The sequence below is a fragment of the Coffea arabica genome, chromosome 3e, assembly GCF_036785885.1.
Source record: "Coffea arabica cultivar ET-39 chromosome 3e, Coffea Arabica ET-39 HiFi, whole genome shotgun sequence".
Classification (NCBI taxonomy): Eukaryota; Viridiplantae; Streptophyta; class Magnoliopsida; order Gentianales; family Rubiaceae; genus Coffea; species Coffea arabica.
The window spans coordinates 19,357,926-19,502,104 of NC_092315.1; the positions used below are offsets into that span (position 1 = coordinate 19,357,926).

Genomic DNA, 144,179 nt, shown 5'->3' on the forward strand with positions numbered 1-144,179 from the left:
TGCATTGTCTGCTTCTCAATGTTAGCTCGCACTTTCTCATGAAATTGTCAGACACACTCTGCCTTTTTCTTATCATCTAAGTTAACTTGTTCATAAACTGGTAAAGGCACAATCTAAAGGCATAAGTGGGTTAAAACTATAAATAACCTCAAAATGGCAAATATTGGATAGCAAAATGCATGGTACGGTTATATGCAAATTCGAAATAAGGTAAACATTCCTTCCATGCCCTAAGAATTTTACACAATATTGCACACAACAAGATAGAAAGAGTTCCATTAGCTACTTCTATTGGGCAATCAGTTTGTGGGTGACTAGCTATAAAAAATAATAACTTAGTTTCTAACTAAGACCGTAAGGTTTTTTGGAATTAGCTAAGGAACTTAACATTTCTATCAGATACTATGGACCTAGGAACACCATGCAATCTCACTATTTTCCTAAAGAACTAATTAGCGATATGAGATGCATTATTAGTTTTATGATAAGCAATGAAATGAGTCATTTTTTAAAATCTATCTACGACTACATAAATGAAATCACTGTCTCTCCTAGACTTAGGTAACCTAAGTATAAAGTCCATCGATAGATTTACTTATTTTCCTTAGGTATAGGCAATGAAGTGTATAAACCATACAGACGTACCTTAGACTTGACTTGTCGGCATGTGATACACTTGCCAACAAATCGCTCCACATTTTGCTTTATGCGCGGCCAGTGGAAGTGTTCCTGCAAAACATCATATGTCCTAGATATCCCGAAATGTCCCATTAATCCTCTACCATATGATTCCCTCAACAATACTCATGAATTGAGCACATGGGAATACATAGCTTGTTGACATAGTAAAGGTATCCATCAGCAATGAAAAACTTACCCTTATGAGGTGCTTTACATGACTCATAAATCACTCCAAAATCAGAATAATTTTGATACAAGTTTTTAATGAACTAAAACCCTAGAATTTTAGCATCTAAAGTAGTGATTAGGATGTACCTGCGTGATAGTGCATTGGCAACAACATTTGTCTTAGCAGACTTGTACTTGATGACGTATGGAAATGACTCAATGAAGGTGATCCACCTAGCATGCTTCTTGCTCAACTTGTGCTACACCTTCAAATATTTAAGGGACTCGTAATCCATATGAATCACGAATTCCTTAGATCTCAAATAATGCTGCCATGTCTCTAACGCTCGAACTAGTGCATATAGCTCTTTATCCTACGTTAAGTAGTTTAATGCCGTCCCACCGAGTTGCTCGCTAAAATAAGTGATTGGCTTCCCAACTTGCATTAACACGGCACCTACTTTAATACATGAGGCATCACATTCAATTTCAAATGTTTTATTAAAATCAGGTAAAGATAAAACATGTACATGTGTGAGTTTGTGTTTACGAATTTGGAAAGTCTGTTCTTCAGCTTCTCCGCAGACAAATTTCTCATTCTTCTTGACAACTGCGGTTAAAGGGGCGTAGAGACATACTTGAGCTTAGTTGAACTCGAGTACTGCTATACTCGAGTTTGACTAGGACTATAATATTACTATACTCAACTCGAGCTTGAGCTCCATTGAGTTGGAGAATCTAGACTCGAGCTTGACTTGAGGAAATGCTTAAAAAGCTCGAGGCTCGACTCAATAAGGCTCGAGTCGAAATCGAGCCTTTGATTTGAGTAATCTAACCAATCGACCTTCATGGCTTAGCAAATTGGAAGAAAATAGAAAGATAACAACCTATTCACACATCCCCGTTAATAGTCATTCAAACTGTAAATGAAAGGAAAAAGCTCGAAAATATAAACATACTCCACAATACATAATAAGTTACATGTCTCATAAATTCACAAGCTCCAAATTATGAGCTAATCTAAGTAGAAGAAATGAACAGTAGCATAAATCTTCAAAGCTTGGGCAAGTCGAATTCTTTGATTGTCTTGGCTTCCTACAAAAAGGAAAGAGGACAAAACACAAAAAAGTTACATAACTTCCCAAAAGAATAAAGAAACTTATAGTCAATAACTCAAATATAGAAGTTTGGTAGTAAAACAATAAAGCTAACCTTCGTCTTCTTTTTCACCCCGTGAAGATTCCTACACCAATCTCCTACACACATCAATACTTGAACTGTATCTAAGTGAAGTGCTGCTCGATAGGTGTCAATTACTCAAGTCACGGCACTAAATGTGGCCTCCGATGCAGCTGTACTTATTAGAATGGCCAAGACATCCTAGGCCATTCGAGAAAGTACTGAGTATGAGATTCGATTTATTTTCCACCACTCCAAACAATCAAATTCATTGAGGTCTTCTCTTATCTTTTGCCGACACTTGTCTAAATAATCAACCAATTCTGACTTATTGGATTCACTAGTCTCAACTTCATCACAATATTGATCAAAGTCACCCTATATAGTCTTCTTGGTCACATTTGTTCCTTGCCTTTGTGAAGAGCTAGAAGCCATTGGCCCTCTAGTTGGATTTTCCATTAAAGCAACATACTCGTCATATAACTCGAATATCACTTGACAAATGGTGGAAATGTTATGAGAAGCCTCTGAAGGTGGATACAATTGAGGGTAGGTGAAGTCTACAACCCTCATTTCTGTCTTGGATCTAATATAGTAGCCACAGCCAATATAAAATTACATTCACCCCAATACTTGTCACACTTAGCTTTCATCCCTCGAACCATGGCCTGAATGAAGGGGTCTTCATCATTGACTTGAGCATCCATCACTTTCTTTATCTTCACCAACTCTTGAAGGAAAAGATTGCTGGTAGGATAATTTGAGCCAGAAATTATATGTGTGCACTCCTAAAATTTTTCCAAGATCAAACAAACCTTTTCTGCCTTTTTCTAATCCTCATCAGATGGGCAAAAATTGTAACTTTGCTCTCATCTTGGAAATAGGGAAAAACATTCTTAAATTTGATGGCACAATTCAGCATCTCGAAAGTGGCATTCTATCTTGTCTTGCAACCATAAAGCAACATTTTTCCTGGTATCTGCCGTTGTTCGACAATCTTAGCAAACATCAACACTCGACCCTCTGATTGATTCATAAATTTCACGGAGTCCCTAATGGCTTTGGTGATGTCCACAATCTCAGAAATGCCATCTTGAATCACAAGGTTCAAGATATGTGCACAACATCGAACATAGAACAATTTTCCATCATAGGGAAACTTTTTAGGCCTAGAGATGTCATCACATAATATTCTAATAGCAACATCATTGTTCGAGGCATTTTCAACTAATATGGAGTAAATTTTGTACTCAATGCCCCACTCTTTTGCACTTTTGAAAATTGAAGATGCTAACTCAACTCCTCGGTGAGATGGTGGTATGTACACAAAACTTAGGACTCACTTTTGTAGTTTCCAATCTGAGTCAACCCAATACCCGGTTATGACCATGTACTCGATCTTTTGGTTTTTTGACTTATAAAGATTAGTTATGATGCTCACTTTTTCCATATTTTTCAACTTGTTCCTCAGCTTATTTTTTCAACCTCATATACTTGTATACAATATTTTTTGCTGTTGCTCGAGAGATTCTTTTCGACTCTGGCACTGCTCGTTTCATCATAAGATTGAAGCCCTCTTATTCTAATATGGTGAACCGATGCTAGTGCATTAGCACCCAATGTGCAGCAGCCTCTCCAACTTTCTTCATGTCAAACTTTCTGTTCAGGGGTGGCAAAGTTGGAAAAGATTCATCAGCTGTCAGAATTCCGACTGTATTTGAGCAAGCAAGTGTAGAATCTTGTAGAAGCAACCTTTGCGAGTTTCAAGAGTAAAAAATGCCAACTAGAAACAACTGTTCTTGATCTTGAATCTTTCTATAAATAACAGCCTTAGAGGATATTTTTACAAATTTGGAAGGCTAGAGAAACTCCACAAAAAATGTAGTTTTCACTAGTTTTTCTTAGTTCATTAGTTAGGATAGATTAGTATAGTTAGTATAGTTTATCCTTCTTGTACTTGTAACTAAACTTGGATGAAGATTAAGGAGCAAGATGGAGAGTTTGATCTCATGTGACAAGGGTGATATCTTTTCTACTATTTTCTCTCTTGTATTTGATTTCATGTTTAGTTATTATATAATTTTGGATTTGTGTTTAAATATGTGTTTCTAAAATTTATACCTTGGATTTTGGTTGAACTTTCTATGATTGTTTGGTGTTAACCTTTTGGCTATTTGATATTATTATCTTGATTGAGTTATTTAGCACTTTTGCTCTTATAATCATGATTAACTGGCCATTGATTATGATCATCTAAAGGTGTTAGATTTGTAATAAAAATTAGAATTTAACACTAGTTCAAGGAAGTGATAAATCTAGGAAGTACACTCATGATAGTAGAGGTACACCTTTGTGGCTTTAGTGATTCATTTCATGTAATTTCATAGAGGAAATGAACTTGTAGTTAATTTCATAACCACGAGAGTAGGTATGGTTTAACTGCAAGTATAGTTGATTCACTACGAGAGTAGGTTTCACATAGATGAGAAAATTACGCCATAACTTGTCAAGATAGTAGTGTTTAATGATCCAAAAGTTACACTTGCATGAGTCATAAGGGATACCACGACCTAAGGAGCTTTCATTTGTTATTTTCTTGCATATTTTAGCTTAGTTTTATTTCCTTCAATTTGTTAATCGTCTAAATAATAAAGAAGTTTGCAAACCACCAGTAATTGACAATCTTTCCTGTGGGATCGACACCTAATACCCCTATGCTCAATAAACGACTCGTATACTTGCAAAAATTATGTGTGAGGTATTTAGGATTTTATAAACGTAAAACTTGACTGTGTATGAGCTAATTGTTATATGTATACCCCACACTTGTCAAGTTTTTGGCGCCGTTGTCAGGGAAGATTTTGCTCAATATCGGTGCTAAAAACAACTTTATTAATTAAGACATTTTTTCTTACTTTTCTTGTTTTTGTTGTGTTTAGTGTCCTTTTGTTATATTTAGTGTCTTAATGTGTTTCTTATTTTGTGTTTAGTGCCTTGTTTTGTATGTGTCGAGTCACTTGTTCTTCTTGACTAAAGTTGTTTTTGAGCAATTTTGAAAAGCATGTTTAGGAACTCAAGGAGAATAGGAAGCATGGAGGAACAATGCATGAGAAGTGAAAGATCAGCAATGAATTGTTACCATGTGCAGAGCTCTATGAATAGAGGTAACCAAGATGTGCCTAAAAGTATGTCATTTGAAAATAGCTTAAAGAGCTTAAAGGCTAAATTTGATTTTATAACGTCAAAAGTTCAATTGGACACCATTATGCATGAGATTGAGGAAAGCAAGAACATTAATGCTTTTAATTCTAATCATATGATTTGTAACTTGAGTGGAGGTTATCATACTACTCATACATGTCGACAAGCACAAAATGTAAATTATTTTGATGAATTTGGACATTGCAATCCTTATTTTGATTAAAATGGTCCTAATTGGGACAATTCTTATGCTTGTAATTGGGATAATCAATGTGTATATAATGCTTCTCCTTGTTTATATAATTACCAACTCGAATTTGTTACAATTTAAATCTAAGTCATCTTGAAAATTAGTTATAGAAAAAGCTAGCAAATGCAACCCCCAACCATTTTGATAGGGTTAAGGAAAGATTAGATAAATTAGCTTCTCACTTTGGTAGAATACAATGTCATTTACATGTTTTGTGTGAAGTTATTTCTTTTAATGATACGAAAAATGGCCCTAGCATGAATGGTGGGAATGTTGTACGCGAAAATGGATTGCACTTTGATGAAAACAGTGTATTTAATATGTGTTTGAATGAGAAAAGTACATTTCACAGGATAATATTTTTGAAACTAACTTTGAACCTCAATAGATTGGCATCAATGTTTCATATTTAATCCCTCTTGAGAAGTACTTTGAAGGCGTAGGTTCTAAAGATATTATCTTCCAAGAAGGTCATGCCGACATTTCTTTGGTGAGCTCTCAAATGACACATATTCAAAGTAACATCTATGAATCACTTGAAATAGGTAAATCACTTTCACCTCTCATATCATTTGAACATGTGACTTTTGCTATTAAGCCACCATTCATTGATCTACCATAACCTAAAATGGTGGATTATTCATTGACAAAACCTCTTTGAAAAATAAAATTACATAGTCGAGCCAACGACTATAAACAAAAGAGCTAATTGGGAGGCAACCCAATGTTTTGGTAATTTAAGTTACTTTGGTGTGATTTTATGTTTAAATTATGTGTTTAAATTATTTTGTTATTTTTCTTTTTTAGGTATGAGAAATGGAAGCAAGGGTGACTAAATGAGGTGAAAAAAATGAAATTTGATTAAAGAACTCTACTCCTCGATTTGAGTATTTAATGTTTTTGATTCGTTAAAGAGAGGTAAAATGCATATTTTGATCATTTTACATATGCGTGCATTAATTATTTTAGTAAAAGAATGATCTAGTGTGCATTTTGAGCAATTGGGGTACCGTGCGTAATTTTAGAAAGTTGAATCTCTTGCAGAAAAATTGCAGAAGAAAACGCAGCCTCATGGGAAACGCGACCTTAGGTCACGTTTTCCTAAGGCCGTGTATTTTATTTTGCAACTTTTCAATAAAATATGTGAGTACAGAAAATGCGACCTAAGGTCACGTTTTCAAATCTTGTGTACCATTTCTACAAAATTAAGGCAGAAAACGCAAGTCTAAAAATGCAGGCCTACTCGCATTTTTTAAGCTCTTTTAAGAAGCAAAAACGTAGGCTGCCTTATTCTTCTATTTTCCTCTCCAAACTCACGTGTTCTCACATTTACACACACTTCAGCAGTCTCCTCTTTTACTGCATATCCTTACAAGAAATCATCCACCAAACATTATTTGACCATCATAGAGTCTTTTTAACTGATTAAAATTCAACAAAAAAACAACTCAAAAATCGATTGAAGATTAGGGTTCATAGTTTCTAATTCAAGTAATAGGGGGTCAATTTAATGGTGTTTCATATGAGTTTTTGTATCTTTTGCATCGCCAAATATCACTCTACGAATTTGAGATAAATTTCTTGAATTTAATTTGGTATTTTAATATTCACCATTTGCATATCTTTTGAGTTTAATGACATGCTTTGAATAGTGAATTTGTGATGTTATTTGTTGATATTTATAAGTTCCATTATGCTAATTTAATATTTTTAAACATGTTTAGATGATCAAACATGGGAATATGATGATCTATGCAATGTTTCAATTTATGTATATTCCTATTATATGATCAATGTAATAATTGGTTTTGGAATGTTGTTAAATATAATTGAATGGTTCAAATTGTCAAAATGTGACTTGTTCATGATACTTACATGTATACATTATATGGTGACATTTTAGCAAATTTGAATTTGTAAGTTTTAAAGTATGGCTAGTTTATCTAGTTTAATAAAATGATGCATTTAAATGAAAGTTTATTGCTTAATCTTCATATAGAGTATGATTGGATGATGAATTTTGAATATATGAAGAATTTAGCAATTTGTGTGGAATTTTGGGAGTGAAAAATATGTGAAGTGAAGTGTTTCACTATACCTTGAGGAGTTTCTTGTCAATTTTATACAAGCACATCTCCAAGACAAAGGTGTAGAGTTACGGATCGCCAATTATGTTTATTAATTTCTTTGTTCTTGCCTTTGCTTCTCTTGAACCATAGTAGTTTATTTCTCATTTTCACTTCTTAAGTTTTTATTACTAATGTTACAAATGGAACTCATGAAGTTTTCTTTTTGTAGAATTACGACAAAAGGATCATAAATTTTATAATGGATTCTGAAACTTCATATTTGCGCACTTCAATCGTAATAATAGGGGAGTATAAAACTTCATATTTTATAATGGATTCTTTATCTCGGTTTCCTTTTTTACACATTGAGGACAATGTGTATTTTAAGTGTGGGAGAGAGAATTGACATTATATGTATTGGTTGTGATTGACTTGTGATGGAAATGATTTGGACTTGCCTTAGAAATATTTCTGGTGCATTAATTTGTTGAAAATTGGGTTTGTTGGCAAGGAGTTTTGTCCATTTATAAAGGAAACTCTATCAAAATTTTTTCAAAATCTTATCCAAAATTATAAATTTGCCCTGAAAGGTTCCAAATTTTTCACTTTTATCCAAGGGCAACAAGTTCCATACCATTAGTAACTCAAATTCCTTTTACTTTTGAGATAAATATATGTGGTTTGAAACCTTCATTCTTCATTTGACTTGGAAATAATTATTATGTGATTATAATTTGTGCATTTGTAGGAAAATATATCTTGAAAAGTGAAGAAAATTATGCCTAAATTTTACATATTTGATGAAATTTTTTTTTTACTTGATTTTATAAGTTAAGTAAAAAATATGGTCAATAATGGCAATACTCTTCTCATGATTATTCTTTTGAGGGAATGTTATTATTTTTGCTTTTAAAGAAAAGAAGAAGAAAAAAATAAAAAATAAAATAAAATAAAAGAGAATAAGATTTGTTCTACTCCAATGGTTTTTGTACTTAGTAATCAGGAGTCTTCATCTATAAATGTCGACTTTCGCATAAAAATGTATTAGAATTAAGAGTATGCAAAGCAACTTGAGGATGTGAAGTATTCAATAAACGGTGATTTTCACCTAAAAATGTCAATTTTCAGGTCAAAAGGCACTTTCACAACTTGAGTATATAGTTAGTTATGTTATATGAATAATTCCCTCTTTAAATTTGAATAAGAAGATGATCAAGGATTTAGGAAGCATTTTATTGAACATATGAGTTATTTGTTTGTAAAATTGGGTAAGGATGAAAAATGGAATAGAACTAGTTAAAATTATGGTGTAATTGATTTTCCTTTACTTGATATTATGAGTACTTGAGCTTAATTGAATGATTGCATAATAGTTCTTTACGTTGTTTTGAGGAAATGAAGTTGAATTTTGCACATATGTTTAATTTCAAAATGTTGGATTATAATTCTTAATTGCTTGAGAACAAGCAATGATTCAAGTGTGGGGGAGTTTGATAAGTGCATATTTTGAGTGTTTTAAGTGTGTTTTATTACTTAGTTTTGGTGTGTTTTTATTTATTTTCAATAGATAATGATTTAAGTTTCTAGTAAAAATATACATTTTGTAGTTTAAGTGGTAAAAATTGTATTTCTATGGATTTTAATGGCAAAAACTTCATGTTTTATAGGTTTAATGATTCACTCATCAAATGGAGTTAATTGAGAAGATAATTAGATGATTATTGATGATTTGAAATGATTTAAAGAAGACATAAAGTGCAAAATGTTCAAAAGAAAAAAATGCAAGTTAGATAGTTTTGACACCTTGTGGTGCAAGTTATTTCAAAATCCATCATCGAGAAAATATCAGTTGAAATTGGACAAAAAATAGAGCAAAGAGAAGACTTAACCAAAATTGAGCAAACCTGCAAAAAGGCAAAACTTGGGGTACAATACGCGACTTCAGGTCACATTTTCGAGGTTGCGTTTTCTTCAATTTTGGCTGCAACTTGTTCTGTAATTTGTGCTCTGTTCACACAAACTTTTTGACCCATTTTTCTGAAAGAATTCCTGCCGTATCTGAGCAAGCAAGTATAGAATCTTGTAGAAGCAACCTTTGAAAGTTTCAAGAGTAAAAAATACCAAATAGAAACAACTCTTCTTGATCTTGAATCTCTCTATAAATAGCAGCCTTGGAGGACATTTTCACAACATTGGAAGACTAGAGAAACTCCACAAAAATGTAGTCTTCACTAGTTTTTCTTTATTCATTAGTTAGGCTAGATTAGTATAGTTAGTATAGTTTATCCTTCTTGTACTTGTAGCTAAACTTGAATGAAGATTAAGGAGCAAGATGGAGAGTTTGATTTCATGTGACATGGGTGATATCTCTTCTACTACTTTCTCTCTTGTATTTGATTTCATGTTTAGTTATTATACAAGTTTGGATTTGTGTTTAAATATGTGTTTCTAAAGTTTATACCTTGGATTTTGGTTGAACTTTCTATGATTGTTTGGTGTTAACTTCTTGGCTATTTGATACTATTATTTTGACTAAGTTATTTAGCACTTTTGCTCTTATAATCATGATTAACTGGCCATTGATTATGATCATCTAAAGGTGCTAGATTTGTAACGAAAATTGGGATTTGGGATTTAACACTAGTTCAAGGAAGTGATAAACCTAGGGAGTACACTCACGAGAGTAGAGGTGCACCTTTGTGGCTTTAGTGATTCATTTCATGTAATTTCATAAAAGAAATGAACTTGTAGTTAATTTCATAACCATGAGAGTAGGTATGGTTTAGCTGCAAGTATAGTTGATTCACTACGAGAGTAGGTTTCACATATATGAGGAAATTACGCCATAATGAGATAGTAATGTTTAATGATCCAAAAGTTATACTTGCATGAGTAGTGAAGGATACCATGACCTAAGGAGTTTTCATTTGTTATTTTTTTGCACATTTTAACTTAGTTTTATTTCCTTCAATTTGTCAATCGTCTAAATAATAAAGGAGTTTGAGAACCACCAGTAATTAACAATCTTTCTTTGGGATCGACACCTAACATCCCTATACTCAATAAACGATTCGTATACTTGCGAAAATCGCGTGTGGGATATATATGATTTTATAAATATAAAAATTGATTGTAGATGAGCTAATTATTATATGTATACCCTGCGCTCGTCATGCATAAAGGTACTAGATGCGTTAGTCAATCCAAAAGGCATAATTAACCACTCGTACAACCCATACATAATCTTAAAAGCTGTTTTCCACCCGTTACCTTTCTTTATCCTAATGTGATGCTACCCACTTTTAAAATCGATTTTAGTGAGCACAATTGCATCATAAAGCTCATCTAATATATCATCTAAGCTAGGGATAAGGTGACGATACTTTATCGTGATTGCGTTTACAGCTCGACAGCTGATGCACATGCTCTACAATCTGTCTTTCCTTGGCACTAGTATGACCAGCACTGCATATGGACTCAAACTCTCCCTTGTCCAACCTTTGCTCAACAACTCATTGACTTGACGTTGAAACTCCTTGATTTATTCAGGGTTGCTCTAGTAGGCTGGTCGATTAGGGATAGATGCTCCAGGGATGAAATCAATCTAATGTTTGATCCCTCTAACAAGTGGTAATCCATTTGGTATCTCTTCTGGGAAGATATCAATGAACTCCTACAAAAGAGACACAACCTCTCCTGACAATATTGGGTCTAACTCATTAATAGATGTCAAAACCTCTTTACTATAAAATACGAGTAAAGACTACTTCGCATTAAGAGCTTGCCTTACTATTTTAGCTTTCACAAGAAAATTCTGTTTCTTCCCCAATTTTCCTAACTTGGCCGAATTTACTTTTTAACTTTTAGGGTCATTAATTTTGGCCTTAGCTAATGATTTCTTTCTCTCACTTTCCTTTTCAAAATCCCTTTGCAAGCTAAGTTGGTTTTCATGTACTTGTTTGGGTGTAAGAGGTACTAATATGATTTTCCTAAGTCTATGCATAAACATGTACTTATTAGTAACCCCATCAAAAGTGATTTTTTTATCAAACTGCCAGGACCTACCAAGTATCACATGACTCGCATGCATAGGATCAACATCACATAGAATTTCATCCTCACATCTACCAATTTCAAATGAAACAATACATGTTTGGATACATGAACTTCACTGCTATTGTTGAGCCATTGAAGCTTGTAAGGTCATGAGTGATCCATGGTTGCTAACTCCAACTTCTTGACTATCAGTGCGCTCGTCACGTTGGTACAACTTACTTCTTCCTCCATCAATTATCAAGTTACACACTTTGTCCTTGATTAGACATCATGTGTAGAAGATATTCTCACACCGCGCATCATCCTTTCTAAGTTGGGTGGTTAAAGCTCTTCGTGCAACAAGTCTGAGCCCAATTTGTTCATCGATAGCGCATTCTTCTCCTGCTGCATCTTCCTCATCCATGAGAGGTGGCAGCCCCTCATACTCGACCTCATCATTAGACACAATCTCACCATTGGGGAGCATAATCATTGCTGATTGATTGGGGCATTGATTAGCTATGTGTCCCCTTCCTTGACACTTAAGCCATCGAGTATCTCGACTACTTCCTTTTTGTTGTTTCGAAGACACTTTAGGAGTTGTCTTTGAGTCTCCCTTAGACGATTCACCCTTCAGCCTTGGAGCAGTTGAACTGACCGATTGCTTATATTCACTCATTGGCTGGTTCAACCTTGTTGTTGGGGTAGAGAAATTGTAGCTCGATCATGGCTGACCCCTCCTCTTGAGCCTCTACTCAATCTTCATGGCCTTGTCAACCATCTTGCCAATCTCTGCGTACGGTTGTAGCTCAAGTCTCTTAGCTATGTCTGATCACAAATCATTGAGAAATCTTGCCATGGTGGCCTCATAGTTCTCTTGGACATCTGTTCTCAGCATTGTGACCCGTATTTCCATATAGTAGTCCTCTACGCTACGACTCTCTTGTGATAGTGTTTGCAATTTCTGGTATAGGTTGCGGTAGTAGTAGCTCGGGACGAACCTCTTCCTCATGATCCCTTGACGCTGGGTCCAAGTGGTGATAGTGGGTTCTTTATTTCATCTTCTACTTGTGCACAACTGGTCCCACCAAATAATCACGTACTCAGTGAATTCGATTACCGCGAGTTTGGCCTTTTGCTCCTTGGTGTAGGTGTGATACTCAAAGATCATTTCCATCTTTCGCCCCTACTTAAGGCATGCCTCGGGATCCGATCTCCCTTGAAATGTTAGAATTTTCATTTTGATCCCTTTGATAGGATCGCTCCCTTGATTTGAATCACGGCGTCTGGGTCTTAGCCTCCGTTAAAGGTTAACTTTGTCTCGACGCCTCTTGAATGGTGTTTGAGACAATTCTAGCTTGTCCATCCTTTCATGTAAGGCCTCTATATTGTTAGTGATTTGTCTTGTGAAATCACCAAAAAAAGTTTCAAGTTTGAGTGTGAAGTCCGCTCTAGGTTCATATTTCTCCATCGCTTAGGTACCCTGCAAGAAAATGCTAGTATAAAAAGAAATTTGTCCCTTCTCTCTCCCTCATGTGTATCCGCTCACGGTCATGTTTACACTCAAATATTCACTCTATTGATCTCACCAAAAGCTCCCAAATAGCCTCAGTTCCTTCCTTGAATAGGCTAGAGTTCCCTTCAAGTGTTCAATCAAGCTTTACACTTAAGCCCCTTGAGTGTAGCCTACTAATGAGTAGATGTAATGAAACAAAAAATAAGACACGATTCTAGAATTTTTTTGAAAGAAAACTCGACTTTTGGAACAAGAATAAAGTTGAAAATTCATTGGAAATCTACTTAAAAAAGCAACTCAACAGCTACTAAAACACAACACAATAGCTAATATGGGTGCGACTCAAACACTAGTAAGAACGACAACAAAAAGCTGGAATTTAGAACTTGAGGATTCTGAACTTTAAGAGGGAGATTAGGGCTGGAAACTATAGCTAGAAACTAGTGGAATTAAGCTAAAAATAATGACACAAAGCTGCTATGGAACCGACACTAGGACACTAGGAATGGATTGACTCAATACTAGTATGTAGTGTAGCAATTAGGAGACTGACTTTTTGGTTGTAATTGTTGGAATAATTCTGGAAATAAACCTCTTTTCCCAATGAGATAAGGATCACAAGGCTATATTCAGTGAATTTTCCCAAAAGGAATTGGACAAGTAGCCGTTGGTGGAAACAAACTACGAACCTAAATGGAATTTGGATAACCTTTTCTTTCTGTTCAGCTGACTTGGGAACTATCAAAAACACAAATAAGGTGTGATTTTGGCCACTTAAATGGATCAAATTCATGGCTACAAGAAAGTTTTTTCTTTTTTATCATCAGCCAAGAACTTCATGAAACTAGGGTTTCGGGCTAGCAGAATTTTGCAGCTTTGATTGATCAAGATTCGGTCCCCAAAAGCCCTAACAAGCTTTGACGTGCACGGGGTATACATATATCAATTTAACTCATCCACAATCAAGTTTTACATTTATAAATCCTAAATACCCCATACACGATTTTTCGCAAGTATACGAATCGTTTATTGAGCATAGAGGTATTAGGTGTCGATCCCACAGGGAAGATTTTTAATTATCGGTGATTTTTGAATTCCTTTATTATCTAGACTGCCATAAACATAAAAGTAATGAAAATAATACTAGAAAACTCCCAAAGATATGTAATTTCTTACTACTCTTGCAAATGAGATTACTGGTTAAGTGAATGCTATTATCTTGGTTAGTTATGGCGTAATTTCCTAATGTATATGAAACCTATTCTTATAGTGAATCAACTATACTTGTAGCTAAACCATACCTATTCTCGTAGTTATGAATTAACTACAAGCTCATTTCTTTTAAGAAATTACATGAAAACAAGTCACTAAAACCACATAGGTGCACCTCTACTCTCGTGAGTGTACTTCCTAGGTTTATCACTTCCTTGAACTAGTGTTTAATTACAATTCTCATTGCAAACTTAACACCTTAGGATAATCACAATTAATGGCCGGTTAATCATGATTAGGAAAATAAAAGTGATAAATAATTTGTTCAAAATAATATCATCAAATAACCAAGTAAACATTACTAACAAGTTATAGAAAGTTCATCCACAACTCTAGGCATAAACTTTAACTAAACATAAAGAACAAACACCAAACTTGTATTAAAACTAAACATGAAATCAAATACAAAAGAGAAAGTGATAGGAGAGATGTCACCCTTGTCACATAAGTTTCAAACTCTCCATCTTTGCTCTTCAATTTTCATCCAAATATAACTACAAATACAAGAAGGAAAAACTATACTAACTACTCTATACTACCCTAAATAATGAACTAAGAAAATTTTAGTGAAAACTACATTTTTGGTGAGTTTCTCTAACCTTCCAAAGTTGTGAAAATGGTCTCCAAAAGCTGCTATTTATAGAGGATCCAAGAGCCAAATGAGTTGTTTCTAGGTGTCATTTTTTATTCTTGAAACTCTCATGAGTTGTCTTTCCAACATTCCAACATTTTCTTAATTAGATACAGCCAGAATGGATAGCTAGAATTGAGCTAGAAAAATTGTATGAAAGTAAGGCAAGTTAAAGAGCAAGTTGCAGAAAACAGAAGAAAATACGCGACCTCAGGAATACGCGACTTCATCTCGCGTATTGGATAGTCGCATTTTCACTTTAGCACCACTTCAACTGATATTTTCTCAATGATGGAGGGCGAAATAGATCTTGTGCAAACATAAAAGTTGTAGTCCTTTGAGTTAGATTTCCAATGCCTCAAGAATCATCTCATTTGGAGCTCTGTGGACCAAGATATGACCAAACTACCCTCAACTAGTCAAAGCTCTATTTTAGCATTCGACAGCAGAGTTGCACTTCTGTATTTCGATTTTTTGACAATGGAAACAATTGAACTGGACTTCGATATCTTCATACCAAATGTAGATATATCTCTTAGCTTCAAAATGGTTCAAGAATCACCTTAATCCAATGCTTGTACCTCAAGATATTGTCAAAATACCACAAGGTATCACAGTTGAAAACTTTCTTCTTTTGTTCTTGATTGTATTTCCTCTCTTGCACTTCATATTCTCTTTTTATCACTTTAAACCATCATCAATCATCCAATTATCTTCTCAACTCACTCCATTTGATGATTGAATCATTAAACCTACAAAAACATGAATTTTTTACCATTAAAATCCATAAACCTACAATTTTTACCCTTAAAACTTGACGGGCGTAGGGTATACATATAACATTAAACTCATCCTAATCAAGTTTTACATATATAAACTCCTAAATACCCCACACGCGATTTATCGTAAGTATGCGAATCGTGAGCGAGTATAGGGTATTAAGGGTCGATCCCACAAGGAAGATTGCAATTACCGGTACTACTAAAGCTTCTCTATTATTTAGACTATCAATGAATTATAACAAGTAAAACCTACTGAACTTATGCAAGAAAATAACAAATGAAAGCTCCTTAGGTTGTGGTATCCCTAACTACTCATGCAAGTACTATATTTGGATCATTGAATACTACTATCTAGGGTAGTTATGGTGTAATTTCCTCATGCATATGAAACCTACTTTCATAGTGAATCAATTATACTCATAACTAATCCATACCTATTCTCATGGTTATAAAATTAGCTACAAGTTCATTTATTCAGTGAAATTACATAAAATGAATCACTTAAAACCACATAGGTGCACCTCTACTTTCGTGAGTGTACTCCCTATGTTTAGCACTTCTTGAACCAGTGTTAAATTTCAATTTTCATTGCAGAAATAACACCTTAGATAATCACAATTAATGGTAGCAGATTAATCATGATTTAAAGAGCCAAAGTGCTAAATAACTTACTCAAATCATAGCAATCAAATAACCAAATAATAAACACTGACAATCATAGAAAATTCAACCAAACCCAAGGCATAAACTTTAAAGATACATATTAAACACAAAATCCAGAACTTGTATATTAACTAAACTTGGAATCAAATACAAAAGATAAAGAGTTTGGAAGGAATGTAACTCTTGTCACATGAGTTCATCTCCTTGCCTTCTTCATCCTCCATCTTCATCTTTGCCTAACTAATAAACAAGACTGGATGAACTGTCTAAACTACTATCCTACACTAAGAAAAATGGAAAATCTATATTTTTGCAATCCAAGTTCTCTCCCGTGTGTCTCTCCTTTTTCCTTCAATCTTGCAAGTTTTGGCTATATAAAGATGAAAGAAGTCAAGAAAATGATGCCTACACCACCCTTTTACAGCTGCAAAGTAGTTCTCACATGTCTGGCATTGCATATGATTTGTTGGAGATGAAAATAAGTTTTTCGCGTAAAGAGCAGCCTTCTCTGACCAAAATCCGGCCAGAAATCTGGCCAAGTTCCGGGTGGATTGCTACAGTGACATTTTGGTGCACTTTTGTTCAATTTCCAGCTTTTCTCCGATTTTGCGTCAAATTCAACTGCAATTTTCTTGATGATAAAAGCTGATTTAACTCTTGATCAAAACATAAAACTTGTAACCCTTTGAGTTAGCTTTCCAATGCATCAAGAATCACCTCATTTGGATCTGTGTAGGCTGAGAAATGATCGAAATACCCTTGACTGCTCACTGCCCTGTTTCAGTTTCGACCAATAGAAATTAGCTACTGTAATTCGGTTTTTTGACCTGGAAAACCTTCAAACTAGATTCAGATGTCTTCATCAAAGTTGTAGATCTATCTCTTATTTTTAAATTTGTTTAAAAATCATCTCAATCCAATCATTGGAACTCAAGTTATAGCCAAAATACGAAAATATGTCAAAACTATCAAAATGCACAAAATCCAAGGAAAAAGTGATAAAAACCTCATTTAATTATTTAAAAGCATTTTTCACCAATTATAGCCAAAATAATTCATTTTCTCCCAATAATATATCCAAAGTGACTAAAAATAATATAAAATGACATACAATTATTACGTAAATTAGTCACTTATCAAACTCCTCCACACTTAAATCATTGCTCGTCTTCAAACAATCCACACATAATCAACTACAATGATTCAAGAGGTGAAACAATATATGCACTTTGTCAAATTTAATTCCTCAAGACTTGGACAATAATCATTATACAATTGTTCAAATTATACTAAATACTTATAATATCAAGTAAAGGAAAGATAATTATGCCCTAAATTCAACAAGTTAAACTTAATCTCTTACCCCAACCTAATTTCATAAATAAATAAATCACATAATCAATTTATAGCATTCCTCCTCCTATAATCATCCTTTTTATATATATATTTTACAACTAAGAGGGATTTATTCACACTAATTTTACTTAAATAGTGAAAATGCCTTTTACGCGAAAATAGACACTTTTAGGCGAAGATCCCCGGTTACTCAACATTTCACTTATTTAAATTGTTATGCATACTCTTAATTCAAATACCTTTTTACGCAAAAATTGACATTTGTAGATGCCAACCCCCAGTTACTCGGTACGAGAATCATTGGAGTAGAACAATTTTTATTTACTTTCTTTTCTCTTTTTTTTCTTTCTTTTCTTTCTTTTTTTTTCTTTTTTTTCTTTTTCAAAAATAAAGGACAATAAATAGATATTCCCTCTTAGAAAATATATAAGAATAATCAAAGGAGGAGTATAACCTTTATTGACTATATCAATCACTTACTTGCAAAATTAAGTAAAGAGGAGAAATCTCATTAAACATGTAAAATTATAAGCATAATTTTCTTCACTTTACCAAATATACTTTCTAAAATGCAAAAAATTTTAATTGCATAATAATCATTTCCAAGTTAAATGAGAACTAAACCTTCCAAAATACACATAAAGTTTCAACAATTGGAAGAATTTAAACATTTAAAGTTGGAACAAATTAGCCCTTTTTGAATGAAAATGTAAAAATTTGAAGAACTTTTGGGCCATAGTGAAATATTGGAAAAGATTTTAGAAAATTTTTTACAGAGTTTCTCCTTATAAATGGATGAAAACTCCCTGTCAACAAACCCAATTTTAGGCAAATTATCCACATGACAAATAATTCAAATACAATTCCAACATTTCTAAGCATTTAAGTCCACAAAATATCATCACATAGCATTAAAATGCAAGTTCAAATATTTCCTCCCCACATTTAAACTTCAAATTGTCCTCAATGTGAGAAAAGGAAAATAAATAAAGAGTAAAAGAAAATACTCCCTTTATGACTTGCGCGATCCAAATCCATGGCAATGTGATGAATTTCCAACCGCATTTGAGAAAGAATGGAGAGTTCACTTATTGCACCATGAAAAAGACAAAATCAAAACAAATAAATTTCTTAAAAATAAAAGGTTGCAATCAACAAGAAGAAAACATGCAAGTCAAGGAAAAAGGAAAAATGATCAAGCATGTGGAACCATACAATGTTCATGGGATAAAAACATGAAATGAGCTAATCTTTACTAATCAAATATATGCAGTAGTATCCAAAGCAAAGGGAAGGTAATTTCACACAATAAATCCACAATCATGAACAAAATAAGTTTCATTTATATATTTTGTCATCAATGATCAAGTCCCCTCAAGTACAAAAGTAATCTCAAAATGGAGGCAAACACACCAAACCAAAATATAAATGACCTTCATAATAATTCATGAAATACTAAAAATCATTGAACCACAGAGATTATAAGTGCATTTATGAATTTCATAAATTAAGGCCGTCTTCAATTCACCTCTTCTTTTAGAATTACCTAAGAATTCAAGAAATCATTCAATCAAGTACCTTTTCATTCATTAGGTAATCTAAATCACTCACATGAATATCAGAAACTCCCACTAAGCTAATTAAAATGCTATATTTGGCTACTTAATATGTAACTTTGTTACCAAGCCAAATTAAGCATACAACTCGCAATAATTCACCAAATAAATACAATAAATGCAAATTACAAAATTTATTTATCATTAACAATCACCAATGGCATCAATAAGTTTAAATAAATACACCTAACTTCACATATAAAAATTGCCTAAATATAGAAAATATTCAATCATGGCAAAAATTCAAATAACAAAGTTAGGTGAAGATTTGTTACCTCAAGGTGGTTTGGTGATGTTTAGAGATGAATATGATGTGAAAACCCCCAAGAAACTTACTCCAATTTGACCTTAATTTAGTGATTTTAAGAAGATAGAACCCTAACTAATGGTAAGCTTAAAACCACTTTAGATTTGTTTTTGCAAGAATATGAACTATGAAATTCACTCTAGAGGATGGGAGAAAGTGATTTGGTGAAGGTTATTTGAAAATTAAATGGTGAAAAGTGATGTTTTAGTGAGTGGTGTGTGTTTGAGGTGTTGGTGTGTGTTTGAGTTGAAGAAGAAGGGAGAAAAATTGTGAGGAATTCGTGAAACGGATTCATCTTACGCTAGTTACTGTTTATAATCCCGCCAGAAATTGGAGGGATTCGTGGAGGGATTCTGGCCAGTAGCTAGAAAAAATTTTTCGTCCTCCCTTGTTAATCCGGCTGTGAATCCGGCCAAAATTTGGCCGGATTTCTGGCCGGATTGTGCTGCAAAAAAAATTCTGATTACAGAAGTGGATCCAAGGCCTCGGATCCATTGAATCTGCACTTATTGCACAAGTTTCTGCAATTTTCAGTTTGACCCCAATTTGAAACACATTCTCCAATTCATGCTCTACATTGAAATTTTCAACAATTCAACACTTCATGCACATGGAAAGTGATTTAAACATGAATCTCAACATCTCAAAACAAATCAAAAACTTGTAGAATGCAAATTGAGGGTTGAGGTTCTTGGATCAAATAGTTCCCTGGACACTTCCAATGCACATGGTAGTGCTCAAATTGTCAAAAGAGTGCATATAGGTCATGAACACATTTAAACACTTGAATTCACTTCAACTTCATGCAAATGACTAACTTAACCTCATAACATGAAATTAAGCATTGTAAACTCAAAAATGATGGTTAAGCTTTCCTTTTTCACATCGGTCTCCACTTTTTATAAGCTCTTTTGCACTTGAAATAATTAGCATGACTTCTTGGCATTGCTACCTACAACACATTCAAAAATACTAATCAAACAACTAAAACCTACTAAAAACAAGAAATCATTGGGTTGCCTCCCAACTAGCGCTTCTTTATAGTCATTAACTTGACTATTCACCTCATTTTTTAAAGGAGGTTTAGTTAACGAATAATCCACCATTTTAGGCCGTGGTGGATCATTAAAAGGTGATTTTATAGCAAAAGCCACATGTTCTAATGATAAGAGAGATGGAAGTGGCTTACCTATCACAAGTGATTCATAGAAATTATCTTGAATGTGTATCACTTGAGAACTTACCAAAGGAACGTCCATGAGAGTATATTGGGCAGCAATACCCTTAGAACCTATACCTTCAATGCACTCCTCAAGAGGGGTGAAAAATGAGTTATTAAAACTCACCTCTTGAAATTCAAAATTAGTTCTAAAGATATTATCATGTAAAATGGATATTTGCTCATTGAAACACAATTGAGATTCATCATTTTCATCAAAATGCAATCCAATTTTACTTGCAACATACTCACCATTCATGCTAGGGTCAACTTGCATATCATTAGAGGAAATAACTTCACACAATGCATATAATTGGTCTTGTATTTTACCAAAGTGAGAAGCCAATTCATCCAACATTTTCTCGATCCTAGCAAAACGATCTGAGGTCGCATTAGCTAGCTTTTCTATGGCCAAATCAAATTGATTAGAACATTTTTCTATGACTAGCTCCTAAGATGCATTAGAATCATTAGTTAATGGTTCACTCTCTAGTTCCAAAGGTAAAGATGCATTAGCTAACCTTTCTATTGCCAACTCCCAAGATGGTTTTGTTTCATATAGGACACATTTGAATGGATAATCACAAAAATATAGAGAATCACTATAAGTACATTGATTATCCCAATTATATGCATAAGAATTGCCCCAATAAGGACCATATTGATCAAAACAAGGATTGCAATGCCCCAATTCATCATAATAATCCATATTTTATACTTGCATACATGTATGAGTAGCATGATAACTTTCACACAAGTCACAAATCACATGATAAGAATTAAAAGCATTGACATTCCTTCCTTACTCAATTTCATGCATAATTGTGTCCATTTGAACTTGTAACATCATAACATCAAATTTAGTTTTTAAACACCTTAAACCATTTTCAAAAGACATACATTCAATAAATTCTTGGTTACCTCTGTTGAAGGAGTTTTGCACTTGGTAACCATCAATTACCAAACTTTCATTTCTCAAGCATTGTCCTCCAAATTGACCTACCCTCATCATTACCTAAAATTATTTTTAAACAATTTAAGAGCAAAATTAGTAAGAAAAATAGGTTATAAAACACATACACACAATAAACACTAAAATAACAGAAAATAAAATTCACACTATAACTAATGAAATGTTTAAACTAATAAAGTTACTTTTCATACCGATATTACCAAATCTTCCTCGGCAACAGTGCCAAAAACTTGATGGGCGTAGGGTATACATATAACATTAATCTCATCCTAATCAAGTTTTATATTTATAAACTCCTAAATACCCCACACGCGATTTATCGCAGTATACGAATCGTGAGCGAGTATAGGGTATTAAGGGTCGATCTCACAAGGAAGATTGCAATTACCGGCACTACTAAAACTTTTCTATTATTTAGACTATCAATGAATTATAACAAGTAAAACCTCCTGAACTTATATAAGAAAATAACAAATGAAAACTCCTTAAGTTGTGGTATCCCTAATTACTCATGCAAGCGCTATATTTGGATCATCGAATACTACTATTTAGGCTAGTTATGGAGTAATTTTCTCATGCATATGAAACCTACTTTTGTAGTGAATCAATTTGTAAGGATCGAAAACAACCTAAGAGGGGGATGAATTAAGTAGATTAAAAAATGACTAAGTTATAAGTCACTTTTTGAGTACTTGCCCTATTTTTCTAAAAAACCATACAATGGAGAAATGAATCAGAAAGCACAAGTGCTTATGAGTAGAAGAGATGAGCAATTTATATATCAAAGTAGAAAGTAAAAGAGATAGAGTATCAAACCAAATATCAAACTCCTCTTGAGTTTGAATGTCACTTTATAGTGCAAGTTTCTTCAAGTTGATCAACTTACAACCAATCTCTTGTGGACAAGGGAAGGATCACTTCCTCCTTACCCCAAGTCACACTTGGTCAAGTAAGAAAGTTTTACTATCATTCAAATAACTTTCGCAAAACTACACTATTGAAGTAATTGAAACACACTTGAAGAACTAAACGAAAATTACACAACTAAGAGTACAAATATTCTTTTAAGAGTATTCTTGCCCTTGAATCACTCTAGATCTGATGTAGTCTCAATGTGCAAAGTACTCTTGAAGTGGTTGACTGTGTTCTATTTATATGGAACCAAAAAAATTCGTCAATTAATGCTTCCAACGGATAGAAGGCAGTTGAAGAGTTAACTAACCATTGGTAGTGTCGGACGTCCGGTAGATCAACTTCTTGCGTCCGAACGTAGGCAGTGAGTTCAAGAAATTCTCTTGAATTATATTGGACGTCCGGTACCTTCAATGTATGCGTCCGAAGATAGAAGGTGAAACTGGGAGTTCTTCTTCAATTCTTTTCGGACGTCCGGTCCCTCTAGACCTTTGCATCTGAAGTGTCGCAACTCTTGTCGGACGTTTGGTGCTTTGAGATGTGCGTCCGATCAAGGTCAGTAAGTTTAGAAGGAATGACTCAATATCTTCGGACATCCGAGGGTGAAGTTCTTCATTCGTTCGAAATTGTGCAAAGGTTGTCGGATGTCCGATCCAGTCTTCTTGCGCGTCCGACAGCAACTTCACCATCCTTTGTGCTTTAATCTTTGAACCTATTTTGCTTCATTTCTGAAAGAGTCTCTATGAGAGAACATTAGTAATCATCCATTTGTTTTGTAATCATCAAAAGTTATGGACTGAGATAAACAATCTCTCCCTTTTTGATGATGACAAAACAATGGATCGAGAAAAATAATCGGGACACAACTTCCCCTTACTTGATGCAGTCCTCTTCCATATAGATTAATGGGCACAAATCCTTTTAGAATAATTTGGGCACACACTCCCTCTTAGAATGACTCCATACAAACTCCCCTTTAGAATGACTCCCCCTTACTTATACATCCATTTCTCCCCCTTTTTATCATCATTAAATAAACCAGAATCTGATCATCAATATTAGAGGCTAGTATTCAATATTAGCATTCAAGACTACCAAGCCAAAAATACAGCATCAGCAATTTTTTTGCAATTGTTAACAACAGAAATTAGTAATCACTCATCCAGTCAATACTATCAGCAACGCTATCAATAGCAGTAATATTGGCAACAGTCAGCAATTATCAACAGCAGTCATTATCAGAATTTTAAGGTTAAACAGAATTAAGCAACATTCATCCAAAACAGAGAGATAATCCATAAGGACAACATTAATTCAAAACACAAATGATGCCAAAATAGAATCCTTAGTACAGAACACAGACTGTTTATAATGTAAAAGATGCCAAAAGCTTAGAAGTGCCTATATGAAGTGCATTTGTCTAAAGGTGCCTAAAAGGTGATCTTGGAGGATCCAGACCTTCTCCTTGCTAAGCGAAACTGAGCAGGATTTTCTTCCTCTTCAGTGTCGTCGTCATCATCATCATCATCATCATCATTCTCTTCAGTCTCTTCTTCAGTTGCTGGAGCCTTTCCTTTAATCTGTGGCTGAGAACTGGAGGCACAGTACTCTGGGGACGTCTTAGTAGTTGGCTCGGTTCTGGGTTCCTTTTGGTGTGCATTTTTATTTTCTTGAGAAATTGGAGACACAAGCAGATTTCTTTTAGCAATAAAGGTGGCTTATTGTTCGGATGTTATGGTCATCATCAAACTATCTTCAAGGAGTAGGACGTGTTGTTTGAGATCCTCAAGCAGAGAGATGACTTCAAGGTTGGATGAAAAAGACTTGGTGGCTGACTTTCTAGAATGGATAGTGAAAGGTGACACATATATGGACTGATCACGAAAGGTCCTAGGGGTAACAGGAGTTTCATGAAGATTCTTTCTCCTAGACTCTGAAACAGTTTCCTTGTAATACCAATGCCCCTAAAAAAATTTTAGATTTTTCCTTTCAAAATAAGTTTTGGAGAAAACAGTTGATGCACACTGTTTTGGAGATTTTTCAGTAAAGTGGATTTGAAAGTGAGCAAAGATAGGAGTTAGAAATTTTTCATAGAAAAGTTTCCTACGACTATCAGTGCTAATTTTGAGCAGGAATTTACACATAACAAAGCCGAAATCAATTCAAATTTTTTTTTAAAAAAAAGTAGAACAGGTAAAGTTCCATTTATTGGCATCGGTCCTATGACCATCTGTGGGGACCAAAAGATTGGAAAATATGAAAAAGATGATCAAATTTTTAGAACTGAAATCTTCTAATCTTGCTTCAGTAGGAGTATTAAAATGGGTTTGAAAATAAGTCATCAACTTGGCAACATAAAAATGATGATATGCAGAAGGAAATTCTTCTTATGAAAAGAAGTTTGCAATTTTTCATTTAAAACCATTATCAATTTTGGTTTCCAAAATAGTGTTGACAATGTCAGGATTCAATTTTATTTTAACAGAATTGACATGTGATATAAGATCAGTATGTGATCTGCCGTTCCTAAGGTTGCAAAGAATTGATAAAGCATGTCAGAATAGTATGTGTTTGGAATAGTCAGAAGATGGGTCCATTTTTTAAATTCAAAAGGTTGAGAACAGATTCAAGGTCAAACTTACGGAATTCGTAAGGGATGATGGTCCTCTGAGTGATGAAACCTTTCTGCGAGATCCATTCGAACCTATCCCTGGCATCATCATCAATGAACTTGGGCAAGGGAGTGGGTTCCTCTGCAGTTTGAGTCTCAGGTTGCTCATTTGCAGGATACATTCTCTTTCCAGTACGATGAGTAGTTGGCACAGTACTCTGGACACCAGACCTCGTCCTTGGTGACTTCCTGGTAGATGGTTCAGTAGTTTACTATTCCTCAGTAATTTTTTCTGTATCCTTCTGTTCCCCTGAAGGATCAGCAGTTTCCTTTTCCTTGGGTTGAGTAATGCTCTTCCTTTTAGTGGTCTTTTTTCCCTTCCTGGGTGATTTCGTGATGGTTACATCTTCATTGGTGGGCTGCTCCAGTTCCTCTTCATTGCCACTGGCTGGATGCTCTTCAGATTGTTGCTCCTCCATCTGTTCATCAGTTGGTTCAACAGATGGTTCTCTGGTTTGAACAGTCTGTTTTTTCTTTGCAGACTGCTTCGTTTTTCCACCACGATTTTCAGTTTTCTTTTTGGGTGATTTGATGGAAGGTTCGACAATTTGAACATCTTCATCCTCTTCATCTCTGAGCCTAAAGGTGTGTCCGGCACTTACAGACCCTCCTCTAATCCTCACCATGATTGCAATGCAGTGTGTTTTTGATGTGATGTGTAATGCAAATAAGTGTCAAAGAATTTGAAAGTGTAGTATGAACTACAATGGATGTTAGAATTCGTCCACAGAGAGTAAATTTGGGTGATTAGGTTTTAGGGTTAGAATTGGGATTTATAGTGTAGTTGGAAGTTAGGAGAACTTATGATGAGCAATAAGTTCGGAATAGGAATGTAATGGTGATGGTCAGAGTGATTACTTGGAACTTGTTCCGAAGAGAGATGAATTTGAATTTTGAAATTGAGAGACTATGAAGGGTTGCGTTCGAGACGAGGGGTGAGAATGAACTGAATGACGCAGAGGACTTCCTTATAAGACGCAATTTTTGAGTGTCGGATGGCTGAAAGAAGTAAAGCGTACGACACGACCGTCCGAACCAGAACTTTTTGGAAAAATGATCAAAAACACTGTCGGACATCCGTTCTAACACATTTGACGTCCGATAAAAAGTGATCAGAGAATTTTTTAGAGTATTTTTTCTGAAACGCACAATTTTGTTCTCAAAGACACAAATTGATCCAGTGGTAAGGCTTTTGTGAGAATATCAGCAATTTAATCTTTTGAACAGATATATTGAACACAAATTTCACCCTTATGAACAAGATCGCGAATGAAATGATGCTTTATGTCTATGTGCTTTGTCCTAGAATGTTGGATGGGATTTTTTGTCAAATTTATTGCACTAGTGTTATCACAATACATAGGCACACAATCATACATCAATCCAAAATCATTCAATGTGTTTTTCATCCACAATAATTGAGCACAACAAGCACTGGCAGCAACATATTCCGCTTCGGTTGTAGACAGGAAAATGGCATTAAAATCTATCCCATGGTTCACCAACCTTTTCGATCAAATCCATGTTTGCTCGAGTTACAAGGTTAGCTTATGAGTTTGGACGTCCCCCACTATTATAAGTATAAGTCGATGAGATTCACTCCAATCGACATCGATTCAACACAAATATAATTTTTATTTCACACAATTCAATTATAAATTCACTTAAAAGAGAACGAGTGCGATAAAGTACACGCTCGTCTCGATAATTTTAAAATACTCAATTAATAAGGAACAATTCAGTATATAGCAACAATTCATGCATTTGACACTCACCAATTCAAAAATGAGTGAGCAAATAAAGTCTTTAGTGGTTTGCTCCGAGATTTCCTTCAATATTCTCTTGAGCGCCGGAAGAAATAGTGACCAACCATCACTCACATATACTCACAACCACTTATCATTCGAGGAAGAAAGTGCATTTGTTTAGACATAGGATAATGTCTTAAAAAGAGAACTTTAGTCTCTCAAAAATCGAGATTCAAAAATGAGAATTTAAAATCTCAAGTGAAACTTGAATCATCCATGAAATCAAGTTTAAAATGGTCTATTAATATCAAAAGGAAATGAAAAGTTCTTAAAAACTCATTTCCTATGAAATCGAAAATTTTCCGCTTTACGCGACAAAACTTGAAAAATTAGATCTTGTGTTTGGTATGTCAAAAAATGGGAAACTTTACACTGTTTGAAATTAGATTAAAATTACTAAAAGCTCTCAAAAAACACTTTTCCAAGATTCCAACTCGAAAGTATTCAAATTTCAACTCAAAGTTGCAGATTCAAGAAGATAAGACAGAACCAGTCTTGGTTTTCAGCGATGTTTGGAAATTCGGCAAAATTCACAGAAAGTGAATCAGCCTCTGAAATTTATTAAACAATAAGAGTTCCAAATAAAGTTTCAAACACAATAAGAGCAACTAAATTCGGAGTTTTGAGCAACAAGATATAACAGTTTGAAATCGGTGGATTTTTACAACCTGACTAGAGGATTTCCAGATTTGAGGAGCAATGTTTGGGGCATTATTTGGGCCTCGAAATGGTATTGCAATTACACCAAATTTGGTGCACTTAAACTTCCATATATGGGCTACCTCTCTATCAAAATTTAGATAAAAACTCGCACGGGAAGGCAGCTAACAAAACGATCAAAATTTGTGAAATCTTTCAAAGCAAATTTGCCATCCTATTTCTCTTTCTTTTTTCAAAAATTTTGTCCAACGAAATCAGCCCCAATTCGCTCCATTTTTGAAACCACGATTTTAGAAACATTTAATTAGAAATTGATGGTTAAATGACACTAAAAGTTTCAAAATATAACATCCCAAAACAAACTTGGCCATTCGGTCAACAGGGAAGAGAAAATTTTTCAGTTTCCAGCTTTGTCGCAGTTTCGAAATCAAACTATATCTAACTCTATACAAGTCCAAATTGAGAATAGTTTATGGCGTTGGAAATTAGGTTCAAAATGCTACAATTTATCAGAAGACATTGTTTTGAAAATCTTTTCACAAGTGGGACAAAATTGAGCCACAAGGTGCAGCTTCCCAGTTTCATTCGAATAGACAGTCAAAACAGAACAGCCGATTCGCTACGGATCACTCAAAATGAAATATTAGGAGATTTTTATACCGTTGGAAAATCTGAATGTCTAGTTTTGAATGCCCATGACGGCACTCAATTTTGAATTTTGCACAAAAAGTTATGTTCAAGCAAAGGGCCACTGCCCAGTTACCCTGCTAGCAATTTCCAGATTTGAAACTTTTCCCAAAACTCAAGTTTTGTGCAACCATTCGACACGATATTCGAAAGGCACTTTCTATACACATAATACAACATATATCCATCAATTTAACAATCAACCAAGCATCAAAATTTCAAAACTAAAGCAGAACAACATGACCAGAATTTCAGCCAGCTTCCTTTTGCAACTTTCCTTCGATTTCTCTCCACTTTCTAACCATAATCATCTCATTCATCACATAAACAACCATAACCAAACAATCAAACCTCAAGTCAGCTGCCTAGAGGTCTTATCAAGACAGCTAGCCTATGATTTAAAGCGAGATAAATGGTTCCTCAAGTCCGCTAGCATATAAACGCGATTAGGGTTTCAAACCCATGAAGATTAACCGTTAAACTTTGGATAATTGGAAAGATTAAAGAGATGAAGTGATTACCCTTTAAACCCTAGATGAAGACCAGATTTTTTCATCAAAGTTTCTCCAAGAAAATCCACAAGATTGCTCATTTCTCCTAGATGGAATGAAAACCCAAGAATCTATGCAGTTGGATGAAGATTTGCAAGTGAAATTGAAGTTAGGAGATGAAGTTTCTTTCTTCCCTTTTCTTTTCTTCTTGGTAGGCTGAAACAATGAGCTTGGAAGGGAAGAATGAAAAAGGTAGCCATAAAGAGTGCACCAAAGTCAACTCTCAATAGTATCGCGCTAGTGTTTCGTACCACCACTTTCTCTCGGCTTTGATACACTCATGCACTAATCCTCTAATGTAATTTCTTTAATACTGTAATTACTCATTTTTACGAGTCTAAAACAAATTTCTCAATTCACCAATAAATCGGACCGGCACGACTCACGAGAAACTTTTGATTCGAACGCTATAAAAGTTTAATTTTAATTCACTCACATCTAATCCCTCAATTAACCTTTCTTAGTATACTATTAATCATTCTTAATTCTCCAAGATTATTACAGTCTCGAATCGAATATTGCCTCGAAAAATGTGTATTCGCTATTCCTTACCAAACGAGTCGCAGAAAATTAATTTTACTAACGGAACGTTTTAAAAATATAAGTGAGACATTGTTCCATGCAAACGGATTCAAAATGGTTGAAATAAATTATTCAGAGAAAATGGGTGAATAAATAATTAAATAAACCAGTAAAATAGAATTAAAAGTAAGAAAAATTCGGGTCCTCACATTTTCTTGTGTTTCATGGTCTCATTTATTTCTTTGGATTTATCAAATAGCAATCCCTGTGATTTATTGAAAGTATCTGGATACCAAATGGCATACTTGATTAACATTGGAAGTTAAGAAAATTTGATGCAGTTCGCAAAGCAAAGTTGAGTTTTTGCTACAGCGGAGAAGAACGTTCAAATACTCATGTTTACACATTTCTCGAAAGTGAGGTTAATCAGATGGTAGTGGCATTATTTTGTCATTATCATTATTCCTCTTTTGCAGGTCCAAAGGTCCAATAGTATCACATTGGGACAAATCTTTATAGAAGAAGTCATCTGTCTCCATCAAAATTTTCAAAGTTCTACAAAAGGGATTCTATAACAATTTTATGACAGGTTTAGATTTTTTCTCACTAACCAATTTTTCGGCAGGCTCGGGTTTTATCCTACTAATCAATTTTATGGCAAGTTCGGATTTTATCCCATTGACCAATTTCTACAACAGGTTCAGGTTTTATCCCACTGATCAATTTTATGGCAGGTTTGGGTTTTATCCCACTGACCAATTATTACGACAGGTTTGAGATTTATCCCACTGATCTTTACATGTTTGCTTGTTTCAGTTCACGGCAAAATAACTACAGATAAATATTTGATGTCTACATCTTTGTCTCGAGTTTCTTCGAAATTCAGACAAAGAGGGGCAAGCTGTAGACATCAAAATTTCAATTTTATTTAATTCAATTTTATCTTTATTTTTTTATTATTTATTCTTGTTTTTATTTTATTTTATTTTAGTTGACTAAGTTTGCAAAATGATAGTTAGTGTTTATTTTTATTTATTTTAGTAAATTAGGTTCATCATTTTTCTTTTTTAAAAATTATTTTTGCATTAAATTTCTGAAAAAGAAAATTCTCAACAAAAAATTTATTTTTAATCTTTTCAAACTCAATTTCTTCTAAATAAAATGAAATTTTTGTAAGGCAATCTCAATTAGGAATTAACACTTTATTTACCCTAAATTTGTTTTGAAAAACAAAAAATAAAAAGGAAAAACAAGATAGGTGGAAGGCATGTATAGTAACTAAGTGGGATAGGTGAGCATTAGCCGTGTGGTTTTGGCATTTTGCACAACACATGCAAGAGGCTACGTGACAAGACAGGTGTAGGAAGATGAGGAAAAATCTAGAACAAGCAAGGAAAAAGGGAGAGTTGCAGGCAAGAAACAAAAGCAAGAAAGAAAGGAAGGAAAAAGAGACTTCGGGCAAGAGGAGGATCTAGGGGAGAAGAGGAAGAGAGGGAGAGGAAGAGAGAGACTGTGGAGAGCAAAAAACCAGAATGAGAGAGAAACTAGAAAAAGGAAAACCCATAAAAAGAGAGGAAGAGGGTTTTGGGAAAAGAGAGAAAAAAAGAAGAGAAAAGAAAAAGAGGAAAAGAAGAGAGGAAAGAAGAATCTGGGGGAGAACAGAGGGCTTCGGACAAGAAAAAGAAAGGAAAAGGAGAGGGGAGATCGAGTGAGAAGAAAAGAAAAAGTTGCAGCAGAAGTTTTTGTCACCAGGCTGACGAACTAGCCTGTTTTGGAGCCAAATTTCTTCTTCGATTGTAGATTTTTGATAGATCTTTTGGCTTATACGCTTTCTTGGGAGACAACAGAAGAAGCTTCATTCACAAATATCTGGGGACAAACCGCTATAAGTTGGTCAGATCGAGGCTCAAAGTAGCGACTTCATCAGCACTGAAACCTTCTGCAACATAAGTTCTTGGGTTTCGTTTTCCATAACAGCTCGGTTTCTTGAAGCATCTCAAGTTCGTTTAGCGGTTCTAGTGCTCTCAGGTAATCATGGATTATTCTCAATGTGGATTTAAGACAAATTTAATAGAGATTTGAGCCCCTTGTGCATGATTTTTTTTTCTTTTCTAAGTTTTGTCGTTGCCAATGGTTGATGACTGTGGTTAGACTTGGTGCCGTTGTTGTGCTGTTGATGAGCTTGATGCTGGTCCCTTTGTTCATTTAACGTGTATCTAAAACTATGAATGCAATTTAGAAGCCATGAACACCTCTTGTGTTTAGTAATCCGTATACGTAATCATCTCACCTCTTGTGTATATGTAATCTGTATAGTTAATGAACTAAAGGTTGTACTTTTGGTCCATGTTTATGTGTGTAATCTGCGTCTGAGAACTCTTAGGAATGTAAAGTATAGGATTCGAGTTTGTGCAATGTGTTGTCTTGGCTTGAAAGTTTGATGCTTGCTTGGATGTTGGTTTCCTCTGTTTGACATGAAACCAGAAACTGGTGGAAAGTTTTTTGAATAAACCTGGAATTTGCAAGCTTTTCCTCATTCTAGATTTTCCTTTCTCTTGTATGCATAACATGGTATCTTGATGATGAGCTTATGGAACTTAATGAGAACTTGAGGGTTGGATCCTTGTTGTTGTTAAAATTTTTTTGCCGCTTAAGGTTGCTGAAGTTCCAAAGCATCAGGAGTTGCAGCAACTCTTCTTCGATACTTGCATGGGAAAATCATAAAATATTGTGTTTTGACCCCCGGATTGTTGCTTAATTCTACTATAGCCCAAAAATATGGAAAATTAATCAATTTTACCTTTTTTGAAATTCAATCATCTTCTCATGATTTAACCATGTTTTAAGTAAGTTTATTTTCTGGTTTTAGGAGATAATTAGTAGAACTCCATTAATTTTTAAAGCTTTATTTTTGACTTCTAATCTTAGCAATAATAATAATTTGATGCTTAAAACTTTTATAATTATTTCAATTAGGTCCTTGCTTGTTTTAATTTCTTAAATATAGGTTGTTTACTTTCATTTAAATGCTTTAATTGTTCAATTTCATGATCATTTCCACTTCTTTACATATTATTGCTCTTATTTGTTAATTAAAATGGTACATTGACTACTTTGTTGATTTTTGGAGTTTTAAATAGGATAAATCCAAACCCAATTAGCTACTACTTCAAGAGAAGGTATTTTCTTTTATTGTTTAAAAATCCTATGTGCTCCTATGTGATTTTATGTGTGTAATTGCATGTTTTTTTAATTTTATTTCATTTATTTATTTATTCACTTTATTTGTTTTAATTTTGTATATTTATTTTAATTTAATTTTTTATTATTTGAGAGGCAATTAAATGCTAAATTGTAATAGTTAGATTATTATTTTATTTCATTTCATTCTTTACCCCTTTAGATTGTAGTTAGGATCCCCAAATGTAATAGTTAAGTCTCTATTCGCTTTTATTTTGTGTGCTTGCATGCTTGTGTGTTTACATGTTTACTCGTTTTCTTAGGGTCTTTGCATCTAGATACCATGCTTATGTGCTATGTGCTCTATGTGATTTATGTGTTTACTTGCTTTTATTATGTTTTATATGATTTATTTGATTATAATGAATGCATGATGTCACCACACTAGTCCAACGCTAGTTGTGGTCTATTTTCTCGATTTCTCGCTAGTCCAATGCTAGTGAGAATTGATAGACATGGGTTAGTCCAATACTAGACCCTTAGGAACCGCCCACGCACTAAATCATGCTTGTGTGACAAATCACTACATTTTTTCTACTTTTTAGGATCCTTATCATTTTTGCGTGATATTTTCTCTATATGTATATCCCCTATCCCTATGTGCGAAATATGACATTTTAAACTTTCATTCCATTTAAGGAAATTAAGAGTAGATTAGTGCATTTGCTTGATTAAATTAGGAAAATACCCGTCGAATATGGAATATGGACGAGCATGACTTTCTAGCCTTAGCACGCTCGTATTCCCTCTATAAAAGGAAAAATTGAGTTACAAATCTTAGTCCCCATACCCATTATATTACATCCCTCTCTTTTAGCTCACATATATTTGTATATTATAATTTTTCTATTTTTTTAAATCTCATTGTTGCATATTCGTGACCTCTTCAAAGAATCACTTTTGAGCATCGCAATTAATGCGATTTGCACCAATTAAAATTTGAAAAGACATATTGACCATTTCGATAGCCATTAGATCTAGGTTTGCATTCATATAGTAACATCCAAATGTGATAAGTTTTATAGGCTAAACTTAGAAAATTTTCCGACTAAATCACACAACTAACTCTGGTTAAGTTGAAAGGATGTTTTGGATTTTATCCTTACCTTCCCTTTCTTCAAACGTGACTCCCGAACACTTTTCTCTCATTTTCGAAGACTTGGAGTTGTTTAAAAAGGGTTTTCTCTACTTTTTATTTAAAATTCAATTTAGGTGACTTAGTATACCTTAACTCGATACTAAGTGGCGACTCCTATTTTTTTTTAAAAACCCTTTTTAAACTATTATTTTGGGCCAAAATTGTCGCACTTTTTGAGTCCCATTTTAGGCCCTTATTCTCTAACAAATCAAAAGCTCATTTTTCAATCAAAATTAATCAAATTCATTTTATAAACCCATAATTTTATTTTCAAAAAAATGGGACGCGACAAACACTACAGTCTGTTATGATTAGACTGGAAAGGACGACAAAATTGGTCCACGAAATGCCTTATCTAGTTATCTTTTTTTTTTTTGGGTCCAAATTAACGTAAGAAATGTCGCACATTGTTTGGCTTGCTTAAGTATGAGATGCGACAATATCAAATAGATTTATATTGTTCATGTTAATATAGCTGCCCATTATCATAAAGTTTTGAAAGAAATTCACACCCAGACTTTAGTTGCAGAAAAGAAACCTGGTGTATGAACTGAAAGTCAATTTTTCTGAATTCTGTACAATTGCCGTGGCCCAGATCTCACATGATTTCAAGTTGCAAATCTTAAAAACAGGCTGTCTTCTACACTAGTAGCAGATAACAAAACAGTGCTGCGAAATTGATAATTCACAATAGTAGTGGTAGCAGTACTGCCTAAATGATTGGACTGCGGAGGGTTATATACCTTGTTCCATGTAAATAGAGTGCCCAACTAAACTATTTTGATGCCATGGCTATGGACACATATACAGCACTTCATCTTCGTTCACCTTACTGATGATTGATGATGAAGACAACACTTTTTTTTTAAGCATTAAAATGTAAGTGATTGTTCGAACCATTGTACGTGCTGCCATTTTAGCAGTATCTCAATATCTTTTTGTTGTTAAGTCTTGGGATGCTTAGCGTAACTGTTCTCATAGATCCGGTAGCATTACTATTGAGCTGTTTGCATGTTGCGTGTTGCGTGGTGCCCAACGCTTAGTGTATAACTTAAAATTTTTGATAAATTTTTTGAGATTATTATAGTTAAAATTGTTAAAAAAAAATTTATAGCAGACTAACTTGATCAAAAACTTATTTGTCAAACAGGACCAATAGACAAGGGAAGTGGAGCCTCAGCTGAATTTCACATGCTCACACCCCAACTTCACCGAGAAATCAAAATGCTCGAAGATTAATCTACTTCTGGAGAAGGCTTCTCTGGGTGGGGACCACGGGTCATTTGGCTGCCATATATATATAATTATAATTTTATAATTTTATAATTTAAGAAAATGTTTAAATTTAAAAGATAAAATAAATTTGAGCGCATGAATTCCCATATTACATGTAGCTGTTCCTAATTAGAATGCCCTCACTCACTTCTCAGAGAATTGTTAAAGAATTTGCAAAGTAAAGCTTCCATTTCGAGGGCAATTCCTTAGAATATAGCCATTTATTAAAAAAAAAATCCGTCAAGCATTGATGGTTGGAGTGATTTGCTTAATTTATGTCCGTCCTGCCACGACGGGTCAATGGAATTTTTTTTTAAAAGCCCAAGGCGACGCCGTGCAGCCTCAGAGAGACGGCCCAATTTTAAAAGCCCAAAGTACACCTGGCCATCGGGAAGTCAAAATATTTGTATGACCTAGTGTCTAACATTAATTGATGGTAGCACAGACGTCCAAAATGCTACTACAATGTGGGCTGGGAATAGTGGTTTTTGCTGGTTTCGTTGTAATTTGAGTGTTGATTTTGTCCTCATTTGTCTTTTTAGGTGTGATGGAACTCATTGTGGGGTCATCTCTATTTCATGTTTGTCGACCACAAGTTCTGAATTTTGGTGGCCTTATTCCAATTTTACCCTTTTACGGGGGTTTCGCTATTGTTGCTCTACAGATTTTGGCCTTTTTGGTCTTTTTTTTGCGAATAGTAGTTTTAGTGGTTGGCCCGCTGCCTGCTTCATATGTCTGCCCAGATTTCTTTAGGCCTCTCACGTTTTTCGCGAAATCCTTTTGGGTCTGCCACCTTATGTTGGTCCACTATGTTTGGGTTTCAGACGAAAGAAAAATACCACTATATATATCCATGTATAGCAAAAAAATATGATATGCAAACAAATCAGCAACTTTAGCTGCCAAATTATTCTTATAAGTTAAATAGTACCAACAACAAACAATTAAAAAATTTATACAATTTACACATTACTAGTCAATACTATATATTACAAAAATCAACACAGCCTAGAATAATACACCTCAAATTATACCATCATACACACTAAGAAATTCTTCAATTTATCCACTCTCACAACTTTCACTAGCATAAAATTAATTAGAACCAATAATCAAATCACAATTACACAAATCATATTTCACTAGCATAAACTTAATTAGAACCAATAATCAAATCATAATTAGACAAATCATAAATATACTGTAAATAATAAAAGTACCAAAAAAATAAAAAATGCAAAACAATTAACCACTCTACCGATAGAAAAACATACCAAAATCATAATCATTCAAAATAATACAAAATATGGTAAATTCATACTACATGATAACTATTATATTACAAATCTTTACACATATTCCAATACAAAATACACGTACATATAATTAATAAACAAACGGAGGAGGGTTGGCTTGGATGATCAAATAAAAGGAATGGTAAGTAGGAGATTTTGAATCTAAAACCTCCCACTTATAAAATAATAATAATAATAATAATAATAATAATAAAGAAAACTATCATACCCTAAAAATACACACAAAAAACATACAATATGGGCACTCCGCGATGCCGTAAGGACCAATGCCTAGTATTAAGTATAATGTTCCAATATTTTTAAACCCAGACCGAAGAATGAGCCGAAAAACCTTTCAGTTTACGGTTTGATCGTTCAATCGGTTCGATTCAGGTTCAAAGGTTTAATAATTTTTTATTCATTTTAGTATTAAGAATTTTGAATAAAACTAAAATATTTATTTTTAAAAAAAATACTTAATAAAAATCGGTTGAACCTCCTGATTTTTATCGATTCAACCGATTTTGACCGGTTCAATTAATTCTTTGGTTTTTAATTGAATTGGGATTGGAGGCATAGCCGATTCGCTGTTCAACCGATCAAACCGATCGGTGCAGTTCGATTTTCAAAACATTGCAATGTACAGAGTTGGCATTCAGCGGCCACCACCTAGGCATATACCATCCTAATGGAGTTGAAGTAAATTGTTTAATAAAAGCAATTAAGATGCTTAAAAAGAATAAAACCAATTAAGAAACAAGAATATTGGGTCTGACAGATATTTAGTGTGACGGCCCCACCTCCCCCTAGGGCGTACCCCAGGGTTAAGCGGACCGCCTACCCAACTCTCGCCAGGACTCACACACTCATAACTCAAGAAAAATAACGTACGTCCATAGAAAAATGCATAACACATCCTCTTCAACTTCATATATACATTGTTGTTCAAATCCAGATACAAAGCTTCTACACACCAAAACACTTCAAAGTGTTTACAATTCGAGTACAATCAACCCTAGTCGAGTGCTAGCGCGAGTACCATCTCAAAATTCAAAATAATTAGACTACGCTAGCCTGTACACGTCTCATGCCTCGCTCGTACCCCCTGTAAGGAAAATAAATGGCGTGGAATGAGCTAAAAATCCAGTGAGGTTCCAAATAACAAATTGACCATTTTTTTAAAAGTACGAATATCAACGTAGCAAATTAATGAGCATCAAAAGTTCAGAAAAGTGAACAATAATACTTCAGGTAGCAAATCTCAAAGTGAGCGAGTACAAAAATATTCAGAAGAAACAATAATCCAATAAACAATAATCATTCCAAAGTATAAGGATACGGATGGCTCTCAGGAGCCAAATTCCCATTGCATCACCAGAGCTTGATCAAGGAATAGTTGACACTCCGTCAACCTTTCTGTAAGAAACCAATCTAGTAGAGTACCACTTACACTACTCTCCGCCCACCATTCACACCCCCTACTGGGCCCAAAATCCTCAATAAACATGGGTGGTAATACTCGAGTATACCGATTAGTCGAGAAAATATCACTCCACTCGACAAAACAAAAGACCTAGGGTTCGTTACCCAATCGACCAAACCCTTGCCGGTTCGACTCGAGTAACTCGCCACAGGGTTTCTGGAATTCCAGGAAGTGCGCACCATACACACAAATATATCAGATCCATTGCAACAATAAACAATTATATCTCATATTAGGGCAAGTGCGATAAAGTACACTCTTGCCTGACCAAACAAATGATATATCATTAAATCACATTGGTCAAGTATTGAAAACAAGTGTCCAGTTCAATCAGGTATTTAGAAGCACTCACCAAAAGATGCGGTGCCTTTACGAGTTACGTTCGAGTATTACTCCGTGTGTGAAGTCCAAATCTGCGATAAAACATTGTTTAAGAGCTTTTGAAAGTAATTAAGGTTCGAAACTTAAACGTTTCGTTTAAGGAGAATCACATAATTGAAACTTATTTGTAGAATATTTGTAAACTCATGCTAACTTTTCAAACGTGGAAAATTGGAAGCAAGTATACTTTGAAATACCATTTGAATCGAAGAAATGGAGAAAACGTATTTCGAGTAGTCGTTACTTTCATGTTTTCCAAGGGTACAAGTTCGGCCAAGTTCTAACTTATATACCTCGATAAAAGAAGACGCGAATATCCTAGATGGTTCAAGTGGTATTCGCTCTCAAGCCTAACTCAAGTCGCAAGTGTTTCTACCTAGTTCTCGAGCGTAAATTTGGGCAGCACGCCCTTTGTATTTATCTATTTTCTAGCCATTCATGGCTTTATTCTTTTCCTCAATCAGTCCCAAAGTCACACACAAAATCATCTCATTTTCATAACCGTTCAATAGGCTCAAAGTCATACAAGTACCAAACCAAGTTAGGAACATGTGCGGAAATGAAGTTTAAGTGATAAATCAAAAGACAGATTTGACGTCGCTTAGCGGAACAGACACAACCAGAGATACACTTATCAGATTGGGGTTTAAGTTATACCGTTTCGAAGCTAAGATAAAGGCCTACAACTTTGATGAAAACCACTCAGTCCAGTTCATAGTGTATCTAGGTCAAAATTTCAAATTACAGAACCAGAATCTCACATTCGGGCTAGTTAACCGTACTATACGTAAATGACAATAACTCAGGCTACCGAAGTCTGATTAAGGCGTTCTAAGGGGTGTTGGAAAGCTAAGATATAGTACTAAAACTTTCATGTTTTGAGTAAAAGCTAATTCAGTACGTATCAAGGTGAACAAATGCAACCAACTTAGTATACTGTCAAAACTGTCCACTGACTTTACTCCTATGGCAGTCAGGGTATTTTCATCTTTTCACAGGCTACGTTGCTTTGATTGAGCTGAAATTTTGTAAGAAATCATAAAATATCATTCTATACAACTTTTATGTTTTGTACTAAGTCTAATTTGGCCTCTAACATAATGAACTGGAACCAGGCAGAACTGAAGCTACAATTCCCAGAAATCTGGAATTTTGTTATATTCAAGCTATAATTCACATTTTTACCTTAAAACTACCACTACTTTCTCTTTTACAAGATTATATACCATATATATACACCATATAACACCTAACCAACAAGAATTATAAGTAAATCAATCAAAACCCTAACTTAAAATTCATCACTCCAATCATCAAAACCACTTGAAATAGGAATCACAAGCACAATTCTAAACTTAATACCCAACTTAATCATGAGTAATGGAGAAAGAAAGGGTGATCAGCCATTATACCTTAAAACAAGAGCTTGCAAGAGTGATCCTCCACTTTTCCTTGAAATTTTTGGTTCCTTAGACTTCCCAAACTTCCAAACTAGTGATTAATCGGTTTAGTTTTTCTTGTTTGCACTCAATCAAGCAAAACCCAAGATGGATTAAAGCTCTCTTTCTCTTGTTTTTTCCCTCCAAAGCCACGACCAAGACCAGCAAGAAATGAAGAAAAAATCATCTAAAAAGAAAGATAAGAAGGTATGAATTAAGTTGGTCAAACAACCATGGAATGGTTGCCACTTGTCGCGATTAGATTAGCTTTTAAAATTTTCTTTTCTCTCTCTTATTTTGGTCCACAATTTCGGTTGGCTTAAGGAGATATTTAGGTATGATTTTGTTCAATTAATAACAAGGAGATTAAGGTAATAAAGTAGTGGTCAAGTGGTACACTCAATCGGTAACGAACGGTACACTTCGGTTCAACCCGATTTTCCTTATTTCGCACTTACTAGGGTTTTTACTTATAATTCACTATCTTATGGTTATTACTTCTAATCAAACACTTAATATCATCTAAAACTCACTCTAAATCACCAAATTTAGTACACACATCCCACCGAGTGAGCACATGGTCAAAATACGCAAAAAACCCTAATTTATCCGAACGAAGAACCTAAAGGGAAAACCCTTGATTCTATGGTGGATTATAATTACTGAGGGTGTGAATGAGTAGTAAAGCTATTAGAAAGGAATAAATGCTAAATAAAAGGAATTTTAAGAAAAATATGAGAAATTTTACAATTCCATTGGTTACAATTATGGTTTCGATTAAAATATAAGGGATTTAGGAAAACCAGGTAGTCACAAGTAAACTAGGGTTTTTTTCCCTTTTGATTAGAATTTAGGGTTTCTAATTTTTAAAACAAAACAATATCTTAAAACAAAAAATAAAATATAGAAACCGTAATATCCTAAAAGTCGGGGTATCATAATCTCCCCTCCTTAAAAGAATTTCGTCCTCGAAATTCATTCATTTATTCATAAATAAGTATAAGCAAAATAAAATAGCTATAAGGGTCAATAAAAGCATTTTCAAAACACATTCAAAATAACATACTTTCTTTATATACATATCATAGCAATTCACACATCCTACGGGACATACTTTAGGTATTGTTCAGGCACTACACTTAATCAAAACTAGAAAAAATACAATCAAGTACGTACACTTGCATGCTAAGAGTTCCAATTCTCACTAATATCTTCAATATATCCCAGGTCCAGATTATTTGCATTCCCCGTGCCTTGGTTTTCGCCATCCAACCTTATCCTAATAGTACTCGAGATATCAATTTATCATAAACGTATCACTCTTTGGTACTTAGGTACAGGAATCCAAAAATATGATCATTCCCCACCCGAGTTAGCTACGCTCAAGAGAAAATCAACCACTTTTGAGATTTCTACCCAACACACATATCTAAGATCCCCAACAATAGACATTTGTTTCACACTTAACAAGCCAATCCCCACAGTCTGAGAACCTTCTCCCGGCACGAGCTGATAGGAGCTCTTATACCATCTGTGACGGCTCCACCTCTCCCTAGGGCGTACCCCAGGGTTTAGCGGACAACCTGCCCAACTCTCGCCAGGACTCACTCACTCATAGCTCAAGAAAAATAACGTACGTCCATAGAAAAATGCATAACACATCCACCTCAACTTCATATATACATTGTTGCTCAAATCTAGATACAAAACTTCTACACACCAAAACACTTCAAAGTGTTTACAATTCGAATACAATCAACCCTAGTCGAGTGCTAGCGCGAGTACCATTTCAAAATTCAAAATAACTAGACTACGCTAGCCCGTACACGTCTCATGCCTCGGCCGTACCCCCTGTAAGGAAAACAAATGGCGTGGAATGAGCTAAAAATCCAGTGAGATTCCAAATAACAAATTGACCATTTTTTTAAAAGTACGAATATCAACGTAGCAAATTAATGAGCATTAAAAGTTCAAAAAAGTGAACAATAATACTTCAGATAGCAAATCTCAAAGTGAGCGAGTACAAAAATATTCAGAAGAAACAATAATCCAATAAACAATAATCATTCCAAAGTATAAGAATACGGATGGTGTAAGGATCGAAAACAACCAAGAGACAAACAATGCAAATATCATAAACGTAACAATAAGTAAATAAAAGGAAAGAATTGCAAACCAATTAACTACCCAACTCCTCTTGAGTTTGTAGGTTAATTCAAACAAGCTACTTCAAGTTGATGAATTACAATCACTCTTGTGTACAAAGGAAGGTTCACCTCCTCCTTGCCCCGAACTCCACTCGGTCAAGCCAGGACGTTTTACTATTCCTCATAACAACCCTCACAGAGCTACACTCATGAAGTATTCACTCACAAATGAAAAGCTTACAATGAACGTCACACCACTAAGATTACAAATCTTCTTTGAAGAGTATTTTCTCACTAAAATCACTCTAGATCTTTTGTATCTTCAGTGTGTCAAAATTATTTGAAATATCTGACCAACCACTATTTATATAGGACCAAGAAAGTACCTCATTAATGCATCCAACGGATAGAAAGTAGCTGAACAGTCAACTAGCCGTTGGTAATGTCGGACGTCCTGTACTCCTGTTTTTTACGTCCGATAGCAGGCAGAGAGTTAGAGAAATTTTCTTCAATTCTATCGGACGTCCGATAGGCTGGTTTTCTGCGTCCGAAGGTATGATGTAAAACTGAGAATTTTTCTTCAATTTCTTAGGACGTCCGGTAGGCTGGTTTTCTACGTCCGAAGATACTCAATGGTTGTTGGACGTTCGATGCAGTCTTTTTGAGCATCCGACAGCTTTCAGCAACCTTTGTCTTCTTTAAATAGCACTTGTTCATGGAATCAAATAATTTCATAACTGAAAGTATATCTTGAAGAAATATTAGTATCATCCATTTATTTTATAAACATCAAAAGATAGGGATCAAGATCAACATTCTCCCCCTTTTTGATGATGACAAAACAATAGATGAAAAAATGAAAAAGATTGAGCATATGAGCATAAACTCCCCCTCACTCAATGCATCCAAACTTAAAAATTTAGAATAACTCCCCCTTACACATAGCATCCATTTCTCTCTCTTTTTGTCATCATAAGATTAGAGTAAAAATCAGCTACCAAAAACCAGCAACAATAACAGAGAATCCAATAATCCAAATAAAAACAGAGAAATGACAGCAATCATAGCAAATCATCATGAGATCAGCATTATTCTTTTTTCTCTCTTTTTGACATCATACAAATTCAGTAAAAAATCAATAAGAACTCAGTTCAAAATATTAGAAACATCAAAAGAGAATTACAAAAAAAAAATATTATGAACAAGAATCTCATCAAACTTATCAATATCTCCTACTTGTTAGCATCATGTCTAACTATTTACATGCATTTCATGCCTCTTCTCAAATTCTTTCTCACATAACAATCACTTTTCATGTGACCTTTTTGACAACAAAAATTACACATAATCAAAGAGTTATTTACATGAACAGGTTTAATAAATCTTACTTGTCTTCTCCTATAAATAGCAAATTCATTTGTAGCAAAATTTATCTTAAAATGAGGTTTTGATTTATTACTTTGAAAACAGTCTTGTTTTTTATGTTGGAGCAACTCATTTAAATTATCCATTCTTCTTTTCAAATCATCTTGTTCCTTTTTGAACATTTCACAAAAACTTGTTTTTATATCAAGGTCAAATTGTAAAACAGTCTCACTCTTTTTTAAGAGATCACTTTCAGTTTTCAACTTTTTATTTTCTTGAAAAAGACGTGCATTGTCCTGAAAAAGAAAGTTAATTTTATATTTTAATTCCTTGTTTCTAGCATAAGATTCTTTCAAACAATTATGCAATTTTATAATGAAAGATTCAAGATCATCATCAGTTTCATCATCACTTTCAATTTGAGAGATAAAAGATGTTACCTCATCATCTCCAATGACCATGAAAGTCAATTGAGCAGATTCTTCATCCTCTTCAATTTCACCATCGGAGTTGCACTCATTCCATGTGAACTGGAAATTGTTGATTCTTGGTTTTCTTTCACCTTTTCTCTTCTTCATTGGACACTCACTTGCGTAGTGTCCAGGTTGGCCGCATTCAAAGCACTTATCAGTTTGCTTTTTGTAGAACTCTAGCTTCCCTTTGTTTCTCGAGTTGTTGAACTGATTTGGGAATGAATTGCTAGATCCATCTTTTCTGAATTTTCTCTTGTTGAGTATTCGTTTGAAATTTCTTGTGATGAGTGCAATATCACTGTCATCACCTTCTATATCATCTCCATCTAAGGAGGTTGTATCATCTTCATCTTGTGAGGTTTTTAGAGCAATATTCTTTCTTACATTTGTATCTTCTTCCTCCTGCACCTTGAACTTTAGTTTCAACTCATAAGAGATTAAAGAATTAATAAGAGATTCAATAGGCATAGTATTCAAATCTTTAGCCTCCTCAATAGCAGTCACTTTATTTTCCCAATCATTGGACAAGGCATTCAGGATTTTTCTATTTTTCTCACCTAAAGAATATTCTTTTTCCAGCACCTCTAAATCTTTAATAAGATCATTGAATTTACAGTACATCTCATCAATGTTTTCATGAGATTCCATCTTGAACGATTCATATTTGGTAACTAGAATGGATTTCTTTTGCTCTCTCACATTCTCGCTTCCTTCATGGATTTCTCTCAATTTATCCCAAATTTTCTTGGCTGACTTGCAGCCTTTGACTCTAATAGATTCATTTGAGTCTAAAGTACAATATAATACATTCATGACTTTTGCATTTAATGTGAGATGACCTCTATCCGCAGCAGTCAATTCACTTCTTATTTTTGGTCTAGATCTTTGAGTATTTTCACTAATAATAAACCACAATTCAATATCAATAGATTGTAAAAAGATAATCATTCTCTCTTCCCAACTCAAATAATTTGACCCATTAAACATAGGTGGTCTAATGATAGAATGTCCTTCAAAAAATATAGCATAATTGGTTGTCATTTTTACTCCCAAACCGATTGAGGTTAATCTCTAGGAGACCAATCTCTGATACCAATTGTAAGGATCGAAAACAACCAAGAGACAAACAATGCAAAGATTATAAACGTAACAATAAGTAAATAAAAAGGAAAGAATTGCAAACCAATTAACTACCCAACTCCTCTTGAGCTTGTAGGTTAATTCAAACAAGCTACTTCAAGTTGATGAATTACAATCACTCTTGTGTACAAAGGAAGGTTCACCTCCTCCTTGTCCCGAACTCCACTCGGTCAAGTCAGGACATTTTACTATCCCTCAGGACAACCATCACAGAGCTACACTCATGAAGTATTCACTCACAAATGAAAAGCTTACAATGAACCTCACACCACTAAGACTACAAATCTTCTTTGAAGAGTATTTTCTCACTAAACTCACTCTAGATCTTTTGTATCTTCAGTGTGTCAAAATTGTTTGAAATATCTGACCAACCACTATTTATATAGGACCAAGAAAGTGCCTCATTAATACTTCCAACGGATAGAAAGTAGCTGAACAGTCAACTAGCCGTTGGTAGTGTCGGACGTCCGGTACTCCTGTTTTTGGCATCCGACAGCAGGCAGAGAGTTAGAGAAATTTTCTTCAATTCTATCGGACGTCCGGTAGGCTGGTTTTCTGCTTCCGAAGGTATGATGTAAAATTGAGAATTTTTCTTCAATTCCTTGGGACGTCCGGTAGGCTGGTTTTCTGCGTCCGATGCAGGAAGATACTCAATGGTTGTCGAACGTCCGATACAGTCTTTTTGAGCGTCCGACAGCTTTCAGCAACCTTTGTCTTCTTTCAATAGCACTTGTTCATGGAATCAAATAACTTCATAACTGAAAGTATATCTTGAAGAAATATTAGTATCATCCATTTATTTTGGAAACATCAAAAGATAGGGATCAAGATCAACAGATGGCTCTCAGGAGCCAAATTCCCATTGCATCACCAGAGCTTGATCAAGGAATAGATGACACTCCGTCAACTTTCAAGTAAGTAACCAATCCAGTAGAGCACCACTTACACAACTCTCCGCCCACCATTCACACCCCCTACTGGGCCCAAAATCCTCAATAAATATGGGTGGTAATACTCGAGTATACCGATTAGTCAAGAAGATATCACTCCACTCGACAAAACAAAAGACCCAGGGTTCGTTACCCAATCTACCAAACCCTTGCCGGTTCGACTCGAGTAACTCGCTATAGGGTTTCTGGAATTTCAGGAAGTGCGCACAATATACACAAATATATCAGATCCATTGCAATAATAAATAATTATATCTCATATTAGGGCAAGTGCGATAAAGTACACTCTTATCCGACCAAACAAATGATATATCATTAAATCACATTGGTCAAGTATTGAAAATAAGTGTCCAGTTCAATCAGATATTTAGAAGCACTCACCAAAAGATGCGGTGCCTTTACGAGTTATGTTCGGGTATTACTCCGTGTGTGAAGTCCAAATCTGTGATAAAACATTGTTTAAGAGCTTTTAAAAGTAACTAAGGTTCGAAACTTAAACGTTTCGTTTAACGAGAATCACATAATTGAAATTTATTTGTAGAATATTTGTAAACTCATGCACGCTCTTAAAACGTGAAAAATTGGAAGCAAGTATACTTTGAAATACCATTTGAGTCGAAGAAATGGAGAAAACGTATTTCGAGTAGTCGTTACTTTCATATTTTCCAAGGGTATAAGTTCGGTCAAGTTCTAACTTATATACCTCGATAAAAGAAGACGCGAATATCCTAGATGGTTCAAGTGGTATTTGCTCTCAAGCCTTACTCAAGTCGCAAGTATTTCTACCTAGTTCTCGAGCGTAAATTTGGGCAGCACGCCCTTTGTATTTATCTATTTTCCAGCCATTCATGGCTTTATTCTTTTCCTCAATCAGTCCCAAAGTCACACACAAAATCATCTCATTTTCATAACCGTTCAATAGGCTCAAAGTCATACAAGTACCAAATCAAGCTAGGAACATGTGCGGAAATGAAGTTTAAGTGATAAATCAAAAGACAGATTTGATGTCGTTTAGCAGAACAGACACAACCGGATATACACTTATCAGATTGGGGTGTAAGTTATACTGTTTCGAAGCTAAGATAAAGGCTTACAACTTTGATGAAGACCACTCAGTCCAGTTCGTAGTGTATCTAGGTCAAAATTTCAAATTACAGAACCAGAATCTCACATTCGGGCTAGTTAACCGCACTATCCGTAAACGACAATAACTCAGGCTACCGAAGTCTGATTAAGGCGTTCTTAGGGGCGTTGGAAAGCTAAGACATAGTACTAAAACTTTAATGTTTTGACTAAAATCTAGTTCAGTACGTATCAAGGTGAACAAATGCAACCAACTTAGTGTACTGTCAAAACTGTCCACTGACTTTACTCCTATGGCAGTCAGGGTATTTTCATCTTTTCACAAGCTACGTTACTCCGATTGAGCTAAAACTTTTTAGGCAATCATAGAATATCATTCTCTACAACTTTCATGTTTTGTGATAAGCCTAATTCGGCCTCTAACATAATGAATTGGAACCGGGCAGAACTAAAGCTACAATTCCCAGAAATCTGGAATTTTGTTATATTCAAGCTATAATTCACATTTTTACCTTAAAACTACCACTACTTTCTCCTTTACAAGATTATATACCATATATATACACCATATAACACCTAACCAACAAGAATTATAAGTAAATCAATCGAAACCCTAACTTAAAATTCATCACTCCAATCATCAAAACCACTTGAAATAGGAATCACAAGCACAATTCTAAACTTAATACCCAACTTAATCATGAGTAATGGAGAAAGAAAGGGTGATCAGCCGTTATACCTCAAGACAAGAGCTTGCAAGAGTGATCCTCCACTTTTCCTTGAAATTTTTGGTTCCTTAGGCTTCCCAAACTTCCAAACTAGTGATTAATCGGTTTAGTTTTTCTTGTTTGCACTCAATCAAGCAAAACCCAAGATGGATTGAAGCTCTCTTTCTCTTGTTTTTTCCCTCCAAAGCCACGACCAAGACCAGCAAGAAATGAAGAAAAAATCATCTAAAAAGAAAGATAAGAAGGTAGGAATTAAGTTGGTCAAACAACCATGGAATGGTTGCCACTTGTCGCGATGAGATTAGCTTTTAAAATTTTCTTTTCTCTCTCTTATTTTGGTCCACAATTTCGGTTGGCTTAAGGAGATATTTAGGTATGATTTTGTTCAATTAATAACAAGAAGATTAAGGTAATAAAGTAGTGGTCAAGTGTTTCACTCAATTGGTAACGAACGGTACACTTCGGTTCAACCCGATTTTCCTTATTTCGCACGTACTAGGGTTTTCACTTATAATTCACTATCTTATGGTTATTACTTCTAATCAAACACTTAATATCATCTAAAACTCACTCTAAATCACCAAATTTAGTGCACACATCTCACCGAGTGAGCACACGGTCAAAATACACAAAAATCCCTAATTTACCCTATCGAAGAACCTAAAGGGAAAATCCTTGATTCTATGGTGGATTGTAATTATTGAGGGTGTGAATGAGTAGTAAAGCTATTAGAAAAGAATAAATGCTAAATAAAAGAAATTTTAAGAAAAATATGAGGGATTTTACAATTCTATTGATTACAATTATGGTTTCGATTAAAATATAAGGGATTTAGGAAAATCGAGTAGTCATAAGTAAACTAGGGTTTTTTTTTTCCTTTTGATTAGAATTTAGGGTTTCTAATCTTTAAAACAAAACAATGTCTTAAAACAAATAATAAAATATAAAAATCGTAATATCCTAAAAGTCGGGGTATCACATTTAGGCCCCAAAAATGTACAAGCTATTTGATGAAATCCTACAATTGGGTAGAATGGTCAATTAATTTAATGAAAAGAGATATAAATAAATCTATGACTGCTTTAATTGGTTTAAACACCAATGCAAATGCTAATGGCCCAAATGAATAATGGAGAGCTCATATCTTTCTTCTGTTCTTCACTAAGATAATTGGGCTAGGTGTTTGGCCAATCAAAATGACAAGCGCAAAGATGTTAGTCCGTTCAATATACGTATATATTTAAACCAAAAAAAATGAAAAATGAAAAAGAAGAAGAAGAAGAAAAAGAAGAAGGAGGAGGAGGCAATCGGGCATTTGCGGGGAAGGAAAAAATTAGAGAAAGATGGAAGCAGGTAAAGCAGTTGGTACCGATTCCGAGGAAGAGAGCAGGATGATCAAAGTTAACGTGAAATTCCGTATGAGACCTCAAGTCCATCCTTCAACCCCTCACTAATATCCTCCCTCGTGGCCAAAAGTTCATCTTCAAAGGCCCCTCACATCGTAAATTTGTTGTTGGACATTTTAAACAAGTAATCCGATGTCTTTAATTCTTGAAGAAGTGTAATCGAGTCAATTCTTGAACCTTTTTTTTGGCCATGTATTATGATTTGCAAGGAAAGTTTTGGTGGATGACATGACAATAAGGTCAGTGGAAATTATCAATGGCTCTAAAATCATGCTCATGGCTACTCAGGGTCTACACCAAGGGGTATCTGTTGTTGATCACTATGCTTTATTATTCCATTTTAGCTATGTTTTGTCTATTGTCTCTGCTAATTTTGAAAGAGCTGATTATAATGATTATGATGTAAATGTATAGGATGGCCCCCATTAAGCAGGAAGCTCTGGCTATAGAGAAGAATTTGAGGAGGAGGACAGCTGAACTGTTGAAGGCAAACAAAGAAGTTTCTGTTCCAAAAAGCCAGTTCGAAAGGTGGAAAGCTGCTGGGGTTATTGCATTGCCTTAGTGCAATCTGAAGGTGTTGAGGAACAGGTTTTCTTGTTGTTGAATTAAGCTAGCACTACTGCTACTGCTACTCTTGCTTTTCTTGATGATTGTGTACTTAAAATGATTCATGTTCCTTGATGTTTGTGACCTATTTTCAAGAACAGTAAGTAATTAGTGGTCCTTCCAAATCTTTTGGGAATTATGTCGGTTCTGTCCGATTTTCTACTTGATTGTATTCAGTAAGAGTGCACAAGTTTGTTGTTTTTTCCTCTATAAGTACCGAGCTAAATCAGTAGACCTTGTCCTAAAAGTGAAGAGGAAAAACACGATAAGTGTTGAGTAAATTAAATCGTACCCTCTTCACTGTTTGCTTAGTTTTCAGAGATATCTAATGTAGCTATTCCAGCATGCTGCTTATTATGGTGGATGCATAGTGATATGTTCCGAGTTAGCATTCTCACACTTATAGTTCATGGATTATCTTATGGTTTTTTTTAATAATCTGCTATATAGTTCTGTGAGCTCCGCGTCTCTGAATCTTTAGTTTGTTTGGTTGAGATCATGCTTAATATATTTTTGGTGTCTGAAAGGCCATACCTGAGGAAGTCTGGATGTGTGGACCTTCCGCTAGACTCCTTGATCTCAGCCACAACTCGCTACTACAACTTTCAGATAAAATTGCCTGTTTGAGCTCCATGCAAGTTAGACAAAACTCTTTCAGTGGTTGTTTTTTACAAGCTATATGAGGAACTTCTCCTCAATATGGTTCTGATTTTGCTTTTATCTTCATCTAATTCTATAGAAACTGCTCCTTAATGCCAATGATTTATCAGATAAATTGATTAGTTGGGAAGGGTTAACCTCACTGAAGTCTCTTACCATTTTGTCGTTGAATCAAAACAGGCACTGCAACTGACTTTTGTTGCGAGAAATCGGGTGGATTTTATTCACATTATATGCTGGTTTACGTATACTCTAATAGTATGTGACAAGTAACTTGCATTAGTGGTGAACATTCTTTGGATCTTCTAGTGCACTGTCACACTATCTACTTGTAAAATTTGACTGCTGCAAGGCTTTTAAGCTGGTAGTGTCAGATCTCAGAGTGCTTGCTTCTCCTGAAGCCTGACCAAATGCACTCCCCCTTCTCCAAAAAAAGGGGGGGAAGGCAAAGGGACAATGCTTTCCCCGGTTTCTATTTTGGTCTTTGCAATCTGTTGTTTACATGCTAGCTAGTACTGATTTAGTATCCAGTAAATGCTATATAAGACAAATTTACTACTGTGTTGGAAGCTGTCCCTCATGCACTGGTGATATCTTTTATGATGATAATTTCACTAGCCATACAGAAATTGACTTGTAGTGCAGAGTGTTTGTTTTCTATAAAATCCAATATGAAAGAAATCTATTTTTGGTCTATTAATGTCCTCCAAGTATTGCGTAAGTTTCATTTATCATTGCTAGAGTACTTACGTATGTCATTGCAGTTGTGCTTGTGTTACTTTTTTCTTTTTCTTTCCATTCTGTTTTCCTCTTGGTTAGACATGCATGTGTGCTCTAGTTGGGCATTGATAGTATTATGTGATATTGAGTGCAGCATTATAACACTACAGGCTTTGGTTTATTTTCGATATGAGCCTCGATTATGTAGTTTCATCAATCCAGCTCATTAGATTCACTTATTTTCTTTTGTTTTCGATGTAATATGATCAGTTTAGTAGTGCTGCCTTCTGCCATTTCGACTTTGACGTCTTTGAGGCAACTTCTTGTTGAAAATAGCAAGTTGACGGAAAATGTTGTAGTAACTATCGTTATAGTAACTAAACAGTTTTTACCTGATATAACAGGTTATTATACTTTTAGCGACCATTTGATTACTTGTTGGACCTATCCACCTAAATAAGATAATGCCTAAAAATAAGGAAGTAAGTTTCTCAGCTAAAATTGTAAGTTATAAATTAGTAACTTTTGTATCTCAAAAGGTAAATTAGAATAAATATGAAACTTACTTTTTAAAGAGATAAATTACTATTTTATAACCCAAACATACTTTTGAGATAGTAAATTTAGTTCAAGTAATAGTAAGTTTTTATACATAAATAGTAATTCTTACTTATAACATAGTAAATTTGATTAATGACCAAAACTTACTAATTTATGGCACAAATGTACTATTTTGCTTAAAAAACTTATACCAAACCAATACTAGGAAGTTTATTTGAAATAACAATAAAATATTTTATTAATGATTAAAACTTAATACCTTAGTTAGTAAGTACTCGTAATATACTTGTATAATACATGATTATATGTATAATTTAAAAATTTTTTGTATTTATATATTTTAAAATATTATGAAAAATATTTTGACCTATTACATAACCTTATAAAATAATAAAATTTTGTCGTATTATAATTTTGAATAATTTTTGAAAAGTTTAAAAGTTTGGATAATAATAACAACATATCTTCCTAGTTATATATGGAATATCACTTATCTATATAATTTCTATAATTTAAAACCTATTAATATAATAAGATGATAAAGTTTTAATATATTTATTTTTTGGGACACAAGAAATAATAAGAATTAAACTAGTATTAATATAGACCTAACAAAATGAGAGAAATAGTGTAACAATTAATACAACAATAAAAATAACAGATTTAGTATAATTTGGAATTTTTTTCTCTGGAGATTGTTCACGAATATAAGATCCAACCACTAAACAAAAATCACATGCATATATAATCTATTGTATAATCTAAATTAAATTTAGTTCACGTACAAAATGATCCTAAAATAATTAGCACACTACAATACCATATTATCTTAACAACAAAAAAATTTTGGGTTAAAAACAAAAAAGCCCCCTGTGCTAAACCTAATATACAAATAAGTCCCCTATGATTTCAAAATATACAACGCGACACCTCGTGCTTTGAACTAAGTTGTAACCGTGACGAAAATCGGTAAAATTAACGGGACTGATGTACTGGAAGCTAAAAACAAATTCTTTATACTTAATTTTTAGCAAATATTCCTATTGTACCCCTTAGCCCCCAATAAAACTCCCTCCCAGCGATGCTTGTGTACATAATCGATTTCTACTTGATTGAGAGAAATTGAACTAGCCTTTGGGAGAAATCAAATTACCACGCAGGAGGTTTGAAAGGTAAAGCCATTCTCCAGATACGAAGTCAACCTGCGAGGAACTACTACACAATCTTGGCTAAGGTAAAAGGATTTGATTTTGGGTTTTGGCTAACAGATCCTACTCAACACCCCTAATCAGCAAAAATTTCCCATCACAAATGGAAATTTCAGAAATTATTTGCGTCACCTAGTCAACACCTAAATATCAACAAAAATTTCGGCTTTAAATCCAAACTTGCAGTCCCAAATCGGCAAAAATCTCCCATTAGAAATGGACATTTCAGAAATTATTTGCATGACTCCTAGTTCCAACACCCAAAATTTAACCAAGTATCGATTTTGTACACAAGCATCGATTCTGTACTAGCTAGAGGTGAATCCGTAAGCCAGGTATCTAACCAAAAGTGAATGGATTTCCCATTACCCACTCTCCAACAAACTCCCTCATCCAAAATAGCAGCCGTGCTCCATATACCTCTCCACAGATGGGAAGCATTTGATTTACACGAGAAAGCGTTGCTACCATATTTACTGTAAAGGATTTGCTGCCAAAGACCATCCTCATGTTTCAACAAATTCCACCCAAGTTTGTTGAGGGCTGCTTCATTGAGAAGTGAAAGATTTCTAATATCCAGGCCACCACACTCTTTCGCAAGCAAACCTGATCCCAAGCTACATAATGAACTTTCCTTTCGCCATCTTTTTTCCCCCACAGAAAGTGTCTATTGCAGCAAAGAAGATGAGACCGTTTGGTTGGGCTTTACTTCCTCTCTCTCGCTCTCGCTTTCCCTCTCTCTCTCTCTCTCTCTCTCTTCGTAGGGTTTGAAGGGAAGAAATGAGTCCGTTCAATTGCCTTTTGGGTATTATACAAGGACATTTTGGTCCTTTCATCAGTTCCCGTTAATTTTACCAATTTCCGTCAGTGTTACAATTTAGTTCAAAACACGAGGTGTCGCGTTGTATATTTTGAAACCATAGGGGGCTTATTTGTATATTAGGTTTAGCACAGGGGGCTTTTTTGTTTTTAACCCAAAAATTTTTGCCAAAAGTCTCCATTATCCATGATATATGTATGAGAGATATTTTACCATATTTTTATCCCTTTTTTTCCCATATTTGTATCTCATGTCTAATCATTGATGTTAATTTGAGGAAGAATATTTTTTATAATAAAATCATTTTGAATTTAATTAACAAGTTGAGATTTTTTTAAAAAAAAATAAAAGTGAAATATTTTGGAATCTTATTTTTTATTTTCCCAAAATTAAAAGATTGTTTTTTTTTTTACCATTTGTTGCCATTAACATTTCATTTTCTAGACTAATTTTTATTAATGTAAAATTAGTTTAGTTAACAATAATTGAAGTTCTGTTGATCCGAGGATTGGCATGCTATTATTGTTATTTTACATGTAAATATACAACTTAAGTAATAAAATAAATAATAGCTACTTAAAAAAGGGAAATAGGTGCTCAATTGATTGCATTCAAACTATGAATTCTGTTAGTGCATAATTGCTAAACTTCGATAAACATTCATTGTTCTCCATCCTTTCTCCAGTAGGGAAGCCGTTGTTCTTGGATGCGACAACGGCGGCAGGCACACGCCCTAGTGTTGCCAGGGTTTGTATGGAAGTAGAATTGGTGAAACCAATCTGTTCTAGAGTGTGGGTGGCAGTGGAGGGTGAATCAGGTTTTCGGCAACATATTGTTATAGAGGAATTGCCTTTGTATTATTCTAAGTGCTGGAGGTTGAGCCACTCAGTTGGCGACTGTAAGAGGAATGTTGAGGACTTTGCAGCTCAGTGGAAAACAAATCACCATATTGGGGAGATACATGCTGCCCAGGCTGTTGCAGAAGAGAACACGCAGCTGGATGTCCTTGCTAAGGGAACCCATGCAGCTACAACTTCACAGGAAGGGAGTCGGGTGCCTGGGACGGGGAATGCAGGGTCAGGTCAAGGAGCTGTGCTCGAGGGGGAGTGCTTCAAGGGGAACTTGCAGCGGACTGGAGTGGCTGATGGTGCGGGTCAAACAACTGGTGCGAGACAGGGTGCTGAACGGTTGGTTGATGTGGGTAGCGCTGCAATTGCAGGTGCCGAGCAAGAGGAACAGGTGTGCGGGGATTGGGTGGAACGTGTTGCGACGGGGAGTCCGAAGCTTGTGCATGAAAAGGAGCCAGGGCTGGAACACTAACAGCTGCTCTCGCAGCCTGATTAGTGAGAGGTTGGTGAGGGGTAGCTTGCTCAAATACCGAACACTACATTGGCCTTGGTTAGCGCTCATGGCCCATTACTTGATGGGGAAGACGGTGGTGAGGAGGGGGAGATTGCGGAGGGTGCTGTTGAGTTACCTATCATGGTGGGCAATTTGTCTCCGAGGATGTTGGTGCGCCATGAAAGAATAGTAGAATCTTCGGTCCAGGCGTTAAGCATCGTCCACGCCAATAATGACATGCAAAATATCCAGCAAGTAAGAGGGAAAGGTGTCCGTGCGCATTTCCCTTCAGATAGGCAATTGCGATCGGCAACATCAACCTATAACTCCTTCCAGGTTTTGCCTTATGATTAATGCAATTTTTTGGAATATTAGAGGGGTTTCTAAACCCCCGAATGTTAGAAGATTGGTAAAGTTAATTCGAATGCATGGTGTTAAGTTTGCTGTCATTTGTGAGCCCAAAACTGATGCCTCTAAAACTGAATCCATTCGCATGCGTCTGGCGTTTGATTCGGTCATTACAAACTTGTCGGACGATCTCTGGGTTTTTTCTTGCAATCCTTTCAGTTGTTCAGTTGTCGGGAACTCAACCCAGCATATATCCTTATCTATTCAACATCCATTGCTACCTGGCCCCATTATTTTTTCATTTGTGCATGCAAAATGTTCTGTAGAGGAGAGTAGGGAACTATGGCAGAATCTTCTAGCTAACAGGCCTAAGCTCTCTTCCATGGTGTAATGGGGGGGGGGATTTCAATGTCATTCTAGCTCCTCATGACAAGCATGGGGGTCGGCCGTTTGGTGTTCATGAGGGGATAGAACTTATGTCTTTCATGGAGGCAGCTGGCATTTTTGAGGTGGGCTTTTCGGGAGCTAATTTTACATGGTGCAACAATAGGAGGGGCAAAGCTAAAATTTGGAAGCGTTTGGATAGACTTCCAATTAATGGGGAATATGCGGAGGTCTCTCCCATCATTTCTGTTAAGCATTTAGCAAGACATCCGTCAGACCATGCACCTCTACGGATCTCTTTTTCTACTCGCTTAGACAACAAGCCGAGGCCGTTTCGATTCTTGAATGTCTGGACGTCGAATGTAGCTTTTTTAGAGGTAGTTAGAGGTGCTTGGGATAGACCAATGAATGGAGCTCCATTGTGCGTCATATGTTTAAAATTAATGGCAACCCGATGGGCTATCCAGGTTTGGAACAAGCAAGCCTTTGGAAATGTCTTTGATGCGATTAGGGAGGCAGAGGCCGCGGTTCAACGGGCTGAAATGGAGTGGGAGACCAATGACTCTAAGGAGTTGCAGGAAGGCCTTCATAAGGCCCATGCGGACCTCAATCAGGCGCTATTACTTAAGGAACACTTTTGGAGGCAGAAGGCCCGAGTGAGCTGGCTTCACAATGGCGATCGGAATTCAAAGTTTTTCCATACAGTGGTGAAGCAGAGAAGGGTTCAGAGCGCCATTCATAGGATTAAAAATTCGCAAGGCTCTTGGGTGGAGAAGGATGAGGACATAGCAAGTGAGGCGATTCAGTTTTTCTCGGACCTGTTCTCTGAACATTCTGCCTCTGCACTAGATATGCTTCATTTAATTTCCCCTTTGATCACGGAGGAGGACAATGCGACCTTAGAGGCTATCCTATCCATGGAGGAGGTTCGACGGATGGTGTTTGCAATGGATGGGGAGAGTGTTACTGGATCGGATGGATTCACGGGTAAGTTTTTTACTTTTTCTTGGGATATCATTGCTCGAGATATCTATAATGCGGTGTTGAGTTTTTTCTGTGGGGCCGAGTTGCCTAAGTTTGTCACCTCTACCTCCATTGTGCTTATCCCTAAAGTATCAAATCCCCAGGATTTCTCGTTGTTTCAGCCGATTAGTCTCTGCAATTTTTTTAATAAACTGCTATCTAGAATCTTAGCCGATCGGCTCTTCACCATTTTGCCAAAAATTATCTTCTCCCAACAATTAGGTTTTGTTAAGGGGCGGAATATAACCAAAAGTTATTTGCTCGCCCAAGAAGTGATGTCCGGTATTGGTAAGCCCTCTAGAGGGGGCAATGTCGCGTTAAAGTTGGATATGTCTAAGACATATGATGGGGTGTCCTGGTTTCATATTGTGAGTGTGTTGCAGAGGTTTGGATTTGGAGAGCAGTTCATAGATAGGGTCTGGCGCTTGCTTTCTAATGTGTGGTTCTCAGTCATTATCAATGGTGCCTCGCATGGTTTCTTTAAGTCGGTCAGGGGGCTCTGTCAGGGAGACCCGTTGTCACCAGCACTATTTGTCATTGGAGCTGAGGTGCTGTCGCGAGGTCTAAACAACCTTGCGATACAACCTGGATTCGTTGGGTTTAGGGTTCCATATGGGTGCCTTTCTATCACCCACTTAGCTTTTACTGATGATGTGCTTATTTTTGCAAATGGCTCATCCAGTTCCCTGCAGCACGTCATGTGGATGTTGGAGTTGTATCAGCTGTCGTCGGGTCAATTAGTTAACGCTCAAAAAAGCGGTTACCTGGTACATTCGTTCATGCCTCCATCTCAACGAAGGGTGATTGAGCGGATCACGAAGTTTACCAGGCGATTCTTTCCAACTTGATAATTGGGATTCCCCTTGTACTTAGGCAGGTGTAGGTCATCATTTTTCGGGGAAGTCAGTCAAGCTGTGTTGGGACGGGTACTGTCGTGGAAATCAAGGCTTCTCTCCCTAGGCGGGAAATTAATCCTTATCAAACATGTCCTAGCTTCTATTCCCATACATTTGCTGTCGGCTGCAGTGTTGCCGAATTCGATTTTCACATTGATAGAAAAGGTTTGTGCAGACTTCTTGTGGGGATCAATTGCTGAGAGATCAAAGTTCCATTGGATACGTTGGAAGAAGGGGAAGCAGGATTCCGGAGACTTGGGGATGTTTACAGAGCCTTCTCGTGTAAGTTATGGAGAAGGTTGCGGACCGGGTCTTCGCTTTGGGCAATCTATCTGAATGCCAAATATTGTAGGGAAACACATCTGTGTCAAGTGCCACTGAATTTTTATGCTATGGCTATTTGGAGATGACTGTGGAATGTTAGTCGGCAAGTGGAGTTGTCAATGCTATGGTAGGTTAATAAGGGATCTTGTCACTTTTGGTATGACAATTGGCTAGGTAGCAGTGCTTTATTTCTCAGAGCAACTATTATCCCAGAGCTCACCTTTAGGGACTTTATTACAAATGGGGATTAGGATGTCCAGCTGTTATCTCGAGCCTTACCCCAAGGGATTATCCCCTCAATCTTACAACACTCGCTACCTGAAGTTGGTCGCACAGATGAGGTTATCTGGACGCCGGCGACATCTGGGAAATTTACTTTAGCTACGGCTTTCGGTGAGGTTCGTCAAGCCCGCAATTCTTCTGCTGTTCTATCACACGTCTGGCATCCTCAAATTCTATTAAAGATGTCTTTTTTCATGCTACGATTATTGATGGGACAGCTGCCGTTGGCGGATATGCTAGGTCGGCTTGGGTTCCAAAAGCCTTCGAAGTGTCCTTGTTGTTAGAATCCATCCTGTGAATCTATTGAACATGTGTTTTCTATGGGGCAAGTGGCCATGGAGGTTTGGGGTTATTTCGGGAGTGTGTGTGGAGTAACCTGTGCAGGGTCCTTACTGCGAGCTCGAATGGGTGCGTGGTGGTTCTTTTAGCAGAAATCGAAGAGGAAGTATTTCATGTTTGCAATTCTCCCTAGTCTCATTTGCTGGCATATTTGGAAGGCTCGAAATAAAGCCGTTTTTGAAGGTAAACCTATGCACTCAGCAGCCATCTCTCAAGCCATATTCAGGGAGGTGAAAATGATGGTGGAGATTCATTTTAAGGGCACAGTCGGGGTACATTCGTTTCAGCAACTGTATGATTGGTCCTCTCGACCAGCGCGCGCTTTTGGTTTTAAACTGGTACGCTGGTCAGTGCCGGAGGTTGAGGTGCTGATGCTAAATACGAATGGGTGCTCTAAGGGCAACCCAGGACTGGGCAGTGGTGGTAGTGTCCTACGCGATTCATCAGGGAGCCCTCTATTTGCATTTTCAGCTTTCCTTGGGGAAACCTCCAGTTTACGTGTGGAGACTCTAGCCCTTTTGATTGGGTTTCGCGAGTGTGCTCAGAGAGGTTTTGGCAATGTGTGGGTCCAGTTAGATTCCTTGGTCCTGGTGGGGATTCTTCAAAAGCAGTCTCAGTGTCCTTGGCACATCCGAAGGGAGGTGTGGCAGATTTGGCAGTTGCTAGGCGATTCTTCTCTGCTAACTCATTGCTACAGGGAGGCGAACACAGTTGCTGATATTTTATCTAATGTGGGGGTTTCCTACCCTGAGCAGCAGGTTAGAGTCTATGACCACGCACGCTTGTTGCCACAGTTGGCTCGTGGTGCAATTCGGCTAGATCGGTTAGGGATGCCTTTAGTTAGGAAGCTAAGGATTGGTTAGACTTTGGGGTAAAGATTTGTTCGATTTTTGTAATTTCAGGTCTAGTTAATAAAATGCGGGGTGGCGCCCGTCCCCGTGTACGAGGTTAGTCAAAAAAAATTATAAGAAATCAATATGCATCATATATTGGCCAAGACTAAATTACTGATTACTTAACAAATCATATCTAAACACGTGATGTGATATATATTGCATTTGGTCACCTTTATACTCATACCATTTTCCTTTCTTTCTATTTATATTTTAAAGGTGCAAAATTCTATTGTTTATATTAGTGAAAATGCATAAAATCTTTTACAAAATTATTTCAATTTATTTACAAAATATTAATACTTTTAGGAGAAGCAATGCATTGTAGGAATGGTTTACTAATTTTTTAGTAGACATAACTACTACATTAAAAATGTTTTAAAAAAACTTGATTTGTTATACTTTAATTAGGAGTGCTTTTGAAGAGAAGTATTAGGGGATTATATTCTTTAATTCAAGAATTTTTAGAGATTGTAATTATCAAAAGAAAAAAGAATTTTTAGAGATTGTAACTCTCTTATTATTTGATTTAATAAATTTGATATTTTTGCAAGTTTTCATGTCTTTTATTTTCAGTAACAAAATTTGTGCTTATAGTTAGATACAAATATGGTAAAATATCCCTCATATGTATGTCATGGATATTTGAGACTTTCAGTAAAAAAATTTTTGTTGTTCAAATAACTTTGTATCATAGTGCGCTAATTATTTTTGGACCGTTTTATACGTTAACTGAATTTAATTTAAATTATACAATAGATTATATGTGCAAGTGATTTTCATTTAATTGTTGGATCTTATTTTTATGAACAATCTCCCAAGGAAAAAAGTCCGAATCATACTAATTTTTTTATATTAACTGTTATACTAATTTTGTCATTTTTATTGTTATACTATTTCTCATTTTGTTTGGGCTTTAACTCTTATTAATTCTTGTGTTCCAGATGTAAATTTATATATTCATAGGTGTTAAATTATAAAAATTGTGATATATAAACAAGTGATATCATATATATATATATAATAAAGTCGTATCTTCATTCTTATCGCTTCGTGTTTTCACTTTCCTACGTGGCTTAACGAGACAGCAAGTAGTTTCCTACGTGGCTTGCTCCTTTTTTGTTTGGATTTATATCAATTCTTATTTCCTATATTATATGATTGGTCTGATAAGATATATCAATTCTTAGTCCGATAAAAATTGTTAGTCCGATAAGATATATCAATCATACTAAGATATCATACTAAGATATATCAATTCTTAGTCCGATAAGAATTGTTATCACTACAAGAAGTAGAAAAGTAACTAATTTCAATTAATAAATCATCTTTTCTTCAAAAAAAATAGTTATTTGGACGATTGTGGTTTTATTTCCTATAATAATTCTTAATATTATAGGATTCTTATTTTCTACCCAATGTTATGTACTTTAAGCAACTTAAATCAAGATAAACTTACTTTTAATGTTTTTATCAATATTTCTTTATATCCTTATCAATTCTTATTTCTTATGCCTACACTACATATAACCTCTAATATATTGATTTCAAGCATCAAATTCATGGTTAGGTATTTTCAATGCAAGCGGTTGGCACATTAAAACATCGATTTTGAGTTTTCACTCCTCTTGATTATCAGGTATATTTTCTTTCAATACATTTTTTTTAAAAGGCATGTTGATCTTCAATAATAAAATACAGGGATATGTTAAAAGTCTTAGCAAAGTGATGCAACCAGTAGTGCTTGGTTTGTTATATTTGATCAAGAGGCTGAAAGAATAATAGATACAAACTTCCTTTTGTTCTTGAAGAATTTAACAAGATAAACTTATATCTAATTTTTTAAAATATTTTTAATAATAGTAGACAATCCGACACTTAATTATCTCAGCCATTGAATATTCTAACAAAAAAAAATCTATTATGCATTTCATTTTCAGGAAGGATTTAACAATTAAATCTTGTCATCAATTATAAATAAGATCACGTGGAAACCTTTTGTGTTCCAAATCAAGTTGAACAATTACAATCTGGAACAAAGTAGTAATAGATTTACAGTGACTAGATGGTTCCACTGTGATTTTAAGAGGGAAATGCATTTCATGCTTTCACAGGTAATGTGCAATAAATTTCTCTTATATTTCACATATTATATCTCACATAATATTTTTGCCTTTAATTTTGATAAATCATTATCAGATTGGTGGAACCGACAACCAATACCAACCTGAAGTATCTTCTTCCCAGATCCCAATTAGTATAACAGATGATTCTAATCAACAACATTTCAATGCACTTCATATGAATTATTTATCAGAGGGTTCAACAAAAGTCACAGAGGAAGGGAATCCTCATAAAAAGATTTGCATGAGAAGGTAGATTTAATATACTATCAAACTTTCAAACTTTTCAAAAATTCAAAATGATTAAAAACTTATAATATGACAAAATTTTATTACATATTTTACAAGGTTATCTGAAAAGTGAAACTACTTTTCATAGTATTTTAAAATATATAAATACAAAAAAATTTAAATTATACCTATAATCATTTATTATATAGGTATATTACGAGTACTTACTAAATAAGGTATTAAGTTTTAATCATTAATAAAACATCTTATCATTATTTCAAATAAACTTTCTAATACTAGATTGAGATAATTTTTTTTATGTAAAATTGTACATGTATTTCAAAAATCAGTAAGTTTTGATCATTAATCAAATTTACCATGTTATTAGTAAGAATTACTATTTATGTATAAAAACTTACCATTACTTGAACTAAACTTATTCTCTAAAAAGTAAGTTTGGGATATAAAGCAGTAATTTATTTATATAAAAAGTAAGTTTAATCTTTATTCCAATTTACCTTTTGAGGTATAAAAATTACTAATCTATTAAGGTTAACTTACTATTTTAGATGGGAAACTTACTTTCATAGTTTTAGGTGTTATCCTATTTTGATGAATAGGTCTAACAAATAATCAAATGACCGCTAAAAGTGCAACAACCTATTATATTAGGTAAAAACGGTTTCGTTACCATAACTATCGTTACTAAAGCATTGTGTCAAATAGGCCTTCTAACAAATCTTCAAATCTTGAAAGCAGCGAACAATAGGTAATGTGTGAAATATCTGAATTTTATTCTTTTACTCAAGCAATATAACTCGTAAAGAAGTTTATGGAGATAATTGTTTTTTCTTTCCTTCCGTAGTTTTTGGTTATGTTGTCTCATGTTTTCTTTAGATGATTATGAACTTCATGTCCTGAGCTTAGATGGTTGACTCTGACACTCCATTTGCTTTTTTTCCATATCGAAAGAAAGTAGACAGGATTAGTTCCAAAAGAAAGCGTAAATATATCACTCAGTACCATGAATTCTAAAGAACATATTTAATGCTAAATGCAGGATAAACGATATTCCTGCAAGCATAGGGGAATGCATTTCTCTTGTTGAGGTAAAAGTCTCCTTCGTCTCTACCAGTTTTTCTCTCATTTTTCCTCTTTTTATTTTTTATTTTCTATATACATTCTGTAAAGCCATTTGCCAAACGGCCCAAACCCGAATAACAAAGAAGTAAGCTTTTCATGTTTCCTATGTTTGCTGTTCACAGTTCCCTATCTCAGAATCTCGTCATTTGTTGTTCTGCAGGTTGATCGCTCATCAAATCTCCTGGTAGAATTACCAGAGACATTTGGGAATTTAAAAGATTTGAAGGTCTATCTACTATCCTTTGTTATCTTGGAATTTCTTTATTCTCGTATCCCTCTTTATTTCAAATTGGAAGTAAAAGTAAGATACGGAATACTAACATCAAGCCTTGCTACACCAAAAAGAGGGCAAGTAATGCAATTTATCTTTTTCAAGTATATGAATTTGGGATTTGCCCTTGCTCAGTGAAGCTTGTAGGTGCTTTTAGAACTTCCAGATGTATCAGTAGATTGCCTTACTAATAAAAGCTGTGCAATGTTTCTTAAATTGCCGCGATAGTGACACTCTATATTTGCTCCCATCTTTTTCTGTATTGCTGGCTTTGTATGCAAGTAATAATGGACTGAGATCCCTCCCCAGTATCCTATTTAAAATGTGTAGCCAACTTTCGATTCTGGATCTGCATGGGACAGAAGTAACAATGGATGTTCTTCGCCAGGTTCCTTTTCTTCTCCAAATCACATGTGATTCGGATCCCCTCATTGTATTCAAATTTATGTATGAATCCATTTTGTTTCTTACAGTTTGAAGGATGGGATGATTTTGATAATCGCCGCCGCTTGAAACATCAGAAGCAGCTGGATTTCCGAGTTAGTAGGTCAGCTGAATTTGATGAAGGTGCTGACAACAGCTACGGAGCTGCTAGTTGAGAACCTTGCCGGTTGAAGACCTACACAACAGTAACGTAGGAAAGTCATAGTCTGTCCATTCAAAGTTCTCAGCTGCCAACGGATTTTGTTGCTTGATGGTTCCCAGGCTGTTCATAAATTCATTTCCATACTTTCCTGGGCAAAATTAGGCTGTATGATGGATTGGAGAAATTTGTCCTTGGGGATCAGTCTTTTGGGCCACCAAATCTGCCCAAACCCAGTTACGTAAAACAAACGCAATGAAACCATACCAGGGATTTGCATAAAGGAGCTTGTAGATGATTGGGCACTTCAACGGCCTTTAGCCACCGATATCTGTCTCCCACACCCCACCCCACCCCCCCCAACAAAAGAGTTGCTGGCTGAGCATCAGTGGCAAAGGGCAGAGCGTGACATCTGTGAATAATTGAATTTAGGGGGCCCATTATTAGGTATGGACACGCCCCACCACTGGAATAAGTAGCTGATGAAATTTCATGTCGTTCCTTCCTCTTGAACCAATAAATTTTGAATTAATTTTTTAAAAAGAAATTTTTTTTTGAGTGAATCTTTTTTTAAGTAATTTTAAATTAATTTTACATACACCGACAGTATATATATATACAATAACAATTGAACGCATGATATATATACATATAAAATTTAAATTCAAATTAATTGTCATTCATATTTGATTGAATGTGTATTCATAGAACTATTTCATGAGGATTAATTCAAAAACATTTTTTATGTAATAAAAGAAGACAAATTTTATGATGGTATACTTGGTGCTTCACGTTTCTCTCAAAACAAAAGAAAATCATCTTGAACGGGTATTCCATGAAAGCATAATTCTTGTACATTTAAAGTTTTATTTCTACAAAATGGAACCACCGGTGAGTAATATCATCAACCATATGTAAAGTATTATCTAATTCCTGCATTTTTCCATTCGGGGGGTAACAACCTTAATTGCGTGAGAGGCCCCCGCCCAACCTTGCATTTGCCTGCCGTTTCGAAATAAAAGAACGAATTTTGAGTTAAACCAAAGAACGAAAAAAAAAAAGCAGCCATTTTCATTTTTTTTGTTTTTTGTACTGTACGCTATTTCACCATCTTTTGTGTGGATGGGATTGCTTCTTCGTTAGGGGTGTCAACGAATTAGGTTCAGGATCGAATTGAAAATTTTGAATTCGGACACGTTTTTATGTAATAGACTCGAACTTGATTCGTATATCTGATAGTATTGACCTTAGAGTCCCAAAATTGGATACGACGGTCCGGATCGGATTCGAGTTTAAAAGGTTCAAATTTAAATATTTCAAAATTAAATCCAAAATTAATCATAAATTCAATCTCCAAACTTAAACAAATCAAATTACAATACTAAATCACAAATAACTCGCAATAGTTAATTCAAAATTAATCACAAATCAATCTACAAAATCATTATTAAATTGTTAATTTGGTAAAAGAATGTATTTAGAAATATTTATATTTTATAATTATTAATATATTATTCGGATTCGAGTCAAATATGGGTCAGAATCCTATATTTCGTATCCGACACTTTTTTTATTATTAAAGTAATCGGATCTGGAAAAAATTTGCCGGATCCATTGACACCCTTATTCTTGGTATAATCAGTCACCACACCCCAGCCGATCCTCAGCTCCTTTTAGTGTCCAACAATGGCGTGGTCCTTGGCTGCTTGCTTATTTATATTTGTACTCCTCCTGGCGCTCAAAATTCCCCGGTAAAGAATGATTCTCTGATTGATTGATTTAATTTTTTTTTTATTTTGGGTTCTTTCTACTAGGACTACTTCAAGTCATCGGAATTGTCCCCACAAGCCTCAAGTGGTGGGGTGAGGAGCAGAGGAAGTGTCGATTACTTGGGACGGAGCTTCTCAAAAAATGAAGCTCTCAGTATTAATAGTGGGGACGGTTTGTTGTTTAATCAAAATGTTAGGATGCAGACAACTAGGCCCGCTTCCCTTGTTTTATCTCATCCTAAACAGTAAACACCACTTGCTTCAGTTCTATCTTCCGTCTTTCAATATATGTGTTATCATGTGTTTATAGTACCACAACTTGTTTGCTCTTTTATTGCTCTGATATCTAGATTCTGTTATTTACAGAGGGAGTGTGAAAAAAATGTACTTTTTAAGAATCTTTTGCACTGGTTGTTCCTGTATAGTATTTTGCGATTTTGCCTCAGAAAAAGGAAGACAATGGTGCTAGATTGTGGAAGAGATGAGTCCAGAACTATTAAACAGAAAAAGAAAAAATGAAAACGCTGCTAAAGTACCCAGATACAGATATTAACTTCTACTGGTACATGAGACTGAATAATGCTTATGTTTGCGATTTGGACAGGGGACACTTGACTCTGGATTTTGGTGGTTCCAGGGCTCACTTTCATTATTGGCAAAGTGTATGAAATTTGCGTAATTTTTGTTTACATGGGAAGGTGGCTGATTGCTGTTAGAGAGTTTGCTCATTTTTTATGATTACAAATGTGATGCACAAGTATTGAGAGATTGATACAAGGCGAACCTTTTGTAGAATTATTTTTACACTAACATCACATCCACATTGCAGATTCAAGTCGTCAATCTGGAATCATATCTCTAGCTATTAATTGGTCACATAATTGATGTTTGTAAGTTGTAACATAAGATTGAACCCGGAAGCCTGACATGCTACTTTAGCACTTGGCAAATATTCCTCATTTATAATGGTTGAAAGTATAATGACTTTCATAGATTTTCATTCTACATTTCCTTCGAGCTCTTTTTAGAAACCCCCCCCCCCCCCACCTCTCCTTCCCTTTTAACAGCATTCGCTATTAGATGCAACTTGCATTTCAGATATTTAATGCCAATGATCATTCGTAAATGTATTAAGACTCAGTTCTGTGTCTTGTATTCCTCCAAGAATGTGCCTTTTTCAATAAAATTAAATGTAGAAGAAATGGAAGGAATAATTGAATTCAAGTCTCCTCTCTAAAACTTCTACTCTGGGAGATTTTTGTGTATTCATTCTACATTGTTTCTCTGATTAGTAGCACAGATTAACACTATTACCTTGTGAAGGAAAAGCAACATGATTATGCTGGTCAAGTATATTCTGCTCCCACATTGAGCAATGAGGAAAAGGAAGTTGTTGCGGGAGTTTGATGATGAAATTTGATGACATTACTCAAAACTGATATCTTAGTTTCATTTTGCGATGTTGAGATTATATGATGAAGTTAGACGACTGCAGTGTTACTCATCTTTCACCCTATAATCTTGTGTCATCAAATTTCTAGGATTTCTATCAACTTCTTTAATGATTTAGAGTTGATTTTCTCTTTCATGTGTTGATGTCTCTATCTTCTCATTTTGAAGCTAAATGGTTTGTTCAGTTTTTATTATGAGATTCTTTTTTCATTAGAGGTTCTTGCTAAATTACTGAAGAAGAAAACTGAACTTAATTTTTGGCTGTAAGATTCATATGATTGTTCATTCTATCTATAGTAATCCATCTCTTTACCTATTTATAGTAAATCCTAGCTGTATAATTCCAAATACTATTTTGTTCCACATGACTAATTAAATGCAAATTGGTCAATAAGAGCTTAACTTGCATGGGATACTTCAATTAACTCTGTGGATATCTGGATGACTTAATGTGCTGGAAGTTACTTGCCTACAACAAAGGAATGACGAGGTGAGATGGGATAAGTCACCATCAGATGTTGTATATGTTATTGAAAAAGATATTGTAAATTTAATTGCTCCTGGCTATGATTGCATACTAGTGGTCAATTCTGCTGAAACTACCGGAATATTGTGGGACTATAAAACTCATTGATGAGCTTTGACCTTGAGTATATGTCTTTGATCTTGGTGGTAAACTAACAAAAGTTCCTCGGAAATAATATTGTTCATGTCAATGCTTGTGAATTGGGATTCATAGGGTCATGGTGCTATAAGTAAGAAATAGATTTTTACTTATTTCTTCGCGAAGCACTAGGCTTATGTATTATTATCCCCTTCCCTCCTCTATCACATCCAGTCAATGTGTTTTAAGATTTTTGTATTTTAAGATGGTTGGTGACAACATATGTTCAATTGGTGATGCAATTTCATGAATTTATCTGATAATTGTCTACTAATAATATACTTCGTATGCGTTAACTACAAATGAGAGAAAGTCAATTGTTAAATTCTTACTTCATTTTGATATTATGGCATGCCGTCTTGCCTTGTTGTTGTGCTATCTCTCATCAATGGTAGATGCTTTTATCAGTTCTCTTTTCTTTCCTTTGAAGTCATTTATGTCCATCCAAATACCTAATCATTTTTAGAGATCAAATCATATGACATGTTTGACATGCTAGAGAGTGGTTTCAATTAGACTCTGTATGTTATCATGATTCAGACATTGCTTGTAGCAGTAATGAATACTTGATGTGAAGCACATGACTAATCCAAATTATTCTGAAATACCAAATGGCCAACAATTGTTGGATTCTAGCCTAATTCTGGCTCATGATTATGTTAAAATTCTCTCTCTCTCCCTTTCTGTACTTCTGAGTATTGTCAATTGAAAATATTTGTGGGGGGACTTGTGAAGAAGAAAGATCAAGTTGCTGCAACTTTTTAGACTTTACCCATTATTTGACCCCTTTTCTCCTTTGTTATTGAGTTAAAGTACTACCCCTCAGTGTCGGAGAAAAACTTAGAAAGCTCCAATTCTACGCATACTCTAGCAGATAGGAGGAAGTTATTTTCTTGTCTTCTTTTTGCTTTTGTTCTACATAACGCCTCTATCTGCTAAGTTTTAGGATTCATATTCACTTCCCATTTCCTCCTTTTTTTCTATTTTAGTATTTTAAGATTCTGCACGTAAGTATTTTATGGAATTAATTCTTTAATTTGTTAAGAAGTTAAAAAAGATGAAGTGCTGGGAAACCATGGAGAACATATTCTCAAAATCATAATGCAACGTGGTGAATTGTTATCGACAATCATATGTTCTGTTTGATGGCATTTTCTGGTGCAATTTAGACTGAAGAGTCATTAGAGTAATTAAAAAGTAAATTTGCATGAATTTAGAAAAGTAACCAATAAAGAAAAAATTTTGACAAAGAGTTCTGGACAGAATAAAATATAGGGAACAGAATAAACTAGGAAAGTAAGCTGCCAATATACTTGCAAATTCTAATAGATTCAGGGTTGAAGTGTTGTTTTGAGTCAGAATGTCTGTTTCAATCTGCAGGTCTACCCCAAATTAAAGTGAGAAGAAAGATATTCTCTGCTAACAGGGATGCATTTCACTAGCCAGCCAATTGGCCATGATAATGCAGCAATTGTAATGCATGCAAGCCATTGTTCCCAGTTCAGTCTCTCAGTGTTCGCAAACCTGTGCAAGAACTCCACCATAATCACTTGAAGAACCACTGTAATTCCTACTATGCCAATGAATAGTTTGTTCTTCTGTATTCCTTCAAATATGTTCTTCCTCTCCAGCTTTCTTGCATTGAATTCGTTGAAAAGTTGGCAGAGGACAAAGCTATTGAAAATGATGGTGTCCTTAACCTTCTTGTTCACACCAAAGATTGAGCTTCCTCTAAACTGTAGAACCAATAAGACAGTTACCTGATAAAGAGCCTGAGCCATGAGATTTCGCCACATGATATTGGTTATAAGGGGTTCACTTCGACCTACAGGTTTTTTATCCATGAGGTCATCAGTGGGTTGTTCAGTTGCCAAAGCCAAGGCCCCTAGAGTATCCATTATGAGATTCACCCAAAGAAGCTGGACAGCTGTGAGTGGTACTTCACCTGATGATATTGCAGCTACGAAGTTGATAACCAGGGCTGCAACATTCACTGTGAGTTGAAACTGGATAAACTTTTGGATATTGTAATATACACATCTGCCCCACTTCAGTACTGTTATTACGGAATTGAAATTGTCATCCAAGATCACAATATCCGAGCTTTCCTTTGCCACCTCGGTGCCTTGTATTCCCATAGACAGTCCAATATCTGCTTCTTTCAGTGCAGGGGCATCGTTGGTTCCGTCACCTGTGACTGCTACCACCTGGCCTTTCTGCTTCAAACTTTGTACCATCAGAAGCTTGTCAAAGGGGGTTGATCTTGCCATTACCAAAATGCCATCAATTTTTTCCATTCTTTCTTCTGGTGAGTAATTTCTGAATGTTGCACCTTCAACTATTGCATTGTTCAGATCTTCGTTGGATTTGAGAATTCCACAATCCAATGCTATTGACCGGGCTGTGAAAATGTTGTCTCCAGTGATCATTTTGATGCTAACTCCAGCTTTTCTGCAAGATTCTACAGCAGCTTTGACTTCTGGTCGACAAGGGTCCTTCAAACCCACAAACCCTAACAATGTCAGTCCAGTATCTGGAAGATGTTGACATTTTAGTTGACTTTCTTCTGTAAGCCTTTTGCATGCAAAAGCAATGCAACGTAGGCTTCTGCCTGCCATGCCCTGTATTATTGTTTCAAGTTGCTTTTTCTCTTCGCCATCAATATCTATGAGCATGCCACTTCTGACATAATAATTTGAACACATAGCCAAAATCATCTCTGCTGCTCCCTTCCAGTGCACATGAGTTGTCCTTGTACTACTATTGCTCCTCACCAACATCCCGCTCCTTTTTTTCTCAGAATTGAAAGGTTCTACATGGACAATTTCGTTTGCATGCTTCACTTGCTGGATGTTCACTTGCATGTCAGAGATGGCCCAGGAAAGGAGAGCTGACTCAGTTGGGCTACCAGAAATTTCTGGACAAACAGAAGTGGATGATACATGTACTTCTCCTGCAGTATTTAAGCCAACACCTTGTTTTATCAATTCAGTAACATCTGGGCTGATTTCTAGTGATTTTTTTTCCTTCCATGACTCCTTGCCTAACCAAAATTCAGTGACCTGCATCTGGTTCAGTGTGAGAGTGCCAGTCTTGTCGGTGCAGATGGTTGTGGCAGAACCCATTGTCTCACAAGCAGATAACCTCCGGACCAGGGAATGATCAGCCATCATTCTTTTCATTGAGTAAGCGAGGGTTAGTGTCACAGCCAGTGGCAAACCCTCTGGAATTGCAACTACAACAATTGTAACTGCTAAGGCAATGATACGAACAGCAGCGTTCATGATGTGATTGGCATTGGTCTGGCCTTTAATAAACTCTTTTTTCCCACTTTCATCAAAAGTATGTCCTGTAAAGTAACGTATCATCAGAACCATTAGAACGAGGAAAGCCACGAATAATCCTACTTTTCCAATATAAGATGTTAGCTTGTTTAGCCGGGCCTGTAACGGTGTCTGTTCATTCACGTTCTGAGTTATCGAACTCATCATCTGACCCCATGTAGTTTTCATGCCTACAGATGTAACAAGCATGTGCCCATAGCCATCCATGACCTTTGTACCTGACAGCAAAAAAGGGTTCTCGGTCTCATCGATCTCAACCTGGTCGCTTTCTCCAGTCATGCTAGATTCATCAACCTTCATTGAATGGCCATCCAAGAACAAACCATCAGCAGGAATATGGTCTCCAGTCTTCAAGAACACAATATCCCCCACAACAACATGGAAGATTGATATGTGTTGCCTCCGCCCATCTCTCACAACTTCCACCTCAATGTTACTATTCTCGTTAGAAAGCTGCAAGAATTGCCTGCTCTGTTTGAAGTTGCTGATGGCAGAGACTGCAAGAACCAGCACAACAGCAACAACTATACTTCCTCCATCGTACCACCCTTCTTTTAGGCCATGCTGCTTGATTCCAAAGCTAAGAGATAAAGCCGCACACAACAGAAGTATGATAATTGTGGAATCTTTAAAGGCTTCTACAAGGAAACTCATAAAGCCTTTCACAGGCGCCTTCTTGTAAGTATTGGAACCAAACTCGTCAACCCTTTTCTGAATGCTGCCCTGGTCTCCAGAAATACCATTCTTTTCATCAGTTTCAAGGATTGCTGCAAGTTTCTTGGTTCCTCCATATTTGCTCAGATCATCAAAGTTTTTGTCTTTAACCAAGTCAGCAAGTACGCTTTTGTCAACATCGAGAAAGGGTTCATGATCAAGATGATGACTATTACTGGGATCAATATCGATCGCAACATAGGATTGAGTACGTTGCAAGATAGGGCGAAAAGCTAGGGCACTCGTAGAAGCTGCTTTCTTGGATAAAGAAACTACAAAGTATGTGGCTCTAAAAACCAACTGCAATCTCTTCTGGGCATTTTTGTTGCAATAATCTTTGCCAATAATGACCATGGTGTAAGGAAGGCTTCAAGAATAAGAAAAAGAAACAAACTTTGTGATTTGGTGGGGAAAAAAAGGAACGAGTAATGCTCTACTGTTGTGATTTCAAGGACCAAAAGAAGACGACAAAAAGAGGCTCTGTTAGGCGCAGGATGTTAATCGTGTTTTTATAACCGTCCTCCTGAAGAAACTTCTATGCAATTTCATAGTTTCCTGTATTCTTAACTGTGGTAATTTTTTTTTGGAAGTTTACTTCTTCTTTTCTTTAAGTTACCGACTTGAAAATGGCTCGAGAAATCGATGAAATTTCTTTTTTCATTTCCTCTCAAGTTCCAACCCATTCTTACTCCGATGTTGAGTGAGATTTTCGAGAAGTATGGTAGCTTGTAACGTGAGTTGACTACACTTTTGACTTTAAAAGATTTGTTGTCTCTTTTTTTTTTTTTTGTTGGCTATGAATATATCATGAAACTTGAAAGTAACTTCTTTCATACATACAATGAAGTTTCATGGAAAGTAAGTCTAAACCCATATCCTTTGCATGTACATACAATGAAGTTTCATGGAAAGTAAGTCTAAACACATATCCTTTGCATGTACATGAACATGAAATTCATTCACAAGCGTTTAACTGTAAAAGTTCATGTAAAAGTGTAATTGAGTTTATTGGAATTGATAATATGCGCGTGAATTACCCACTTATAAAACTTGCAATTTTGTTAAAATTAATACTTATTGACTTAAAAGACTTTTGTGAGACTTGTTTGTTTCATTGACTCACAAATTTTCGTTAAAAAACGAGAGTAACTTCTTTTAAACCAATATGTACAACGAAATTTCTTGGCAAATACAAGTTCTTTTTTGAACACGTATTTATTAACATATAGTCTATGTGCAATGAAATTTCTCTTGCAATATTTATTAACCAATATGTACAATGAAATTTCTTGGCAAATCCATCTTAAATTCTTTTCTGAACACGTATTTATTAACATATATAGTTTATGTGCAAATGCAATTGCCTCCAATTGAATTGTTTGTTGATGTGGCGCTCTCCCATTAGCCAATTGGTAGTAGTACTCTAATTGATTCCAATTTAATGAGTTGTAGTCTCTTGATTCGTCAATTGGTGGTTGTCCTCTCAATTGCACATGAAAATAGTAATGTGGAGAGTTTTGATTTGTCAATTGTGATGAAATTTGGCCTTCTTCTTTTTTCCCAACGGATTTTTTTTTTTTTTTTTTACTTTGGCCAATTGAATTGTTTTGATTGGTCAGATGTGAATGCAATGTCACATTTAATTATCACTTTTTAATGGTTGCTATCGAAAAATGCCCTCTTTTGCGATTAATGCTTCATTAGTTAATTAATAATTTCACCTTCTGACTGCCTAACAAGTCCTCCTCTAAATGCGTGTAGAATTGTACTAAAATTTGGCCTTCTTTTTTTTTGGTCGAACGGATCGCTAAAATTTGACCACCTTGTTTTTTTACCCCAACCGATCACATTAACAAAAAAATGGCCTTTTTTTTCTCTTCCACCAAATTGCATCTAACTACCAATACTTTGCAATTAGTTGTTAATAGCTACTTAATAATGCCTTTTTTTTGTCATCCAACTGATCGCGTTTAATTAGCGATTCCTTGCCATTAATGATTGGTCAATTGTGAAGAAATTTGGCCTTCTATTTTTCCCCCAACGGATTATTTTTTTTAAACTTTGGTCAATTGAATTGTTTTGATTGGTCAGATGTGAATGCAATGTCACATTTAATTATCTTTTTTTTTTTGCTGTTGTTATCAAAAAAATGCCCTCTTTTGCGGTTAATGGTTCGTTAGTTAGCTAATAATTTCGCCCTTTTATTGCCCAACAAATCATCCTATCAATGCATGTATTGTGTTAAAATTTGCCCCTCTCCTTTTTCCCCAACGGATCACATTAACAAAAAATTGGGCTTATTTTTTTTCCCACCAAATCGCATCGAATTACCAATCCTTTGCAATTAGTTGTTAGTAGCAACTTAATAATGCCTTTTTTTAAATTGTCATCCAACGGATCGCATTTGGTTAGCAGTTATTTGCAATTGTTAACAAAAAAAAAATGACTTTTTTTGTTGTTGCAAAAAAAAAATCGGATTTAATTATCCCTTTTTACAGATGCTATCGAAAAATGCCCTCTTTTGCGATTAATACTTCATTAGTTAATTAATAATTTCACCTTCCGATTGCCTAACAAGTCCCCCTCTAAATGCGTGTAGTATTGTGCTAAAATTTGGCCTTTTTTTTTTTGGCCGAATGGATCGCTAAAATTTGACCACCCCTTTTTTCCCCCAATGGATTACATTAACAAAAAAAATGGCCTTTTTTCCTCTTCCACCAAATTGCATCTAATTACCAATACTTCGTAATTAGTTGTTAATAGCTACTTCATAATGCCTTTTTTTTTTGTTATCCAACGGATCGCATTTAATTAAAGATTCCTTGCAATTGTTAGCAAAAAAAAAAGACTTTTTTTTGTTGCCAAAAAAAAAACACATTTAATTATCAATTTTTTTACAGATGTTATTGAAAGAATGCCCTGTTTTGCCATTAATGCTTCATTATTTAATTAATAATTTCACTTTTTGATTGGCTAACAAATCCTCGTCTAAATGCATGTAGGATTGTGCAAAAATTTGGCTTTCTTTTTTTTTTTGCCCCAACGGATAGCATTGACAAAAAATTGAGCTTCTTTCTTTTTCCCAACGAATCGCATCTGATTGCCAATCCCTTGCAATTAGTTGATAAAAACTAATTAGTGGCAACCAATTTTGGCCTTTTTCTTTACTGTCCAAGAAAGTATGTGCCCTGTTTGGCACTTGAGTTTTTTGCCAAGTTTGTCTGCTACAAGTCTTTTAAAAACTTTAGTTACAGTAATCTCAAAAAATTTCTCAAAGTTTTTAAACTATGCACTTCAAAATATTCAAAAATTTACACACTTTAAAATTTTTTTTAAAAACTTCTACAATAAACTACAGTAAAGTTTTAGACAAACACCCAAAAAACTCACTTGCCAAACGGGTGTTGTCGATTTTTTGCGGTTAATTCTTATTAATGCCTGATTAATACCTGCAGCTTAAATTAACCAAAAAAATTTCTCCGTTTACTTTTTTTTCCCTGCAACTTATGTTTGCCTGTCAAATTTTTACAATTGATTGTTAACAATTAGTTATTGGCTAATTAGTACCAATATGTTGGGTTAACAAAAGAAGGCTCCTTTTTTTTGTCCTAAGACTTATGTCTAGCTATCAAGTTTTTGCAATTAATTAATTGCTCGTTCCATTTTTTACTATTGTCCAACAAATTATGTTTAGTTGTTGGCTTTTTCTCTTCATCTTTATTTGTTAACAATTAATTAATTTGTTGGCCTACGTTTTTAAACATTCAAAAAAAATGCAGCTCTGTTAATATCATCTTTGTTAAAAAAATTATCTACTTTCGTATCTTTGACTGGCAAATTGCGCTTACCCATTACTTTGCTTGATTTTAAAATGTACTTTCTATGCATTTTAATCAAATGCATCCTCAGACACCTCTTTTGATTACTTTCATTTGGTGGGGAGTTGTTGTATTTGATGTGAAAGATGGGAGCTCTATTTTACTATATTACCCAGCCTTTGTCTTTTAATTTGCTCTTTCTCTTTGTACAATTAATGGACACTGATATTGCCTGGTTTCTCCTAGCAGAAATTCGGCTACTTATCATCATGATCAGTGGTAAGTGTGCATCTACTGCATTGTTTCTTCTAATCTTTTGCTCTTACTTTTTCGCTAGAAAGAAAAAAGGTACGTTATGCTCTTGCTTCTTCACGTGCTCTTGCTTCTTTTAGACTTTCCTCGTTGCTAATTTTTTGCATTGGTTTCAACTTGCAGAGTTGCTATTGCTACTGTGTTGCTGGTGAGTGTTCGGCTTCAAGATCATTTTACTTAGTCTCTCTGCATGTGTTGAGCTTTTTAAAAAAAAATAATAATAATTAGCTTATTAGTTATTACCTTGTTATTTCTCTTCTTTATCAGTTTCTTTCTTTTCTCATGCAGTTTAGTCCCTTTAATTTTTTCACTGCTTTTTAAACTATTAACACAAGTTTATTTTTTCCTTTTTCCCTTTCTTTTCCCTGTTAGCTTTTGCATGATCCTTTCTATTGTGGTACCTCCTGCTCTTCTTCGATTCTACCGTGTGGATTTTCTGCAGGCAAACAGGTTGATATTTCTGGTTCTCCTCTCTTCCCCCTTTCTTTTATATTTTACCATTTAGATTCCATCTCTTTTACATGTATTTTCTGCTACCTTGTTGGTTGCATGTTGTTTCAGTCTTGCTTCATTGACTTTTGAATTGTCGAACCTAGTTTGCTTCTTGCCATTTCTTGTTTGCTGCATGTACAAGGTGTTATTCTGCTCCTATTCCTGTTCTATTACACCTGAAGGAAAAAAATTAGAGGCAGCCGTGCGTTGCATGCTGAACTAGCTTTTGTTATTTATTTTATACATCTATTTCGTTTGTTTACTACTTATTTGTTAGCTATTAAATTTCCTACCTTCTGGCTCATTACTTGCTTATTAATTTTATTAATATTTTACAAACCTGTTCCTTTTTTTTGTTAATTGGTAAAATTTTACCTTTTTATATAGTCCTTTGACGTTGTACACTTTGAACAATTAAGGTGAATGGGTAGATGTTCTACTCGCCACAAAAGGTACGCAGAAATGCCATGCTTAGAAAAAAAATGAGCTTCTGCGCTATCGAAGAGAAGATAGGGTTGCCAAGAAAAAAGAAAAGCGCTTTCTCTCGCATATTCATAAGGTTCCACTTGGTTATGTGGAAACAGGTGTTTCTTTTCCTGAAACTCGCACTGTCCCGTGTGATAGTGGAAAGCAACCTTTTATGCGTAGCCAAATGCTAGAAAGTGGGGGCTTTAAGAACGGCCACGATAATGTCAGTGTTGTTGCTGAAGCATTACAATACATGTCATCTCATGAGTCTGCTTCCTTTAATCTTCACAGTCATTCTGCTTCCTCTTCTAGGGAAATGCATTGTGCACCAACAATAGGTATACTGGGAGGTACTATCAGTGTCGCCCTTTCCTGGCCTTTTTCTTTGTGTCCATTTCTTGCTTTTGAAAACATCCTTGCTCTCTTCTCCACTGATTGATCCTTCCATATTGTTGTTCTGTGCAAGTAAGTAAACCTTAATTTGCGACCGACAGAACTTCCGCTAATTGATACGGCTAATTTTAGGAGCTGTCAACCTACATCCCTCCATGGAAAAAGGAAAAGCTTAGGCTCCTGTTCTTTTACAGCTACGCCCGATCTTCGTCTATTTAACACAAAAAATAGGAACTCTGCCTCTGTAACAGTGATTGATGAACTAGCAAATTCTTTGGAAGCTCCTTACTGTGATAAAGAGATCTAACCTATGCACAATCTTTTTGAACATGTGATTGAATATTGTCCTTTTACTGATCTTTCCATGAATTCTAAAGAGTTGTACTCTCCTCTTCCTGAGTGCCAAAGTTCTGGAACAAAAACTGCTTGCTCTAAACCTCTTATGTTGATTGACCAAACAAGCAGCTTTCTTTATCTGTCTGATGGAACCATGCAGCCCTTTTGCATTGACAAACAAATTTTACCTGATAATGAACTTTTTGAAAATGTTGTTAGGTTCTCTCCTTTGCCTAATCCTTACATGGACTTTGGAAAAAATCAACTTGTCTTGAATGATATCCATAAAGAATTATATTTGCAAAAAGAAACTTTTGTCTCTGAGAAGCAATCTTCTGCACCAGCATCTACTTCTCAAGGAATACATTCCTTTGGCTTTTTCCATGTGATTGTCAATTCTTTTTTCCTTGTCCACTTAGATCCTCGACAAAAAAGAAATATATTTTTCAGTTCTATTTGGCTGGAACTTTCATACTTTGCTCACTCTATTGACTGTACACATTCAAATGCCCCTGGACCTTTTTATTTAGCTTGTTGCTTTATATAGTTGCAGAAATCTCTTCTGTTCAGGATAGAGAGTCTAACAAGTCTGCTAAAAAAAGTGATTTTCAAGGGGAAAAAAAGTGCCAACATAGTTCTTCTGCCTCCTATCTAAAGATCAACCTTTTGGTCAAAATCATGATTGTTGTGAACGTGTGAGGAAGCATACTCCGGGTTGGCTTTTTATATCTCCTTCTCTTTCTATAGCTTTCCAGATTATGTTATCGATTAGATTAATAGAGGCGCGACTTAGTGCACTTCTCAGCTATAGTTTGAAATTAAATGTAGCGAGGCCTCGCAGAGGTCACTAACAAGGTCTTTTTCAACTTGATGAGATCCCTCATGAAGCCATTACCCTTCCAGATGCTACTAATTGTGAACACTGTGGAGCTAAAATGTTCTATTTGGAACCTCTTAGCTTTTGTTGCTCTGGCGGAGAGATCTCTATTGTGGCTCCGCCAATGCCTTATGATCTTAAGCGTTTGTTTATTGAAAATGATGAAGAAAGCACTCACTTTAGAAATAATGTTCGAACCTATAATAATAACTTGGGATTTACGTCCTTTGCTGCGAGATATGACCCAAAATTGATCAAAAATATGAAAGTTGTTTATACCTTCCGTGTTCAAGGCTAGGTTTATCACTTCCTCAATGGTTTGATGCAGCTAGGTGACAAACCATCTGGAATCCAGTTCTACTTCTCTGACACTGATGAAGAATTAGCAAAAAGAACTGGAAAACTATGAAAAGTTATGCGAAAGCACTTTACAATTGCTTATGCGCATCCTTTTGAACAATCGTTACACCAAACGTCAGGGATATACCTCAGGAATATATCCTTACACCAAATTCTTTAAAAACCTCAGGGATATACCCAACCTTGATAGCTATAAAATCATGGTTAATTGTTACCCTGGTTTAGACTAGTGTGTCTATAATCTGCCATCTGCCTAACAAGTTGCCGCCATATGGACTGAAGATGAGAATGAATCAGTAGATAGGAGTGTTCATATCCAAGTTTATACTCACTCACATACCAGCCATAGGATTAATCATTACTATGGCTGTTTTGATCCTCTACAGTATCCTATTCTTTTTTCTAAAGGTGAATGTGGATGACACCATGGTATTAAAAGACTATACAAGAGGAAAAGAAATGAGGATTCCTGTGAGGGCAATTCAATTGCTGATCCTTCTTCTGTTGATGACCCCTTGCGCTTAATGAACTTAGAATACAGAGGCAAGTAAATCACTTACTGCTTCTAAAAATAGAAATTTTCCATACCTGTGGGCCTAGGAAAACCTCTTAACACAATATTAAATTTATCATCTTATTTCAACTAATCTTATTAAAACTATCACTTTCCTGTGGCCCAAGTGATAATTTTAACAAATTGATTGCTTACTTAATTAGATGTTATTCATTTAATCACTAGATATTTATGTTATTAAAATTTTAAGCATCAAGTATATAAGATGTTGTGGCTACTCTTAAATACAAGATGCAAAAATCTTTATGATAACATCTAAATAGGTGACAAAAATAAAAGGTTGAAAGATGTGACAATTTATACCTTTAAATAATTAGGTGAAAGTGCAGCAAACAAGCAAACTATTGATGCCAATTATTAATCACAATTTCAAGAGGCATTATTTAAATAAAACTCATAAAGTGCCCGAAAAGCAAAGTTCAACCTTTATGATATTTTAGTATACAAGATGCAAAGTCAAAAGGCATAAGCATACTGACCATAATTCATGCAAGATATAATTAGTTATGTTGTCATATATAAGCATAACCAAATGAAGGTCAAATATCACACTAACAATATATGTATGATACATACTTATGTTAGGGTATCAGGCCAACTATTTGAAATAGAAAAAGAAAAAATCAACAATTTAATAGAAAACAATATCTAGCTCGAACGATGAACAACGCATAAGAATTAACGTGGTTCGGCTTAATCACCAAACTTACGTCCATGGAGAGAAAACTTGTTCTCAGTATGAGAGAAAAAATACCACAAGATTACAACTTGATTCCCAAGCCCCAACTCTTGTATAATCCTCTCACCTACTAAGAGCTTTCTCACTGCTTTCTTGTGTGTCTTTGTAGTATGCCAATCTACCTATTTATAGAGAATATTACTTGGCCAAAAAATCAAATAACAAATGGAAACCAATACTAATTCATAGACTTATACAGAATAGGAAATAACATCTAAATCCTAAATCGAATAGGAATTTCCTTGACTACTACTTCAAGTAACTGAAATTAATTAGGAAACTAGTTACTTCCCACACCAAATAAGGATCTTGACTAAAAGAAATTAAGTCAATTTCCTAACAACTTGCATGATCAAATAAATCATTACAAGAATGATACATATACATGGGATTAGCCATTAATTCTCAATCATTGAGATAATGGATACATAGATCCCATGACAAATTGAATTTGATTGATTTAATATTCAATGAATCTGTGTAGGTTTTCTCGGATTGCCAACAAACCATGAAGTTATACGTTAAACTACAATATTGACTACATTATTAAACATGATTGAATTGAGAAATATGCATGGAATTAGACTTACATAAATTGAGTATAATTAGCTTGTTTTATTTGGTACTTCATTGTGTTTGGCTGAGCTTTAAAATGACTATAATGGCTATTCCTTTGTCTTGAGGAGTAAATTATTTTGAGTTTATTTTTGTGTTTTTGGATTGTTGTTAGAATTGATTACTTGAGGACAAACAATAGTTCAAGCATGTGAGAATTAATTAGTACCCAATTTGCATGTGTTTGAATTGTTGTTTATGTCCATTTGTTGAGTATTTGCGCGTGAAAGTTCCTCAAATTAAGGTTTTTGTTGTGTTTAAGTGCAGTTTGTGAGAATGGCAAAACTAGTGCAGGTATGCAATGTTTGATTTTTATAATTTTTGGAGCAAGTTTGATGATGTATTTGAGTTGAAAAAGAGTGGGATAAGACCATGCATGAAAACCAACAAGAAAAGTGCAAAAATGTGCTAAAAGAAGTTCCAATCAGCTCACAGATTAAGACCCTTAAAACTGGTTACGTAAAATGAAAACTCTCAGAAGTTTACATGGAGAGCTCTTTACCAACTCGAGCCAAAATAAAGCCTCATACTGGTTGGACCAGCCGATTGTAGAGGTAGCGCAAGAAAGTTCAAGGCATCCAGGGTTTCTTGTTTCTTGTTTCACAACAGCTTTTCCGTCACTATAAGTAGGGTCATTGAAGATGGATTGGGCAGCTTCAGGCATAATTCGGGGGCAGTTTTAGCTTCAAACACATAAAAAATTTTTTCTTGTGACCCGAACATGCCCCGACTCGAATTACTTAGGACCCAAGCTGACACACTAAATCGAAGGATACGCCACGGCCCCCCATGATGCATTCAGGTTAGACAAAGGGGTTTAAATCTAAGAAAAGATTCGAAATCAGGATCTCATTCAATCTAAGAGTCCGCTTTACCGCTAGACTGTCCCTGGGGCCACATTAGTTTCTTTAGCCTTTCGCTTGTAACTTTGAAGATTGTAAGGAACAAGAAAGGAGATTTTCACCAAGCATGGCTAAACAGCTTTTATCCTTTTCTTTATTTCTTTAACATTATATTAAACTCTATCTTCATTATCAAGTTATTTGAGTCTATCGCTTTCTTTATGCCTAGCTAAATAACTTGATCCTTGGGTTAGGATGTAACCAATTATACTTTAATTTATGATGTACTCATGGTTAATCAATAAATCTTATGTGCATGCTATTTCATGTCTTTGGTTTTCATCTTTGTTATTAGAATGTCCTTTAATTGTAAAGCATCTAAGGTATTGTTTGAAAGACGAAAATTATTAATCAATGCTAGTTGGTAAAAGCATAAACTTTTATGTCTAACTCACAAAAATAAGGAAATACGTAAATCGTAATTTGCATAATGTCAAGTTCTTAATTACTCTTTAACTTATACTTAGGAGTGGTAATTCAAGACCTGATAAAACGACACGAACAAGACTCAAAAAGTACCTGATCAAAACATGACATGAAAGAATTTGTGTCCAAAATAGGTCAATCACGATTATGACACCAAAAAAAATGCGTTGTTGACGAATGACACGTTATTAATCCTTTAAACTTATGGGTTGATATGTTAATCCGAAACATACAACATGACATGTGACATACAACATGGCACAATTGTAATTTGAAGTACCATTTCTATTAGGGAATTTTATTTCTTTTGATACCTCTAGAATATACACCAAAACTAAAACTATACGACTAAAAAATAAAAACCAATTACTTGGTTTTCTTCCATACATGAACCAAATTTCTTTAAATTCGCTTCTTAAAAGTTTCCTTGTAATCAAAGTATTAGAGCCAAATTAAAAAAGAAAACAGAAGCCATTTAAAAATTAAGAATTCATACCAATTTTTTTTGGACAAGATTAAGATCTTTTAAACAAAAAAAAAAAGCATGAATTGGATTCCTTGCATATCTATTTATATCAAATTTATTTTTTTAATTTCCTCCTAAATCTGTGGTACAAATAGTGTATTCCTTTCTAAGTAGAGTACCCAAAAGTCTAATTGTTGTTTACGCTAAATTTCTTTACAGTATCTCCTAAATTTACGAGGAACTTAACTTATTGTTCGAGTATTGGAATCAAAAGATTAAAGACTTAGGACCTTTGAGAATTCATGCCAAATTTTTCAACCACAAATCAATAGTTTTGACTAAAAGTAGTTAGTAGTTTTTTTTTTTTTTTTCATATGAAAGAGCCTTTAATATTTGAAGCACAACTCCTGAATATTGGATACTGTAGTTGAATCTTCTATATTATTCTCTCTCTGACTTTTGGACTATGATTGAACAAAACTTAACATGTCGTAGAATTCCAAAGTAAAGTCAAGCAGAGATAACACAAAATTAATTAGTATCATGATTTATATTTATACACATCAAAATTTGAATTTACATGCACTATGATTCAAGTAACACACTTGGTTAAGGTCGATGCTTTAAGTTCATGGTTTTCAAGATTTTGTGATATTTCATTAGTAATTTCAATTTAAAAAATTAAATGGGTCAAACGGGTTAAAGACAACATGACACATTAATAAACAGATCATGACATGAACATGATAAGGAAGTTTAATATATCATTTATGGAACTATACTTGTCTAGCACGAACACGATTGTGACATGATACAAAAATGATACCTACTTATATTAAATAGTGAAAGCAGATTTAGACTTGTTATAGAGATGGTCATTATAGTGGTGAAAACAGGTATTATAAAATTAGGAGATTTCACCATAGTTTCATAGAATAATTAATTAATTGGCCAAGATAAAATCTTTTGTTAAGACAATTGTGGAAAGCCAAATTTCTAGAAGTTCTTATTTATTGATAACTTTGCATTAATTGATCTTAATTAATTTCGGTTGTTATTTCTAATTTGTTTTCTTGTTTTTTGTAACTTTTGTAACAATTCGTTGTCTACACAATAAAATAATTTGAAAAATTTTGGTAACTAGTTGTCTTTTCTCGTAGGATCGACGCCTGAATACTCCTTAATACTAGCGTATAGTTTGTTTTGTACACTTTTAAATGGAGAAGTAAGGTTAATAAACCTCAAACTACCCAAAAAAAAATTTTATGTGAAAAGAGTGCAAGAATATGCAAGGATAAATTTAACGTTCTTCGTGCAAATATTATTTTGGATAATTTTTTGAAAAACTATTGTAGCACTTTTTGATGTAATGTATGTAAGTTAAAAATGGTTGAAAAATGTGTTGATTATATAAGCAAACCAATGGGTGTAAATAGAGTGTAAATAATGTCCAATTCAAACAAACCCATTACAATGGTATATCTTTAGTATAGTTTCAGATGTTCCTATTGAATAGTGTGTCACAAAAAGTACTCATTCTGTCCCATAAAAGTTGTTATGGTTGTCACTTTTTCTTGTCCCAAATTAATTGTTATCTAAGAGAAGTCAACTTATTTTTTTTAATGAAATTTTGTTTTTACATTTCATGTGGTCCACCACTTATTCCCTATAATTATCAATATATCAAATAAAAGATGGCCCCTCACAAAAGATATAAAAGAAAGTAAAAATTCTCTTTCCTACTAGGATCACTGTACATAAATTGTACATTCAACAAATTTTATGGATCGTGGGAGTTGCTTTCTTAAGTTGGATACTGTGCCAAACTAAAATGCCCTCCGCAACAACTTCAAATATTATGAGGCATGTCAAATGAGTCAATATTCAAATTTAGTTAGACCCAATAGCAACTCATTCAAATTTTGTTTGCCAACTAACACATCAAATAGAAACGAGATCTAGTATTTGCTTTAGCCTCAATCTCCATCGAAGCTTTGCTCCACAGACACAACTTTTTACATTCATATACATATAAGAGAATTAATATTTTATATACTAATAGTGTATACATTTTTATTATTTGATACACGATACATAATTTAAATTTAAATTTAAAATTCAAATTTTGCATATACATTATGCATTCAATCGTAATAGTGTATACACTATCAGTGTATATAAGATTTATTTTATATAAAATTCAAACTACTAGATTTTCACTAAACAAAAGTTCAATTGAATCTGACTTAAAATTTTTTTTTCTAATAAAAATTTTGACAAAAAAATAAATAAATCAATTTTGAATAAAAACTTAAACTTGCTTAAAAAGTAAAACAAAAGAAATTATTAAAAAAAAAATTAAAAACTTGAAGCCTAGAGCGTACTATTAGTCTATTACATCCTAGCAAGCCTTCAAACCAGCACTTTCAAAAGCGGGGTCTGAAGGCTCAGTCATCCCTCCCCTCTTCTCTCCAACGGTCCAACCCCAAGAGTTTGAAGACACCCATTAGCTTTATCTCATCCCCGTCGTTATCTGCAGAGAAGGTAAGAAGCAAAAAAGAAATATGAAAAACTCGAGCTCTGTTTGCAGTTCTTGTAAGAATTATGATACAGTTTCTTGAATAAATTTTTGCGGTTTTGTTTTCAGAAAGTGTCTCTGCGTTGAGGTCTTTTCTGAATCTATGAATCTCATTGAGATGGGTTTTACCTTTTAGTCGACACAAAATATCTAGAACTTGCTGTTTCTTGGTAGTATATTGAAGTTTTGGATTTTGAAATGCTCAAGATTTAGTGAGCCCACTTCTTCTGATTCAAGATTTGTTGTAGATATGGATTTTAGGTTCCTTCATCCAATGAACAAAATAACGGGTTGGAAAATTTATGTAAGAGTATGATGTTAGAATTATGGTTCCTTTTCTTGCTCTAGATTTGAATTTTCAAAGCTAGCATAAGAAAATATATGAAACTTGATAGGCGGTAAGTTAATTCTCTGAATGTAGAGGTGACAGAGTTCTGTTTTCCTATCCCAATTATGGGTGATTTGTAACTTAACTAAATTTGGTGACACAGTTAGCTTTGATTTAGAGCAGTTGGTTATGTTTATGATGATTTGCATCGAGGTTGTTTTTTCACGGGTGTACATCATCCCAAGTCTTTAAAGTGTTTTCCTGTACAATGAGAATAACATTCAGGTGGGGAGTCGATTCTCAGGAACTATCTCGACTGTCTGGTGCAATTGCACCAGCAGTTGATGGTTGAGAACCTCCTGCGTGAAATTGAGTGGAAATTGAAACTTGGGGTAATTGTGGAAACGCGGTAGGACTGGCGGATGAACAGAGGTTGCATACAGAGTGAGTGTATATTTGTTGTTGCAGTTTCTCATTGTCTCAGACAATTATAACTGGTAGTCGTTGAGACCCTTGATCCAGTTGAGAAATGCTTGACAACTCTAACAGTGACATAGGAATAGAGTTTACCTGCAAATATGCAAATGTTATACTCCGCTAACCATTATTAAAACAGTATCTAATACTTATATGGCTTAACCAACGAAAAGCCAGAACAATGACAAAAAACAAGTGATAATTGATGAAGCAAAAAGGTGATATGGACATTTGATTACTTGATACTTTTTTGCTTACTTGTATACAGAACAAAGAAATTCCACCCCCAAAACAATCTCTCAATTTCTCTTTAAGGAGTAAAAAGTGTAACTTCTAGGTTACAAGCTATTAGCTAGTGATATGGTTTATGTTTTCCTCTGAAGGCAACAGTATGAAGGACTCTTGTTTGGTCATTTCCATTGTCAAAGGAAGAATATTTCACCACAAATCTCTATCTTACTGAAATTTTATTCTTGAAATAACATTAGCAGGTTCCATCTTCAATATGACTCAAAAGACTAGTTATTCATTTAATCATGCATTAATGGAACTCTAGATGCCTAGGTTTAGTGCTTCTGTTGCTCCTTAAGCAAAATCTCTGTTTCGGTTGGAATGTTTGCCTTAGATTATTGCTTGAGTTGTCTGGTTATTTGTCAAGTTAAAAATGTGTAAAGAGCTTGTGGATTATTCAGGTGATGCTGTAATGTCTTCAAGAAAGTAACAAAGATGAGCTAGATTTTTGAATTTACAAGCGGTGGACTCCTTTGCATTAGTTGTTTAATGGTTATTCTCAAGCACTACGGAGAGTGAAATATGATTTATTTCGCAATGTTTCACTTCAAAGAACGTGCTGCTGAAATTTTTGAGCAAAATATTTACCAAATAAATTTGTTTCTACATATATTGTCGCATGATATAAGATCAACTGTATCCTTAAGTCAACTCCATCAACGACCACTGTGAGAGACAAAAGTTGTTCAAAGTTATGCTATTGATTTTTTAAGGTGAACCTTGGGACATCAGTTAGGTCCCTGATTATTAATATGGTAGCGATTTGCTCCATAACCACTGTAGATATTCTGATTTAAGGGTCTAATCCGCTGGATTCTTTCCAGTGTTGCAGTGGTAAGAGTCTACTGCACTGGATTTCCCGCTTTCTTTCTTGTGCAGCAAAACAGACTCAATTACCTTTTATCAGATTACTGGGATTGTCCTTTCAAGGTATCTGATTACTTTTCTTGTCGCAGATATTTACTTGAACCATAAAAGGTAGTGGAGAGTCTTCTTACAACATCTGAAACTGTTTCTGCTGAAGCAGTAATAGGAAAGAGGCTATTTGTGAAGGTAAATTTATGTTTTTGAGACAAGTGGCTTCAAAATCTTAGGGTTATCTCCTTGAGCATAACAAATTTTGCTTCAGAAGGGAAGTCCGACTACTGATATGCCTCAGATTCAGGATAGAACCTCTGGAGATCTCCTGGAGAATGCCTCTGGTTCTTCCGTGAAGTCTACAACAGTTCGCTTTCTTGAGTTTTCTGTTTTCTCACAAGAAGGGATCAACCTTGTTGTTGATATCAGTTCAAGCTCATTGGATTCGCCTAAGAGATATGAAAATGAAGTCTGCTTGTGTCAAGCTTTCCAGGAGAACAAGTTTCAAAGCTTTCGTCAGGAGCTTGAATACTTGCAAAAGAACTGTAAACAGATAAAGAGTTCTTTGACTTGGAGTACAACTTCAAAGACCACATCTGGAAGTGATCATGTGAAAATTGACTCATCTCCAAATTCACTGAAAAGAGAAAATGAACATTTGGTGATTAATTGTCCAGATGGGGAAAATGGGTCTCTGGAAATGTCTCAAATGAAAGACTGCAAAGTTGTTCGTGAGGTTTCAGATGCTGTGGAAAAACAAGAAAATCCAACTCTTTGCGAGCTTGATTTAGTTGTTGTTTCTGACACGACCTCAAGTACAAGCTGTGAGGTAATAGAACCTTCTTGTGCTCCCCAGGCAAAATCAACCTGCAGTTTCGTGGAAAGCTTAGCAGCAGATGGATCAGAAAATGCAACGGATTGCCAAAGTACAAGGCTTTGGAATAAAACTTACAAGAATGCAGACATACAAAGCCATTGGAGTGAAGCAAATCATGAAAATCTATTTGATGCTTCTTCAGCAATTAATACGCCTGACGTGCAGTCATCAGAAGATGCAGGCCTTCAGAAAGATGCAGCATGTTCTCCTTTTATCTATGAGCCCTTGCTAAATCCTTTATATAATGTGGAAAGCACTAAAATGGAAGGGGAAGTATTGGAGAATTCTCTTGAAATTGACCAAAATGGTCATTTCAAGTCATCATCTGTTGTTGGAGAGGTAACATGTTTTTTTTGCAATTACTATTGTAGAGTAACTTTCCTGAAATGATACAGAATATTTGCTTAGTCCTGCTTCAACAGCTATTTCGAAAGGTCTTCTGTAGTTATTGCATTCTGAGAACTCTGTTTCTTCTGCAATCTTTTGTCTTCTCTGTCCTCTTTCTTTTCTTCCCATTTGGAGGCAGGTATAGAACTCTATAAGGTGCTGCTTTTATACAGCACTCTTGATTGCTTACTTTTTATTATCTATGTATCAGGTTTCTTTTCTTTTCTTTTTTTTTTAAATTTTCATGGCATTTGAAACTCAGACTATTACTAAAAAATCCTGTTTGGTTTTGTTTCAGCTTTCTGTTTGTCAATATTTTGCTTTGGTTTTTTCCTGTCAACCCAGGGCATGCTATGCCAGCTACCTGTTACTGAGGACCAGAGGAGCCATAAAAGTCTTGCATTATTTTCATTTCATTCCATCTTAAGTCATTATTTCTCTTATAGTGTTCAATACTGATTATGTATGCATGGATTGGGAATTTTGCCTCCTTTCCCGTCATCTTATTTCTAGGCCTGGAAAAGAAAAACAGAATCCTTGATTGTAGGATTAATTAGCCTCTTCTATCCTTCTAATTTCTGTTGCTTGAGCTATCTTGCGTCATGCGTCTCAATTTTCTAGTCATTCCTTTTGATTTTATATGCATGGGATGTATGCATGAAAGTTAATTTTCATTCTTGCCAATGTAACCGATACATTCTTATTTCTCTTTCATGCTTGGATCACACTTCACATGGGTTTTGACATCTTTCATATCCATATACAAGTTCATTGTTCTACATATTATGATCTATAGTTTGCTGGTGTTTATTCCATCTTTTGCTCTTCTTCCCATTCTCTGGGCCCTGTTTTCCACCTTAACCGCTCAAGATGTGTGGTGGTTGTCTGTAGAAAAGGTTGTTTTATGAATATACTGAAACTCTCAAACTAGGAATGTATCATCAACATCAAAGTGATGGAATTATATGCAAATTACCTTGTGTTAATGAATCGAAATTTGCTTTGCTTCCATGAGATTAGTGGATTGTCATCTTTTTTTTTTTGTGTTTTGTGCTAACAAAATATATCATCAATTTGACCAGAAAGTTACTAGCTATGGATCTTTGACTTGCATTTGTGATCTTCTATTTTGTGTTGCTTTCTACAATAGTCCATGTCAATGTCACCTGCAGTATTTTGCCATTTTCAGGCCTGGAGCTGTAGCGTTAATGACATAGAAGCTTCAAGGTAATAGTAACTTGTTGGAAAAATTTTATCAGAATTTGTTTGATACAGTCATCTAAGCAGAGATTTTTGCTGTTTTGCTTTGTTAATTATTATTTTTTACCAGTAAATCAGGAAACAAAGCAGAAATGTCCATATCTGATGGAGGATATAAAAGAAAGAGACAATGCTATCAATCTGACAAGGTTTTTGGAATTTGTGGTGGAAAAATTTTAAGAAGGTCAACGCGTCGTCATAGTAGCAAAGGTCTCCCAAGAAGATCCAAGCGGCTTTTTCCTAAGGTTTGCGTTAAATGTTCTTAATGATAGGCATCTAGGCAGATGATGAACACAACTCATACATGATTGGCTGATTTCAATTCGACTCAAGCATCTTACTCTGCTTAGAAAATGACACTTAATAATTTCTCCAACGCATCTTTGAAGAAAAATAGTGTCTCTGAGGGCATCTTGCAGGTTGAATGCTTAATAGAATAACAAGTCGGTGTCATGTTAGTATATGTGCCTTGATCTTTACTTCGCACGCCACAAGATAGGCTTTCAGTTAGCAACAATGATCACATCATTGCTTCTCTTCAGTAGTTGGAAGTCAACTATTCTTGCATCCTTTTGTGTATCTAAAATAAATGGAATAAAAAAAACAACTGTCAGAAAATACATCCAAAACTTGTTTTAGTTCACTATTTTAAGATGTTAATCAAGTATAGTAAGATCACGTCAGAATCCCATTGAAGAAATTAGTCCAGCATGTAAAGGAGTCAGTTGTTCTATGACAAAATCAAAATTTGAAGTCAGTTAGCTAGCTTGATGTATCTGCAAGAACAGGGTCTAACATCGTTATCTACCTATCCAAGTTGTTTGATATCGGTGTTCAATCTTTTGTGTTTCTGAGACTAGGTTACATATACACATCTATGTTTTAAGAAAGAAAAAGAAAGAGGATGGATAAACATGTAGGTGACTGTCATTTAACTTTTGCCCAGCAAAAATTGAGATTGTTTCTGCCAAGTTAGCTGAAGCAAGAATTTATATTGTATAGCTCCCCTTTAGACAACTGTCTCAGTGCAACGGGACTAGCATGACATAACCGTTGATGAGTAGAAAAATCATTACTGTTACGATGCCTGTGTTAGAGATGCTATGCAGTCGGTCGCGCATTCACTTGCTCTTGTGAGCTGGATATGTTACCAAAATAAATGCAAGAACAAGCGAGATTTCTGATTTGTAGACATATCTACCTCGAAATTTCCTTTGAGTGATAGATATGGAAGTGGAAGTGTGGCATGAATACCATCTGTTGTGTCCCCTGTCCTTTATAAAAATATCTTGCCCCCTCTCCTCCTCAAGTGATGTCCCAGATGGATGCCCACTTCCCCTTTTTCTACAAGATTTTAGTTAAAATATGTACTTTTGCATTAAAGATGATAACAAAGAAGAGTCTTAACAGGCAAAAAATATTTCATGGTGATTAAGTTTGAAGCCTAAATGGATCATAAACCGCTAAAAACAACCAGGAATACTAGTGTTTTGATAACCGGACCGGACCAACCATTTCGACTGGTCAAACCACAAACCAGCCATGGCACCGGTCCGGTTCATTGGTCAACCCAGAAAATCAATTGAACCAGTCCAACCTGGTTAAGAACTTATCGAGTGGGTCAAAATCGCTAAAAAACCAGACTTTTGAACCGGTTCATACTAAAATTTCTTTTTAAAAAAAAAAAAAAAATTAAAGTCAATCAATTTACATAATAAATAAAAGAATATAAAAGAAAAACATTTCAACCGGTTTGAACTGGTTTGGACTGTGAACCGGAAGCTCATCCGGTTCAGTTAATTCTCCAGGTTTAAAAACATTGAGGAATACTGGTTATACAATCAGCATCTTTCTCTCAACAAATAAGTTACATTATTCAAATCAGAATTTTAAAAACAAAAATTTTCAAATCAATATAGAGTAGGTGTGAAAGAAATAAATGCATGATCTTAAATTATTCACTATCAGCAAAATTTTCTTGTATCAAATGTTTTATTTTGCTGCTGATAAAAAAAAATAAAAAATATCTGGTATTATTTTACTAGATGATTCAAATTACGTCTGAAGGTGACCAGAGAAAAATGAAGACAAAATGAAAAATGTTTATGGCAAATATGGGGCCTGCTCCAAATTCATTTACGTAGTTGTGTGATATTTGTACTAATTTCAGAAGAGCCTTTGGTGTTCTACCCAAGAGTCTTCTCTTTCTTGATATCTTTTACATAGATGTCATGCAGCACCAAGAAGCTGCAATGCATAATAGCATGTTGGTTTCTCAATTTTTACTTTTGTACCTCATTCTTGTGCTGTAAAACGTTCTGACTTTAGTCATTTTCTGTTCTCCATTGTCATGTTTCACAATCGTAAAAGTTTAGCTCTTGAATTGTGGCAAATATAAGATACAGTTGATAGCACCATGGCATAAGGATTTAGACCAAATTGTGTTTCAAAAATATGTTTACCTTAATATATTTGAAATATAATACATCTAGTTGTCCTTATGTCACTTAATTTTGTCCTGCTCACAACTGATATTCCATTACAATCATTAATGAAATGCCTCAGGTTTTTATTACAAAAGAATTTCCTCCTAGACTTCCTCAATCCAATTTTATTTGGCTGCTGCAAAACAAGACATTGTTGTTTTAGTTGTTATTGGATCTTTTATTACGCCTAAGAATAACATATACCTTAGTTGTTATTGAATCTTTTATTACGCCTAAGAATAACATATACCTTTGTTTCATTCATGAGGCACTCTACTCCACAAGTTATACGTTAGGCTATTGGCTTCCTTGTCTCTAAACCTGGCATATATTCTACTATCTTTATGTAATGGCAGTTGGAAATTACGCGAGTTTTGGAATGTAACTGATCCAGTGAGGTTTTGATCTCTATTGGCTTTAATCCTTTCTGTATAAGGGTACATATATACCTAGGCACAATAATATAATGTATTTGATCTCTGAGCTAGCATGTAAGTTATCACATTCACACACAAGAGTTAAATGAAAGAGATTCTACAGCTTGAGGTGTGTATTATTTTCCTGATGCTTAGCACAAACTGTAATGTGATACACTTTTTATTGTTTACTTGAGTTTTGTTTGTGCAAGCTAGCAAACGTGATCTGGTCTTCTGTTATCTGCATCTCAATATTTCCATAAATTGCATAATAAACCTCAGACACATTTATGGAAATATTGAATACTGAAAAATTCTATTATTTACCTGAGCAACTTGAAATATTTTCATTTGTACATGCAGTTATTTACATATTGTGTGTGTGTTTCTGTTTACTTGACTGTTTTGTCTCTTGATTATTTAATGGCTTGGAGGTGGACATTACCAGAATTCTCGTCTTGCTGAGTTATTTTAAGAAATGACTGTTTATCAGAAAGTCAGATCATGATCTCATTCTTTTGAGTTTCCTACAATAGTTAGATGCTTATATTGATTACCCACATGGATAACTTTTATTTCTCAACAATGATGACAATAATCTCTGCTCGCGGAGTTACTTTCTCCATGCTGATTTATCAATTCTAGTTAAGAGCAAGATTTCTTACTGTGGCAAAATGATAGCATTCTTTTTCTGGGTTATATGGTAGCAATAGTGAACCACTATGACTCTGATCTTTGGAGAGCCACTTCCCTACTATGCATAACTAAACTAAAAACTGTCTCACCTCATCAGGAGGTATATCAAAAATATGAAGCTTGATGATGAAAATGTCCTATGTGAAGCTTACCTTCTGTTCCCAGTACTACAATTTTTTATGATGGCAGCAGCTGGATGCCATCTATGCTTACCTTGGCTTAATATCTGAAGCCCAACTCCCATACCAGCTGAAGGCCCTTTTTGATTACCCACAATCCTGCCATATTGATAGATCAATTTCATAACTTTCGAGAATGACCTTTAATTCACACACCCGTCTCATCCCTGACCACTTCTCTGACAGCCACCGATCCACTATGATTGTGAACATATCCATCAATGTTAGCTTCGCTGAAAATGGAGGAAAGTTCCCTGTCACAATCTGTTCTTTTCTCTTACTTGAAGTTTAGTCATATCAGTCATAAGATTTACATAAATTGCCTTTTGGGTTCATGTAACATTCTCATTTCTAGTATTTTTCAAGTGAATCAATCGTTTGCTAGCGCACAAACTGTATTTAACATACTCTTTGCCGCTCTAGATTATAAGAGCTCAATCCTGTTCTGGCTTGTTTTTCAGGAATGCTTTACCTGTGATATAACACAGGACAATATGTTTGTAACCGTACCTGAGAATCAAATGCAAAGCCGATTTGGTCTTTGGTTGTTTTGTTGCTTCAAACCATAGCTTGGTCACTGTATATTGTTGCTACCAAGTCTGTGCATAGTACGTGTCAAGTTAGGACAATTTTGTTGTGTGGAATGTAGTCCCATTGTGGTTGGTGTCTCAAATTCAATCTAAATGTTGCATCCCTACACTGTATTTGCTTATTTGCTACAAAAGAAACCCCTACTTTCTGTTACTAGAAGTATATACCTCTTCCAAGTTTGTTCATGTGTTGTGTGTATGCCTTCTATTTGCATGATTTAATCTTTTCTTATTTTTGCAGCGACTTTCTGATTGAACTTGCAAGGCGTTGGAAACTCTGGGATAGTTGTACATTCAGGATTTTCAGTGTTCGAGTTCAGATTCACGGAAGTACTTATCCATATCTAATAAAACCTCTGAAGAATATTTCTGGAACCTTACCTCAGTTGCTCTCATCTTTGTGAGTTAACAGTAAGATCGATCTCATGATTTTTTATAGCAAATTCCTTTCAGCATTTCACTCCCTATCTCAAATTATTGAATTCTGAATTTTATTGTAGCTCTGAACTAGTTTTGGAGAAACAACAGCGACTTACTGTAGTTTACAGCAACAACAGAAAACCTTTCTTATTCAAAACGCTTAAATTAGACCTAACATCTTCCTTTTTTTTATTGCACGGATAGTTGCTTCTCATTTTTCTGAATCTGTTTATTACTTCTGTTTCTCCTCAGTGGCACTATTTCAGTTAGTTTGCCTCTTATGTGGGTGGGTCTTCATGTTTATGAGTAGATTGTATTTGTACTGTCTGTTGGTTTTGGATGAGTTAATAATGTTAAGCAGGGAATCAGCTTCTCAAAGCTGAAAACTGTTGAACCGAAAAAGTGAAATGAGTCAGGTTTCTTGATCAGACTGCAACCCATGAGAAACAATAATTTTTTGCAAACCTCTTTCACAAATAAACCGAAAAATTTCCTACATTGATTTGGTTGTTTTTCAGTTAACAAGCGTCCTGTGTTTGACAGGTTTCTTCATTCTTAGAAATCAATATTCGTGCTTACAAGAAAGAACCCACACGGTTAAGCTGATTTAGTTGTTCATATGCCTTCAATTGTTTTGTACGTTGTAATAACAATGTAGGAAACTTCGTATGTTCTAGTTTTGCCATCACTTTCTTTTTAATTGTTGTAATGTTCTTTGTAAGCTCAGCAACACTTTTCCCTAAAATATCTTAGATGCAAGTAATTCGTTGAAGAATGATGTAATAAAACAATAATTTGATCTCGTCTTCCTTTTTTTTTCCTTCTTTTCTGTGAGTTTCATTCGTACTTGTGTTGACAATCAATGAGCCACCATTTTATTGTGCAATTGGCATTTGATTGAAGTCGTGTGTGAAATTCTAGCTATAATCCAGAATTAGCTCTTAAAAAAAAAAAATCCTCCATAGCAGTATATTGTCAATAAATAAATATGGGATAACCTAACAAACTTCAATCTTATCTAAACCACCAAGTTTAGTGCAACTAATGGGAAGCTATTTGATAAATCATATTCCCTAATCTCAAGTAACCAACGTCTGTGATAGAGTGGAGGTTGAGAAATGGTTTCTAACTTATCAGAAATTTACTTGTATGGTATGTCTTTCACTGATTAATTTCTGTCTATTAGGAAAACAAAAAAAATGTAAAACAGTTAGGAAGCTTTACCACAAAAACATGAAGTAATATAGGAGTTGTGGGATGAGTGATTAAGTGGAAGTTAACCACAATATTCATGTTATCTCTTTTTTTTTTCTTTTTTTTTTTTCCTTTTTTTTCGACAGTCATTAATAGTCTATTCTACACCTATTCCTATTCTAACCTATTTTGGGGGAATTCAACTAGGTCTATGGGGGGCCGACGGGGACTACACAATACTCATGTTATCTAAAACTAACTATTTTGACTTTTTCAGTTATTATGTATAATATATATTCAACCCAACCACTACAACTATTTACTAGAAAACTTCAACCGAACTACTACAAGTACTAATAGTGATATTTGGAGTTCACTGTCATATTCATGTCATTCATAGTGATTGGTATTAATACACTCTTCTTGTGGGCAATGGTGAGAGTAAACACATTAGAGCAATAACTACTTTTGGTTAATACGAGTGAGCTTTATTCCTTGGACAATTTCATTCTCCTAAAAAGAGAGTTTTGAGAGTGGCGGGCTTGGAAGAGAAAGAAAAACATGAGAAGGTTAGAAGGGAAGGAGATACCATGAGGAGAAGGAACTGATTGTCTCAATGGGAACGAGTATGAGTTTATATACCCATGAAGTACTTCATTTTAAGACCTTATTTGTTTGTATAAAATTTTGCATAGAAAGTCCCCCCTATAGTATGTCTGGACTTTGGTATATTTTTGAGGTTATCAAACATAGCCTTAGCAGTAATTTTTGGTAGCTTAAGGCTTGATAGTTATCGTGAATTGCTATAGAAAATATAATATTTAAGAATTTACTTAAAAGGGACAGAAGGGATAATGAGGAATTGAGTAAGTGATCACTTTCCCCAAAAAAAAAAAAAAAAAAGACTAAAGCATTTAAAGGAAAAATAAAAAGGAGTCTGCTTCCTTAGTTTGTCCACGTATGAATCAAAGCCTAAGATTTGAGTTATTCGCCTTTACATGCATAAGAGCATATCTAATTTTGGATTGAATACTTAAGACCGTGACCATGCACTCAATTATTGTTGTTTGGGGAAGGGAAGCTTTACCAGTGAATTCTTTATATATTGTTTGGTTGGACCATGGTCTAGAATCCATTTTGACTACACTGGGATTTTGTGCAAAAAAAATAAAAGAAAAGGGAAAACTATTTGGTTGGGCTAAAATTTTAGAGGAGAAGGGAGCAATCTTGTTGTTGGATACTAGTAGTTTATTGGGCATTGGAAGAAGAAGTTGAGGGATTTGTGAATGTAATGTATGTCTTTGTTTTGAAATAATTGTAATTGGCTCACAATAAACGTTATCATTCTTCAATATTTTCTTTGTCAATCCAATTTCACAAACTTTATAGACAAGATAAGAAGTCTCCAAATGTATTCCACGTTAATTAGTTAGGTGAAAGACCCTTGTGACTAAAATTAAGACATAACCTATAGTGAGTTATAAACACGAATTATTCAAGGTATTTACACGATGGCCAAATAATAAATTGATATCATAATACAAGGTCGAGGTTTTCTAATGGTTTTACTAAAATTTGAATTTCTTAGCAAGCCATTTTCAAGAAATGGATCATCCTTGTCATGGCCAAAATTTTTAAGAAATGACCAAACTATGGTAGTCATTGCTTAAACAAGTCCAAACTTATTGCATTAATCAGTTCTGCACAAATAAATCTAAGAATGTTTTTAAAAGCCCAAATTAATCTCCCAACTCAAGTTTAAATAAAAAGAACCCTATTATATGGATGAACGTAACTCTAGGGCCAAGTTCGAACTCAAATCCAGCCCAATCTTAACTGGACCGTTTCAACAAATAAATGAATAAATAAATAAATGGAAAAAATAAATAACGCTTATTTCATGGATAACCAAATTATGGAACTTTCTAAAAAAGGATAATTGCTAGGAAACTTTTTAAAAAGGAAAATCTTTCATTTAGGAAACTTATCAAATACTTTTTTATAAAAGGTTCAAACATGTTTTCTAGAGTTATCCAAGATTGAAATGAGCACTTTAAAAATAGCACAAATGAACTAATTAAGGTATATATATCACTGGTTATAGATTAGAGATGAAGTCAAGGGTACGTTAAGGATTTCTTCATTTAAGCAGTTTGAGATAGGTGGTGTTTATACATCTGTATTTTTTAAAATGTTAAATATGATTTTTCTCACGTGAAAAGTGTGATAGAAGATACAAAACCAAGCTTTTGAGGATTTGAGGCATGACAAAAGCGTGATAGAAGATACAAAACCAAGCTTTTGCTGTTTCCTTTTTCTTCTTGTCAAAACCTATTAGCTGTTGGTTAGCACTTCTTGTCAAAACCTATTAGCTTTAGAAAGATTGAACAAATAGCTGTTGGCTAGCACTTTTGTTTACTTGTCCAGCAATGCCCATTTCTTTGGCCATTGCCACCCTTACCCAACACCCCCCCCCCCCTAATGGCAGTAGCCTAGTTTTTCACTGCATACACTAGAAATACAAATATGTATACGAAATCCATGGGGACTTGTATGACTGACTTGTTTAATTGATTGCAGTTTAGGTTTCTCGAGACCTCAAAATTAGTTTGATGCTGATGGAAAATATTATTCAGTCCGATAAAAAAAAAAAAGATAATGTTATGAAGGACTACTAGAAAGAATCATAAAAAATGTTCCATACCTGAAAGGTAAACACTCGGAGATCCCATAAAAAGCAAAGAAACAAATTTTAAAAAATATCGTCTGCTAAATTTATAATCACGTTTAATCGCATCTCCATTCGATGTACATGCCTTGGGGGGGGGGGTGTGTTTTATTTAATTATTTATTTTTGTTTTGTTGATTTTTCGAGTGCTCGAAATGAAAAATTTTAGTGTTAGATTCAATTATGTGCCCTAATTCCTAATTCCAAGCGCTTATGTATTTTGTGTACTTCTCTTAAAGGCTTTCGGTCTCCAATGACAACTACATTAGCAGCAAGTAATTATTGGAGTCAAATGATTGCTTTAATCCTATGTGCCTTCCTGCCTTCCTTAAACAGTCAATGACGACATGCATAGTAAAAGTGAACTAAAAGTCCTATTCCATCACAATTCATGGAGATTATCAAAATTATTAGAAAATATCTATACAATAGTCACAACAAAATTCGAAGAAGTTGTCGGTAGACTTATATTTTAAAAATATTAGCATCCAAAGGACCAGTTTTATTTATATTTAAGAAGAACCAATATAGCCCACCAGATCACATGATTAATAGTAGTAATTTTTTTTTATTTTAATGATTGGTATCATAAATAGTAGGAGATTCTTAAATCTTCTGGAAACAAATGCTACCAATCAAGTTTCCGCAATTAATTTTGTTTGTTTGTTTGTTTTTTTGTCTTTGCCTTTTTTTTTTTTTTTTTTTGGTTCTAAGGCTGACTCTAGGCCGTTTTGAAGTATGATTTTCATTATTTTGTCATATCTTATTTTATTTTTCGTTTTGTAATTTTGTTGCTTTATTACAACCCAATTGTAAGGCCAGGTGGCGTCTTCTTAAGAGTAAAAGCGTGAAATAACTAACAAGCAAACTCTTGGCACTAAATCAAACAAGGTTAACAAAACTCGTTTCCTTGCTCCTTTTGGAAAGTGAATATATGCAGCCAAATTTTTGGGGATTAACTTTTTTATACATTGACAGTATAATGATTTTTTATATTAATTTTGTGGATTAACTTTTTTATACATTGACAGTATAATAATTTTTTATATTAAAAGTTTTGAATATATGTCTGGTGTGTATGATTTGAAGTTCAAATTTGAATTCATGTTATATATATATATATATATATATATATATTGTCAAAAAAAAGGATCTGATCCTACTTCAGGCTCCAACCCTTATTCTGGTTGTTGGGTAATTCCCTATTTTTGTGACAAGGCTCGAACCCTTGTTGGGTTGTTGAGTTATTCCCCAACCCATTTTTGTGTCGGGTTGTTAGGTTATTCCTCAATTTGAATTCATGTTATATAACATGATCTAAAATATTCATATTGACCTGAACTTTGTTTCTGACTCGCCGTAGACCACTGCTTCATTACTATTGATAGAATAAGCCTATTTATTTCTAGTTCTAAGACCAGTAGTTCTAGCAGTCGACTCGGTTCTTTCAAACTGTTTCTCATTATTCAGAAAGGGTAACAAAGAAACTATTGCAGTTACAACGATTTTGGAAGGTTCACCGTCTTGATTGCCCAAGAAAAGAATGTGGAGCTTAAATTATAAAGTATGCCCACAAAAAATTGTTACCAAGTTTACATTGTATTCAACTTAATTTACATTCTAAACAAACGTAGTTACATTTTGTTGAAATGCACTAAACAGTTCCAGTGGAACCGTCCCAGTCCCGGGTTCCTCTGGAGGAGCTTGTTCCTGATCAGAATTTTTGCTTCCTGTACTTTCATTCCAGCATAATCCCCTATATCATAATCCTAGTTACCTCGTAGAGACCACCGCTGTAGATTATTGCCATGGCCTCATCTAGCTTTTCTCTCTCATTCAGACTTTTTTTTTTTTCTTCGCTCAGCAGACTTGTCTCCAAATATCCGGACGGTTGATTATGGATATTTTCTAAAAAAGGCAAAACCCACTCATCCTTTACCCCATACTTAGCTCTAAAATCTGGTTTTGACTTCAAGTCCTGGAGTACCATGTAATCATTGGGTGAATCACTAGGCATACTGGTAATAATCCCAGTACCATTATCAGTGAGAACGGAAAGAATTGGCAAAACGTATGTAATGTTATTGAAAGCTAAGGGAGATCTCAATGGTAGCCGAATAATATCTTGGCTTGCTAATTCAACATAACAGGTTGGTTGCTGTGGCACACACGACAATCTTTGATTCGCCAAATTAAGCGCTGCCCTCCTGGTTAAGATGAATACCTCAGTGTCACTTATTTCATAAGCACCATATTTCACCTCTGGCAGAGCCCAGGCATTTGTCTGCCCATACATGGTTGCTGCCCTCTTAGTTAAGATGAATATCTCAGTGTCACTTATTTCAAAAGCACCAAATCTTCCCTCCGGCAGAACCCAGGCATTTGTTTGCCTATACAAAGTTGCTGCTCTCTTGGTTAAGATGAATACCTTAGTTTCACTTATTTCAAAAGCATCATATTTCCCCACTGGCAGAACTCAGGCATTTGTTTGCCATACATGGTTTCTGGTTGACCAGCGCGGGATATGTATATAAATTTCTAAACACTTCACACGCGATTTTCTGCAAATATACAGATCGTGATTGAGTATATGTTATTAAGAATCGAATTCATAAGAAAGAATGTCAATTACCAACACTACTAAAACTCCTCTATTATTTAGACAATCAACAAATTAAAAGAAACAAAATTAAACTAAATTTTGTAAGAAAATAGCAATTGAAAGCTCCTTAGGCCATGATATCCCTAACTATTCATGTAAGTGCAATTCTTGAATCATCAAATACTACTATCTTGGGTAATTATGACGTAATTTCCTCATGCATGTGAAACTTACTCTCGTAGTGAAGTAACTAGACTTATAACTAATCCATACCTGCTCTCGTAGTTATGAAATTAGTTACAAGTTAATTACTTCTATGAAATTACATGAAATGAATCACTATAGGCACAAAGGTGCACATCTACTATCATGAGTGTACTCCATAGGTTTAGCACTTCTTGAACTAATGTTAAATCCCAATTTTCATTGAAAAAAAAAACACTACCAAATTAATCATGATTTATAGGAACAAAAGTGCTAAATAACGTACTCAAAATAATAACATTAAATAGCCAAGGAATCAACACAATACAATCATAGAAAGTTCAATCAAAACCCAAGCCATAAATTTTATAAACACATATTGAAACACAAATCCAAGATTTGCATATTAACTATACTTAAGAATCCAATACAAAAAATAAAGAGTTGGAGAAGAGATAATCCTTATCACATGAGATTCAACCCTTCCTTCTTCATAGGGATGGCAACGGGGCGGGGGACCCCTCCCCCATCCCCCGCCCCGCTGCCTACAAACTCCCCCCGCCCCGCTTCCCCCGTGGGTGCCCCCATAAAAATTTGTTATATAATTTTATTATGGTTAAATTTTAGCAAATAATCAAGTACTAAAATATCAACACATCATCAAATTATTATTCATTGTAATTTTACAATTGAAACTTATAAAAACAATCAAATAAAAATTATTTGAATACAATCCAACATGATGAAATAAGTATAACTAAAGTAGTCAAGTTTTCACTTTTGGCACAAATACAATCACTAATTCATTATTGTGCTTGTGCTTTTTTTAAGAAAAAAATGTTATTGTATTAAGTGTAATTAGGGATTTAGTATAAATGTATTAGTAAATTTAGTATAACCAATTAATAATTTGTATTAGTACACATATATAATTATTAGTATAATTAATAATATCAATTATATTATATATACTAATAGACATTATATAATACATATAACTAATAATATCATTATCATAAGTTTGTAACCTATTAAATTATATATTATATATAATTATATACATATATATTTTATATATTTATTTTTTTAAAGCGGGTGGCGGGGTGGGCGATGGGGCGGTGGTACACTCCCCCGCCCCCCGCCCCGTTTCTAAGCGGGGGGAAAAAAATTCCCCCCACCCCCGCCCTATCCCCCTCCCCATTAGCCCCCCGCGGGGCCGGTGCCCGCGGTCACCCACCCCCATTGCCATCCCTACTTCTTCATCTGCATCTTCATTCTAATCTAGCCAATATACAAGAGTGAATAACACACATTTTTACCTAAACTATACTATACTATACTATCTAAAACTAAGAAAGTGTAAGAGTTACATTTTTGTAGTGTATTCTTGCACCTCTCTCTTTGCTCTCTTTCAATGGTTCTCACATGTATATAGTGTTAAGAGAGTCAAAAAGTGCTTAATGATATGACATAAAGTTTCCTTTACACTTCCCTAAAGATTCTTGAGCATGTACAGCCGAAATTCTTTACTAGAATTAAGTTGGAAAGAGGTATGAATGTAGGGCAAGTTGCAGAACAAGTTGCAGAGAAACGTGGGAGAATACATGACCTCTGAATACGCGACCTAAGCTCCCGTATTCCGAGGGTGCGTTTTCTCTTCAGGCATGTTTTCTTGTTTCTTTTCTACTCCAATTCAATACTAAGATTACGACCAAGGTAAACATGTTCTTGTTCATGCTGTTCACCGATAATGCTTGCATGTGATGCTCTATTTTCTTTCCAATTTGTTGTTGAATCATGCACTAGTAGCGCTTATATGAATTTGTCTTGATCCAATGCTTATATTATGTCTCAAATCCTGCAATTAAAACCTAAATTGCACATTAATCTGCTCAAACGAAACTCGCAAAATTTAGAGACTTAGAGAGTAATTTACACCTTAAAAATCTTTATTTATACCAAAAATAAACATATAATGCTATGTAAAAACATATATAATAAACACTTATCAAACTCCCCCACACTTGAACCATTGCTTGTTATCAATCAATTAACACATAATCAACTATAATGATTCAAGAGGTGAAATATCACATGCACTTTCTCGAATTTAATTTCTCATGACTTGGCAAACAATCATTATACAATTATTGAATTTGCACTGAATACTCATAATATCAAGTAAAGGAAAGATAATTATATCGCGATTTCAACAAGTTAAATTAATCTCTCATCCCTAACTTAATTTTACAAGCAAGCAAATCATATAGTCAATTCATAACTATCCTCCTCCCGCAATCATCTTTTTCTCAAATTTCACAATTAAAAGGGATTATTCATACTAATTTTGACGCAAATAGTGAAAATGTTTTTTGATGCGAAGACCGATACTTTTAGGTAAAGGTCCCTGATTACTCAACATTTCACTTATTCAAGTTGCTATGCATACTTTTAATTCAAGTACTTTTTTAAGCGAATGTCGACATTTGTAAATGCCAACCCCCGGTTACTCGGTACAAGAACCATTGAAATAAAACAAAAACTCTTATCCTCGTGTTTACTTTTTCTCTCCCCCTTTTCTTTTAAAAAGTAAAAGACAATAAATAGGTATTCCCTCTTAGCAAATACATAAGAATAATCAAAGGAAGAATATAACTTTTTATTGACCATATCAATTACTTACTTGTAAAAATAAGTAAAGAAGAGAAATCTCATTAAACATGCAAAATTATAGGCATAATTCTCTCTACTTTACCGGATATATTTTCTAAAATGCAAAAATTTTAATTGCATAATAACCATTTCCAAGTCAAAAGAGAATTAAATTTTTCAAAATACATATAAAGTTTTAATAAATGGAAGAATTAGCGCACTTAGGGTTGGATCAAAGTGGCCCTTTTAAAATAAAATTGTAAAAATTGGAAGAATTTTTGGACCATAGTGAAATTTTAGATAAAAGTTGAAAAAATTTTTGATAGAGTTTTCCCTTAAAATTGAACGAAACTCCCTACCAACAAACCCAATTTTAGGAAAATTTTTCACATGGCAATTTATCCAAATACAATTACAACATTTCTAATGCATTTAAGTCCACAACATATCATCGCATGACATAAAATAGCAAGCCAATTATTCCCCTCCCCCACACTTAAATTTTACATTGTCTTCCATGTGAGGAAGGGAAAATAAATAAAGAGTAAGAGAAAATACTCTTCTTATGACTTGCGCTATCTAGATCCATGCTATGTAATGAAAATCCAACCGATGGTGGTGTAAAAACTTGCAAGGATCAAGAAGTAAACATGTAAATCAAGGGAAAAGGGATAGGGGTAAGTAAGCGAAACCAACACAATGTTCAAGGTATAAAAACATGAAATTAGCTAATTTCGCAAAACAAGTACATGCATTAATATCCAAGCAAAGTTAAGCTACTTTCACAAAATATCCCAAAACCATAAACAAAGTAAGTTCTATTTATACATTTTGCCATCAATGATCAATTCCCCAAAATTGCTTAAGTGTGAATTTTTTCCAAAATAGAGGCAGCACACCAAATCATAGTAAAAATGACCTTTTGAGTATTCATAAAATGTTAAAAACCATTGAACCACCAAGATCATAAGTGCATTTATGAATTTTGTCCATTAAGGTCATTTTTTTCGCTTCACCTCATCTTCTAAAATTACCTAATAATTCAACCAATGTACCTTCTCATATATTTAGGTAATTTAGAATACTCAAATGAATATCATGAACTCCCACGAAGCTAATTAAAATGCTACAGTGGCCATTTAATATGCAAGTGTGTTATCAAGCCAAATTAAGCATAAAATTAGCAAAAATTCACCAAATAAATACAATAAACTCAAACCTGAAGATGTATTGATCACTAACAATCACCAATAACATCAATAAACTCAAATAAATATACCAAACTTCATATGTTAAAGAAATTCAAAATTGTCTAAAAATAGAAATAATTCAACCATGGCAAAATTCAAGTGACAAAGTTGGGTGAAGATTTGTTACCTTAAGGTGGTTTGGTGATGCTCAATGATGCATAAGATCCAAATATTTGCAAAATTAAAGAATGTGATACCCTAACTCGTTTAAAGCTTGAATTCAAATCTTGAGTTGTGTTTGAAAAATTTTAAATCATGAAATCCACACTAGAGGATGTGCGGAGAGATTTGGTTAAGGTTGTTTGAATATTAAATGGTAAAAAGTGGTGTTTTATGAGTGGTGTATGTTTTAGGTGTGAGTGTGTGAGGAAAACATGAGGTGGAAGAGAAAAAAAAAAGAAGAAAGAAATAAGGTTGCGTTTTCTTCTTTTAAAACAACGGCCTGAATATGTGGGCCAAAAATGCGGCCTTGAGCCTGTGTTTTAAGCTCACGTTTTCTGTTTAAAAAATACAAAAGTCAAAACATAGGTTGAAAATGTGACCTTGAGCTCGCATTTTCTTCGTTAATTCTGCAGAACAGAATACACGACCTAGGGAAAACGTGGGCTTTAGCTGCGTTTTCAGGGGTCATGTTTTTGTGACCTGCAATTTTTCTGTAGAACTTTTTAATTTTCAATAATTACACACCTTACCCCAATTGCTCAAAACGCATTCTAAATCATTCTTTGGTTAAAATAATAAATGCGCCCACATGTAAAATGATCAAAACATGCATTTTAATCCTCTTTCATAAATTAAAAACAACTTTTACTCAAATCGAGGGGTTGAGATCCTTGACGAAATTCGTTTTTTCACCTCATTTGGTCACCTTTGCTTCTAGTCCCCATTCGTACAAAACAAATATAACAAAACAACATCAAACTTAACAAAATCCTAAAATCACACTAAATTGGAACAAAACACCAAAATAATGGGTTGTCTCCCAATTAGCGCTTCTTTATAGTCCTTAGCTTGACTATTTCACCTCATTTTTCAAGGAGGCTTTGTTAATGAGTAATCCACCATTTTAGGATGTGATAGATCACCAAATGGTGTCTCAATAGCAAAAGCCACATGTTCTAATGATAAGAGAGATGGAAGTAGCTTACCTATCTCAAGTGTTTTATAGAAAGTATCTTGTAGGAACACCAATTGAGAATTGTCCAAAGGAACATCTATATAACCCTCTTGGGTGATTATGACATTGGAACCTACATTTTTAACACAATCCTCAAGAGAGGTTATATACAATGTTTTGAAAATTGGACCGGACTGACAGGTTCAACTGGTTGAACCGCGAATCGGCCATGCCTCCGGTCCGGTTCAATTACAAAGCCAAAGAATTAATTGAACCGGTCAAGAACTGGTTGAACCGGTAAAAACCGGACGTTCAATCGATTTTATTAAGTATTTATTTTCTAAAATAAATATTTTAGTTTTATTCAAAATTTTTAATACTAAAATGAATAAAATATTATTAAACCTTTGAACCGGGGTTGAACCGGTCAAACCGTGAACCGGAAGGTTTTCCGGTTCACTCTCTAGTCCGGGTTTAAAAACATTGGTTATATATAAATCATTCATACTTGCCTCTTGAGGTTCAAACTTCATTCCAAAGGCATTATCATGTGAAATGGATATTTTCTCATTGAAACTCATATTAGATGCATCATTTTCATCAAAATGCAATCAATTTTCACATATAACATTCATACCATTCATGCTAGGGTCATTTTGCATATAATTAGAAGAAATAACTTCACATAAAACATATAATTGATCTTGAATTCTGCTAAAGTGAGAAGTTAATTCGTCTATCCTTTCCTAAACCCTATCAAAATGGTCGAAGGTTACATTAGCTAGCCTTTCTATATATAAATCAAATTGATTAGAATATTTTTCTATAGCTAGCACACAAGATGGTTTAGTGTCATTAGCTAATGTTTTACTTTCTAATTCCCAAGGTGAAGATGCATTAGCTAACTTTTCTATTACTAATTTCCAAGATGGCTTAGATTCATAGTGGACAAATTCGGGTTAGTAACCATAAAAACACGAAGAATCACTATATTTACTTTGATTATCCCAATCATAAGCATAAGAATTACCCCAATTAGGACCCTTTTGATCAAAACAAGGATTGCGATGCCTAAATTCATCATAATAAAGTTCATTTTGTACTTGCCTACATGTATGAGTAGCATAATAACCTCCACACAAGTCACAAATCACATGATAAGAATTGAAAGCATTAACATTTCTCTTTTGTTCAAACATATTAGTAATGGTGTCCAATTGAAAATTTAATATTATATAATCGAGTTTAGCCTTCAAGCTCCTTAAACCATCTTCAAAAGACTTATTTTCGGAAATCCCTTGTTTACGTCCATTGTAGTGGTTTTGAAAAGTGTAATCCATTGCTGAACTTCCTTCTCTCAAGCTTGTATCCAACTTTTGTTTACTGTCCTCCTTATAACCTAAAAATGCTTTCAAACATTTTCAAAAGCAAGATTAGTCAAGAAAAATAGTTTAAAAGACACAAATAAAAAACAAGATATTAAATGACTCAATAAGGCACTAATATAACAAACAAGACTCTTGACACAACAAATACAAGAAAAGCAAATAAAATTCTAAATTAATAAAGTTATTCTTAGCATTGTTATTGAACCAAATCTTCCCTGACAATGGCGCCAAAAACTTGACGAGCGCGGGGTATGAATATAAAAATTAAACTCATTCCACAATCAAATTTTATGTTTATAAATTCCTAAATACCATACACGCGATTTTCTACAAGTATATAGATCGTGATTGAATATAGGGTATTAAGGGTCGAACCCACAAGGAAAGATGTCAATTACTAACACTACTAAAACTCCTCTATTATTTAGACAATCAACAATTAAAGGAAACAAAACTAAGCTAAATTTTGTAAGAAAATAGCAAATGAAAGCTCCTTAGGCCATGATATCCCCAACTACTCATGCAAGTGCAATTCTTGAATCATTGAATACTAATATCTTGGCTAGCTATGACATAATATCCTCATGCATGTGAAACCTACTCTTATAGTGAATCAACTATACTTATAACTAATCTATACATACTCTCGTGGTTATGAAATTAGTTATAAGTTAATTAACTCTATGAAATTACATGAAATGAATCACTAAAGGCACAAAGGTGCACACCTACTATCGTGAGTGTACTCCATAGGTTTAGCACTTCTTGAACTAGTGTTAAATCCCAATTTTCATTGAAGGAACAACATCTTTAGATAATCACAATTAGTGGTACCAAATTAATCATGATTTATAGGAACAAAAGTGCTAAATAACTTACTCAAAATAATAACATCAAATAGCCAAGAAATCAACACAATACAATCATAAAAAGTTCAACCCAAACACAAGACATAAACTTTAGAAACACATTGAAATAGAAATTCAAAACTTGCATATTAACCACACATAAGAATCCAATACAAAAGGTAAAGAGTTGAAGAAGAGATAACCCTTGTCACATGAACTTCAACCCCTCCTTCATCTCCATCTTCATTCTAATCTAGCCAATATACCAGAGTGGATAACATACATTCCTATCTAAACTATACTATACTATATTATCTAAAACTAAGAAAGTGTAAGAGTTACATTTTTATGGTGTATTCTTGCACCTCTCTCTATGCTCTCTTTTAATGATTTTGACATGTATATAGTATTTAAAGAGTAAAAAATTGCTTAATGATATGACATAAAAGTTCCTTTACACTTTCCTAAAAATTCTTGAACATGTACAGCTGAAATTCTTTGCTAGAATTGAGCTGGAAAAGGGTGTGAATGTAGGGTAAGTTGCAGAAAAAGTCGTAGAGAAACAGGGGAGAATAAGCAACCTGAGCTCACATATTCTGAGGGAGCGTTTTCTCTTCAGGATGTTTTCTTGTTTCTTTTCTGCTCCAATTCAGTACTAAGATTATGACCAAGGTAGCCATGTTCTTGTTCATGCCTTTCACCAATAATACTTGCCTGTGAAGCTTTATTTTCTTTCCAATTTATTGTTGAATCATGCACTAGTGGTGCTTAAACGAATATGTCTTGATCCAATGCTTATATCATGTTTCAAAACCTACAATTATAACCAAAATTGCATATTAATTTGCTCAAATGAAACTCGCAAAATTTAGACATTTAGAGAGCAAATTACACTTCAAAAATCTTTATTTATACCAAAAATAAACATATAATGCTACTTAAAAACATATATAATAAACACTTATCACTAGCATTAAAGTAGCAGCAGCAAGGTAAACTTACTTGCCTCCCAAGATAGTCATCTTTGCAGGAAAAGGTGGGTCAACCTCCCTCTTGATCAGAGTATGCTCCTGCAGAAGAACACTTTCACCCAATGCACGATCATGACCCGCACAGCACTGACCATCTAATGGAGAGTAAATGGTATGTCTAAATCTTTTACGCTTTTCCCCATTGATTTTAATTTCCTAAATTGCCATTTAACAAAGGCATAAAAAATAAGACGACTGATTACTCACATGATGATCACATTAGTAATTAGGTTTTAGCCTAGAAGTACAAAAGTTCAATTGGCAAAAAAATATTAAAGACTAATTACTCATAGGATAAGCATACGAGTAATTAGTGATCTTGTAATATTTATGGCTAGCAATAATTTATTGATTTTTAAATTTTTTTAGATAATAGTTGCTAGCACATGACCTAATTTCCATAGCCTAGAAATTGGTAAGAATGAGTCATTCAAACTATAACCACCAGTTTGGTTGGCGCTCCAGAATAGCAATCACAACTACTATCGAAAGCTGCTTCAAATATTTTGTCCCGAAATTAGCCTCTATTCCCTCTGTCCCTTGTTTATACAACTGCCGCGTAGAGTAATAATTGATAACTTAAACTCAATAAAACCAATAACAAACTCGATTGACAAGTTTTCTCGCTCTTCAAGTAAGCCAATAACAAAGTCTGATAACTCAAAATCAATTAAAACTAATAACTCAAAATTTTTTATTTTCTTTTTTAATAAAAAAGAATCTTGTTGGTCGTAAACATAGAATATCAACTGAAACTCTTCTTTATTTTTTTATTCCAACTCATCATTTTCCTAAACCCTAACAAGTACAAGATTGAGATGATTAGTTTTGAGTTATATTTGTGCTGAATTGGGTTATTTCGGACGGAGGCTAACCTTCTTTCAAAACTTTCCAAATTCTCAATCTTTGAACATATCTTACCCACCTAGTCATCTCTTCTTTTCTATCCTATGTTTCAAAAATCACCTCATCTTTTAATTTGTAATTTCTTTTCAAAATCTCCAACTTTTATCTTCTTCTACAATTAGAATTTATTTTTTGACACAAGAAGAATCTATCCTTTTAAACTAATTATGACTTTTGAGCCACAGACGGACATCTTTCGCCCCTGGACATTCTCTTATTTTATAACTCAAAAGTCATGCTCCCTTCATCCCATTATTAATGTCATAGTTTCACTTTCTCACTGTACCAAAATTTAACTTATAACTGAATAGTCAAACCACTTTTACCAACTGATTTTTATTTACACCCTTCAATTAATAATGACAAGATTCTTGGAATACACTAAACAATTGTATTGGTCCGCTGCGGCACATCACTTCAGTCATCCATTGCTACGACATCTATGAGTTGTAGCAATATACGCGAGCCGAGTCAAACACGAATAGTGTTGTGCTCGAGTTCGACTCAGACACTAATATTACTATATTCGACTCAAGCTCGAGCTCGATCGAGAAAGAAAACTTGGACTCAAGTTGACTTGAAGAAATGCTTGTAAAAGCTTTCACTTTACTTGAGCCTTGAGCCTTATCAAGTTAAGTAATGTGATCATTGTCGACTCTTTGACTCGACAAACGGGAGAAAATTGTTTCCTCTGTCCGAACAGCTTGTTCACACTTTCCTGTGAATAGTAATTCAAAGCAAGCAATTTGTACACTCCATGCAAATAAATGAATGTACAACACCACAAATGAAAGAGGAAATCTCCAAAATACAAACATGCTCCACAATAATGCATAATAAGTTACATGTCTCACAAATGAACAAGTTCCAATAAGTTACATGTCTCATAAATGGAGATGTTGGCGATCAAGTGCCAAGTGGTTCGAGCAATGATCAAGTTCCAGTTGGACCGATTAATAGAGAGCGAGTCAAAAAGCTTAAAGATCAACTTAAACACATTTGTTCGTGTTGTTCATGAATCAATTGAAGGTTCTAAGATGGTTGAAGATCTTAATCAAGATGAATATTCAACTGTCACTTTGATTCAAGTGGTCGAGCAAGCTAGTCATTAGAGTCATTTGCTTAGTCGTTTGATTAAGTCGATAGAGTTGTGATGATGATATTCAAGCTTGATAGTAGAAAACCTACGATCCAATCTAACCCACGATGTGTGAAGTTCTTGATGTTATTTCAACCCGCAACCTAACGAGTTAGAGAACCAAGATTTGGTAGAATGGTGTCACAATTAAGTACGTTTTTTGATTGATAATCCAAAGTTGAACACTCAATAGAACCTCTAAAATATTCAAAAGGAGGTCATGAAAAGCCAAGAGAGAAACTCTCAATTTTGTTGGAAATTTGACTTGTTATTCATGAAAAACGATTGAGCCAAGTCAGCTCGCATGCATCTCAAGTCCTATCAGCAAGTTCATATATTCAAACTAAGGGCAAGACCGGAAGAAACTGAAAACTTGAGCCCCACTAGTTACTGTACATTGAAGTGCAATTCCCAAAAGACATCCCAAGTTTTGGAACTAAAGGAGTAATTGGTTTATGCTTGTTATCTATCGTAATCTTTTTCAAGTTAAATTCAGATATAAGATTATCTTTATCAAAATCAGAAAATCCTTTTCCCCATTTGTGATTATCCTTATCATCGAATTTAAAATCCTTTTCCCATGCTTATAAATTATATTGGTAGTTAACGATAGCGATCATTTGAAGCACTATTTGGTTCATCTACTGATTTCTGCATAATTCTTTTTCCTTTTTTCTTTTTTGAGAAACTTTTTGCCTCTTTATAGTGATTTAATAGTGGTTCTTTTGATGCATCAGTTTTTTAACTTTACCATAGGTGTTAGAAATTTATACCCAACTTTTTAGGTTTTTTGGTTTTATAAGATGATTTTTGAGACTGCAATGCTTTTACATGGTATTTTTGTTGGCTGTATGAATGCATGGTAAGTCCCTACTTTTCTTCATGCCTTTTTAATTGTTTTAATTATTCTATTTTATATTATGGATCATTTTTCTCCATGTAGGTTTTATTTTGGGTCAAAAATATTGCATTTGAATATCTAACCTTTTAATCAGGAACTGTACATTGCATGAGTAAATTCTTCCAATTTACATTAGTTCAGCTAATTAGATAACTCCTTGTTGTGCCTTCTTTATCTTTTTTATGGTGTGGCAATGGAAGCAAGATCGATGTGCAAGATAAGTGGGACACGTCAAAGCTGAAATCTGTGCATGACAATTGACAAGGCTAACTAATGCAACCCTCAAAAGTCATGAATCAGGTAGCAGCAAATCTTCATTTTTTTTAAGTTCAGGGATTAATTTAAGACTGATTCCATTTTACACCTTCAAACTTGTATTAATTGCCCACTTTACACCATAAACTCTCAATTTCATCTCATTTAAGTCTAATCAATAACAATGTTAGTAAAATTGATGGCATAAAGGATCATAAAAATCAATGGCAATGTGTGCAAAATGATCAAAAGTAAATTAGAAAAAAATTAAGTATAAGGTATCACAAATAGAAGAAAATAATACCAAAAAAAATTAGTGTAAATGGGAGGTCTCGAACCCAAGATCTCTCGCTTACACTCTCTTCTCCAATATCACTCAACTTATCTCTCCCCCAGGAAGAAAATAACACATTATCATTAACTTGTGCCATCATTTGGTTAGGATTGTCGATGTGGTCGGACCAACTCGAATTCGGTCCGAAAAAAGCCATATGAGTCTAGCCTTTCATTGAGTTGGGCTGACTTTGGACCTAAATATTAGTCCCAAATTAAATGTGAGTTGAATTTGGACCTTAGTAGACTCAAACCCGATATAGGTTCAGACCTTTAATCTGCATTATATATATATAATTATATATAATGTATTCATATTTTGATATATATATATAGGAAATACTAATACTTTATACTTATGAGTTATGTGTCAAAATACATTAATATATATAAGAAATGTTAAATATACAAAATTATGTCAATAGATTATTAAGGACAAATTGTAGTATGAATAAATTGAGGATTTTTGAAGATGTATTGACTGTTGATCATGTTTTATTACTATTTTCCATGTACTTTGAACCAATTATATATATTATTGTTGAAAAATTCTTAGTTCATATACTTTTTAATGAATTGATATTAATTTGTGTATAGTTTTAATGTTGTGGTCATGTGAATGTTAAATTAGCTTTAGAACTTAATAGTTAATAATTATATTAAGAAAATTAAGGTGTAATAAGTAAGATTGGATTAAACCTAAATTAGGCTCACAGCCCAAATATTTTATGAGTCAAGTATGAGTTTCATATTTATTAACCTGAAACTCATAATATGAAATTCGAAAGTGGTGCTAACTATACGAGTCGAGTTTGAGTTTATTAAAACCCAACTCAAATGGCCCATTTGATAGGCCAACATTTGGCTTGTTAATTTTGTTAACAATATTAATGATTGTGGCCATACAAATCAAGGACAATATGTTGAAAGTGGTCAAAAGGAGCCAAGGGACTGCAACTAGAATAAAACTGTACATTGTCATTAATTTATACTACTCTTTATCTCGTTAACTTTGTTAACTTTGTCATTTATTGGGACAAATTTTATTGGGACAAAGTCATTTTATTGGGACAAATTTGAGAATTTAGGGTACAAAACAACTAAAATTGAGAATTTAGAGTGCAAAGTGTCCAAAATTAAAATTTAAGGTGCAAAGTGAAAAATTGGTATAGCACCCATTGAATCAAGTGCTTCTTCATATTGCTTTACTACTCCTTTGTTTATATTCCGTCTATCCCATTTTGATAGTTTTGTTTTCCTTTTTCATCCGTCTCAAATTATAGTCCACCTTCCAATTGAAAATAACTTTTCTAAAATACCCTTATTTAATATACTTCATTATCAGTAAATACAACCCACCTTATTTAATACAACCAACTTTTCTACTAATAATTGCTTTGATATATGTTTTGAATGGTACAATGTACTATCATTATAGCTATTATAATTAATGTAAAAATATAGTGATTAGTGATACTTCCAATATTAATATAAGGATATTTTAGAAAACATCGTGTTAGATTTACTTTTTCAACTAGGTTATCTAATTTTTTAAAAAATTGTGAGAGAAAAAAATCAAAATATCAAAGTGGGATAGAGGGAGTATAAAGTGTTAAACTCAAAAGAACTTATGAAATCTGATGTCTTATGTGTGGTTGGTTGAAGATGCAAGTTTGGTCGCACTTTTAGGTGAGCTGTTGAATTATTTAGATTCATTTTTAGTTGTTCTATGGATTTTAGTTCTCTTTTAATTGTTTTGGAGGTGTCAAGAATTGCAAGTTGTCAAAATTTTTTGGAAAATAGAGACTTTCTATTAGAAAATTGGCTTAATTTCTTTTAGAAAGGCTCCTTATTTTGTATTGAAGTAATTAGTTTTCTAATTGTTTTAATTGCTTGAAATAGTAGCCAAAGAATTTGCCTTTTGTATGAGTTTAGGAATTAGAAGTTATTTCCTATTTTGTATAAAATTAGGAATTAATAGTTATTTTCTGTTATTACTTGGGTGTTGGTCAAGTAATGTAGATTATAAATAAGTGGGGGTTGGCATACTACTAAATGGCACACAAAGGCGATATATATCCTTATATATGGAGTGAGAGAGGGTTATTGAAAAATAAGAGATAGCATATAAGAATTGGATTTGAATTCAAGTTGTATTCTTGTATAGAGTGTTCTTTTCATAATAAAGAACGAGTTTCTTTTCATGGACATAGGTTTAATGATAGAGTCAAATCATATTAAATTTTGTGTGTTGTTTACTTTTCATACTTGTGATTCACTTGTCATTGAATTATTCTGTAATTGATGTCTCAATAGTGGTTTAATTCGCATCTGCATCCCAACACCTTCTAAACATGTTCTCTGAAGATTGATGTTAATGAGGCATTGTCAATTACATGCTGAAGATTAAATGGTACTTCAGGTTCAATTGCTGGCAGTTCAAGCATTTATGGTAGAGAAATTAAATGTACCTATGATGTTGTTCATATATCATTTATGGTAGAGAAAATTAAGAGTTTTTATGATGTTGTTTTTATTGAAACTTTAGCTTTTCCAAGAGACCTCCAGTTTGCAAGTTTCATTGACTTTCCTCATTTTGTTTTGGAGAGGGATGTTTCAAATGTGGTAATTGTTTCATGAATCATCCCACGATTAGCCCATTCAATATGTGGTAGTTTTTACATAATTTACATAAGTTATTTGTATCAAATAATCCAGTATCCTGACCCCGGGATTTGCCCAAAAAAAACAGTATTAAATAATCCAGTCAATTGCGGGGTTATCGTCTAGCCAGCAAAGATAAATATAATTTCAGGAACGTTTTGTTTCTATTTATGGACGTTTTCTAACTTATACTATGGTTGAAGACCATTCTATGCAGAATAACTAGAATAGTCATGGTTTATTTGTTTGTTAGGTATTATAATTCTTTTTGTAATATTTTTCATATATTATAATTAAGTTGTGCCGATGTATAGCTATGTACCTCAATATCTTTTAACCCATGTTTTCAAAATTTTCTTATCCAACAAGGTTCTTTAATATAATTTACTTGTGTATGTATCCTATCATGCATATATATGTTCTGGAATGTTGTATTCCCAAATCGAGTTTTTACCAAGTTCATATTTCTCAGCTTTTCTTTCTTTAGATTAGATCTAAGGAAATATTATGAATTTCTTTTTTCCCCTCCTTTTAATCCCAATTTGCTAAAAGTATTAAATACTCTAAACTAGATAAACATTAAATGTTTTCATAATTGCCATTAGGGATGTAATCGAACCGAGTTGCTCGTGAGCTCGGTCAAAAGCTTGACTAACCCGAGTTCGAGTCGAGTTCGAGCGCCTCGATAAGATAAATGAGCCAAGTTCGAGCATCCAGAAGCATTGCTCGAAGGCTCGTCAAGCCTTATCGAGTTTTTTAATTTTAATTATTTAATATATTATTATTATAAAATTACCCTTATACCTAAAAGAGTTGTTGAATTTATGAAATGTTTCAAGTCATATAAAAAATTTTAAAGGGCAATAATGTCTTTTCGCTCAAAAATTGTCAAGAAAATGAAAATTTCTAACTCGAGCTCGATAAGGCTCGTATTGACTCGAGCTCATGCAAGTCGAGCTCGAGCACCCTTCTTACCGCCATACTCGAGATCGACTCGACTCGATTACAACCCTAATTGCCATAAACTAAGCTGACAGTGCAAGTGCACGGGTTACAATCCAGTTTGTTGTGGTAGTAAATTTGAAAAATCTAATTTAGTCTCCTCATTTATACAATCTTTACTTTTACACTTATTGTACATTTTCGCCCCTTAGGGTTGGGTCGGATGGTTTCGGAATAGCCTAGTTAAGTTCCGAAATCGCGTATTCGAGTCACCTCTCTACCCCTTGTGTATTCTTGAGGGCCTGGGTGCACAAGTACAAGGAGATTAGTCCAGCAAAAAGTTGGAATACTCCTTGTGTTGAAAAAAAAAAACACTTATTGTACATTTTCATGAATTTGTACACTTTTTATGTAAATTCTTGTAGTTTCACTATGATTATTATGGATTATTATGTACATTTTATACCTTTCTTTTATCAACTTAATTATATTCAAATGCAACATCAAGGACCAATTTGGACAAAATTGAGTACATTAGGAACTACATTTTTTTATTGAGCAAATAATAAGAGCTTTTATTGATGAATGCAACAAGGCACGTACACAATGGTAGGGAGGAAAAAGGAAAAAACCACTCCCACATCTTTCTCCATCACGCAAGGTACTACTTGTCTGCTATACAATTACACAAGGCACTTCCAGTCCAACATTAGGGACTACATTTGTTAGCGATTAAACATTAGTCTTCTTTTATGAAAATTGAATACTTCGATGACTGCATTTGTCTTGGCCGAAATACAGCTTGGCCCACATCGCAAACATATGGGGTAGGAATGGCAATGGGACGCGGGACCCTCCACCACCCTCGCCCCGCTGCCCACTGGTCTTTCTCACCTCCGCCCTTCTTTTGGTTCCCCAGCAAAGGCATACACAGAGGTTAATAAAAATTTGTCATGTAATTGTATTGTAATCAAATTTTTGTTAAAAATTAGGTACTTAAAATACCAACACATAATTAAGTCATTCATTATCCATTGTAATTTTACAATTGAAATCCATAAGAACAATCAAACAAAAGCTATTTTGAATACAATTCAACATAATGAGATAAATATAATTAAATTAGTCATCACTTTTGAATTTTAAGAATCATTCTACCAAAACATGTCATTAATCATCAAGTCTTCATTCTTCAATTGCCATTAGAAATTTAAGATAAATATATTAGTAAATTTAGTATAACTAAATAATAATTTCTATTAGTATACATGTATAATTATTAATATTATAATACTAATATACATTATATAATACTAATAACTAATAATATGTTTATAACTAATTATATATATATATATATATATATATATATATATATATATATAGACACACACACATAATTAATTATACTCCCCGCCTCCCACTCTGTTTTTTAATAGGGTGGGAAACCCCCCCAACCCCCGCCCCATAACCCCTACTGGGTCGGATGCATATGATTACCCGGCCCAATTGCCATCTCTATTATAGACCGAAAATGCCATTTTTCCAAAACTAACAACAAACGAAAATAGTTGTCTTTTCAACGCAAATCTACACTGAGAAAAAAAATTAATATTTTCAGCATAATGTAAACCAATGTGTAATGATGTAACAATTAGTTTAAAACGATAGCAGATCAGCCTTAACCACAGCTCCCCACCAAGAAAAGAAAAATACAAAAAAAAAGGTAGGTCCTACGCCAGATTCTTTATTTTCTCTAATGACGTTGGATCTCATTTTTTTAATATACACAATCCGTTCGTGTATCTATGGTCAAAGCCCAAAGGCACCACGATGCCCAACGCTTAACTAAATTTAATTACAAGCCTAACTCCCTAGTGGCCTAGTCCCAACATAATTAATAATCTATCCGTCTCACTTTGATAATCTTGATTTTTTTTCATACAGTTTAAAAAAAATTAGTTAAGTTTGTTGAAAAAGTAAATCTAGCCTAATGTTTTTCTAAAATATCCTTACATTAATATTAGAAGTATCACTAATAACTATACTTTTACATTAATTACAACAACAATAATGATGGTATATTGTACCATTCAAGAACCAGGACCAAGATAGATTTCCTATTTGATTTTAATAAAGAAATATATTAAATAAGTATATATTATAAAAATTAAAAGTTAACTATATTCTTCAAAGGTCAGCCTAATGGACACTTATTAAAATATATTTTAGATATTATATTTTTGAAATGTAAGATTAATTAGGAAAAGTAAATAAATACAGCGAAGGGTAGAAAAGATTAAAAATGGAAAGTATATAAATACAATGGAGGGTAATAATTACTAATCTGTATATATAGATGATAGATTAAGTGAAATTGCGTACCCATTAAAAAAACCATTCTTTAATTAGAAGGTGAACTATAATTTAGAAAGAATAAAAAAAAAAAAAAAGCAAATCAATCAAAGTGGGATGGAGGAAGTATATCATTTAAGTACAATCAAATTAAATTTATTGTTAGCATGGATTATTCTGGAGTATCACGAACTGAGGGAGTGAGTGCATTACCCAAAGTACTTAAAGCAATTTGTTAATGCTATGTATCAGATGACCATTGAACATCCGTTGACACACTCAAATCCCATCTAATCTGCTTTGCATATTCACACATTAATAATTAATATCCCTTTTGCATTTATATACTAGGGGGAAAAGCCCACACAACGCGTGGGAGTTTAGTGCCTATAATTAAAGATGGTTAATAATTATTATTTGGCATTTTCTAGTATAAGAATTGAAGTATAACAATTTTATTATGTGATATTATAAATAAAAAAAGCATAAGTTATATATTGAGTTAATAAATATAATATGCAATAAAACATAATTATAAGATACGATTAACTACTTTGCATCTAACCTAGTATAATAAAAGATCTATTTATATCTGCTCATGCATTTTAGGGATATTAAAATTTGTTATTTAGTTTGAATTTGATCTTGATATGAGGGCAATCCACCACATTATCTTGTCATATAAGTGAGATTTAAACAATTAGCATACTTGAAGAAATCATTGCTAGTGGAATTTCAGTTCTTGCAAGCCAAATTCTTGAATTTATATTGATTCCAAGGACATATATCATCACAAGGTCTTCACATTGAGCAAGCAATTAATTATAATTTATTGTATGATTTAGGACATATAGCAAAGCATCTCCTTCTCGATAGGGGTTACAATAACGAAATATCAGTTTTGTGTTAGTTGCAAAGATATACAACAACTAACATGCTAATTTAGAGGAATAATTACCTCAAAAAAATACTAAAGCATCTTAATCCACTCAATTCAAGAAAAACAATTAAAAGTAATGAGGTACATACTTTAGATTTGTAGCCAAATAGTTTTAAGTAGATAGTTAAACATATTGGCAAATCAGATGAAGTGAAAAATTGTCTAAATGGAATAGTCAATAAAGTAGCAAACGATTTGAAAATTAGCCTAACTAATAGTTAAAACAACAAAAGAAGTAGAAGCAATCTATAAATGGAAAAATTTATGATGATAAACTTATTTTAAACCATAAATAACAATTAACAAATGTGGTCTCTTCCTTATCAAGCTTGTCTAATATGGACAATTGAATTAAAATACTAAAAAATTATTGCGCATACAACTTGCAATATTACAGATTTTTTACAATCAAAAAGTAGATTGATTAAAAAAAACATACCTATTAAAAAAGGTGTTGTAAAATGGAGAAGAGTAGTAGCTAATATAGCAACATCCGAATTCAATATGCTGCATGATTGTGGTGGAACAAAACCTAAAAGTAAATGAAATGAATTTGAATAGATGGGGTTACTATGGTAACGGCTGAGAAACCAGACTTCTCTACTAATTGACATTAATTGTGTCTTAACATCTATATATCATAACTTTGCAAATAATTGATGAGAAAGGCTTTAAGAAATTAAAAGACTTAGATGTTAATACAATTAAATGATTAGAAGGGCTTTTATGTAATTTCACTAAAACACAAGATGAATTCAGTTGTACCCAATGTTTAATCAGATATCAAATACTGTCATATATCAAACTTACCCCTAACTTTAAATGTTTAAAAGGACATCCAAGTAATTACAACAAAACTAAATTAGTTATAATGACTCATATTCAATACTCTAATTGCACTTCAAACACTCTCACATTTCTAAAAAAGCCCCACCCTTGCGGTTGAAATTCAAGCTCTAAACTCATTCTTATATAGTATAAGGATTTTATCTAAATAATTTTATATTTTCAAAAATTTCACACATAAAATATATTTTAACGAATGTCCAATGAGTACTCGAACAGACCCTTACTCTTAACAATTTTGACTATTGTACAGGTGTGGAGTTTACTCAGTGCGCAATCTCGGGTAGCGGTTATGGTTTCTTTGTCAACAAAAAAAAAAAAATAAATTGACTGTTTCATTCCCTCTTAAATTTAGTAGGATTAAACATAACTTTATCTGGTGGTTACCGTTCTTGGTCACCTGCAGGTGACAAGGGTGAAACCCCTAAACATTTACAAATTTGCAATCACATGAATAACAGTTCATTAAAGTTTTCTTGAATTTCTTTTTGCTTGGAAGATTGTGTTCGACTCTTCTAATCCTGAAAAGGTATAGAATTTGCGGTGTCTCGGTTTGAAAATTAATATAATTTGAACCCAATCACCAAAACTTTAAGTAGTAGTATTAAATTGTAACAGCAAAGACCTCACACAAATCTATGACAATTGTTAACATCAAATAATCAGAAAAAGACAAGAACCTGGACCAATATCGACTTCCTAAACTTTAAGGGTGCTTCAAGGCTGAAGTCTACTTTTGCTATTTTGCTTGCCACAGACTCGAGTGGTTGGTTATACGTATGATTTTAAGGCATTCTTAGTGCAACAAGTCAATTAAAGAGAAAGCTTCGAAATTAAATCATATCGCTCATCATCTTTCCCTTAATTTTTAGGCATTTTGTCTTATACTCTCTCCTCTGTCTCATAAAGATAGGGTCACTTTTCTTTTATGATGGTTTGAAATTATAGATATGTTTCCTTTTTATAAGGGTAGTTTTTTTACCAATTTATTTCCATGCCCATATTTAATGTATATTTTTATCAACAAATATACTCTTCAATTGGTGAACTATTTTAGGAGTAACAAATACAACACTAGAATTAGTATTAATTGAAGTGCATATGAGGAATGTACTAAACAAAAATGATTGTATTAACTACACTAACTTATATATTTTAATCTGTGTGAAAATGGAAGTAAACCTATCTTTATAGAAGGAAGGGAGTAATTTTGAGACTTCTTAAACTACTTTTGCTCCATAATCTGATGTGGTTTAGCAAATATGCTAAACTGTACGTCTTAGCACTAGTTCAAACTCATGATGTCTGTGAGTCTAAAATTCTTCATGCCTCAGACACCCCAATTTGGGCACACATTTTGGAACTCCAGAGGAGCAACATATTTATTCAACTATTGTGTCTCTAAACTAAGGACGCGTTTGATAAGTGGATTCTCTAGGGGTTTCAAAGTTAATCATAGTGATGCTTACTGTTTGGTCAAGGTTAATCACAAAGAGTTGATGGGTATTATAAACATGTTCTATGGGTTTTGTGATTAACTACTTTTTATTAAGAAATCAAGGGTTTCTCAAGTAGGTAATTCATATTTTTAATTAAAATAAAAAGTTACAAAATGCTAGAAGAAAACTGAGAGAGTGAAGAAAATTTAGAAGAAAAAGGAAAAAAAAAATGTAAAAACTTATGTCTAAAATTCAGTTACCAAACACTCTATGAATTTCAATAAAACTCATTACTATTAAATAATTAATGCTAGTAATAGTAATAGTGATTGCTGAACTTTTACCAAACAACTGCTAAGAAAGTTAAACCACTGCAACTATCTCGAACTTTTGATGGTTAGATTTGACCCAAGTTCAAAACTCGCAAAATGCACGATATAATTAACAGGATGTACTATTATTTACAAGTCTCCAGTATAGATTATGAAAGTCAAACCTATTAGCAGAATTATCAATGACAGGTTAGATCATGAAATCTGGTATTGTACCTTTCCTCTTACACAGGTTAGATCAATAGAATTTCGTACAAGTAAACCAAGTAATTACTTGTTAGTAAGGTGAGACCAGTTCATATATCTTGGAATATAATGGATTTGTTAACTTAGACTCTATTTGATAATCCAATTCAATACTTAAATTTAATGGATTCGAATCTTAATATATTCAAATATATTTGATAGTCAAAAATAGAACATCTTAATTAATTAAATGGGTTTAAATTGTATAGGAAAAACTTATTCTAAAAAATAAGTAATAAGTTGTTCACTTAAAACTTAATGCAAAATACATTCAAATGTTAGAATTTTATTATTTAACAATTTAATAATTTAACAGATTCAGATTTTAGATTTCAGACTTTAGGTTTCACCTTTCAGTTTTATCAAACACAAGCTAACTTAATAAGCAGAAAGTAAGAGGATTGGGATTTAAAACTTATAAAATGGTGAGATTATAACAAGCAAAAAGTTCTATCACCATATTTGAGGTAGTTGTCCTCATTTCTACCCTTTATGGGTTGTTGTTGTTGTTACTTCTGTTCTTTGTGATAAATCATATGTGCAAAATTAATTTACAATATGAAAATCAGGTAAGATTTTTTTAAAAAAAGGTAAATTTCATTTTTTTTTTTTTTTTGCATTAACATAATTTAGATGATGGGCTAGAGCCATTTATAGTCCACATTATTAGATGACTAACTTTGTTCTGTGTTTTTTTTAATAGCAGATATATGTTTTATTTCATACTATATCTTAATGAAAAGAAGCGCAACAATACATGCAAGATTAACCATAAACCTTGGAAATTTACAAAGAAAATTTTATCTTAACAAATTTCGCATTGGCAAGTGATGTTTTACGTTCTTTTATTTTGGAATTAAAAACAGACAAAAGAAAAGCCTGGAATATGGACATTCTGGTTTTCTATTAAAACTGTTACCAAAGTGGGAAGTGGGAAGAATGGCTAAAATAGTCCCTCGAATTTTCAGTAAAGCCTTTTAGGCCCTCAAGTTTAAAATTAAGCAATTTAACCTCTCACAAACTTGTAAACTATTATGGTTCCAAATTCCATTTATTGTCATCTTCCCAACGTAATTCCCAACATCTTACGCCTTTCTCATGCTAAGACATAATTTGAGTGCACAACTTGAGAATAAGTTTGAGGGTTATTATCACTTTATCCCCTTCAACTATATCACTACTATCAGTTTACCCTCTAACGTTATCTTTTAGTCACTTCACTCTTATAAGTAATTCAACTCAACATGTTAAGAAATTTTGGACAAAAATACCCTTTTATTCTATAGCATTACTACATTGTTATTACTACTTTATTCTTTTAAATTATAGTGATATAATCACTTTAATTCCTAACTTTATTTTCTAAGCATTTTACTTCATCATTAATTTAACTAGTATGATAAATTTTTTTTAAATATATTTACCCTTATATATATAATTAAAATTAAAAAAGTTGGAATGATTATTCTTCTTTTTTTTCACTTTAAGAGATCCAAAAATATAAAATTAAAAGAGTTTTCTCAAATTTCTTTTTTTACACTTATTAATACTAGGAAAAGAAAAAGAAATAGGAAAGAAGGAGACAGAAAATTAGATTTTGTAAAGAAAAAAATAAAAAAAAGTTTAACATTATCGTATTAATTTAAGATTGTTGGAATTAGGATTGAAATATGGTGGTAAATAATAAAAATATTTAATTCTTTTTTATTTGTACTTTTTTAAAAAAAGAATTGAGCTCTCTCTCTCTCTCTCTCTATCTCTATCTCCCCCTCTCTCTTCCCCTCCCGATCTTTCTATTTTTTTTTAATATTAATAAGATTGCCAAGAAGAAAGAGATTAATACTTTGACTTTTTTTCTTGATACTAAAGAGGAGAAGAGTCACTCTAAATATTTTATTATTTTTATTATACAAAAAGGAGAGTACTTTCTTCTAAAGTTTTTTAACTTGCTAAATTGGTTTAATGGTAGATAAATTGCCTAAAAAATAACTCTATGGGGTAAATTGATAATGAGAGTATAGTTTATGGGGGTAAAGTGATAGTAACTTGATGGGTTAAACTTATTTTTTTATTTTAAGGGTTAATCACATTTTATCCCCTTAAAGAATACCCAATTTCTCAGTTTACCCCCTAACCTTTAATTTTGCTCACTTAACCCCCTTTAGGAAAAAATTACCCTTGCATTATTTTGACTTTTCATTTACCTTGTTTTCCTTTCATTTATTTTTTTTCTCTTTCTTCTTTATTTAATTCTTCCTCTTTCCCACAAAAATCTTCACCTTAATGATTGAAATTAAAAAAGAGAAATTGCAGAGATCTATCTTCTCCTTAAATGATTAAAAAAATATTCAAATCACTTTCCTAAAATAAAATTTTTTTAGCCTTTCAATTCTTTTAATTTTGGATTTTTCTCTTTCCTTTCTAGTTTCTCATTTTATTCTCAAGAAAACATCATAAGATGAAATTGTTTTCCTTTCTTTTATTTCTTTTTCTCTTTCTTTTCTCTTTCATCCTTCCCAATAGAAATTCCATTTCAAGGAAAATTTTTGTTTTGAGTTTTTAATTACATATTTCTGGGTGAAGGTTTAAAAGGCATCAAAAACTAATTTTGATTTTTTGTATGATGCGACGTGTCACAAATTTCAATTGATGATTATTAATCAGGTCACAATTTCATCTTAGTATATTTTCTTGGGAATAAAATGAGAAACTAGAAAGGAAAGAGGAAAACCCAAAATTAAAAGAATTGAAAGGCTAAAAAAATTGTATTTTAGGAAAGTGATTTGAATATTTTTTTAATCATTTAAGGAGAAGATAGATCTCCGCACTTTCTCTTTTTTAATTTCAATTATTAAGGTGAAAATTTTTGTGGGAAAGAGGGAGAATTAAATAAAAAAGAAAGAGAAAAAGAAATAAAAGAAAGGAAAACAAGGTAAATGAAAAGTCAAAATAATGCAAGGGCAATTTTGTCCTAAAGGGGGTTAAGTGAGCAAAATTAAAGGTTAGGGGGTAAACTGAGAAATGGGGTATTCTTTAAGAGGATAAAATGTGATTAACCCTTACTTTAATTAACAAACTCCATTAAGTTTGACCGTTAGTCTTGGGGGTAAAGTGACTAAAAGATAATGTTAAGGGAAAAATTGATAGTGGTATTGAACATTAAGGAGGTATAGTGATAATAACCCTAAGTTTGATTTGTAATTGGAAGACTTAATGTTCATTTTTTACAATCGGAAGAAACTGAGCAAAAGTTATATAAACAAGATAAAGTAATATACATGTAGAAGTCACTACAAATTTGGATTTTACTAGTGGATATACATAGTTAAATATTTTACATAATAAACCATTTTATCCTCCTAGACATTTTTTTTTAAAATAGATTTGCAAAATTCACTTATTTTTCAGATCATTTTTCCTTAAAGGTGGTAAACTCATCATCCAATCACAGAAGGAGCCGGAGGGGGGCAGGGAGGGACATGGACATTTGGGGCTGCTACGAGAAAGCAACATGTTGTGAGAACCACTGTTGACGACGGTGCTAGTGAAGTACCAAGTGAACTTGTTGAAGAACTTCTTGTTATATTAAATACTTGCCCCTTCAAGTTAAATTTAGGGAGTGAGAGTACTTGTGGACTTCTTTATCTAGATGATTAAAGAAATACTCAAGAATATGAATTTAGTAGGTTTGAAGGATAGCTTCATAATCTCTCCCAATAAATTTTTTCTAATGTGCATGTTTTTGAAGTAGAAGAAAAAGATATACAAATACTCCTATAAATATTCGCATACCATTTGGGATGGTTAATTATTGCTAATGTGTGGAATTTCCATTTTAAATTTTTAATGATCTTTTAGTTATCTCCCTCCAAAATTACACTTGTGGTTTACCCTATGCCTTTTGCTATATATATAACGTACCCCTTCCCCCCCCCCCCCCCCCCCCGTCCCCCCCACCCCCAAAAAAAATGTATGAGAAAGTGGCATAAAAAATCACGATTAAGTTTGATTTCTTATGGTGCATTTAGTTGCGGATTCATTTTTAGCAGACAATTAATTTCTTTTCAAGGGAAATTTCAATCTTTAAGAAGGGGAAGAGGAAAAAAACAGCTTAAAATTCAAACTAGAAATCTCATTATCACGTGACTAATGTTCCTATCAGGATCTTGAATGCCTTACCAACCTAACTATTAAATTGCTTCATGATGTTAAGTAACCATTTCATTTTGATAAAAATATCACCATTCATTAAATCGCATTAACTGCAGAAATTATATCAATCATACACAGATATAAGTAGATTTAAATGCTTTCAACTGCGCCATTTTTTTTTCTTTCAAATTTGCTAACGAACTAATTTAAGTTTAGATGTTAATGTGAGATCTGATAAGATAGATCCAAAAAAATCCCAATGAGAGGAGAAAACACTTATTAGGAATCTCTAGGAGAAAACTCTTATTAGGAACCCCTTGGGAGAAGAGAAAACTTTAACTATGAATCTTTAGGCAAAAGAAACTCTTACTACGAAAACCTGGAAGAGATCTCATTGAGTAAAGTTGTTCATTTGCGCGGTAACTTTTTATGTCTAGCACACATGCATTACTACCAACGTTAAGAAAACACTTAAATTTGAAGTTGTACACATTATGCTTCAAAAATAAAAAGGATTATGAGGCTTTTGATATATGAGATCTATAACTGCGCATGTCAATGTGTATGATTTTGATTAGGTTCACTTAATCTAGATTCAGAATTACTAAATTTATCAACACTCAAACTCACACCTCATGAATTTGAAAAAGAAAATCTAAATCCTGATCCTCATGAATCTGAATACCTAATGGAAATCCATGAATATTTCTTAATATGTAATTACAAATTAGATTCAACAACAACAATAATATATCAAATGCAAAAGATAATACAAATACAATTAAATTACCATGTTCAAATAACAAAATCAACATTGAAGAATGTTGCATGCAATAATTATAAACTGAAAGCATGAAATGTCACGTCAATTGATGGTGAACAACTCGTAGGAGAGGCTAAATAGCGACTTGCGATGCAAGAGCTCTTTTTCCCTTATATGTGCTATTTCATTTTTTTTAAAAAATCTAATAAAAGAGAGGTGAAATTTAATAAGCAGATAAGAGGAAGGATAATTTGAACTCAAGATGTCTAGGCAAAACTTCCCCTCATACCCCCCATGTTTATCAAATAACTAGTAGCTTATGACTTCTTTTATTTATATTTAAGTATCCATCTATTTAAACCTTTCCTATTTTTTTTCACATATATACATATAAATCTAGGTATGATTTTGATTTGGGTCAGGATTTAGATATGAATTATACAAACCAAATCCTATTTAGATTCACAATTATTTCCTAGGGTCTGAATTTAGGCAAGATTAGAGTTTGAAAATCCATACCCAAACACTCTTCCCCCCCCCCCCCCCCCTCCCCTCACACAACACCCACAAAAAAAAAAAGGTATCTGAATTGGGTCGGGATAACACCCGAGTCGTTGATAACCAGGGCTTTTTCCTTCTAAAATCTGGAATATTAAGAAGCTGGGAACATCTTGACCCTTCCCTATTGTCTTCCATATTTCTTTTTTCTTCAATATCTGTCCAATAAATACAGTGTAATGGAAAATCTAATCTTCCAATTAAGCATCAATATGATTTACTTGATAATGAATCTTTTGCAGTAATCTAGGTGGGTGTTAAATTTCAATTTCAGCAATTAATTAGAAATTGAAATTTATCCAGCCTCAACTGCGGAGGGAATTATTTCTTCATCAGGCAAACAATTCAAAACAGGTTTTAATGATGATGTTAGCAGTTACAACTTAGAGTAACCAATGGACTTAAACCAAATTAAGAAAAGACGCCAAACAGGGAAAACAAGAGCCCAAATTGGGGAAATATTAAACATTTTCCCTAGTTAAAGTTAGGTTGTGGAAACTCAAAAAAAAAAAAAAATTGAAAATTGAAGGAAGAAGTAATCAGGAAACATCATCCAGAGAAGTTGTATAGAAAACATTCCTAGTAATAGCGGTGCCTCCCTCCCCCCTAAAGTTTTACTGGTTCTTTTTATTTATTTTGGGCATGTCCAATTTTTTGCCCTTTTTCTTTATACAAGTGACCATAGGAGATTTGAGATTTGAGAGAAATGGAAAACATATATAAACTTCAAATTTTACAACATATAATTTTTGGATAATTTTTTGAGTAAATCTTACATACACTAATAGTAGATAACATTATCATCATTGGATTCATGACACATAAATTGAATTTTAAATTCAAATTTTGCATAATTATTATTTATCCAATACTAACAACATATATATTGTCAGTATAGGAAAAATTAATCATAACTTTTTTATACACTGTTAGTGTATGAATTTTTTTTTTTTTTACGCTAATAGGTTTAGATCATGTCACATAACATGAATTCAAATTTGAACTTCAAATTATGCACATGTGGCATACATCCAAAACTGCAAATATAAAAAATTCACTACACTGTCAATGGATAAAATGTTAATCCATTAATTTTATGACACTATTTTGCGAGTCCTGAATGTGATACTTGAATAATTTTCAAAAAGTAGTATTTACATTGTACAACTTTAAAATTTTAAAATTTTAAAATTTGGGTCAATCTTAGCCACTGACCTTCTTTGATAGTTGCAAGTTCCTCTTTCCCAGTTTCCTTTAACAGTCCATTATGGCGGTGAAAATTATATTTCTCCAATTATGGGTCAATCTCAACCATCCATGTTATATTTCTCCAATTATTAAAAGTATATATAAAAATTAAAATTAAATTGATTAAATTTTACTGTCGTATCAAACTTTACAACTCTCATCATAATTTAAACTCATTTTGCACCATCAAAATATTTTGTGCAAATTGAATGACAAAACATTCACAGATAAGCTTGATTTTTGAGTATGTTGATCCAATTGTAGAAATAAAATTATTGGCACAATCAAATTATTGTCAAAAATATAATTGTATAAATATAAAAAATGAATAGATAAGTGGAGTGAAAAGTAATGGAGAGGATCTCATTCCATCTTATATATTGTGTTATTATATACAATAATGGTATTTTTTTCAATAAATGAGAGATTTTGAATTCAAAATCTTCTAATTATACTAACATATATTAATGTGTGTTACATGTGCAAAAATCAAAATTTAGATTCAATTTACGATTAAGTAGTGTATATTTATACTGACCAATATATAGATCAACAGAGTATACAAGATTAATCCTTAAAAATCACGGCTCCGTTTGAATTAGCTGTTTTTGGGAGTGTTTTTGAAAAATTTTACTGTAGCAGTATATATAAAAAATTTTTAAAAATATTTAATATATTGTATGGATGAGATATTTTTTAAGTTTTTATTGTATCTGAAAAACTTATTTATGAAAAAATGGCCAATCCAAGAATTTTTCTCTTTTCCAAAGAATTTCAAGCTCAATGTTCTCTACCAGTCAACTGTAAGATGGCTGGACTTTTCTTCATGCGTGGAACTGTGTAAGACTAGTACCAGTAGTATTGCATGAAAACAGGCGTTTGGAAACAGGGGACAAGTGTGCAGAAATCCAGCCCCGGAAAAAAAGTTTTTAGTATTTCAATTTTGCATTTACTCCCTCATTTAATGCCTTCAACTACACTTAACCATTTGGAGAAGCTGCAGTTTTATTGCATTCAATGTCCTCTAGCTTCCCCCTCTGCTCTCCCCCTCTCTCTGTTTCTCTGTGTCTCTTTCTCTCTCACACAGTCACGCACTCAGACACCCTTCACTATCATCATCATCATCCTTCTCCTCCACCTCTTCACCCTTGGCTGCTATAGCTATACCAAAATTCCCTTCTTGAACACTTCTAGAGCAGCTTAAACTGCCAAGAAGAAAGTAGAGAGCAATAACATGAAGAAAAAAGCTTCAGGGTGTTCAAGATGTTGGAAATGTGGTAGAAAGTGTGTTCTTTATCCAAGGATGCAGAAATCCCAATTGGCAGCTTCTTGGCTTTGAGAAGGCTAGCTGCTCTCATTCAGCAGAGTGACCTGGTGACTAAGAGCTGCAGGAATTTTTTACCTTTAGCATATTTCTTGGTAAAAAAAGAAATTTTTGGTTTTTATAGGAAGGGGTATTTGGATGGTTTCGGTATGTTGGCCTGATTTAGAAGTTTCGGATGTCTGGTTTTGTTTACATTTGCTTCTTCAGCATTTTTTTCTTGGTGTTGGAAATTTACCTGCTTTGGTTGAGTAATGTTGTATTTTTACAGTGAAAAAGAGCTCCAGAGTAGAATGGATCAATGTTGGTATATGCCTTTTACTCTGACAGTAGAATCTAATTGGTCAAAAGATGCACATTAGAGGCAACGTGATTTCTCTTTTGTACTATTTCCTTGGGGTAATTGTACTTTACTTTTAAACTGGTTGTGTTTTAACTTTTTGGTAATGGACATTTTGAGGCATTTTTTAAAGGATTTGGTATTCTTGTCTGCCAAGATTCACATCTGGAAAGCTGAATCTTTTGTACAGGTTGTAATATTCTTGGCTGTGTTTTTGGATTCATGGGGGAAAGTTTTGAGCTTGGGATCCATGTCTTCCATTGCCATTTCTTATGGGGAATCTGGCCCTGTTTTCTGTGGCCTAAAGGCAGATGGTTCACATCTCGTGACTTGCTATGGCTCTAACTATGCTATAATGTATGGAACTCCACCTCATTTTCCTTTCCAAGGACTAACAGCAGGAAATGGATTTGTTTGTGGGCTTCTAAGTGACTCTAACCAACCGTATTGTTGGGGAAGTAGTAATTTTGTTCAGATGGGAGTGCCTCAGCCGATTGTCAAGGGGTCTGAGTACTTGGAGATAAGTGCAGGAGATCATCATTTGTGTGGCTTGAGGAAACCCTTGATGGGAAATCAGAGAAACACTTCACTGGTTGATTGTTGGGGTTACAACATGACAAGGAATTATGTTTTTGATGGGCAGATCCAGTCAATCTCTGCTGGTTCAGAGTTTAACTGTGGATTGTTTTCTCAAAACAGGAGTGTTTTCTGCTGGGGTGATGAGACAAGTAGCAGGGTGATTAGTCTGATTCCGAAAGAATTGAGGTTGCAGAAGATTGCAGCCGGGGGTTTTCATGTGTGTGGGATCCTAGAGGGGATAAATTCTAGAGCTATTTGCTGGGGAAGAAGCTTAGACTTTGACAAAGAGATATCTCTCCAGTATTCTGCAAACCTAAATGTTGACTTGGCACCGACTGATCCAATGCTTTCTGTGGTTGGAGGAAGGTTTCATGCTTGCGGAATTAAAAGTTATGATCATGGGGTGGTTTGTTGGGGTTATCATGTTGAGACCAGCACTCCACCTCCTAGTGGTATCAAGCTTTTTGAGATTGCAGCTGGAGATTATTTCACTTGTGGGATTCTTGTGGAGACCTCTCTCTTACCTGTTTGCTGGGGTGCCGGTTTTCCAGCATCTCTGCCTGTAGCTGTCTCTCCTGGATTATGCAAATCTAGACCTTGTGAACCTGGTTTCTATGCATTTAATAATGTAACTGCACCTTGTAGGTCTCCAGGTTCTCGCATATGCTTCCCCTGCAGCGGCGGCTGCCCTGCTGAAATGTACCTAAAAGCGGAATGCTCTCCAACGTCTGACAGATTGTGTGAATACAACTGCTCAAGCTGCATTAGCGCTGACTGCTTCTCAAATTGTTCAAAGGCTGCTTCAGGAAAGAAACATGGGAAGTTTTGGTCCTTCCAGCTTCCAGTCATAGTTGCAGAGATTGCTTTTGCAGTCTTCTTGGTCAGTGTCGTCTCCCTCACTTCAATGTTATATGTTCGGTACAGGTTAAGGAACTGTAGGTGCCCAGGGAAAAGCTTCAAATCCAAGAGGAATAGTGGAACTGGTTCTTTTCACACTGAGAATGGTAAAGTTAGGCCTGACCTGGATGAACTTAAGATAAGAAGAGCAAAAATGTTTACTTATGAGGAACTTGAGAAAGCCACTGGGGGTTTCAAAGAAGAATCACAGGTTGGAAAGGGAAGCTTTTCGTGTGTCTTCAAAGGGGTCTTGAAGGATGGGACAGTTGTTGCAGTTAAGAGGGCTATTATGTCTTCTGACATGAAGAAGAATTCAAAAGAGTTCCATACTGAGTTAGACTTACTTTCTAGACTGAATCATGCTCATTTGCTCAATTTGCTCGGTTATTGTGAAGAAGGTGGAGAAAGGCTTCTGGTATATGAGTTCATGGCTAATGGATCACTACATCAACATCTCCATGGGAAGAACAATGCGTTGAAGGAGCAGTTGGATTGGGTAAGGAGAGTTACCATTGCTGTTCAAGCTGCTCGGGGGATTGAATACTTGCATGGTTATGCTTGCCCTCCTGTTATTCACCGCGACATAAAGTCCTCAAACATCCTTATAGACGAAGAACACAACGCCAGAGTTGCTGATTTTGGTCTGTCTTTGCTAGGACCTGCTAATAGTAGTTCACCATTGGCTGAGCTACCTGCAGGAACTCTTGGCTATCTTGATCCCGAGTACTATAGACTTCACTACCTCACTACCAAATCCGATGTTTATAGCTTTGGTGTTTTGCTGCTGGAGATTCTCAGTGGACGAAAAGCAATAGATATGCAATATGAAGAAGGGAATGTAGTTGAATGGGCAGTTCCTTTGATCAAGGCAGGAGATATACAAGCAATCTTAGATCCAATTCTGAAACAACCATCTGATCTTGAAGCTCTAAGGAGGATTGCAAATATAGCAAGCAAATGTGTAAGAATGAGAGGCAAAGAAAGGCCATCAATGGACAAGGTGACTACTGCTCTGGAGCGCGCTCTTGCACTCCTCATGGGTAGTCCAAGCAATGAGCAGCCCATCTTGCCTACCGAGGTAGTCTTGGGAAGCAGCAGAATGCACAAGAAATCCTCTCAAAGATCTTCAAACCGTTCAGCGTCTGAAACAGATGTAGCAGACACAGAGGATCAAAGATTTGAATTCAGAGCTCCTTCATGGATAACTTTTCCTAGTGTAACATCTTCACAGAGGAGAAAGTCCTCGGTCTCTGATGCAGATGTTGAAGGGAAGAACTTGGAATCCAGAAATTTGGGAAATGGCACAAATCCTGGAGATGGTTTAAGATGTTTGGAAGAAGAGATTGGTCCAGCTTCTCCTCAAGAACAATTGTTCTTGCAGCACAATTTCTAACCACTCAGAAAACACACAAAAGACATATTCAAAACTTCTTATTGCTACTTTTTTGTGGGGGAATTGCTTTCTCAACAAAAGAGATGTATAGAGGCAGAAGAGAGAGAGCATGTTTCTTGATGATTCTGGACTTCATCACCAGTCACTGCATCAAAATACTTCCATTGATCCTCTGTTTATGTAATTTTTTCAGTTGCATTTTGTGCATTCCCTTCTCATTATTTGCTTCCTTTTTGGGCATAAATTAGGATTCAATCATTATGCAGGTAAATTTTGTACTCTTGACATTCTTTTAGCAACTTGAAGTTAGTGGTATCAACTTTCTAGCATAGTCTCATTTATGTTGTCTGTAATTTTCTTGCCTGATGTGGTATTATAAATAATTTTTGCCACAGCTTGTACTCGAAAAACTCTTAGCACAAGTTCATATACCAGCTTACACATATAATCTTAATTAAAGTACATACGAAAAAATTAAAGTGCAAAATGGATATACGAAAATGTATCATTTGTATGTTTTTCACACGCACACACGCATATATATATTGAAAAAACAAAAGTAATACAGGAAATTGTGTATAAAATTTCCTCTAGAACCCCACTTTTTTTTTGGGAGGAATTTAATGAACTTCATGTAAGAAATACTTACTGGCTTTTGATATTCTGCATTGATTTATTTTAGTTTAGCTGTATGCCTATGCCATATTCTCATGTAGTATTGCAAATGTGTTAGTAGTACTCCTAGGCAAAGGACTGCTTGAAGTAAATTAATGTAAATAATACAGGGGCCGGTGCCTCGGTGGTCAGCCTCACGTGGGGAGCTCTAGGACCAAAATTTGAAAAGGTATTTCTCCTTTCAAGTTTCTAGCGAAAATGACACTTCCTAAACATTTTTACTAATGGTGATTTAGTTCATACTTTTATTTCTAAGCAATTTGATATGTGAACTTAATTTGCGGTTCCAATTTAGGACCTCCGTCATGGTATTATCGCCTAAAATCGATTTGGTTCCTAATTGATCAACTAAACAGGGTATTTTGGGAATGCTATTCACGGGATTGTAATAAATCAAATAAATCATGTAAAAAATTACAAAATTAAACTTTAAAAAAGTTTTATCTAGTGATTTTTTACACGATTTAAAAGTTTTATCCAGTAGTTTTTTTTTACACAATTTAATTGTTTTATTATAGTCTCGTGAGTGATGTTCCCATAATATCCCTATTTTGTTAATTAATTAGGAGTTAGATCGATTTTAAATAGTGATACCACTACGGCAATCCTTAATTGGACCTGCAAAATAAGTTCAAGTATTAAATTGACTAGAAATAAGAGTTACAGATTAAATCGACACCAACAAAAAGTTTAGCAATGAAATTGAACATTTTCCCCTAGTTTCAACCATAAATTGTTTGGATTGAAGACTAGTTTCTATTTTTACTTTTTTTTTTGTAAGTAGATGGTTTTGAATCGAGAAATTCTTACTTATAATCCTCCTCACATTACCATCCAACGCGACCCTTTCCAAGTTGAAGACTAGTTGAGTTTTTTTTTTTTTTTTATCTATTGTTACATTTTTTTATGTGATGAATATAGAATAAAAGATAATTGATAAAATAAAAAACAATATTTAAAAAATCTCAGAATTTTTTTTTCTAAATACTTCAATTCCAAACAAAGTAGCATGCACTCCAATGTGGAATTTTATGAATTGAGCATTTCTGTCATGTTACACTTTGTTACGTAGCTTTTAAAGTGACAAGTGACCCACGAAGAAGGAGATTTTAAAATTTGGATTGTTATTAGGGTTAATTACACTTTCCCCTCTTGAACTTAACTCTTTGTAACACTTTGCCCCCTGAACTTTAAATATATACACTTTGTCCCCTTTGACTAAATCAAACATTAATGATGAATTCTCCATCCAAAATTTTAACAAAATGACATTAATGACCTTACTTTTAATCGGAATATGAAACATTTTATTAGAAAAAAACACAAAGTCATATGATTTAAAAAATTTTGAAAATGAAAGATGGTATAATACCAAAGAATTGAAGAATTGTATTGTAGAGAAAAAAGAATTTAAAAATTCTTAAACCATGTGCATAAGTTTTCCATCGCGTATCTTTCTTCTTTTAAATTGTAAATGGATTAACTTTGATAATTTTCATTTACTTTGCAGCTTTCACAAGATTTTCACGAGTCAATAAGATGCTATTTGGTAATTTTATACCACATTCATACCTTGCTTAATATTTTGTTTGCATTCTACATTAAAAAAAACTAAAAATTCTCTAAATATGTTTTTCAATACATTTTTATTTTTAAACATGTTTTTATCTCATATAAAACACATTAAAAATTGCTACAATAAAAATATAAGCAAATAATTTTCATTCCAAATGCACTAATTATTTTATTTTACTTAAAATAAGTATTGCAATCGGCATTGAGATAAACACATTGAGTTACTTAGACTTCTTTTTTGTGAATTATCTACTTCATTTTAGTGTTAAAAGATCAAAATGCATAGTGTAATTGTGTTTAAATGCATTTAGCAACTATTAAAAAAATAGGCATTTATTATGTTACAATTATTATGTGTGTTTAAGAATTAGAGGGGGATATTTTGGCTGTAAAAAATATAATTTCATCTTAATCCCATTAAAAAGTTGACCACAAAGGTTAAAGCGTATATATCTGGAGTTTAGAAGACAAAGTGTTACAAGGGTGGGGGCCAAAGTGTAACCCTTGTTATTAATTACCGCATGGGATAACTGTCATTGTAAGAGAGGATAGTTACCGACTTCCCCCGATTGTATTCTGTTGATAAGTGTGCCATTTGTCCAGTCAAGCGGAGGGAGGATTTTGGGGAATTTGTTTTGATTTCTTGTCCAAGTCTCGTGCTTAAAGCCCATTCTTCTAGAACCATGGATTGGCCTGCGTTTGGAAATGCAATAGTAAAAATGTGAAATACGAGGCACTCAAAGTCAAATTTAAACGGGGAACAAAATAGAAATATAAGGAACCCATTCCGATTATTGTTTTTCCAATAGAGTCAAAATACAAATTTGCGGAGGAACTGGTATATGTAACCAAATTCCTGATTCTGGTTCGCGCCGATGAGCTGCAAATGACCGGCGCCGGTCATAAAGCCTGTCTTAGGGAAGGTCATCGTCGGGCCGCATCACTTTATTGTTTTTTATTTTATTTTATTTTCATTTCTTTTTAGGCAACAACTGTTGTAGCCTATATATAGTTCAACTCTAGATATTTTCTTTCATTCATTCATCGATTTTTATCAAACTTTGTAGGTTTTCCAATAAATTAGAGAGGTTTCTCTTGTTTTCGTAAATTGTTGATTCGTTTTCAAGAATTAGTTCGTGAAACTTTTTTTTTTGGAGATTTGCTTTCGTATTATACACACACATATAATGCTTATGTCTGTGTTTGTGTCTCTATGTGTGTATCACTGTATGTATGTATTTATGCAGTTTCGTAGCTAGAAAATAGCAGAAACACTAACACCTTGACAACTGAGTTTGCCAATTGAGAGAACACTTTGAATCTTAAGATTAAGGTAAATTAGAGTAGCATATGAGAATTCCATCAGATGGGGCTAAGTAGGAGTCTTTAGGAATTTTCGGACCTTTTGCACCAGTATGTTCACATGCATGTGAAGATATACTAAGAATTGGTGTACATTTTTAATGATTAGTGTATTAGTAATTGCAAAAGAACATTGTATGGTTTTCTTTATTGTTGATTAACTAGATTTTTTTTAGCTATATTGATTAACTAGATTTATGTGCATCTTAGTTTTATAGGAGGACATTAGTTCAGTTTTGCAAAGGCGATAACCCAAAGCAAACTTTACTTTAATGGAAAGACAATTGGGAAAAAATAAACAAAAGAAAACTACGCAAAATTAGAACAAAGCCAATTTAAGTCCTCAATGGATTCTTCTCCAAGCATGGGATACATGCTCATTCGAAAGGCCTCTACTTTCTCGATTAGCCATTTTCGTTTTAATTCTCCAAGTCATTTCCTTTGCTTAGTCAAACTTTGATGTCTTTCATACCAAATTCATAGAAAAACTTTGATGTCTTCATAAGGAAACCTTTATGGTAGGAACGGCATTGACCGCTCTATCGTAGGTGGAGGAGCAGAGCATGACACGTGTATTTGAAAATAAATGTGCTAGCGGACCGGTTATGTTGTAGTTCTAACGCGCGTGGAGAATGTCAGCCATATAGAAGTATTGTATGTGATTTGGTATATTTTAAGACTCTACCATTTTCAAGACATTGATCAAATATGATCAGTTCAAAAACTCTCATTTTCTCCAAAAACTCTCATTTTTTCTTCTTCTATCTTTTTCGTTTTCAATACATCAGTTTGGACCAAAAAAATAAAATAAAATTGAAAATATGTAAAAGATTCATAAATTAACTCAAAAACACTTTATAGACTACCCAAAACATTAACTTTGTAACTTGCAAAAACTTAAAATAAACATTCAAATACTAACTATTGGTATTTAAAAAATGCACTATATTTTATCGAATCAAAATAAATCCTTATACTTTTTTATTTTTATTTGTTTTTAATATACTCAAGTTTTGGTAATAAAAAGTAAGACAACAAAAGGGTAAATTTGGAATTATATTTTTTAATATACTCAAAATGAATTTTTTTAATATTACATTTTAAAATGAGCTGTAAATAAACAAATAGTTTAAAGTAAGGGAGGCAAGTGAGTTTCACACCAAAAAAAAAAAAAAAAAGAGGCAAGTGAGATTTTTCAATATTTGTGAGTGCCAAGTCAAATTGTTAGAAACCTCCGGGGATGTTTATGAAATTATCCCAAACAAAAATTTAGAATAAATAAGTTGCTTTTTATAACGGTTCTAAAGGTTGCTTGAGAATTTATAAATTAGGTGTCTTGAGTTTGCAAAAACAATTTCTTGCATATCTATAGCTAGTGGAAACGGAGTTTAAACTTGCTATAGGTTAGTTTCTTGTTTTCTATTGTATCCTAAAGGGTAATTTGCCATTCAACCTAATTTTATTCTGATTTTATCCAACTAATAAATTAGCTTATGGAAAAATGGGTAAATGGATAATTTATGGAGGAAAGCCATAAAGAGCTGGTGTTTTATAGGAAAACGGGTTTATTTTTATTTTATCTGATAAATAAATTTGTTTATGGGAAAATGAGTACTCTATTCTTATAATAGAGAAAAATCATAAAGAGCTGGTGTTTTATTGGAAAACGAATTTATTTTTATTTTATCCGATAAATAAATTTATTTATGGAAAATGGGTACTCTGTTCTTATAATGGAGGAAAGCCATAAAGAGTTGGTGTTTTATTGAAAACGAGTTTATTTTTATTTTATCTGATAAAATAAATTTGTTTATGGGAACATAGGTATTCTATTCTTATAATGGAGGAAAACCATAAAAAACTGGTATTTGATAGGAAAATGATACTTTAGGATACTAATGGATAACAGTTAAAACACATTCAGAGATTTGGTATTTTAAATAATGAGATTGTTTTTAGGGGTGTTTTTATGGTTGTATTTTGGGATATTTTTAGAATTGAAGAATTATTTGAGATATTTTATAAAAATTTCAACCACCCACCACCACCCACTGGGACCACGGGCTAGCAATTTTATACATTTTGCACACTGCGTAATTTTGTTTGCACACGACATAACTTTATTTGCACAACGCGTAACTTTAGAACAAATTTTTGTGGGCCCCACACACGTTGTAAAAAATGAGGTACAAGAAGTGATCTGAACCGTACAATTTTTTTGAGCCAAATCTTGGCCGTGAACAGCTCTGGAGCGGTCCATCTGATGACCACTCTTGCCCCTCATCTCACCCACTGCCACCCCCCTTCTCCTCTCTCTCTCTCTCTTTTCTTCCTCTTTCACTCTCCTCTCTTCTCCCTCTCCTTCCTCCCTTTTCTTCTCCCTCCCACCACCACCCACCACACACTGCCACTGCCACTCCCACCCCAATTGGCCCCCTCTCCTCCTCACGTTACGTATTTTTATTAATGAAAACTTTTCCCGTAAATGGCCTGCTTTTTATAGCTTTCCTTCATTATATGATCAAAGTACCAACTTTTAACGAGCATTTTACATCTATTTATTTAGTACTTTAAACAATGATATTCAGCTGTTTCTTTTCCTTTTAGACCAACTCTTTTGACTTGTGAATTTTTGTGCTCTCAGAAAAAAATTTTTGATTAATTTTTTATAGAAATGCAAAAGAAAAAAAATTAATTATGTATAAATTCCAAAAATACTAATTTATTCATAGGATAAAATCAGAGTAAAATTTCTAGTGAATAAATGGGTTTAATATGTAATACCCGTGTTCCCATTAATTACTATTTATTTTTGGCTTTCCTCCATAAAGTGCTCAATTTCCCATTTTTCCATGAATTACCAGCTCTTTATATCACTCCTCCATGAATTATTTATTTAATTCATGTTGCATGCATAACCCACCAGTCTCCATTTCATAAGTCTAGGGTACCGAAGGATTAATAATTTATTTATCAGATACATTCAGAGTAAATGGCGAATATGTGGGTTTAACATGTTATACCCATTTTTTCATAAATTTTTTATTAATTATGCAGGGCACCGTAGGATTAATAATTTATTTATCAGATAAAATCAGAGCAAATGGCCAATTATACCCGTTTTTCATTTATTCTTTATAGAAATGCTACCAATTTACAGCTTTGCTGCATGAAGTGCCCATTTTCCTATAACATACTAGCTCTTTATGGCACTTCTCCAACATATGAACAAAGCACCCGCTCTTTATGGGTCGGTGTGCAAAATGCACAAAATCACTAGCCCGTGGTCCCAGTGGGTGGTGGGTGGTTGAAATTTTTATAAAATATCTCAAATAATTCTTAAATTCTAAAAATATCCCAAAATACAACCATAAAAACACCCGTAAAAACAATCTCATTATTTAAAATACCAAATCTGTGAATGTGTTTTAACTGTTATCCATTGGTATCCTAAAGTATTATTTTCCTATCAAATACCGGCTCTTTATGGCTTTCCTCCATTATAAGAACAGAGTACCTATATTCCCATAAATAAATTTATTTATCAGATAAAATAAAAATAAACCCATTTCCAATAAAACACTAGTTCTTTATGGCTTTCCTGCATTATAAAAACAGAGTACCCATTTTCCTATAAAAAATTTATTTATCAGATAAAATAAAAATAAATCTGTTTTCCAATAAAACACCCGCTCTTTATGGCTTTCCTCCATTATAAGAATAGAATACCCATTTTCCCATAAACAAATTTATTTTTCGGATAAAATAAAAATAAACCCGTTTTCCAATAAAACACCAACTCTTTATGGTTTTCCTTCATAAATTATCCATTTACCCATTTTTCCATAAGCTAATTTATTAGTTGGATAAAATCAGAATAAAATTTGGTTGAATGGCAAATTACCCTTTAGGATACAATGGAAAACAAGAAACTAACCTATGACAAGTTTAAACTCCGTTCCCACTAGCTATAGATATGCAAGAAATTGTTTTTGCAAACTCAAGACACCTAATTTATAAAGTCTCAAGCAACCTTTAAAACCGTTATAAAAAGCAACTTATTCATTCTAAATTTTTGTTTGGGATAATTTCATAAACCTCCCCGGAGGTTTCTAACAATTTTACTTGGCACTCACAAATATTGAAAAATCTCACTTGCCTCTTTTTTTTTTTGGGGTGTGAAACTCACTTGCCTCCCTTACTTTAAACTATTTGTTTATTTACAGCTCATTTTAAAATGTAATATTAAAAAAATTCATTTTGAGTATATTAAAAAATGTAATTCCAAATTTACCCTTTTGTTGTCTTACTTTTTATTACCAAAATTTGAGTATATTAAAAACAAATAAAATAAAAAAGTATAAGGATTTATTCTGATTCGATAAAATATAGTGCATTTTTTAAATACCAATAGTTAGTATTTGAATGTTTATTTGAAGTTTTTGCAAGTTACAAAGATAATGTTTTGGGTAGTCTATAAAGTGTTTTTGAGTTAATTTATGAATCTTTTACATATTTTCAATTTTATTTTATTTTTTGGTTCCAAACTAATGTATTGAAAACAAAAAAGATACAAGAAGAAAAAATGAGAGTTTTTGGAGAAAATGAAAGAAATTGAACTGATTATGTTTGATCAATGTCTTGAAAATGGTAGAGTATTAAATATACCAAATCACATACAATGCTTCTATATGGCTGACCTTCTCCACGCGCGTTAGGACTACAACATAACCGGTCCGTTAGCACCTTTATTTCCAAATACACGTGTCATGCTCTGCTCCTCTACCTACGGTAGGACGGTCAATGCCCTTCCTTCCATAAAGGTTTCCGTCTTCATACTAAATTCATAAGGGATCTTCAATGTACCCTTCATTTTTCTAAGAGTACACAGTCATTTTCAAACTCAAGTATTCTTAAATGAGCAAATCACCCAAATAGTCCTTCAACTTTTTTAACTAATCCACGATTAGTCTTCCATCTTAAAAAATGAGACATAATGGTCCTCCGACAAAAGTTTTTGGGCCAAATTGGTCCTTCTGTGGCAAAACAGCCAAGAAAATTCAAATCTCACCACCATTTGGTCCAACTTTTTCTTGACTGCTTCGCTATATAGAAACCAATTTGGCCCAAAAATTTTTATTGAAAGACCATTCTGTCCCATTTTTAAAATGGAGGATCCAACTTGAATTAGTAAAAAAGTTAAAGAACTATTCGAGAAATTTGCTCTTGAGAAAAAGTTCTAATGGCCCTCGAACTTTTAGCTGCATAAAGTCTTAACCCTCCAATAGTTATGAGGAAATTTTTGGTCTTCAATCTATCAAAAGTGCAAATCTTGGCATTTCTGTTAATTTCAATAGTTATGAGTGACGGTGAACATTAGGGATACTCGAACTCGACTCGGACTATAATATTACTATACTCGACTCGAGCTCGAGTTCGATCAAGCCAAAGAATCTGGACTCGAGCTTGACTCGAGGAAATGCTTAAAAAGCTTAAGACTCGACTCGATAAGGCTTGAGTCAAGATCGAGCCTTATCAATTCCAGTAATCTAATCAATCGAGCTTCTTGATTCGGCAAACTAGAGGAAAATACAAAGATAACAGCCTGTTCACACATCCCCATTAATAGTCATTCAAACTGCAAATGAAAGAAAAAGGCTCCAAAATATAAACGGACTCCACGATACATAATAAGTTACATGTCTCATTAATTAACAAGCTCCAAATTATGAGTTAATCTAAGTAGAAGAAATGACCAGCGGCATAAGTCTTCAAAGCATTGGCAAGTTGAATTCTTTGATTATCTTGGCTTCCTACAAAAAGGAAAGAAGAAAAACCACAAAAAAGTTACATAACTTCCCAAAAGAATAACATCCTCGTTGATAGTCATTCAAACTGCAAATAAAAGAAAAAGGCTCCAAAATATAAACATACTCCACAATACATAATAAGTTACATGTCCCATAAATTAACAAGTTCCAAATTAACAGCTAATTTAAGTAGAAGAAATGAACAGCAGCATAAATCTTCAAAGCTTTGGCAAGTCGAATTCTTTGATTGTCTTGGCTTCCTACAAAAAGAAAAGAGGACAAAACACAAAAAAGTTACATAACTTCCCAAAAGAATAAATTAACTTATACTCAATAACTCAAATATGGAAGTTTGGTAGTAAAACAATAAACTTGAACTTCGTCTTCTTTTTGACCCCCTGAAGATTCCTACACCAATCTCTTGCGCACATCAACACTTGAACTATGTCAGGGTGAAGTGCCGCTCGATAAGTGTCAATTACTCGAGTCCCAGCACTAAATATGGCCTCCGATGCAACTGTAGTTATTAGAATGGCCAAGATATCGTAGGTCATTCAAGAAAGTACTGGGTATGAGATTTGATTCATTTTCAAGCACCCCAAA

The 144,179-nt window shown here is 34.0% G+C and overlaps 3 protein-coding genes, 1 long non-coding RNA gene and 1 pseudogene across 9 annotated transcripts; 4 read left to right on the plus strand and 1 right to left on the minus strand.

The window, feature by feature from the left end:
• Nucleotides 1-31,121: 31,121 nt before the first annotated feature.
• Nucleotides 31,122-36,032, plus strand: LOC140038224 (uncharacterized). Its single transcript, XR_011842030.1, has 3 exons — nt 31,122-31,757; nt 32,860-32,908; nt 35,258-36,032. It is a non-coding gene; the product is annotated as an uncharacterized lncRNA (long non-coding RNA).
• A 13,177-nt stretch (nt 36,033-49,209) lies between these two features.
• On the plus strand, nt 49,210-64,591 carry LOC113737444 (plant intracellular Ras-group-related LRR protein 8-like; annotated as a pseudogene).
• A 4,512-nt stretch (nt 64,592-69,103) lies between these two features.
• Nucleotides 69,104-72,613, minus strand: LOC113737134 (calcium-transporting ATPase 12, plasma membrane-type-like). The gene has a single exon (XM_027264392.2). It carries the CDS (start codon nt 72,323-72,325, stop codon nt 69,296-69,298), a length of 3,030 nt encoding a protein of 1,009 aa, XP_027120193.1. The 5' UTR covers nt 72,326-72,613; the 3' UTR covers nt 69,104-69,295.
• A 12,526-nt stretch (nt 72,614-85,139) lies between these two features.
• Nucleotides 85,140-95,394, plus strand: LOC113736620 (uncharacterized). Of its 6 annotated transcripts, none has more exons than XR_003459794.2 (7): nt 85,140-85,293; nt 87,380-87,476; nt 87,553-88,497; nt 89,735-89,772; nt 89,876-90,050; nt 94,414-94,583; nt 95,136-95,394. XR_003459794.2 is itself a non-coding variant. In XM_027263678.2 (6 exons), the coding sequence occupies exons 3-6, from the start codon at nt 87,574-87,576 to the stop codon at nt 94,426-94,428; spliced, it is 1,152 nt and encodes a 383-aa protein (XP_027119479.1). In that variant the 5' UTR covers nt 85,140-85,293; nt 87,380-87,476; nt 87,553-87,573; the 3' UTR covers nt 94,429-94,767. The 6 variants fall into 6 exon arrangements, 2 of the variants coding, with proteins under 2 accessions (XP_027119479.1, XP_027119480.1); XR_003459795.2 differs by having other exon boundaries at nt 94,414-94,572; XR_011842031.1 differs by lacking the exon at nt 95,136-95,394 and adding an exon at nt 94,673-94,767.
• Nucleotides 95,395-130,636: 35,242 nt separating this feature from the next.
• On the plus strand, nt 130,637-134,564 carry LOC113736621 (serine/threonine-protein kinase-like protein ACR4). Its single transcript, XM_072083303.1, has 3 exons — nt 130,637-131,095; nt 131,217-131,344; nt 131,476-134,564. Exons 2-3 carry the CDS (start codon nt 131,297-131,299, stop codon nt 134,152-134,154), a joined length of 2,727 nt encoding a protein of 908 aa, XP_071939404.1. The 5' UTR covers nt 130,637-131,095; nt 131,217-131,296; the 3' UTR covers nt 134,155-134,564.
• Nucleotides 134,565-144,179: the final 9,615 nt, after the last annotated feature.

Coding starts and splice junctions, on each gene's coding strand:
- LOC113737134 (XM_027264392.2), bottom strand. CDS start 72,325: ATGGTCATTATTGGCAAAGATTATTGCAACAAAAATGCCCAGAAGAGA.
- LOC113736620 (XM_027263678.2), top strand. CDS start 87,574: ATGCCTCAGATTCAGGATAGAACCTCTGGAGATCTCCTGGAGAATGCC. Junction 88,498..89,734: donor CATCATCTGTTGTTGGAGAG/GTAACATGTTTT, acceptor TGCCATTTTCAG/GCCTGGAGCTGTAGCGTTAA. Junction 89,773..89,875: donor AATGACATAGAAGCTTCAAG/GTAATAGTAACT, acceptor ATTTTTTACCAG/TAAATCAGGAAACAAAGCAG.
- LOC113736621 (XM_072083303.1), top strand. CDS start 131,297: ATGCACATTAGAGGCAACGTGATTTCTCTTTTGTACTATTTCCTTGGG. Junction 131,345..131,475: donor TTTTGTACTATTTCCTTGGG/GTAATTGTACTT, acceptor TCTTTTGTACAG/GTTGTAATATTCTTGGCTGT.